At 37.5% G+C, this 144,179-nt stretch overlaps 2 protein-coding genes and 1 non-coding gene across 3 annotated transcripts; 2 read left to right on the forward strand and 1 right to left on the reverse strand.

Moving 5' to 3' along the window:
- The first annotated feature begins 15,563 nt into the window (after positions 1-15,563).
- On the forward strand, positions 15,564-85,472 carry LOC5576502 (tyrosine-protein kinase hopscotch). Its single transcript, XM_001662644.3, has 14 exons — positions 15,564-15,896; positions 48,286-48,841; positions 65,322-65,644; positions 65,727-65,958; positions 66,042-66,202; positions 66,266-66,361; positions 72,228-72,341; positions 72,455-72,747; positions 72,807-72,934; positions 72,996-73,641; positions 73,709-73,816; positions 73,877-74,451; positions 74,509-74,846; positions 83,752-85,472. Exons 2-14 carry the CDS (start codon positions 48,602-48,604, stop codon positions 83,903-83,905), a joined length of 3,408 nt encoding a protein of 1,135 aa, XP_001662694.2. The 5' UTR covers positions 15,564-15,896; positions 48,286-48,601; the 3' UTR covers positions 83,906-85,472.
- Positions 81,912-81,983, forward strand: Trnas-aga. Its single transcript has one exon. It is a non-coding gene; the product is annotated as a tRNA-Ser (tRNA).
- An 11,305-nt stretch (positions 85,473-96,777) lies between the features above and the next one.
- LOC5576503 (myosin heavy chain, striated muscle) lies at positions 96,778-118,836 on the reverse strand. The gene is made up of 6 exons (XM_001662645.2): positions 117,581-118,836; positions 109,033-109,250; positions 107,964-108,465; positions 107,807-107,902; positions 98,635-98,790; positions 96,778-98,571 (listed from the first exon to the last, which is right to left on the reverse strand). The coding sequence occupies exons 1-6, from the start codon at positions 118,505-118,507 to the stop codon at positions 96,991-96,993; spliced, it is 3,480 nt and encodes a 1,159-aa protein (XP_001662695.1). The 5' UTR covers positions 118,508-118,836; the 3' UTR covers positions 96,778-96,990.
- Between the last annotated feature and the right edge of the window lie 25,343 nt (positions 118,837-144,179).

Here is a 144,179-nt window from a genome sequence, read left to right on the forward strand (position 1 = left end):
CAAGAACCTTTTTATTACCCTTCTTTGGCCTTGATTTGGGAATTGATGTTGCTAGCTAGGTTTCAGAACCGACAGTTTAGAGGCCATTTTCCTCAGGGAACCGGGAATTCAGAACAATCCGACATGTGGTCAAGTCATTCAAATACATTTGAACCACCTTTAGACTTGATTCGCAATTTCATGAAAATTGATATGTCGCAAGCCAGGTTTCAGATTCGCCAATATATTGACCACTTTTACCAGTGAACCGGTATTCGGAACAACCCAGAATGTGGCCAAGTCATCCAAAAACGGTCGAACTATATTCATTTAGACTTGGTTTGCTGAATCATGAGGTTGATTTGTCGCAAGCCATGGACTCGAAATCAAAGTGGTTACTGATTCTTCAAGTGGGATTATTTCAGTACTCCCCGTAATCAATCCAAAATTACGGTAAATTTCTAATCGATGACCGTGGTTCCAAAAACTAGAAGAATTTTGTGATCAATCCTGAAAGATTAACTGCAATTCATTGAAAAACGGATGATAAATAATATTTCTATCAAATTTGACGTCAGGCTCGCATGAATGATGAATGCATCCCGATAATACAACACATAAAACAAGTTGTGTTCCACATGGGGTGTAAATCCAACGTAAGAAGATATTCAAAACGATTTTCCCAAACACCAGCTAATTCAAAACTGCCTACTGGATATCATGTTTGAGATCAGCGTAGCGAATTGTATAGTGTGACAGTTATGCGTAGAAATACAGTAGTGGGACAGTTATGCGTGGAAATTCAACAATGGGACAAATTGACTTGGCTTGCTTTTCATTGAGTTTCCAAACAAAGTTTATTTTTAGTAAGTGTTTTCTAAAACAATACGTAAAAATAAACTGTTTGGTGATAAAAAATCAAAATGCACAAAAAGTAACATGGGACAATTATGCGTATAACGGCAGTATAGCTACAGAAATTTTTTTTGCATAAATGTCACTGCCCATAACTTTATAACTGTAACAAATGCTTCTAAACCCTTATAATATTCCCACAGAAATCAAAAACACTCTATTTGAAACCTTTAAGTAGATATGTTGTCACGATGATAGGGGTTTCAATAAATTGGTCAGATAAAGTTAAGTATCTAGGGCCCATGTTAGATAAAAATTTAGCTTCCAAAAATCGCATTGAGGGCATTCAAGCCAAATGTTACAAATATGAAAAATTTCTTCATCCATTCATTAATAGAAAATCAAAACTTTAACTTAGGAGCAAATTTTTGATCTTGAAGCTAATTTTCATGCCAGCCATTTTGTATGCTGTACCAATATGGACGAGTTGTTCTAATACCAAGAAGAAAGTTCTACAGAGGATTCGAAATAAAATTTTGAAAATGATTCTGCAGCTCCTTCTTCGGTTTAGTACTAATGAATTACATAGACTATACAGTGCTGAAGCACTATCAACTACTTAACACGATATGTGCTTTATATATTTAGGTTATGTTTCTTAAAGATTTTTTTCTCTTGTCAACAGGTGCTTTCCAGTAACCTGAAAAGTGCTGAACTGCTACGGCAAATCAAATTTTGTTAACAAAATGTTAAAAATAGTTTAATTTAGTTGAACCAAATAGGGCCACATGTTGTCTAACACAGAACACCCAAGTTGTTAGAAATAAATGTAATAATTGGTATTACACTTAAAAAAGAATTAATAAACGGTTAATTAGCTGCATTCATTGATATCAATGATCCTTTATCAGCGTGTCATCGGCAACGACCTATATCAGAAACCGGACGCAACTGAAACCTTCCGCAGAACCGTCGCCATCATTGTCTTATTTGTTTCGATTTCCGAGAACTGATCAAATCTCGCAACCCTCCCCGGCGCGTGGTTTTACCAGAATCCACCAATCGACTCCAATTCGCCAGCAGATTTCCGTCGAACCAAAGGAATCTCACCAAGATAAACTTTGCCTTTCTCAAGTGTTTGCTTATTTCCCAACCACTCAATCCTCGTTTCGGCTACCTTCCGGGTCCCAAACCCTCGGTCTTGCAGACGACGACGACGACGACGACGACGAGAGCAACCGATATCCGTCCAATGATGCATCAAACCAACCCAACCCAAGACGACGGATTTCTGTTTCGGAAAGCTCACAAGCAGCATAAAATGACAATTGATTGGATTCGTTTTTCTCAACTTCCACAGTTTCTGTGTTTGCCTTTTCCCAGTCAGCCAGGAGTCGCTCCTCAAGTTGTTCGCAATCTATCCGATATCGATTACCCAATCTTGGCGGATGCTCTTTCTTTGACTCAATCTGTGTTAGCAATACACCCTCCCCCGACCGCTTCTCTTGGGGGGCCACGCGAATTGGAACCGTAACCACGGTGTGTCGGAAACCGTTATTAACTCTCAAACCCCCAACGTCTGACTTTTCATTAAAAACGAACTTCAAAATACACAGCGTAACAAAAATGGCATTTTTGTGTGTCTCAAGGATCAAATTATGTGTCTCTAGTAGATTTGGGGTTGCTGAATCTGGTGCCATTCTCAGAAATGTTCCAGCACGTCACAATTTTTAGCTACAGGTCGCCAAAGTTGTATAAAACACTGGTTTTATTAATGTTTACATGAAATTTAAAGTACAATTTATCAAACTTTTTTGTAATCTAATCCACCAAACATGCAAAATAGAACTTGAACTTTCATTTCAGATATAATTTGATTGAAATTGCGCGATTAAATTTCGATTAAATCGATTTTTTCAACATGCTTGCAGTCTCCATACAAAATTCTTCGTTTCTTCTACATGGCAAAATACAACAATTCACTAAACCATCAAAAAATAACTTTTCCGTATCAAAAGTATTACAAACTTTGATGATAAGTATTGTTATACACATAAAGTTTGAATTCTGTGGCAAATTAAGCCAATATATTACCTTACAAGCTGGCAAACTTGCATGCAAGTTGGCTGAAATAGTCATTTTTTGCATTTTCAACAGTCGATATCTCAAAAACTAGACGTGCTATGATATTTCTGAAAACGGCAATGGATTCAGCAACCCTTAATTAAGTGAATAGCGGTATTTTGGTGCTGGAGACAAAAACGTGTTCCGCAGTGATATTATAGCTTGGCCTGTTATGGACCGATTTTTTGGATCTTTTGGTTTCAAACGAACCGCATACACTTCAAGATTTATCATGTTTCGGAAGAAATAGGATTGGCCACTTTATTCCGGAGTTATTCCGGATTTAAATGGAGTAAATTCGTTCTGAAAGTGATGGTTCACGTAGATTTTTCAAGATTATCGGTAAGAAAATTATCAATTGTGTACATTCTAAAAGTAAAAAGCTGCCAGAAGGCCGAATGACATTGATTCTGGCCATTTCGGATACCCGGTCACCTTAAAATCGGAGGTTTTTTTGAATTTCAATCTTTAGAAAATGCACAGATTATTTGGCCGAAATTGTTAACAGATGCAGGAATAAAGCCGGGAACACAAAAACGCATTTTCCGAACAATGATTACGTGGTCAGGTGGTTACGTCGACTTTGCGGACAGGGGCAGTTTTGTCAAACATCTTTTTTGGCCTTTAGTTTTGTCACTCTGAGCACTGATTTTGAATCATGATTTAAATATTCTTGAAGATAGGTCCAAAACTTCGAATCACGATGGTTTTGCTTTCAGAGATCGTGTTCAAATACTCTTTGCTTTGAGCACCAAATGAAAATCCTATAGATATTTACTGTTTGTTGATAGAACTCTTTGTTTTAACATAAATGTTTGAATTAGCCCTAAAATAAACCATATGCTAATTATGCAAAATGCACAAATGACTGTAACTTGTGAATCCGTTACAAAATGTCTTCAAATTCACAGGAAAGATGCTTGGATACACAGTAAGGTCTCCTATGAGACGCTACTACTCACTTTCCTCTCACTGCAAATTCTTAGAAGTTTCAATTGGGATGCCTGCATTATCCCTGAAGAGTTTCAATTGAATTGATTGACCAACAATTCAGTAATTACAAAGAGCAGCAGCATCTAATAGAAAATCTCACTGTCACTTCTTTTGATTATAATGAATCTTCGAGCTGTTTAGAGGAATACCTATAAATGAATGAAAAACCGAATTTAGTACCGAAAAGAATATGGAATGGTTATGATTGTTATTTGCTGAACCGGAGAATATCTGAATTTGATTTGAAATGGTAAATGATCCAGCGCAAGGATTTTTTCAACTTGTTCATATTCCTTGGGAATGGTCTAGATTAGGGACAATGCTAATTCGCGATTTTGTGGAAGCCGGCCTTCGACGCAAAATTTAGAGTTTCGTTTGTTTTGCCGCGAAATTAGTTGAATTTAGGAAATGTATATAGAACAGCTGTGAATTTTAGATTTTTGCTCATAAAAATGGTTTATTGATTTTTGAATCGGTGATATCAATCAATGCTAAATAATTAGAAATTTAGCATCAAGTTGGCTTTATGTTAAACTTATGATCACAATTTGAAAAATAAAAAAATATCCATAAAATTTCGATAAATTGACGCATAAAAATGATATTTTAACTCTGAACATGCGTTTTTGTGTAAAATGTGGTCAAAACCGCCAAATTTTGATATTATCATTCTTGGCCATTATCCAGAAGGTGGTGAAAGCCGGAAGGGTGCGCTGGGCAGGGCATGTTGCAAGACTTCCGGACAACAATCCTGCAAAGATGGTGTTCGCGTTGAATCCTGTTGGCACAAGAAGGTGGGGAGCACAGCGAGCGAGGTGGCTTGATCAGGTGCAACAATATCCGTAGAGCGTGGGCCAAAATCGAAGTTGGAAGGACACAGCCATGGAACGAATGAATTGGCGTAACATTGTCAACGAGGTTTTATCAAATTAATTGAAGTAACATCAACTAAATAAATAATAATCTTGACCATTTGCAAAATTTCAAGAATTTCGCCATTACCATTGTCCCTAGTTCTAAATGTTCAAATCACTATCACTTTCATTTCCCTAGATGAAACATTTTCACGGAGAGGATGCTAGGATTTAGAATTGTGAGTGCAACATTGCTGGTCATTTTTGCGTCCATAACGATTCGAGACACACCGTGGTACCATCTCTGAGGTGGGTTTTTTTGTTCGACTGGAAAACGGGAGGCGTCAGAAAATCGATGAAGCCATAAATTTAGGGATTTTCGCATAGAAATGCCGATCGAACAGAGGTGATAAGCGGCTGGTTGGTTGCCATTGCCTTGTGCTTAGGATTTCCATCTGAAGTTAATGCAGATTTGCCTTTGTGGCGTACCCCCTTAGGAGACTTTCGGCAGCTTAATCGAATCCGATTTAAATCTTTTAGTGGAACTTGGAGATTGCATTGTTCCGAACCCCAAGGAGGTCGAGCTGGGAGGAGGACGAAACAATTCCGCAAATTCCTCGGTTGAATCGCTTTAATGAACACCGAAGGAGGGAGGAATATTTCATGAGACTGATGAAAGGAACTCTTCAATCGGATGAAAGAACTTTTTCGCAGACAGACAGACTTTTTCGAGGGGCAGGACGACAGAGAATAAATACCTTTGAGGTGGGAAGTTTTCAAACCAAAAGCGGACTGATGCTGCAGCTGGTGCTGAAAGACTTTGTTCTTTCAACCACCATTCTTCAACGGGTACTGAGAGGAGATTAATTATTTCGTAACTGCAGCAGTAAATTGAACGAACGTAATTCAATTACTTGCTCTTAAATGGTTCTCGGCCACTTTGGGACGCATCGAGAGATGGGAAGACGAGCGAAAGATTTTACACTTCAGGAATCAACGATAAGTAGAATTAATGACTTACCAAAGTGACAATTGATTCAAGAAGCTTCTGCTCTTCTCCTTCTTCTTCTTCTTCTTATTGGCATTACGTCCTCACTGGGACAGAGCCTGCTTCTCAGAGTGTTCAATGAGCAGTTCCTTAGTTATTAACTGAGAGCTTTCTTTGCCTAAATTGCCATTTTCGCATACGTATATCGTGTGGCAGATACGATGATACTCTATGCCCAGGGAAGTCAAGAAAATTTCCATTTCGAAATGATCCTGGATCGACTGGGAATTGAACCCCGACACCAAAAGCATGGCTTTGCTTTGTAGCCATGGACTCTAACCGCTCGGATAAGGAAGGCTAAGTAGACCTGCACACTGAATTGTTTTTGCTGAATTCAGCAAATTTTTGCAGATTTTTCCTTGCTGAAATTTTTAGCAAATAATTGCTGAACTTTTCAGCAAATTTTGCTAAATGTAAGCATCGATTTGCTGAATTTCAGTAATATTTGCAAATTTTCAGCCATTTGGACCTTCACAAACACGTGACACAAAGTCCGGGATGTCCAATTTGCATTTTCAGAAAGAAAAGGTAACTTAAAAATATCAATGTCAGTCATTCCTTCAAGAGATTTCCACAATTATTAGAAATCTCAGATTGACAGCATGCATAATGGAGCCATCACTGCCAATAAACCATCCCTTTAAATCCCATTACAATATTAAATATGGATACAAAAATCATCTCCCTAAAACCCATCCGAAAAAAGTGGCCTCCCGATCCGAGTGAATGTTCTTGTTCCATGAATAAATAAATAAATAATTTTCTAATCTCAACGCTAATAAATTTGGTAAAACGTCTCTGTTTGCGTTCCCCCCTCAACAGCAAACACTTCAACCAAATGCAATAAAATGCCACGCCGAATAGGTAAACTTCCGAAAAATCTTTGCTTCCTGGTGGTGTGTTGCGCTCCACCAGCTGAACAGCGACTGGGGGAAGAAACGTTTAAAAGTGGGTTTCCGGTGCTGTCTTCCGAGATACTTCACTGTCAGAGCACTTGGGAAACACAATTTCGCACGATTCTGTAAAGTGCCGCTACCCCACAAATCACTTATGAAAATATATCTAGCGTTTATGAGGGGGAGGTGGGATTCTGTTCTTTGCTGTTCGGTCTAGGAAGGAAAGATTTAGGTTGGAAAAGAAGCTCCATTGAAGTTCACACGATTTATTTGAAACTAGATTTGCCGAAATGAACTGGACGACCAACAGAAAATCTCGTTCATAGAATAATTCAAAATACCTTTGACTTTCCATGAGAATGGGCATTGCATGTGATATTGGAAGCAGTAAATCACAAATTACATATTATTGTGTTGCAATACGTGGCAATTGAAAATAAATTCACTATGAACATCCTGTCAAACATTTATATAGAATGCTCTAGGATACAATAATATAAATTTTCTCCACAGTAACTTCTATATAAACCTACATCTTCTTTGGGCCTCCGAAAAAGCTGAAAATTTTACAGAACACTATTTTTGTAATAAGAATGGAAAAAAGGTATAGCGGATGGAATTTTTAATCTTTTTTTCCAATTGTGAGCCTCCCAAGTATACTGAAAGTATAGAAAGCTCGAGTTAATAACCGTGGAAACTCTCGAAGAACACTAATCTGAGAAGGAAGCTCTGTTCCAATTGTAATGCTAACCACAGATAACAGACGTTTAAGTCCGATTTAAAATGGCAACACAAGTAGCCAAATCATGGTGGCGCTTTTATCACTAAGTTCCCCGGCGCTAGTGATTTCAACGTGTATCGGTTTGAATATTTACACAGGTTTTCAGAAGATTTTTGCTCCAGCATAAACATTTGTTATCTGTGGCTATACCTACCAGAAATAAAAAAGAAGCCTATTTTCAAACCACAATGAAGTATCCATAAAATTACGAATCCCAATTTCCCTCATTTTAATTTATTTTTGTTTTCTCTTTAAGCAGTACCACGATTGCCTATCTTTCCCAAAATAGAATGTCACCGATTTGAGGCCATCCTTTGGTTTCTATTTACGCATTAAGCGCGCAGTTTTCACCGACAATCCATCCAACTTGACGTGTCAAAAAACATTAAACTTCGTCCCATAAAACGTCAACCCATTCGAAAAAGGGACTATTCGAGGTTTTTCCCCGCCAGCAGTGCGTTCAGCGACTTGAATTCGTTTATTTAAATGCTTTATCAGTTTCTTCCCTTTTTATGTTCCAAACATAGTCGTATCCCTCTCCCCATCAACGATCCTAATTCGGACGAAAACTGCGGGAAACGTTCTAAAAAAAAAGTTTTCCCGAACATTGTCTAAAATTGAGCGTCTGACGATTCATCCTGGCCCCTAAGATGAACGGTCCTTTGCAATCCCAGACCAAATAAAACATCTTCAATGTAACAGAAATGAGGGAAATGAAGTGGTCATTTCATTTTGTTCCACGATTTCATCTTGTTTCTCGCGAACTTGAATCCATTTAAGAAGTTGTAGCAGAAAACTGCCTCGAGGGAAAAAAGAAAATCGACGGAACAGATATTTTTTCCTGGATCCTCTTCCAAGTTGTTGGTGGACTGGGCATGTGGAATTATTTTAAGGCTACAGGGAGTTTGAACGTTATATTGTGTACTAAATATTCCAGTAGAAAGATTTCACAGTGTAGAGTAAAAACATTTCAATGAGATTAGCTTTTCTCATAGTAATTTCCATATAAACTTTAAATGGCGTCTGCTAAGTCAAATTTCTTTCAAATTACTCCAAACTTTGGAAGGATGATACAGTAGTTTTTCGAAAATATCGCGCATCAACAACATTTTGACGTGATTAAAATTAAAAAGTATTGTCTTATCACATGATTTTCCTTGAAACCTCTCTAAACAAAGCAAAAATCGAGTGAATCAAATGCACAGCTTATAATAAATTGACCAAACAGCAGATTATTGATTATTTAAAAGTAATCGTTCAATGCAAAATGATAAAAATCATACAATTACCTTGGCATGATATTATCCAATTGGAAATCGTGCTTAAATCGTACGTGATAAAATAAGGTAAGATAATATTGAGCAGTAATAAAATTCCTGTATTTACATACAGTGGCAAATAATCAGCAAGGTTTAAGTTTCAATTTCAAGCAACTTAACCAAGATAAATTTTTGTAGCACGGGAACGAATCCCATTGAAAACTTTATAGGAATGCTCTAATTTTTTTTAATTTTCTTTGGTGAGCCTTTTTGAAATTAAAATATATATTATTCTCGAGTAAATTTTTAAAGAAATTCTGGAAGCAGCATCATTTTTTTTTTTTTTTTTTTGAGAAATCTTATCAAACATTTTGAGAACTTTCTGTGTAAAAACATGTAGATAGATCTGAGGAGAGCTTTTCTAAGGTAACATTGTCCCAATTGAATCCTATGAATTCGAAGAGAAGCTATAGGTAGTTACTTCAATAGCAATTTATCCAACAACTACTAATCGCCAGAATGATTTTCCGTGGGAATCCCAGGAGGAACTCAGTAAAAACTGGTAAAGGAGTTTTTGAAGAATGCAGTGAAAAAGTATGAAAATAATTCATAAAGAAATCTCCATGTGGATTCTAAGAAAAATCTTTTAAAAGTACAAGGTAGAATACCTGCAAAGTTTGTGGAAAAATCACACAGGATAATCCTCGTAAGTATTTTGGAAAACTTGGATTGATTTTTTTTGCTGAATAAGATTTTTACTGGAATCACTAACAAATAAAATCAAAACAAATCTTTGCTAACTACGAAGTTTAGGAAAACCGCGATGATTGCGACCGACATTACTTCTGCAAAATAATAATTGTCTAGGCCCCTTCAAAATAATATCCTAGATACGCCAATATATAGAAGTTCACAGTAGGCGCACAGTGGGCGGAAAATAGCCGAAAAAATAACTTTCACTAGGGTAGGTGTACCAGCTATGAAATTTCTATAATTTTCACTTTTTTAATCCGTTTGAATGTTTTAACAATAAGATATATCCTATATCTCATTGCTGCACACACACAAAATCTTTCAAAATGTGGAGAGATTCAAGTTACCACGTATGGCGAAATAGGGAACCGCTTTGTCCATAACTGGTACACCTATCCTAGTGTAATATCAAATATATCTTGATGTAAACACATTCTAAAATATTGAAAATGTGAAAGTTTTCGAAAAAAACACGTATGGCCAAATAGGGAACCACTATAGTCATAACTGGTACAGTTTCCCTATTCATTCCCAAAATATTTTTGTTTTGTTTTTTTATACAACGATTGAATAGTTTTTATCCATGATTCCATAAAGATTGAGTGATAATTGAATTTTTTAGAGCATTTTGAAGCATATGACCAACGTTTGAATTTTTTGCTCCTGGCCATGTATAAATGATTCTAATGAATAATGACGTATAGCTTGACGAAGCCATTATCACATGTTGATGGATGAAAATATCTCGCATAAATTGTGATCTCGCCCGCCATTGGTAACCGAGTGTGTATCTGCATATTTCTAAGCAAAAAATGAACCAGGATGAAAACTATCACCACTGGGAGTTAGAGGAGAATCATTCCTTCATCATAGCATTATTGGATAACGTGTAAATTCATTCATTTGCTCTATAACAACAAGCTACACATCCGGTTACCAATGGCTTTTAGGGAGAGATCACAAGTTATGCGAGTAATGGTTTAAAAATGAATCGAGATCATACAATTGTAAAAGAGACGTTAAGACAGGGCTTCATAGACCCGTGCAAGTGGGTAAATGTGAATGAACTCGTTATTAATAAAAAGTCATTTTTCTTAGGGGTCGGTTGTATATTGTGTCACACTTTTAAGGTAAGGAGGGATTTAAGAAAACATCTATCCTACAACATCCTTAAAGCGATTGTTGGGGGAGTGGGGAAAATGGTTGAATTTCGCTTGACGTAATTTATGGACAACTTGTCCTCAACGATAAATAATTTATGCTCCTTTTTTCTAGAGGTGAACCTTTTCTTTACTATTAGCTACAATTTTTAGCGTGTTTGTATATAAGTTTCTAACAGATAGAGTAAAAGCACGTTCCAACACACCAGCTTTCATAGTGCGCGGCATGACCACGATGCGCCACAATTCTTGTCTAAAGCTTTTGCCAAAGCTCAAACTTTCATACTATAATTCCGCAGCATATTAAAATTTGAAGCTTATAAGGTTGAAACCTCTGTGCAACATGTAAATCAAAACAAAGTACGATAGTAGTAGTGGTTTGTCTCAGATGTTGACAAAACTGTTGCTTCACGCATACAAAAAAAAGTCTGTCACAGTGCGTTCCGGGAATTTTCAAGGGGCATGTGAATACTCGTTCATCTACATTTGTAAGAAATATCGTTCAGTAATAACTGGTTTGTCTAGGGATATCCAGTTTTTTTTTACATAAATATTATTCATGATTCAACATTGAAAATTGAACCAGAATCTTAAGCCTTGAATTTAAACTATTCCGTGCGTTGGAACTAATTTAACATTCGATTGAAATTGGAATGGCAATCACTTTAGAATCGCCCCTTGTCAAATTTCGCTGCAGAAAGAGCTGTCCATAAGTAAATTGAAATATTTTTGAGTCTGCAGGTTGACAACTGTTTTGATCATTCATTGTCGCACCGCCACCAAACCGGATCGCGCCAGTGAGACTCGCGACGCGCCTCAACTCGCGCGATTTTGAAATCAATTTTTAAGTGTGGCGCTGCATTCTTACGATGTTTATGAACACAGCGCACTATTCAAATATTAGTCGCGACGCTTGGAGATTGAGAAAAAATCATTTAAAAAAATGTTTGTCCTTATTTCTACCAGATCCATAATATTATAAATTGCATTGGAAACTGGGCTCCCTACAAGTGCGGAATCGCAGATAAAAGTACGGGATTACGTCGGCTCGATATGGTATCTTCGCCGCATTTTTTTCATCTTATGTTGAATAAGTGCGGCAAAGACACCAGATCGGTCCGACGTACTCCCGCTCTTATAATGTGCGCAATGCGCTATATAATATGAAATAAAGTTATTGATGCGCACAATATAATGTGTTGTACTTAGAAAAGAAAAGCAGGCCCAACTGCCTGCTTTTTAGTGATGTAATTAGTAAGGAAGTATATAAAAACCAATTCCTGTTCCATCATGATATGTATAAATGTTCTGAGAGAAATCGACGAATAAATTACAAATAAAAAAAAATGTTGCATCTCAAACAATTCTTTTTTGATTCTGCAATACTAATAAAAAGATTATAAAACTTAATAACTACGGTTTGTTGATTGAATTTGGGTTGTTCTTTGTGATTCTTTTAAGTGGTGTAAGTCGATGAGAAAAAAAAGGATTTAATAATTATAAATTTATTTATCGATAATGCGTCTTTACTTAACTATCTCTGTGGGGATTTACTCGTTTTATGGCTGAAAAAGTGACAAGTATTGTATTCTAAACAAACTATTATTAAAAACCTCAGTTAGCGGACCAAAGATGCTGATAAATCTAAACACAAGTCTAGTTATTTATAATGTCTGCTACGTTTCCTGGCATGAAAAATCACTCTAAAGGCTGCTTATGCTTCGGTCTGATGCAAACGCAATAGTTTTTTGCTGAGATGTTCATGTGAGAGTTTGAACAGCTTGCGTATGATTGATATAAATACTGAGCGGAATAAGAGAACAACTCAGCAATCGCAGAAAAAAAGACCGTCTCCGGGAGTCTCGTCTCAGGTATACACCACGGATTTTATTTTCCAATGTGCGACAAAATTCGTCAGCCAGAAGTCGATATCGATGCAAAATGCACAACACCTTGGCTTACATTGTTGTCCATCCAAAAATCGGTGGACCCCTCACGAGCTCAAACTGAAACGTCACCGTTTCAGTGTGCGTGTGTTTCCCAGTATCCACTTCATCCGACAGCGAAAACGAACGTAAACACATCATAGCACCACCACCCACTCAACATTGATGCAAGCATAACCAACCACCCATCCCATCGATCCAGCACACAGCGGGTTAATGTGGGAAAATTCGTGGTAAATATCCGGCATTTTTAATGTTATCTACACGGTAAATAATAAGCACCATGCTATCAATAGTTCTGCACTTGGTTTCGCACTACTGTTGAATCTTGACAAAATCAAGGTAACAGCACTTGAATTAAACGTTGCATGTTTTGATTTGAAATAAAAAAAAAGTTTAAATAAACATTTCCGCCTGACCCAGATTTGAACCACTAATCTTCGGAGTGCAAGTCTAGTGTCTTGCCTCGACACCAACTTGCATCTGTTGAAAGGGGTTGGGTTGATCTCAATCAGTTTCTACAACGAGCTGTCAATGATTGCTTTCATACAAAAGACATGATGTTCAAAATCAACGACTTTTCACTTCAGAGTCTAGTTCTAGAGATAGTAGAGCAAATCCAAAGTTAGAACCCTTCAAATCATGGTGATTGGTGTTTTGAATTGAGTCAAGTGATCAATCTATTCAATCGAACGTGCTGGTTTTTTACCGTGTACGCTTCTAAAATATCTTAGTTTTCAAAATGATGTCCATCTTGTGAGGGAGAGGCAAAGCCAATGGAAGTGCATGTGTAATAAATTGAAAAAAAAAAAAACGTGATGCAGAGCCCAGGAGTTCCTAAAATTGTCATTCTTCAAATTTCCGTTCCACGTAACATTGTTTCATAATTGAAGACGATTATCTAAATATTATTCAGCTTCATCTACAAATAGTTACTCAAAATAGAGTCATAAATACATTATTGACTTATCGTTCACTGCAGGAAAAAATCCATTCCACTCTGAAGTATGTCAGATTTTCAACATTTGAAACCTATTATTACTACCGTTTTGTCTCAAATTCCGAACAGACTCATATTCCTAACACTCGGTTTTTGTATGGCGATTTGGTTGAAATGTTTCGCTGAAATATGTCATCATATAACCAGAAATTTTATCTATTCAATTTAATACCTCGGAGTAGTGATGGTTCTCTAGTTCGAGACCAGTAGAACTAGCTCAGATGAATTTATTTGCGAAATTATTAATTTGAATATGATTTATTCGTAATGCTCTGAATTTGAATCAAGGTGTTTGGAATATGAGACAGAATAAACACAGTGTTCGGCATTTGAATCAAAATGTTGTTCCATCCTTTTACATAAAAACAATACTGAAGAAGCTTAAATAAATTTCTTCATCAGCAAATCCAATAGCTAACAGTTACACTTTGTGAATAAATAAAAATATTTACAAACATCAGCTTATTTATGTCTTCCACATGCATTTGAAGTCACTGTTGGCCTTCGGAATATGAGTCAAAAAGTACTTATACCGCTCCATTATATGGAGAGATAAAGCGACGTAAGCACGGATCAGAATCAGCACCAATGAGATCTTATACTGGTAAAAAAACAACCGATGTATGTAGGGAGATATATTATGTAATTACCAATGCTTATCGTTTGTCATCAATTTTTTGAAAGTGAATAATAGAAAATCTCTTACGTTTAAACACGAGCTGATTGCATGCAAAAATTTAAGCGATTTTCACTACAAAAATATGTTTTATTTATCCATTTTAACACAATTTTAGAGGAATGCATTTAATTCTTCTTAAACAGTTCTCAAAACCTTATGAAAGTTACTTATGGCGGCTCTAAAGAGATAATAGGGTTTCAATGCTAGTAATGGACCCCTTAGTAGCTGAAATTCATTCTAGACGCTTTTCCGCAATGATATCTCAGACGCATATACGTTTTGTGGAGTCTAACAACAAATTCAATGTCTTTACTCCATAGTACGTCTATGAAACATACAAAATCATTCGATTTTTCCAGCGAAATATGCATTTGAAAAACTGTTGTCCGAATGCCTATTATGGACCCTCCCGGGGTCCATAATAGGATTGTTTACAAATTTGACGTTGCGTATTATGGACCCTCCATTTGATTCCCATGTAATCCGGCTCGCTGCCGACGAGCCTATTATGGACCCACCTGGAAATGCGTATTATGGACCCTCTTGTGTGGTTTCATTTACAAAACTGTTCAAATATGTGTATTTATGCGTTTCAAACCAAATATTTTACTTGAAACTGCTGACTAACAATGTAATCGAAGTTCCCCCGGTGGATTTTCATAGGAATAAAGTTGCTTTGAGTGTTAATTTTATGTTTTTCTGTAGGGGGTCCATAATACGCAATGGGTCCATAACCGGCATCGACTCCCTATTATGGGTTCATTCATTTATTTCATAACGCCAAAAATGGCCAATTTTGACACCCACTCACCCCCTCGTAACGCATTTTGTATGAATATTCTACAAATTTTGTATGAGCCGTAACATCACGAGGACACCCACCCACCCCCTTTAGCGTTATGAAATTTGTGAATGAGCCCTATTATGTTGCTCTCTGACCAACTCTCTTTTGTCCGCCATTTTCGTATTTGTCTCCACTGTGTGCCACCGACACGAGCAGACCGATTCTATGCTGATAGACTATGACTGATAGACAGCATTGCTGATAACCGCCCGCCCCAGTCAAACGTGTTTGTAAAGTCTGCTTCAAGCGATCGTCGTAGCATAGATTACGGGTAGAAGTGTAAACACGTTCCACCTCAATCAGTGTGCGGCGGAGTAGCCTGTCGATGTGGTAGTGCTGTCGGCTCATTGCATCGTCCCATCGCGGCTAGCCCACTGACTGAGAACGATTCCGTTTCATTCGCTCCAAGTTGTGTTGAAGCGCAGTCAGTCCACAAAACCAGGAAAAGAGTGACAGCTCTCGAATTCGATTCGGTCTGGCTGGGGAGAATCGCGGAACGGGATCTTCTATTAAATAGAAGAAAGATGTGCGACGTCGTCTGTGTCGGTGGCGTCTGAGATTCTGTGGAAAAATTTGTGTGTTTTTTTGGGACCTTGGTGCAAGCAAGAAAGTACCATTGATTGATACGGTGAAAGTGCGTTCTATACCCCGGATGGTGCTAAATATCCACTCTCGGGTTCCGGTTCTGGTTTCGGAGTTAAATAGTGCGATAAGAGAGTGAATGGGTAGGCATTTGGGTTCGCCCAAGATTCTACGGTTTCTAGAAAAAAGTGGTGGAATTTGTTTATTCGTGGCAGGAATGGCAGAAAGTGGATAAGCCAAAGAAAAAAAATATGTCGTCATTAGGATGAAGGTTGTGTTCGGAAGGATCCTCGATGGCAAAAGATGGCCATCCGGTAGAGAAACCGAGTGATGGGCATTGAATGGGAAGGGGATATCATTTTTGCTTCCTAGATCTGGTGTGTCGTTCAGTTCATTTGGGCCCAAATTCCAGGAAAATTTATCGTCCGTTTGTTTACGTTGCATCGGATACGAATTTGATGTGCATTATGATTTTTAAAGGTAAGTTGACTTGATGTTAATCCAGATTTTAATTGTTTTTAAGTCTATGGTGAACTCAAAGTCATCAAACATAAAAAAACATTCATTGAATAAATTAAATGGTATCGACCATTCAACATTATGGTGTGTATTTCATTACACCATCGAAGTACTGAAGACGAGAATGGAAACGGCGAGCAAGTCTTTCAGCTCTGCCACGGCTCCGGCTCGGGTATCGATCGAAAGGGTGATGGAACGTTTTAGTAGGCTGCTTCTGGATTTGCTTGCGTTCGTATTTCAAAACACTCTGCATCTCTAATCTTTAATATGTTCAATGTTTTTTTTTCCAAATTTACTCAACTAACAGGCAAAAAACACATTTGTTTCAATAGGGTCCTAAAGCCCTGTCCTAATTTTAGTGCCAAACGCTTAAGTTTAGGCCAAAAACACATGTTTACTCAATTTTTTAATGTTTTTCATTTGTTTAAGTACAAAAAAACATTTTTTATGTTATTATGAATTTTAGCACACCCTTTGGTTTAAACTTAAATTTTGGGTATATTTTGTTTTCCGTGTCCCTGCCGAAATGTCAGATAGGAACAACCCCAGTGTAAAAACTAAAACCCCTGTGGTATTTTTGTCGACTAAGCGAACGTCAAACATGATCTCAAGTGCCAAGGTTCATTTATGGATCCAATTTTTAAATTTAAGTTTTAATATGATATATCCGTGATTTGAGCGGGAAAAATTGCTAAAGTAGTTGCAGCAACATGTACTTTCGTGTTATAAAATAAAAACAAGATTTCATTGAACATTTTAGGACCCTATTATAAGTTGGAAAAAGTATCCAAAACTATATATAAATCCTCTATTAAATGTTACAAAGTGCTTAAGTGTCCGGGTTTCTAAGCTAAGCGATATCGAAGTCCAAGTCTAAGAATACGCGAAACACTTTTGGATAATTGAAAATTTGCAATTGCCTATCTATTTTTAAAAAGAGTCTACCAAATGAATCCCATGGCACTACCTTTTCCATTAACATTCCTCAACATACCGTAACACCTATGAAAGGTCGTAGAACTATCTTCATCTTTCTTAATTAAGTGTTCAAACAATCATCCCTTCCCATTACCCAGCTTTCACAAGGACGTGGCCAGGACAGCTCTCGACTATTGGAAAATGCGTCAATCTTTTCTAAGAGTTAGAGGTTAATCCCAAAATTCTGATTTTGGTGTTGGACGGGAACTTATTCAGTTTAACTGGGAGGTGTTGAAATGATGTTGAGAACCTTAACTATACGATTGTCTATGAGCCTATGCATGCTATAAAACGTTTGACTTTTACTGTGCGCCCTGTTTTCAAAATGCCCGTGAGAGAGAGAGCGAGATAGCACCAACACACGGCACACAGTAAAAGTCATGAGAACAAAAGAATTTATAACACGTACAGAGGCTCATACCCATTTGCCCCTCGGTATTTTAGGATCGCTTTTCTGTTTCGCTATAAAAAAATGAATATTTCCCAACAGCCAAAAAATACAGGGTTTCCATTTATCCGGGAAATGCGGGAAAAACCCGGGAATTACAAATGACGGGAAACACTTCGGTTAAAAATTTATTTCAAACATAAGATTACCGATGTGTTTAAATTTCAAGCCCTATGGGCAAAACTTTTACGTCATAAGTGACTATATCGCGGATGGGATTCGATCCTAGGTCCTCGGTGTGAGAGCTGTGAGATCAAATCACTGCACCAGCCCCTTGGGTGAATCTAGAGTTTTTTTAGGCTTGCTGTCATCCGTACTTCGCATTATAAATAACTTTGGTGAGTTGGTAGACAAATAGTTAACGATTAAGATTTTTGAAACATTTCTAGAAGAGTACTAAGGGATGCCTGAAAAGGTTCTTGGTGAGATACTTGTTAGATCTCCATTCAAAATCATGGCAAATTTTTTAATAAGATCTTTGCTGAAATTCTTACAGGAATCGAACCGATAATTCATTAGTTAGTTGAAAGTTCTATCTTAGAGATCACTGAACTGGTTTTTAATAGATTGTTGATAAGACTTTAGTGCAGTGATGCTCAGGCTAATTTTTCAAACGCTTGTTTTTCTAATCGAAGATATAGACCAGTGTGATATTCATGATAACTTTAGGGGTAGTACAGCTGCGGTCCCGGACTGCATTTTGGCCACCACGGCTTTAGTGGATTCTAAAAAAGATCATTGCATTCTAGAAAAGATCACTTTTAGTAGATTCTAAAATGTTAAACCGTTTGACGGATTTCTGGGATTGTTGAGATATTGATTTTAATGAAGCTTTGTCTGGATTACTAGCATAGCTAGTCCTTGATCTATGACAAAGTTCTTATTAGTCCCCTGATTTTGTATGAATTTCTTCAGATTAACAGCGAATTCTTCTAATAATCCCCAACAAGTTTAGGTTAACTACAAGGTTTAGTTTGAGGTATTCTTAGCCAGATTTTTGTTTGTTTATTCATTTATTTTTTATTTATTTCAATAGATAGTTTCTTCAAAATATCTACAATTAACCCGGTGAATATTCTGGGACAAATTGCCATGAGCGTTCCTGGGAGCAATTCTTGAGAAGTTTCTGGAACTTCCATAGACAATTATCAGAAGATGATTCGAACCTTGAAGAATTTTTTGATGCAGTAATGGATTAATGTAAAACCAGTCCCATCGTGTTATACACAGCACGTGTGTGATGATGCTAGCGATTTCTGAAAGTGCGATCACTCTTGACTTGATATAATCTATCAAAGTATTGCTGAATTTCTTGACGATTTTCAAGGCAACTCCTATTGAACTCCCACAGTTAATTCCTCAAAAATGATTTGATCAAATTCCCACTGATATTTGTGGCATCATTCATAAACATATTTAGATATTTAGCAGATTATGACAATTTTCTGTATGTTTGTTTTTGCAGGATTGTTGAAGATACACCAGTGAAATTTTGATGAATTTGTTGCGCGATGAAACATTTTTCAAGAATCTTCAGTTTCTTATGAAAATTTTTGCTATCAGCCACTTAAGGGTCACTTAGGTGCAAAAAAAAAACTACATAAATTAACAGAATTTTGGCTGTTAATCGATTTATTATCTAGGAAAAACAAAAACCTGACTGATTCTAAAAACAATTTTTTGGTATTAATTTGTTTAATAAAATTGATTTAAAAATGATAGAAATATAAAGGTTATTCATATCTTTTCATATGAATCATAATACAAGTCGGTGCAACATATAATGCTAAAGACAGGGCTGATAGTAAGTTTCCTTTTAGAGATTTTCTCCTATTTTAATGAAAGTCTGTAAAAAGTCACTATTTTTTAATGGGATGCAAAATTACTTCAGAGACTATAACGGGTCCAACAGGCTCGTCAAGAGTTTTTGTCTCAGATTCCCCGAGGAAAAGCTTCAGGAATAATAATAGTGATTTTATTAAGATATTTTCAGGGTCTGCTACAGGAATCTCTACCAATTATTCCAGATATTCTTCAGATAGATATTCCGATTTTTTCAAAGGATGGTTAAAAGAATTTCATCAGAATTTTCTCCAGGATTTCTTGAGAACTCCAAAGGCATGACCTTTAGTAATTCCCTCAGGTATTACTTCGATTTTATTTTCCAAAACTATCCTAGATGTTTTTTTCACTTATCCTTAACTGAATTCCCCAGTTTTTTCTATAGGAGATCTGCCTAAGATTTCTACAGAATTTCCACTGAGAAAATCATCAAAGGTTTATTTTTGACGGATTTTTCAAGAAACCTTCAAGAATTCCGCCGCCCGTTCATGTGGATTTCTTCAAAAATTCATCCACGATTTATCACAGAACTCCAAAATTCCTTAAGGGGTTCTTCGAAAAAAAAAAAAAAATCTAGGAATTCCTCCAGCATTTCATCCAAGTATTACTCCTGCAGTTTTCCAATCATTTTTTAAACAGTTTTTCCAAAAAAATCATGCAATTTTTTGAAAGTTTATTTGAGTTTTCACACCACACCAGATAATACCACCAGTTTTCCCAAAAATTCCTCCGATCATTCCTTCACAAACTTCTATTGAGATTCTGTCCAATGTTTTTTGAGAAATCCCTTTAGAAAAAAAGAGACGAACCAGCCAAGGGCTGAAAGTCTCTCTAATAAAGAAAATTCATTCATTTAGAAAATCCTGCGAAATACTATTTCAAGATTCGATTGGTTTTGTTTTAAGATTATCTTAGCAAATTATCTAAGAAATTTTCTGATGCATCCTCAAGAGCCCAGGCGTTATTTCATTGATCATTGTTCATTAAGAGTGACTTTAAAACATCCACTAGTTTTTTATGAGGTTCAGGATACTCATCAGAAGTGCCTCATGGATTTATTCTTAACAAAAAAAATCATTGGCATTTTCCTGGAGACATTTCTAGAAAAAAATGCTTTCAAGATTTACTTGAGAAAATCTCAATTTCAAAAAGATCGTAAAATCGTAATCCCAAAAAATTGTGGATCTTGAAATGTCTATTCTGATGCTATGAAGTGTCAAGCTCTTATCTCCTGACTCCTTTTCAGCCTCTTTCTGGTTCCGATTATTTTTTTTCAGACGAGGGGTCTCTAATTTCCTATTTTAAGCCCTGGAAAGACGGAAAGTTTTCTTATTCTTGTAGTAACGACTGGTATGAAAATGAGGGGGTTATAAGTTAAGGGGAGTTAGTGAAAAAACTATGTTTTGATAAAATCCACTTCGATTTTTTTTTTAATTTTTTATTCTGTACAAATTGTATGAGCGTCAAAAAACAAGGCAGTTTTCTAAAAATCGTGTTATTTCTTCTGTTGAGCGGAAAAATCACCTGAAAATATCGTTAGAACGTTTGAAAACAGAAGAATTTCCTCAACTCAAAACCGACTAAAATGTCATTTACACCCCTTTGCGTTTGAGCCCTTCAAATACAGTAAATTAAATTTCCAATCTAGGATTCCATAGAATCACAAATTTTCATAGCTTCACTGCACAAAATATTTGCAAAAATATTTGTCCTACCCATGGTTTCGAACGTGGACGCGCCTCTGGATAAGGCTACTTCTAAGGAAATGTTGGATACGCTAAGGAAGGTGTTCCAACGGAAAGCAGCAAGAGTTGGAATTTCAAGTGCTACCGAAAAATAGGCCAATAGCAAATATAGCTGTGGAAGCACACATTACGTCTCTGGCCACATGTGAAGAAGAAGCATAAGTTGCCGGAAGTTCCGAGGATGGAAAACCAATGGAATCAGGTGCGTCGAATCATATGCTGAATTCAGAAGCTTACTTTTAGAGGTTGAATAAACTGCCGGATACTGTTCTTATTGCTGAAGCTAAAAGCGATGAATCGATAGAAACAAATCTAGCTGAATCATGAAAGTTACTTTCGTCAACGGTATAGTTTCGATCTAAAAGAACAATCAAGTTGTAGCGACAGGCACGAGAGGAAGATCATTGATCCTTTACTCAATGGAGTTCTTTCTTGGATAATCTTAAACGGTCATTGAACTCAAAATTTGACAGGATGTCGCTGGTATAACTGATAACCTGCCTGAACTCTAAGGATTTATTGGAAACTTTTAAATAGCCGTTGAGTTCAGAACTTGGTACAGTTCAATTGTATGAGCTTATATGGGTATTATCCTTGTTAGAAATATTTTGATAGGTCGATCGTTTCGCTTGTTGATCTGATGGCAACTACTCCAATTAGTTTTTAGAAAACCTCAATCAGTATTATATTGTGCTTAATTCCTGGTCTGTATCGTTTGACAGATACGCATATTTTGACCTCAATTGTAAGGCCGTCTGCAGTGTCGTGTACTAGACTCAACTTGTTCATAATACTTCGAAAGATCATTGCCCGAGCAGAATAAAATTGCTGCCTAATACCAAACTATGGAATTCCATACCAATTTCCAATATTTGCAATACTTTAAAATAAGGTATGAAAAGCCCTGTAATTTTCATATAACAGGAAAGTTTTACAACAGTATTCCAATACCTCAAGTAGTCCTCAACAGCTTTCGAATACCTCAACGAGACATTTTTTATATAATATTTTCAATACCATAATGGTGTGATACCAAAATATGGTATGCATAGATAGGTACAAGTTTTTTTTCTGCTCGGGTGGTTACTCTTCTAGATCTAAAGGGCCTGTCTCAAAAGAGTTCTTGTATTACCTTGAACGGTCGTTGAACTCAAAATTTTACGGAATATATTTTCATAAGCTCATATGGATAAAAATGTTATTTTGAAATTATCAAGAGACCGCTGGCTGATTACGGCCAGTTTCTCACGGAGTTCATGGCTGACTTTGAACACCGAAACGAATAAGCATATAGCTCACATGATTCTTCACAAGCCCTAGTCACACAAGTTTTATTTTTAATCTATTGGATCAATCTGTAAAATGTTATACAAACTAAAATCGAGGGTAAGAGTTGTATTTACTAAAAAATTGGTTTATGTTCTCTGATCTTATTATCAAAGTCCGGAGAAGTCTGTCTCTTGCCTGCGTTGGCTGATATTCTGAATCTGATATACAGAATATCTTCACACAAAAAAAACGGTGCCAAGGAATTAACGCAATGTTTACAAAAATGGGGACAAGCTAAAATGTAAGAACTATCAAACAATCACTGCCATGGGTTTTCAATGGTATCACAAGACATGATCGCAAACAATGAGAACCGCTGTGCAGAAAGAAAGACTGGTTTTATGCGGTCTAAAAAAAGAAAACCGATTCAAAACAGGCAAATTGATAACGCTGCTTGTTAGTATAAGGTTGAGCGTGTTTAAATATTGAAATATAATCTATATGCTAGTGATTACAAACAAGCAAAACGACATAAATGCAGTGATAAGGTTAAAGGTATGGTAAACTGGTTGTCTGATAAAGTTCAAACGCCAAATAAACACAATCTTGTATTTTTTTCGACGGCACTTTTAGGCCACACTCTAACTGAACGCGATGTGCCCTTCTGTTGACTAAAAAATCAACGCGTTTTTTCTCGCTTTAAAGCATTTTCCAATTTAGTTATCATGCTTATTCGGAAGTTTGTCTGACACCGAGTAATCATGACAAATTTCAGGTAAACCCAAATTAAAAATTTGGTTTTCGTATCCACTATAAGTTTAAACCTCGATATAATAAGTTCAAATCACCAAAGTTGCTCATAATTATTTTCATTAGCTTTTCCGAAGAGCGCAACCACAAATTACCAAAAACAAAAAAAGTTTGATCCAAAATTTTATCTGAAGACATCTTATGTACATCTGAAATCAACGAGAATAGAGAAAACGTTTTTGTCATTTTAGATCATTGTGCACAGCTTTATGTGAGATGTACATAATGCCAAAAGTCTTTGAGCGAAACGCCTTAATGCGAAATGGGCTACTTCCGATAGTGAGTTGGGATGAAGACATAAAAAAAACTTAAAAATCTCGGTAGTGAACCAAACGTTAACCGTTGATGCAATAAGCTCTAAATGCGAGAACTTCAGTGAAGCAGTTCCCCAATTATAACCTCTATTCGAATTTTTCTTACAAAATTTGTCCAAAAATAATTTAATTTGATGTACAAGAAAAAAACGATAAGTTGTCTTGTCTCTCTTATCTCAGTGGTGCCCTCAATTCTCTCTTCTACGCCGAGCTGATAAAATTGCAGTCTGGCTGTCTGTCCATTACAATCGCACAATTACCCTCCTAAAAGGTGCAGTAACTGGGTGAGAAGTCACATGTAGCAGTCTTGTTTGGGCAGGGATGTAAACGCTACTTTTCCTCACCCTATTTGCTCGGCTAGGTTGGTTTAAGTAAACACGAAATCGCTGTAAGTAACGCGAACACGGGGCATTTAACCAGACGATGATAATGATAATAGCTAATAGGGTAAATGCAACGTTAGTGGAGTTGGGTCCCATAAGAATACAATGGATTGCGCCATTAAAGGATTCATGCTAAAAACATACTTCTACTAAAAGAATAGTGTTCCTTTCATTATCGAAAGGATTTTTGCAGGAAACTGCATTGCAATTTTCATACATGTGAATTATCGAGGGATTTGAAATCATCGACTGATACGATAAAATCTCATATATAATCTATTTATCAGCATATTTTAGTTGTTTTTCCTGCACTAATGGTACATCTACCCTATGCAGCAGCAGCACCAGTTGCTGTGAATTTTATTACGGTCGAGCCCTGCAGCGCCTGAATGGCCTGATCTCTCGGCACTTTGATGCGTGTGCGCCTGTGAGATCAAGGCAAAATGAAGATTTATTATTTATTGTTTACTACTAGAGACTGATGCACTATGAGAGCGCTGTAGGACAAAATTGAAAAAAAACAGCATCGAAGAATAGATTGCAAAGGTCATTTTAATTGTGTACCATGTAAAATAACACAGTGTGTTATATTTTCTGATTGATTTAAAACAAAGTGAATTATATATTTGTTAAAATTTTCTATCTTCTATCTCCTCATATAAATAAAAATGTAATGGTATTTGTAAGTCACGAGCTGGCTTGGTCAAGGATCAACGGATTTGCATAATTCATTTGCTGTTGCATTACACTGAGCCATGTCAGATTTATCTAAAAACATAAATAGTTTTTTTTTCCATATAGCTTTTCACATGACGCTCATCAATTTATCACATAAACTTGTGCGATTTCAGCTTGATTAGATTCATCTGATAAAATACATACATTTCAGGCAAACTAAAGATGCAAACCATTGGATGTTGCCAATGAATGTTATGAAAAATTCAGATGTCAAATATTAGTATTGTCAGTGATTTCTATTTGATAGTATAATAAATTTTCGATGAATTTATTTTTGATTTTTAACAGTATCGAAAAATAATAGAATTATAATTGTAAAACTGTTTATTTTATAAATTATTTGCGTTGTCCTAAAAACTATTTACAATCAATTGAGTTCGAATTGGGTTTGGTTTCTGGGAATTGGGATTTCTGTTCCTCCCGTCCTTTGTTCGTCATCTTCAGCTTCCAATCAAAGTGATGTTTCCTGTACATTCAAGGCAAAAATTCATTTAAATTTACATTTATATAATCCAATTTATTTTATAAATATTCTACTAACCACTGTCTCACATATTAGCTTACTATTCCATAATTTCAACTCATGTCACTTTAAATTAAAACATGTTCTAGTCATCACAATGAAAATTTAGAGCCAAATTCCGCCATTACGAAGGTACAAATAAAATACGAAAACAACCTGAATTTTTACATCGGCGAATCACATAGCATTCATTGGATTTCATACATGACTTTTATTCATATAAAATCCACAGTGTGGGTAAATGAATTGTGTGTTTTGTGTGTTCTTTAAATAAATATCAATTGATGCACATAACATGAATCGGATTTCAATTATTATTAGGGTATGTGAGGGTTTTAATACTTACTATGATACTTTTTGGTTCAGTGTAGCTCAGGACTTCGACTTGTATTTTATTAATTACATTTTATGACCACTTTTTCTAACCAACAGAATTACTATGTGAAACGACGTCGGTTAGTAAGCGGCCCAGCATACCAGATCTAGCATGATCATTAATTCTCGTGTCAATGTTAGCAGTGCGTGTATTAAGATCGATTCGTTGATAGCTAACAGCTATCCAGCTAGCTGATTAAGTTGTTGGTTCGGCATTAGCATGTCGAGCAAAGGCGAATTTTATTTTCTAATACCACGAGAAATAGTCCTTTATCGTCGATTATCATTGTTAAACTTAATCATTGAAACTGCTTTTGAACAGCATTAAAATGCATTGCAATGAGCCTTTTTTTTTAAATAATATATTATGACCAACCCGTACACTTATTCCATTTACATCGATCGATAGGAGTGAGCAATGAATTCATCAGAACTGTCCTCCAATTATATGGAAAACTGACATTTTCCGGAATCTACTTTGCAACCCCAACCATACCGATTTGCATCGTTTGATCGCTGGAAGAAAGTTATATTCCCAGAAAAGGACAATTTGCTTGAACAATATTTATGTTGATGAACGGGCACCCTCTGCTGCACCCCATGAATTTTTAAACACGATCAATCCATTATTACTCGTTCGGGCTCTGTACCTTTGCAAATCGGTTGCACTGTGATTTATTATGCCTAGTCGCTGAAAAGTGGTTACTTACCGATGGACACACTATGCTCAGCACCTTCCTCCCTGGTAGTGTATATCGTCGGTCTTTGTGGAGCCTGAGATAAACGAATTCAGTTCAACTTGATCAAATTAGTGCATTATCATTACGGCTCATAGGCCAATTAATCAATTCTCGAAGACTTGTTCAAACAGACTCAAGTCAAAAAAGGTATCAGGTATCAGGTATCAGAAGGCCGGCTCCAGAGGCACGTTCCCCGCCATTTGGGAGATTTGTGCCACCGCCATATTTGAGCCTATTTCATCATCTACCCGATGGGAGAGGAAAGGGAAGGGGAAGATGGGAGGAAATAGGAGTGGGGTCCCTTGAAGAGGGAAAATCGCATAAGCGAATTAAGAACATGTAGCTCCATACCACAATGGGTTCGAACAGCGCCCTAAAAAGGGCACTGCAAAACGCATGAGCATAAAGAGAGTCTATAGCTCATTACCACAGCGGGTTAAGAATAGCAGAAGGTCCTGAAGATTCAGGTTACTGAAATCAGTTTCACTTAATAAGTGTTTATCAAGTAATTGGAATCGCAATTACGCGAGAACTTGACAGTTACATATCAGGTGATAAGAAGTTCCATAATCGGAATCACAACTATCACACACACAAATGTATCAACACACTGAATATTTGCCATGTGATAGTTGAGTCAGCAGTGGCCAGTTAAGGTTGTAACCAAGCGACTGCAATTCTGCTTTGACAGATTTGTTAAATACTTCCCCACCTTTGGGGTGGCTCAGTAATGTACAGACGTCCACTCGTCCCGCGAAGGGAGTTGTGAGGAACATTTCCTATAAGCAAAGTGACAAGCAATTTTGAGATCACTCGAAGCAAGGACAATTGTGTCCCAATTCACCGGAAGTGGGAACATCCAAATCACTAGGGTTTCCAATGGACGGAGAAAATCCATGGAATTTGGTCACAACCAATTCACAGTTTGTGGAGTATAACAAATGCAAAGTCTGCAAATTTACATTCTTATGTTCATATAGAGATGTAGGCGATTTCCTAATATAAGTAATCCAAGATTTGAATTACTTAAGCATTTCATCAGACTGGAGCTTCTCAAATTGATATCTGAGCTGCTCCAGATGATGTGATGAGTAACAGCATCACTGCCCACAATCAGCAGAAGGCCTTTTCATCGACAGTGAACGATAACTCGTTTGAAATCATCCATTGGGGATGGTTCATCATGTGGTAAATACACCACAAAACGAAAGACGTATTTCCTATTGAGGTCACATACAGAAATATCAATTGTGACAGCACATACATCTCTGGTTGTTAACTCAGAAATGAGTGTAGCGACGTCAGCGCTATTTACGAGCACGCATGCTCGAGACATGGCACGCGAGTATGCCATTTCATGTTTCTGAAAGTAGCAAAAACTGGATCCACTAGGTTACCTAGATAAAAGTTCACAAAAGTAAGGTTTTTGAACTAGCGCCACTTGAGCTGTACCATTTGCATGAGTCTACAAAGATTGATCGTTGCTGATATTTTATGCTGGAGATTGATCTAACTAAGCTATCCTAGCCGTAGCCACTACCCAAACTAGGCAAGATTAAGCTTTTCGTAATCTCAGAACGAAAAATATCAGCAGCGAACAAAAACCAAATCGGTATCCCTTTAAAGTCGCCAAAGCCGAAAATCACAGAATATACTGTGAAAAACACATTATGCGAAACCATAAAGGTGAAAATTTAAACAAAATTACATTAAATGTATTAATAATCCCACCCTTATTTAGCCTCAGGCATGAGACTGAAGAAGGGCAGCCGATTATCTCGGAGAAACACAAGGTCACCTGCACCATTGCTCCGGGTAGCACAGGAAGGGCATAATACTGTAGAGGGCGCCCTGGAACTCCACAGGCTCCGTTTGCGGCTAGGTTTTATTTAGACCCCCCTAACCATTCATTCTTAGGCACGGTAAGCTTAAAGCCGTATGAATTAGGGGTCACCTGTGAGGTGGACTTTTACCACCGGAACAGGCAGTCCGTAGTGTTAATTTTTACCGATGGACACACTATGCTCAGCACCTTCCTCCCTGGTAGTGTATATCGTCGGTCTTTGTGGAGCCTGAGATAAACGAATTCAGTTCAACTTGACCAAATTAGTCCAAATTAGCATTATCATTACGGCTCATAGGCCAATTAATCAATTCTCGAAGACTTGTTCAAACAGACTCAAGTCAGAAAAGGTAACAAACTTACTTTATCAATCCTACATGTTTCGCAGACGAAATTTCACACGTTCCGCTCTAAACCAACTCGATTTTTCACGTTTAGAACGTTTAATTTCCGGATTTACAAAACGACGAAAGTAATATTCTCCACTTTCGCAACCTAACCACTACTTTCGCCGTTCCGTTGTATGGCAGACAAAGTGACTTAACCACGAATCAAAACAAAACACTACTTGAGTCGATTTTACACTGATACAAAAACTAAGTAACTAATTGAAACGGCTTATCATTTTGTCATACATTTTTTTGTGGGAAATGATAGGAACTACCTAGTGTTTTAACGCGAATTGATTGCATGCAAAATTTAAGCGATATACACAATAAAAAATGTTAAAAACGGGATTCATTTTAAATCAGTTTTTGAAGAAAGGTTGTGATTCTTCTTAATTAACTTTCTTAAAACAGTATGAAAGTTACTTACGTCGTTTTGAAAAAGTAATTGAGAATTATTCTAAGAATTCTTCCACAGATTCCTCGAGAGATTTTTTAGAAAATTCTCGAAGGGATTCCTCCAGGATTCCACCAGGGATTTCTTTTGCTGTTTCTCCAAAGAATGCCTATTTTTCCCCAGGAACTCCTTCAAGTATTTCTTCATGACTATTTCTCAAGGAATTTATGTTGAAAAATTTCACTACGAAATAATTCAGTATTTTTTTCGAAAACGTTTCCAAGGATTTCAATAATTTCTTCAAAGATTTTATCTAGACATAGCTCAGACATTTTCCAGAAATTTACCTAAGGGGATCTCCTCCAGGGATCTCTCAAAGTACTCCACCTGGATTCTCCAGAGTTATACCATAGATTCCTCCAAGAACACCTTCTACAAAGAACTCCACTAGGGATTCCTCATGGGAATCCTGCTGAGATTTTTCAAGGAAATTGTCCATCGATACCTTCAGGAATTTCTCAAAGATTTTCTCTGTGCCAGAAAATAATTCAGTGATATTTATGAAAACTTCTTTGGATACTCCAGTGTTTCTTTGAAGGATTTTACCAAGAAATAATTCAGATATTTTCCACAAATTCCTCCAAGGATACATGCAGAGACTTCTCCAGAATTTTCTCCACAGATTCAACCAGGAATTCTTCTGAGGATTCCTACATAGATTCTTCTTGGGTTCTATCATGTATTGCTCCAGAAATTCTTTCTGCAATTTCTCCAGGATTTGCTCTAAACAATCTTTCACGGACTTCCCAAGTAATTTCTCTAGGGAATTTTTCCGCCAAATATTTCAGAGATTCTTTTGAAAAGTCCTCCAAGGATTTCAGTTTTTCCTTCAAAGATTTTACCTTGATATTATTTAGATACTTTCCAAAAATTACTCCAAGGATTCCTCCAGAGACTCCTTCCTGAATTCTTCCACAGATTTCTCCAGAGATTCTTCCAAAAAATCCCAAAGGAACTCCTCCAAGGTTCTATCAGGGAGTCTTGCAATTCTTCTACAGAAATCCTTCAGGAATTCGTCTTCTTCTTTCTGGCGTTACGTCCCAACTGGGACAAAGCCTGCTTCTCAGATTAGTGTTATTATGAGCACTTCCACAGTTATTAACTGAGAGCTTTCTTTGCCGATTGACCATTTTTGCATGTGTATATCGTGTGGCAGGTACGATGATACTCTATGCCCTGGAAATCGAGAAAAGTTCCTCGACCAGCGTGATTCGAACCCACGACCCTCAGCATGGTCATGCTGAATAGCTGTGCGTTTTCCGCTACGGCTATCTGGAACCCTAATTCAGGAATTCGTCTAGTAACTGATTCACAGATTTTTAAGGGGTTTCAGTAATTCCGGCATAGATTTCACCTTGACATAATTCAAATATTTTCCCGAAATTTCTCCAAGGAATCTTTCGTGAATTCCCCCTTGGATTTCACTAGAGATTCTTCCAAGATTTACTCCTTTAATTTGTTCAGGGATTCCTAAAAAGGATTTTCTAGGCATTTCTTCTGGAATTGTTTCAGTGATTCCCTAAGGAATTTCTACATCAAAGATATCTCGAGGAATTTTTCTAAGATTTAAGGAAAAAAGAGTTATTTTCGAGAACTTTTACGGGTATTCCAGTAATTCCTTCAGGGCTTTCTTCAAAAAACACACCAAGAAATAATTTAAATATAATCACCCGGAATTCCTCCAGAGAGTACTCCAGAAATTCTACCAAAGATTCGTCCAGGGAATCTTCCAAAAATTCCCATGAAGATTCCTCTACGGATTCATCAAGGCTTCCTCCAGGAATTCCTCATGCATATGTCACAGTAGTTCTCAAGAAAATCCTTCAGGAAAAGGAATTCCCCTAAGGAAATTTCGCCACGAAATAATTCAGAGGTTGTTTCGAAAACTCCTAAAAGGATTCTTTCAAAGATTTCACCTAGACCTAGACATAATTCAGATATTTTCCAGAAAAGAAATTCCTCCATGAATTCCATCTGCTGTTTCTCTATTTTGCTCTAAAAAATTTCTCAAAAGAAATTCCTAAGAATTTGCCCTAGGATTCTCTTAGAAATTTCTCCAAGAGCTCCTTCAGAGATTTCTAAACGAATTTCGCTAGTAACTTTTCAGAGATATATTCGAAAACTTCTTCAGGGATTACACTACTTTCTCTAAGAATTTCCTTCAGAGTTTTCCTCAAAAAATGTTTCAGATATTTTCCAGAAATTCTTCTTAGAAGCTTCTAGTAATTCTTTCAAAGATGTCTTCAAAGAATTCTCCACAGATTTCCTTCAGAAACTCCTACAGAAATAAATCAGGTATTTCAGTGATTCATTCGAAAATTTCACCTGGACAGAGATGTGAATTCAAATTTTGGAATTTGTTTCAAGGAATCGTCCAGAGATTCCTCCGAGAATTCTCCATGGCATTCCTTCAGAGTTCTTCAAGGGATCCCTCCACTAATTCTTTTAGGAATTTGTCCTAGGATTTTCACAGGGATTATTCCAGAAGCTCCTTCAGGGAGTTCTCAACGAATTTCTTTATGAATATTTCAATAGGAAATGATTCAATAGTTTTTTTTTCGGAAACTTATCCAGAGAATGCAGTAAATTCTTTTTTTTTCAAAAATTTGTCCATGAAATATTTCAGATATTTTTGAAAAAGGTATACCTGAGACTTATCCAGGAATTCTTCCGAGAAATCCCAAAGTGACTCCCACACGGATAAAAATCTGATTCCCTAATCATGATTTACAAGTCATGAAATTCATAATTTGGTTAGGTCATGATACCAGGACCACAAATCATGGTTCCTGGAGTCATAATCATGATTCCTCATAAGCGTAACATCCAGAGTGGCAACACTAAACGGGGTGCATTACATTATTTGATTCGTTTGGATCACTTACATTTCAACATGTTAAAGTGGTAGTGTGGTATAGTACGGGTCTCTCAATCAGAAGGTTCTTGGTTCGAATCTCGCTATGGCTTTTTTTATTTTTATTTTTCAATGTTGTCGATCATAAATGGAATCACGACTCATGATTTTAGGCATGTGATTCATGATTCCGAGCAATCCGCATCAAAAACATAACGCGTGTGTTGCGTTACGGCAATCTGACTCATGATATCATGAGTCCAAATCATGGTGTATTTTCATAAGCTGAAAACACTCTGAAATCTTGATATCATGAGTCATAATCTTGTTTTTGGATTTTGATTTCTACCCGTGCAGGGTTCCAGCATTTTTTCAGGGGTTCCTCCACAGAATTTCTTTAACTCTCTAAGGAATTTGTCAAAAAATTGTTTTAAGAAATTTTCACCGCTATTATTTAGGAGATTTTTTTTCGAAAACTCCTGCCTTAATATTGAAAAATTGAAAAATTGATTTCATCCTTATATAGGATCTTTTTCCATTTATCCTTTTGAGAATTCCACCAGGCATTGCTCCAGGAATAGCACCAGAGTATCCTCCAGGAATGCAGCAAGGGATTCCTTCGGAAATTCCACCAGAAATGCTTCCAAGGAATTCTACTATTTTTTTCTGTTTAGATTTTTCCAGTTATTTACCTCCTACAGGTACCGCTCCTGGATATTTTCTATGGTGTTTTTCAGAAATTTATCTTTGGATTTTTCAGGATTCAGGATTTTTCAAAGAAACTCCTCCAAGAATTCCTTCAGTAATACTTCCAAGGATACCTTCAGAACGTCTATCTGAATTCCCTTCCTACATTAATTCTTCAAGAGATTTCTCATGGCAATATTCAACGGATCCTCTCAGGATTTAATTTAAACATTCCTCCATAAATTCATCCATAAAATGTAGATTCCTTCTGAATATGTTCCATGTGTTCTTCCAAGGATTTCTTAAGCTTTCCCTCTAGATATTCCTTCTACGATTTTTCTGGATTCCGGCCAGTTTGCTCCAGGTAATCTACCAGAATTTCTTTAAACTACATACTACATACCCGTGTAGACGCACGTTTTATTTAGTATCTTTTTACTATATCACAGCCTCGGCTATTAATTGAACATTATCGTTAAGAACCCGATTCCCTACCAGATGTTACACTCAAAAGATTCTGTCAGGAAATCTTCAAGCTGTTACTTCTATAATCCTTGAGAAGTTTCTGAGATTCCTTCAAAAGTACCTTCAAAATTTTCTCCAAGAACTACTTTTGCATTTTCATTTTAGTTCATGTTGGCAATTCTTCGGGAATTTCCCAAGTTATTGTATTTGTTCAGGAAGCCTTCAAGAAATTTATTCAGGAATTCCTTCTGGGTTTCATACAGTTCCTCCTTTTGGGATTTCTTTAGTAAAGCCGTCAGGAATTTTATAAACAATTTCTCTTGAGATTCCTTTAGTAATTATTGGTCAAATAATTTCTCTGGGCATATTTCCTTGACGAAGATGAAATTTATGCAAGAATTCATAGGTAACATTGTCAAAAATTCTAAGGGCAAATGAGTTTCCTCCAGATTCTTCAGGAATTCCTTTCAGATTGAGGGAGTGCTTCAGAATCTTTTACAGTGATACGTTGAAGATTTCTTCAAGAGTACATACAGGGGATCATCTAATGATTACGAAAAAAATCTCAAAAAACTCATCCAACCACTCTTGCAGGGATTTGAACAGAAATTCCTCCAGTAAAATTTCAAGGAAAGCTTAATAAATTTCCTCCAGAGATTCTTCGCCGTTTTCTGCAGTTGTTACTGTGGGGAACTTTCCCAAGATGCCAACAGTAGCTTTGACAGCAAAACTCACAATGATTCATTCAAATTCTACAAGAGTTCACAATGTCGTTTTTTTCTGTTTAGCCATTATCACATAAATTCCTTCGAAAAACTCCCAAATAATCGCTCCAAAAATTCTAAGGATTATTCTAGTAAATCCTCCTCCAGGAATTTTTCTTTGATTCCTTGAGTAATCACTCTGGAGAACTTTGTGGAATCCTACAGTAATTTCTACAGCGTGTTCAACAACGACGCAGGAAAATCTATTGGGCAAATTTCTATTAGTTTATGATTTCGCCCTATAAGCCATTGGTAACCAAGTGTGTAGCTTCTTTTATTGCATAAACGAATGGATGCATGTTAATTAACAATGCTACGATGAAGAGAAGATACCCCTCTATCTCCCGGTGGTGATAATATTAATCTTGGTCAATTGATTTGCCAAAACACAACGAGACACTTGCTTGGCTACCAATGGCTTGTAGGGCAAGATAATAAGTTATTGGATAACCATATACATACATACATCGCAGCAAAGAGGTCTAGAACCAAACTGCCACTACTACCAACGTACGATAAATCTGATCGATTCTGAAATCAAAATCAGAATCACATCTTCAACACAAACGATGCCAAACAGAGCAAATTTTTATTTGCTTTTGTAGTGTTCACCAAATTTATAACGGGTTTGTTGCCGTTGTAAATGTTGCGCAGAATGAAACAAAACCGTATGACAGTTTTATTTATTTAAACCAGAACTGTTTGAAAATCAAATTTAGAACGCTCCGGTGTAGATGCAAAATTTTGGTTTGGTCCATTTAGCTGTCAATATTTAGAATAAACCACGACCGCTGAAACCGACCTTAAACGCTCGGAATGATTAAAAATTTGAAAGCAAATATATTATGAAAAAAATATATTATCACATATGGCGAAACAGGGAGCCATTATGCCTATAGCTAATACACCTACCCTTTCTGATACTTATCAATCACTCTAGATCTAGAACCTGTAGAAGTGCACTAAAGATGGAAAACGTTCGGTTGTGCTCAGAAACGTTTAGACCAAAATTTTGACCAAACTTTTGGAGAAAAAAAAATAAAATCATATTGACAGCCAATTCCAAACCTAGAAACACCGTTTGGCCATTACAGAGTCTGTATTTGTTACACAATGTTATTACCATCAATTGTTGCAAATATCCCTATTTCTAAATAATATACGAGAATCAACCCGTACAACTATTCCAATTAGACCCAAGAATGGCACAGGTGAGCAATAACTTCATCAGAATTGTCCCCTAATTACAAGGAAAACTGCCGTTCTCTTGGAATCTAATTTGCCGACCCCTTTCCGTAGGTATCGTTTTGCGTAACAAGCCAAATAAATCGTTTGATCGTTAACAGAAATTTATGTTCCAAGAAAAGGGCAATTCGCTTGAACAATATTTATGTTGATGAACGGGCACCCTCCGTCCGCACATGAATTTTTAAACCAGATGAATCCATTATTACACGTTCGAATTGAACTGAGGAAAGCTGGCTTTCTATTGTGATTTTTTCCCTCGGTCGATGGAAATCGGGTACTAACCAATGGTCCCCATGTTCATCCTTATGTTCCCTTGAGGCTTGAGTCATGTTCGATGTTGGAGATAGAAAGTTCTCACAAGTAATTATCCTGTTCGCGAAAAGCTTTATAAAAAAATTTTTTTTTTGAGCGAAATTGATTCTAACCAAGTTTTTTATTTTTCTACAATATATGGCTACATTTTGCACATTTCTATATGAAATTTGCGGCTAAGGTACAAAATCGTGGATTTGTGGCTTAGTTTCACATATGTACATGCTCAGATTTTACGTAACATGGGACAATATAGAATCTTAGCCAGCAAGTTTATCTGCAATGATTGATTCTTGTTAGAAGAAATTGTCTTGCAAAATTAACGAAAGTCCGCGCTTTTTCCGACCGATGAAACATCAATCCAACAAATCCGCCAATCGCTGCCGGGCATACAGCGATTGGAAATGAGTTGAAAGCCTCGCAAAATTCCCAATAACCTTTTCCATTTCATGAACCTCTGACTCAGCTCATTCCAGCAAAGTCGATATAAATTCTGCTCCATACGACTGCATCAGCAATATAATCTTATCGGTGCGGCTTTTAGGCTGTCGCATTGTTGTAGCCTCACTTCAACCGAGCCGGTAATCTGATTCTTCAATTAGTGAAAACAACGCAACGTGCGCGGCTCGGCAGGCATTCAGTCAGTCATTCAGCCGGGCGAATTGCATATTTATGCGAGCGATAAGACAAACGACTTCAGCGAACATAACTGCACTTGTTTGCTTTCTTTCTGCGGACCGATTGCAGTATTGCATTCATCGCTACCGGTCACTGCACGCAGGAGTAATTTGAAGCAATGATGGCCGAAATTGTTGTATGCCTGTAATGATCATCTTGTACCCTAATATCTGGATAAACATTAAAGAAGGACCCAAGAGGTCTTGAGCCTTTTTTCAGAAACGTTGTTGTGAGCCCTTTTTAACCCGCCCACGCAAACTGACACAACCATCAGGAAGATCAATGCTCTTCCTGATAGTGGTATTGGTGAGCGTGATCGAGTTGAATCGAGCTCAACAGCGTCTTGCAAAGCCATTGTTTATCAATGTCGATGTATTTTCGATGTATTTTCGGTATTCAGAAATCCTACTTAAACCTTACATTTTATCAAACCATAGAACCGGTACTCAGCAAAACTGGTCGGTACTGGGAACCCTAGGTCGGATACTGTACATTGCGATTGAAAAATCATCAAAAAATATGTTTTCTTTCTCAACAAATGCAATAAAACACGGCATATGGAATTACTAAAATAGTTTTTTATTTCAAATGGGTTTATAAAACTGACTACAAAATCAGATCAAACTGTCTTTAAAATCGGATAAACTGACTTCAACCTATTCTGCCCATAAAGGCATAACTGTCCCATATGGAATTAGTAGGCATTGAGAAAATAGCGTTAAAAGTTTGAAGTTTGCATTCTCATACAAATGTTTATAATTTTCTAGTAAATTTTTGAATGCCATATTAATGTAGCTTTACCCTATAGAATACTTATTTAATTTAATTTTTACAACCAAATTTTCGTGATTTTTTGGCTCTAATTTCCATATATTTTGATTTCAATAAAATTTTAACATAATACCACAACACTATTTAAGTTTCGTGGCCTGTACTGGGAACCTCTGTCGGACGCTCGGTTTTGGATTTATACGGATATTACGTGGGGTCTGTCCGGAGCTCATTTGAGACAATTCCATAATTATTTTGTACGGATCAAACAACACTACAGTGTTTGTAACTGAATCAAAAACTATTACTTACCGAAGAATCTTCCCCTGAAGTGGATGGCGCATCATTCCTAGTACTTATGGGTCCACGCTCCCTTTTGGCACTTCATACAGCATAATTAGGAATATTGTATTGTAAAGCTTCTTGATCTTGCTATTAAGAGGAACTTGCAGTGGTGATGGCTTCTGGTTGGCTTCGCCGATGTCTATGGTCTATGATGAATCGAGTTGATAGCAGCGCACGCTACCTCCATAGTTGAGGAATGGATGAAGTCTAAGAAACTAGGACTGGCTCGTCGCAAGACTGTGGTTGTGGTGGTCAACAACCGCAAGTCCGAGCAACGGACGCTTATCTCGGTAGGTGATTGCACCATAGAGTCCAAGCGATCCCTTAGGCATCTTGGTCAAGGGTAATGTCACTGCACTGTACACCACTTGATAAATTCAACAAGAATTGCTCAAGTACAGTGCATGAGCTGGTTTTAGTGGGTCGTCGTTGGTGAGGGATTCCACGGAGGCATGCAAGTGGATTCTGATCGACCATTTCAAAAATATCTGAAACTTTGCACAGTTTTTCAGTTCCATCTAAATCGTCATTTTCCGATATCAAATCTTCAAGTTGAGTCACGACTAACTTTTCAAAAGGGTGTATGTGAAAATGGTTCAAAAATATTCAAAAAGCTGCACAGCAAAAACGGTTCGTTCGATTGTTAGACAACTAAAGAAACAAAGTTAGACAACTAAATAAAGATTCCAAAAAAAATACACACAGTAAAATTTTTTTTTTTTTTGCATTAAAAAACATAATTTTTGACACAAAAACTCAAATATCTCAAAACCCTATCGGAATACCAACGTAATTTTTTGAGGGAAAACGGTCCATTATATTAGCTATCTACCATGGTGATGGTAAGCCAATAAACAAAAAAGTTATGACATTTCAAATATTTCACAAATTTGACACTTAGTGAAAAACTTTTTTTTTTCATTGTTAATTTTTTTTAGGACCGCAGTTTGTTGCTGAATTTTTTGTTAAGGGTACCACATGAGGTTAACAAGTTGTTTTCATGATATTTTATTTAATTATTTATAACTATTATAGCATCTATTAGAAAGTTAGACGCGATCCAGTGTTGTGATCTAAAGTCTTGATAGTGTCATATTTTTTATTGTACGTAACTGAAGAAAAATTCTCTCAATAGTGTTGAAACCTTTTGATAAAAGAAACCTATAAGAAATCTAATACTGAAGACAAAAGCTACAAAAAAAGTTTTCTATACAGGTATACGACTAGTTTACCTGCAAAAAGTTTACCTCGTAGAGAACAAGGCGGGTCTATACCCAGGTGATCTAGTATACGTAAAGCAGGTCGGTTTTCTCGGCGCTGGTTTTCTCCACAAAGTTAAAATCTGATTACACCTGGGTATAGACCCGCCTTGGTAGAGAATAGACTTTGTTAATCATATTTGGGAGAAAGCGAGTAACTTCAACAACATCAAAAACATGATAGGTACATACCATGAACATACTCACGAAAAAGCTAAAAATATATTACCACTATGGTTATAAAAGATTTAATTGTAAAATTTTTCTTCAGTCAAGCAAACGACACCAAACTAGTCAGTAAAAACTTAAAAGTGATTTTGTTTATTAAAATCTAACGAGCAACATGAGTAGTCGCTTTCTCAACTGTTGCAGGCCGTTTGCAGAAAAAAAAAGTGTTCGAAAGAGCTACGAAATCTCACCGAAAGCACCATAGATAAACTGAAAGCGGCTGGTTATGCTCCAATGTCTACATTGAATACAAATTTACGCATTTGTACGTCCTGTCGTTTAAACGTTGACAAACGGGCAATCTGTACATCATCGGTGGATCAGGTTGCAGGAAGTTCGAAAACAACAACAACTGAGGAATTACTAGATGCACCGACAACAACTGAGAAGTACCAAGTGCAGATAGTCTTGCCACGGTACCATCAGCGACATCTGTTTCAACAAATCAATCAGTAGATGAGTGCATCCAGAAGGTCAACATCGAACGCTTCAACGAATGGATAGCTGGAATAAAGTGACTCCGATTAAATGGACGAAGATGGGTTACGTCAATTATCCCGAGAAAAAATACCGTGAAATCAACGAAGCTGTACGAAGAAACCTCTTCAAATTAGGACCTGAGGATGTGGAAAATACAGACTACGATGAGGTAATTATGAATATGAAGGAAAGGTTCTCGAATCTAGCCACGACAAGGAAAGAAAAATTATTGATTTTGTCGATGCTGCCAAGCTCGTGGTCTATTCAAGACGCCATTGATGAGTTCAAAACCAATAGAAATACAGCAAAAGAGGCAAAACAATTCAAAAATAACTGTCTTGCAACCAAAAATGCTAGGTCGAGTACTTCATTAACAGATGAGACAAAAGAAAAAATAATTCAATATTTTGAAGACGATGAAGTAAGTAGAGCTATGCCTGGCCAAAAAGATTATGTATCTGTAAAAAAGATGGAAAGCGTCAAGCAATCCGAAAACGATTAATGATGACTACTTTGAAAGAAGCGTATACACGCTTCAAGGAAATTAACGAAAATATTAAGGTAGGTTTTTCCTCATTTGCAAGCCTTCGTCCAAGGCAATGCAAGCTTCTATCCAATTCAGGAACACATAATGTTTGTGTGTGCACAACACACGAAAATATCAACCTAATCTTACATAGTTTGAAAAGAATCAATTTATCAAAGGATATTAAAATGTTAACTGGTAGTCTTTTGTGTGAAAATACAACATCAAATTGCTATCTACGATCTTGTTCGGATTGTCCAGATTCTTCATCATTGGAAAATACTTTATTCGCTGAGTTTGAAGAAAATTATATTGATCAGTTATCATTTGAGCAATGGGTGACCACGGATAGGTGTGACCTAGAAACTATTGTAAAACCTGTAGATGAGTTTGTGTCATTTTTTTGCTTGAAATTAGAAAGTTTAATTCCTCACGACTTTATTAAAACAGAGCAATCCCGCTTTTTAAAAAATACGAAAAATACATTACAAGATGGTGAATTTTTAGTCATTTGTGATTTTTCTGAAAACTATAGCTTTGTATTGCAAGATGAAGTGCAGTCCCATCACTGGAACGTACAACAAGCTACAATTCATCCATTCGTTATTTATTTCAATGGAAGTACGCAAATTGAACATTTTAGTTTTATTGTAATTTCCGAAGATTTAAGACACGACTCAGTATCTGTAAATTTGTTCATTGCCAAAATGATTAACTTTTTACGCGTTGATAAGGATAAAGAAATCAGAAAGATATATTTCATGTCTGATGGAGCAGCATCGCAGTACAAAAACCGTAAGAATTTTTCGAGGCTATGTCAATTTAAATCAAAGTACGGAATTGATGCAGAATGGCATTTCTTTGCTACGTCACATGGCAAAGGTCCTTGTGATACTATTGGAGGAACCATAAAGCGCATGGCCACAAGAGCAAGTTTAGCCAAAGAACGTGAGCATCCAATTAAAACTGCAAAAGAACTATTTGATTGGGCGAATCGCAGAAAAGAAGAAGATTTAACAAAATTATCATTTTGTTTTACTACTACTGAAGAGTACGAATTAACGGCATCAGAGCTCAGCGAGCAATATAATAACGCGAAAACGATCCAAGGAACCCAAAAATTTCACTGTTTCATTCCATTGTCAGAAAATAAAATTAAAGCAAAACTATACTCGAACTGTACTGATAATGATGCAAAAGTGTTCGATATTGTAAACAAATTGAATAACAATAAATAAATAAATAAATAAGTATTAATAAAATGTTTTCATGATCTCATAACGCATACCCAAATCCAAAACTTTTAAAGTTTATATATAATATTTAGAAACTCATCGATCATACTCTAAAAAAAAAATATCCTGGTAAAAAAAAAATATTTTCATTTTAATTTATACATATATACATATACATATAATATTTATACATATACATAATATTTATACATATAATATACATAATACTAATGAATACATGAAAACGACTTGTTTAATTCACGCAAGGCCCTTAACAATAAAATCAGCGACAAACTGCGGTTCCCGTAATAATTTACACCGAAAAAAAAAATTTTTTTTTCTACTAAATGTGAAAATTGTGACATGTTTGAAATGTCATAACTTTTTTGTTTATTGGTTTACCATCACCAAATTTTTATGGTAGATAGCTAATATAATGGACCGTTTTCCCTCAAAAAATTACGTTGGTATTCCGATAGGGTTTTGAGATATTTGAGTTTTTGTGTCAAAAATTATGTTTTTTAAAGCAAAAAAAAAAAAAAATTTTACTGTGTGTATTTTTTTTTGGAATCTTTATTTAGTTGTCTAACTTTGTTTCTTTAGTTGTCTAACAATCGAACGAACCGTTTTTGCTGTGCAGCTTTTTGAATATTTTTGAACCATTTTCACATACACCCTTTTGAAAAGTTAGTCGTGACTCAACTTGAAGATTTGATATCGGAAAATGACGATTTAGATGGAACTGGAAAACTGTGCAAAGTTTCAGCTCAATAGAAAAAAATGAATTAAAAAATTTACCAAATTTTGGTGCTGTTGCTTGGAATCACTCTGATGCGACATCCCAACACTGCCTGAGTTACCTTCTGAGGCGCCTGTTTGCAGATTTCTCCCTTGTAAAAAACATCATGCGACACATCAATCTTCAATATTTTACGCTGGGAGTATAAAACGATGCATTCTGAATAATTCATTGTAACATAAGCTTACTTACAAGCACATCCGCGATGTTCAAGAGCCGATACCGAGACCCTGGAGAAGGAAATCAATCTGATTATTGAACCACATCGATTGAAACTAGGATCCAGCCTAAGCTAATCCATTTTTAGATTTGAATGAACACGGATTTGAATGTACGGTGATATGCATACGGCATCTTCAGCAAAGTTCTCTCTTAAAATATTGGCCATAGTTGTTTCTTTTAATATTAGAATAGAAGCACCGGTTTTTGGCAATATTCGATTTACTCATTAAGCAACCCAACTCATATTTTAAAAATTAAGCGGAATAAAACATCTACATGTTTCAAATTTGAAGTTATATCCACCAATTTGTTTCAGTTACTCCTCTGTGCGCTGGTTCGAACATTTCCAAGTCCGATCGGCTTCGGTCACCAGCCGAGGGAGCCCAACGAACGCGAATGCAGTTGTGCAGCTCCCTCCTAACCCTGCCGGAATGCCGGGAAATTGGAATCGCGAAACGCAGAAAATTGGTTCGTTTCCATATTCTGCTATTACAACCCAACTGAAGCCGATCATGCTCTCAACTAATTGTTTCAAGAACAGCTACCGGTGTAAGCACTCGTGCCTCATGAACACATAAAACAAAGGAAAGCGCATATAACTTGGGTGATACCTAAGCCGAAGCGAACACTTCTCACTATGCGATAATTTTCAATGAATTTTAACGACATATATTATCAAAACATCCATTTTCCAGCGCATGGCATAAAGTCTATCGTGAAACGAATTATTCACGCCTGCCAAGAGTGTACTGGCCCTGTACGTATATTGCTATTGAAGTTGTTTTTTCCCTTTCGTTTTAACAATTAAGCCTTCAATCTATCATTAAACGGCTTGTGGTGGCGATTTTTGTTCACCCTGGGCCCGTTGCATGTTGTTCGTGCATCTTTTGTCGGCATGTCGTTATGCACGCAAACGAACAGGTGAGGTGGAGCACCTAGTTTCCCAGATTTCGGAAGAAAATCAACCCGTGCATCGATTGTTGTTCGAAGGGATACTGCTGAGCGCCGATGATGGTTGATGCACTTTTACAGAATGATTGACTGGCCAACTGATTGACTGGCTGATTGGCAAATTATGCATTACCTACTTTACGAAAGTTATTCCGTAAGCGAGAGTCAGTTGAAATGTAGATGTGTATTACCTTTTTGAGTTATTATTACATTAATTTCTTTTATCTAGTTGTTCTGTGTTAGGCTATACTTTCAAAAATTTTCTCAAAAAAAGGGTCTTCAAAACTGTTGCTAAACGTGGAATATTGAAAAAATGGTATTTCTTCGGAAAAAGTTCATCCTTCATAGAGTGAAATGGAAATCATTAAAAATTGCATCAAAATGAGTAATCAGTTCGTTAGTTTGGACAAATTGAAACAGCCTCTAGCCCAGTTTCTTTTTCTTTCGAATTTGCTGCATTTAGGCAGGAGGTCTTGAACTTCATTAGGGGAATCAAGGTTCCCTTCCAAATAGGAATGGAAGGAGACTGGAGTATCAGAAAGCCGGCTCAAGACGCATGTTTCCCGCCAATTAGGAAATTTGTGCCATATGGGGGAGTTTCTAGAAAGGATGGAGGACATTACTCTCCTGAGCCATTGTGTCAAATAACCTAAAGCATTCTCCATTAGAATTGACATATAGATAAATTTCCAATTTCTGAGTCATTATCGGTCAAATCCTAACCAATTTTTGTTACATCCTCAATTATTCTACATTTGGAATTTATACTTTCATATGTTGCCGAATGATGTTATCTAACGTCAAAAACTCAAAGCATTTCCTACCTTGTTTCCTTCATATGCCTGCAAATATTTTCGTTCCTATCAAGTTATCCTCACACAAAAAATCATTTATACTTCTTTTCCTTCTCTCACTCTACATTGCAGATAACCAAGTCATGATGCTTTGACAGCTCCTGCTGCGGATTGCCCTCTCCGGTCCTCCGGTTCCGCTGCCTACATCCTGCAGAGCCGCAACAGCATATGCCCTATCAGAAACATTGAACCGACACCGGAAAGCACTTCTTACTGACCGCTGCGCTCCTCGTTGGTAGTTGTGCACGTTATCAGCCCAAACGAGATTGCGGAGCCAGATCGTGATGCGGTGTGGACGACATCGGAAAGACGTTAACTTTGATTGATTTGGCCTATCCGTGTTTCGTTTTCCGTGGGTTGTTAGCCTTTCAATCAACAGGATAGTTAATGCGAAGCGTTGTCTGGATGACATCGCGAAACAATTGTATCTTTACCTACCGCTGCTCGGGAACATCAAACAGGGAAACATTGATTAAAATCATTCATTTTGATAAACAAATCGGTGCAATGCTCTGTGAAAGTTTGACATCGTGGTAAAAGCGGTGCAACCTTCAGAACATTCAATATAATAAGTTTCCAAGTTAACAATGCAGGTAGTTTTCAGAGTTGTTTTCCAGATTGAGAGTCTGGGATCCGTTTACGACAACGTGTCAATCTTTCCAAAAAGGATTTCATCTATGGTTCAATACTGAAATAGGATAATGAACGACATTTGAAACTGTAACTTGAATTTCAATTGTCCGATTTACTTCCATTTAAAAGAAGAGAGTTCTTACAAGGGCCTTAGAAGTGCACAAGCATTCTTATACCCTATATTTTCTTACAGCTAATAACGTGCATATAGCAGTTGTTACTTAATCGTATTCGAAACCTGGATCTAAACTCATAAGAGATCCTAACTTTTTAGTTTCTCCTAATGATCGACTTGATGTGGCATGTGAGGGAGTTGCAATCATCATTCATAGGCGTACAGAACATCAACTGTTTTCGACATTTGAAACTAAAGTTTTTGAAGCTTTAGGTATTTTTGTTGAAACACAGCTTGATAAATATACTTTTATGGCTGCCTATTTGCCTTTTCAATGCTCTGGACAGCAAGTTAATTTGCTCCAAACTGACTTGCGAAAATTGATTCGCAATAAGTCAATTTTTTTGTCATTGGTGACTTTGATGCCAACCATCGGTCGTGGAATAATTCACAAAGTACCGTTTTGACTCATATTCCGAACACTTAAGGCCAACAGTGACTTCAAATGCATCTGATGGGCATAAGTTAGCTGATATTTAGGTAAATTTTAATTTCCTCGCAAAGCCTAACTGTTAGCTGGTGAGTGTACCAATAATAATGTTGATTCAATTAGTTTTAGTATTGTTTTTACGTAAAAGTATGGAACAACATTTTGATTCAAATGCCGAACACTGTGTTGATTCTGTCTCATATTCCGAACACCTTGATTCAAATTGCGAACAGCACGAATAATCCGTATTCAAATGAATAATTTCGCAAATAAATTTCCCAAGTAACAATTTCAGTGCTTTTTGATCTTAGATGTTTTTTATGGAGGTTTTATTAGAGATGTATTCATTCCTAACAGATTTAATAAAGCATTGCAAAGTGCCAAACGTTCTTTTCGGTAAAACCCACTTTAAAATGCTTTGTAGATATCTACAAGAGCTACCGTTAAAACTTATTTGCTGGCCACATTTGTTGATAATAAATTGTATTTTGAAGGAGTTGTGTAGTGTCTATTAAAACCTAAATATAAAACCTCATCTTGCTTGTCTTGTCAAGGCATGGGTAAAACTTCTAAGACTACACTAAGTCATGTTAAAGCCTTCTTAAAACTCAACTGTCTGATGGATGTTATTGGAATGCAGTCTGCGTGTGGTTATCAATATCATTATGTTGATAATGATAATCATGTAGTGAAATAAGGATTAATCAAAACGCAAACATAGATATGACATATATTCCTCTCGAAGAATTAACAGACTACCGTATAAAGCATATTTTTCCCATGCTTGCCTGAACTTCCCGTTCTAGTGGGACAACTATGCTGCACACAACAGCTGAGCTACACGAAAAAAGCTTTCATTTTTCAGGCACTTACCGTTTTCTGCATCAGTACAGCCGATCAAGCACGGCGGGCTTCATTATAACAATCCAGATGCATAACGGCACAAATTTAATAAAATGAATTGCATCACAAAACTGAATCTTCCGATTTGTTTACCTTTTTGACAGCACTAGCTTTCCTGAGTGCATTGAGTTTAAGTCAAGGCTCTTAAAAAACCTATTTGTCTTAGTGCAGAACAAATATTCTGATTTAGGAATATTTTAGCCAGTGAGGGTTTTGCGCACGGGTTCTTAAGATCAAAAGTGTTTATGAATGATTATATTGATTCTGAACAATCACCAATTGATCTTAAACTATCCCAGACAAGACCAGCAAGATTTAACTGGATGGAATTCATTTTTATTGTCGCCGTTTCGGATTGATAATTGACAATATGCGTGGAAAATTTCAATTTACGATTGAGATGAGCATGAAATCATTCTGAAAATGGCATGGATTAAAATATTAGATAGCCAATAATGATGTCGTAACTGTGGCGCGTTGCTGTAAATCGAAAATTTTTATTTCATTCCACCAGTAAATTTTTATTGGCAGGAATTTCACGCGATCGTAAGGAAATTTTCTGCCATGCAAAAAATGATTATTTTAATTGATTATTATGAGTCGGCAGACATCATGACGGTTTCAATATCAAAAAAGGTTATGGTTTATAAACAACTTATCGGTTGATGTTTGTTCAATCATAAGCTCTTAACATTGGTTTTATTCCGTGTATTAGGATATCTTAAAAGATTTAATACCGCTAGTTGAGCTCAATGAGTCTATACAATAGCTCTTATGAATGTTTTATAGCATACTACAAGGGTAAATGTATTCATACGATACAAAACTAAGAAGTTTAGAAACAGTTTTAAGGTATAGTCTTAACAACCTCCTGTAGTGTGGGCCTTTTCGGGCTTAACGGAGTTTTATCAAAGGTTTATTAAGGTTATTAAGACTAATAAGTGCTAAAATGAGTTTTAACGATATGGTGGTAACAACAGCTTGTAGTAAATGAAAAAACTAAAAATGTTACTTGGGTTATCTGAGCTAGTTCTACTGATCTCAAGCTAGTGAATCATCACTACTCCCGCAGTAAAAATTATATTGGAGACGATGAAATTGAATTGCAATTGACTGCCATATCCTTGTTATTTGGTGACATATTTCAGCGAAACATTTCAACCAAATCGCCATACAAAAACTGAGTGTTCGGAATATGAGTCTGTTCGGAATTTGAGACAAAACGGTAATTCCAACGGCAGAATTTTGTTTTATGAGCGCTCTTCAGGATATTTCTAAATTCAACACCCTGATAGCCCTTCATGTTTTTCCTCTTCTAGAAACCCATCTACGATTGATTTGGTCTCAATCGACTCTTGTCCTAAATAATAGCAAACAAACTCATGAATATCTCTTCTGCTATCCATCGGATTGAATTTCTCTCTTCAGCAAATTTCTTTATTATGGTTTAATGAATGAGTTTCTACTATGGGATAATAAGTTTGTACTTACATTCCAGTACTAGCGTGCTTGCATCATGTCTCAAAATTTCTCCATAGTAATTTCCATATAAACCTACATTGTCTTTGGGCCACCTTTAAATCAGGATGGTAAGGAACATATGGGAGATTGGATTCTCAAACATTTCTAAATTTTGAACCGCCCTTATGTTCACCGATTCCTCGAGTAATTACTGCAGGGTTTTATTCATGAGACTTCATAGGGGAATTTTCCAGGTTCCCATTTAAAGCTTAATTCAGTTGTATTATCTTTATTTAGTTTATTTTGAGTTTCCACCAGGAAATGCTATAAGCTAGCGCAATGTTTGCAGTTATGCGTTTATCACTGTAAAAACTATCCAGGATTCGAGGTTTCTCAAGGATTCCTTAAGAAAAAATCTTTAGGATATCACCCAATGTTTTTCTTCTTTTTCTTTCTGACATTACGTTTCCAGAAGCAAAACACTCTTAAAAAGGCGTTCAAAACATTATACATAACCCATGTGAGATATACAGTAGACAATTTTTGTGGAGATCTGGAATTGATTCCAAGCTTCCACTAGCTGACCTTACCGTTTGTGAAAATCGTTTTACCAAAAAACATTATTTCATTCAATCAATTCAATCAGCAAAATTGAAAGCAAGACAATTCCAATTTTGAGAATATTTATAGGATAAACCATGGAACTAAGCGACGTTTAGTTTTTAACAAAACTCATCAAAAAAGGAAAACCAAGAAAATATGTTGGCTTAAAATACACAAAATACAAATACAAAATATGTTGGCTTAAAATACACAGTGTTACACTTTCTACTGCTGCGTGTTTTTACAATAAGTTCCATTTTTTTTCTGTATTACTTGCAGGATGAAAACAAAAAAATAATCCAAGTGTTAGTGATTGAAACAAAAACAATTTCCTACCCGCCATGCATTGAAACTGTGATAACCAGCGTACGCAAATTGGCCTTGTCGCATGTGTCGGGGCGCTTCTTGGTGATTAGTGCGAGCCCGTGCTTGGGCAAAAGTCTTGTTATGTAGGCTGCCAGTGGAACTGCCATACGCCAGTGCAATCTAACAGGAAATTTTGATGATCCACAAAGTGAAGTGACCGACCGACGAGCAGAAGATTGCCGCCTCGGGTGTGTGAGTTTTTTTGCATCCCGGGATTCGGATTCCGACCATGTCGGAGCATGAGAACAAATATCAGGTGTATATCTATCTGAAGGAATGCTTCATCGACGTCCCGGCTCGGGAGGGCGATACCTGCGAGGATCTGTGCACCAGTCTCTGCCAGCGGTACGGCATTGGTCCGTTGGTGCAGCTGCTGTTGGGCCTTCGAATACACGACGAACCATGGTTCCTGGCACCGAGTGCCCGGCCACAAGCCGGCAAAAAGTACGACTTTCGCGTACGGTTCAAGGTGAGTAGCGTCCATATACAGTGACGGGCAAAACTTTAAGATCTCCTCACTCATATTTTCCATAATCGCTTAACTAATTCAATTTATAATTTGTATGTATCATTTCATTTTACTACATGCAATGTGACCAAAACATAAGACCACATAAATCATGTTTTACCAAAAACTACATCCATCTCAAGTACATTCACGATTTGTTGAAGAATATCTTTTATCTACTAACAGTAAACTGCAGTTTTTCAAGTAAATATGAAATAATAAAGTTACGTATCATCAGAGTAGTGTTTCGTCCATTGATCGCAACGGTTGCTCCTGCAGGTGCGAGATTGAGCTTACGATTTGTGCACATTGAGAGCGGTGAGCTAATTCCAAGCCCCATTAATTGAATCTTTGAACCAAAATTGTACAAATAGAGGGTTGAAAACATTTGATTCATTGAAAAATAGAAGTCGCTGATTACAAAATGTTCCTTATAAATCCTATCTTATAAAAGTTTTTTTTTATCATTTTCTATCTCATCGATTTTGCTAAATAAATAGAATTTCAATATAGAACTCTAAACGGTTTCTTGAAAAACTCCTGGTCTCATGTTTTGTCGCACATTTTTCAAGTTCTTAATGTTCATACGTTCCTGTTAATTACGTTTGCTACAGTTATATTCTGAAAATGCGTTGCTCGTAGAACTAAATTGTAGAATGAAATGATAAATTTTGAAATCACAATAGCAATATGCTAGTAATACAGAAATCCATTGAATTTTTTGTTGTTGTTATGGGGTGGCCTTAAAGCAGTGATCAGCAGTAATTCAGTTTCATGTTTTTGATAACTTTGGGAGTAAATAGCTTTCCAAAGAAAAAAAATTGCAGAACTCATCGGACTTAAGAGATACAGTCATCAAGTGTGGCCCGCGGGCCGCACTTTGGTGGCCACGGCCTTAAAGTTTCGTCCGTAACTGTACTTTCTCTGTTTTTTTTTGTCATATAGTCATGGGTGGGGTTGTGCGGAAGATCAGAAGCATCGGGATACGGGTGTCGTGTGCTCAATGCATTCGATTGTGCTGCGGTAAGCGTTTGTCGATACTCACTACTCGGTCATCGTTGCTTGCTGCAGAGAGTTGGTAGGCCGTTTAATCGCGTGCTTTCCGCACAACCCTCCATTTATCGTCGGGATGGATGTGGGTAATTTTGGGTTGATGGCGGCATTTGCTTTCGATTACAAAAATGCGCAGTTTGTGCTGCCGGTAAATTATGCGTAATTGCGTTGCAGTTCACGCGGGAGTAATTATGCAGTTATGCCGTTGAAAGTACAATTAACAGCTTCAATTGAACTGATGCAGGTGATTCCATTCTTCTTACTGAACGTAGAGTAGTGTATGGGTCATACCAACGCCAGATTCTAAGCTAAGAATCCCTATGAACACTTCCATAGTTATGAACTTCTTTGCATGTCTAAATGGGAGAAAACTACAAGCAGACCCCTGACAAGATAACTCCGCGAGTGTGGGTTTTTTGCATCACTGAGGATCCACTAAAACCAGCACATGTTCTTTATTTGGTGTACAGAATTCACAGACTTTACCCATGGCCTCAGACTTTTTTCTCCCGGAACCATCTTACGATATTACTTCGGGGAAGGACCAGGGCATGTAGCACTTGAGCAAAACTAGCTTCGACAAACCATTTTTTCTAGCCGTTTAAAGCATTATTACAGTGGACCAGCCTCGACAGGGATAATCCTCTGCACACCATAGGCTGCAATTCCAGCATAATCTGAGTGACAGCCGTAGTTACTGCATTTCAGCACTCGGCACCCACACACATTATCTGGATTATATTGAATGGGACCTTCGCATGTAACGAGCATGCGATCTCTCACAACTATAAATCGCGGACAATCGAACACGACATGCTCCGCTTGTTTCTCCACACCAGCACAATTGTGCGCGCTGGAAATTCTGAGTGCCCGAACCTATGCAGGTCCAGGTATTTACTATAACAACCATGTCCTGGCAGAAACTGCGTCAGGTGGAAGTTCACTTCCTTATACTTTCTTTTATAGCAATTTGGCATTAGCCAATGGGTCCATCTACCTATCTCTAGCGGAGTGCTCCCATTCCTGCTACCAACTTCTGAGCGTTGCCGCTTTACACGCGTTGCGGACTCCTCTGGTACCTCTTTGGTTGAAGCATTGAACATCTTTCTTGATGATGAACCCGATGGGCGTCATCACGGTTATGATGCATACGACCTCTTTAGAAACCGTTTGGTATGCACTTGGTACTCTTACTTAAGCACATGATCCTGTACGTGCCTTCCAACTGCTTTAGGTTTCTGTTAGTTCCGAGCGTTTTTAACCAGGTTGGTCCTCCATACCTAAGTATGGATAGCGCCACGCCTGCCAAGAGCTTACGTTTGTTGGTAATTACAACAGAACTGTTAGACATTATCGCACTTTCAAGGATGCCAGTGAAGCTGAGCTTGTCATCGATTACTACCCCAAGATGTTTAACCCGTATAGGCCTGAGTGAAAGCAAAAATTCTAAAACCCTCATCGCTCAACGAGTTCTTAATGGATTCAAATGATTTTTTCTCAGTATACTGGCCCACATATATAGTTTCTAGAAGTGGACAGAGGAACATGGAAATATTCCTGTGGCCGGAGTTATTCCGGTGGGTCACTGAGTCAGGTCGAGTGAAAAGGGAACTGTGCGTTTGTGCCTCTAGAGATAGGCAAATTTTATGGCACAAATTATTTTCGGAATCAGTTATAATGTAGTCACTATATGACGGAATTTCAAGAAAACTGCATCAGTGTAAACCTTTTGAGAAACGATTGAATTCGATAACTATGAATTTTGCATTTGATTGGTCCTATAAATGACCATTTTCGGGTCCCGGTACGCCTCAATCTTACAGTAAAGTTGCCAATTTGTATCTGAACATCTATGCCATGCTTAATGGAACGCAATTTAGTGCACAATAATGTTTGAATTCTATTTTTCATGAATTTAAACGGTTTAGTATCAAACAAATCTATAGCCGGTTCTTCCGGACATTACGTCCGAATGGCCACATCCGGTATATTTTAAACGGTACAAAGCTCTTCATTTATAATGTTGAATAACAGATCTCAACGATTAATGCACATTAAAATGATTGTCATTGCAAATAAATAGCGATAACTTGGCATGTCCTAAAAAACAGCCGACCTGACCCAGTGACCCACCGGAATAACTCCGGCCACATGAATATTTCCGAGTTTCTCTGGCCACTTCTAGAAACTAGATATGTGGGCCAATGAACTGACAAAAAATCATTTGAATCCGTTAAGAATTCGCTGAGCGGTGAGGGTTTTAGTATTTTTGCTTTCACTCAGGCCTATACGGGTTAAGGGGTTATATGGCGCAATCACCTACCGCGCTTTGCTCAAACTTGCGGTCCATCACCATCTCAGTCTTGTGAAGGGCCAGTCCCAGTTTCCTATTCCTTATCTCCATTTTCCAACTATGGAGATAGTGTGTCGCGAATTTAAGAATGTTGCAGAACAGTGTAACCCCGAAAATTCGCGACAGAGTGCACAGCTGTCAACTTTACCTCCTTTATCGATTCTAGGTGTGTGCAAATATGGTTGTTGCATAAAAGACTTTGTTTGCATTATACCGGCAAACGATTGCCGTCCGAGCAGGCTGTCGCTCGTCGCGCCTAAAAAAGGAAAAACATCCTCTGTTTGCATTATATCGGTCGAATGCTAAAATTTGCTGTTTACATGACACCGAACCGATGTTAAGCACATCCTTCAGAAATCGAAGGCTTTGGCGGCCTTTTTCCGCAGCTCAGTTCCTCTTTCCTCAATGCGGCTTATCCGCATGCAGTTTTGCACTGTTTACTGACATGGCCGCATTTAAAAAGTTTGTAAATTTCAACTCTAATTCGACCTTCTATGATCTTGGATGGTGAATGGCCGTAGACCGGGTATTCTACTCTTGGTTGAAATAAAACTTCTGATCTTGACAAGAGACAAACTTGAAATCACGGTATAAAGAAGCAAGGTATTAGATTCCGAAAAATGACATTTGGTGGTGACGTCATTAATATCGCAAACCCGAACGAGTGAAAAAGAAAGCAAGGCCTGCTCTCTTTTACTATCCTTTGAGTCTCATGCTTGACGATAGGAATGACGACACATGTTTTGATTGAAAATCGTTGTTTACACTTAGGAATAACCTACCTTGTTTTGTATACCGTGCTTGGAATGCATTTTATTTAAAAATCAACTAATTTATGTTTGCAATGATTAATAGTCGCCTACTAGATCTCATCGCCAACACTCCTCCTCGACGGAAGAATCATAGCTGCGACAAGGAATCTTGACTGCTTGACACGAGGAAGTGGCTTCGTCATCATGTCTGCAATCATTTCGTTTGTTGGAAGATATTGTGGACTGATGATTCCCTGTTGCTTCAACTGACGAGCGTAGTGAAATCTCGTGTCCACGTGTTTTGATCGGCGTTCACCGGAATTAGATTCCAATTGCTTGATTGCGCTCTGGTTATCTTCGTGGATAATGACTGGCAGTTGAGTCTTGATGTCCAGATCGTCGAATAGCCGTAAAACCCAGGATCAAGATTTATTGAAGAGAGGTTCAGCGATCTAAGCAGTCAGTGGGTGCGAAGTGAGGTCAGATGCAGAGGAAGTGGAAGTGACAGCTGGCGAGCTAGTTGGCTGGCGGGTTTGTGTACTTTGTTCTTCAATCTACCGTTTCTATGGAATTGTTAGGGATTGTTTACTGCTAGTAACAGCAGTCGAGTGAAAATTTTCTCGCGCCTCCATGAGCCTTCTTGCCGCAGATTGAACTTCAACCAAAACAAAGTCGCCAGCTGTCACTTGTTGTTTCAAAATGGCGGAATGAAGAATCTGGCAGATTGGATTACCTCCCTTCTAGATAGCTTGCCCAGGATAATTCATTGCAGCTTTCCGTGATTACAACGTACTCGGCTTCTGAACTGCTCAAGGTCACGCATTCCTGCTTCCTGGAGCACCACCCAATCACACCAACTGCGTATCGGATCAAATAACCAGTGGTCGATTTGAGATCCTTGGTGTCACCTGCCCAGTCGGCACAAATACTTCCAGTTGCGTGGAATCCGCACCCAGGACCAGTTCGTGGTCGACAGTAACTTTGAGGTATCGCAGGATGCGTTTAGCTTCCACCAGTCAGCCTTGGAGGGACAGCTAGTTTTTCTGCGAAGAATTGAAACTGCTGCTACAACATCCGGGCGAGTGTACATGCCACGTACAACAACCCTCCGATTAAGCTGGCATATTGGTGGTTATTGGGCGCTCCTCCTTTGGATGTAGGTGGCCTGGATCCAATGGAAAGTGTTACACTAAAAGTGGAAAGATTTATTATTCAATGTTCGGTTTTTGAATCAATTTTTGTTAGAGTGCAAAACAGAATCAAATGTTTTATTTTTCTCTGTGTGCTACCAGCGCAGACGACAGGAGATGTAGAAAGAGAGGGTTTGTGTAGATTTGGCGCGATGCGAACGGAAGTAGGAAGGAGAAAGGAAAGAAGGAAATCATAAAAGTAGAAAATTTCGTCGAGTTAAGACGTGTTTGTTTTCGTTAAATAAAATTCTTAAAATACAGTCCACTTGCTTTTCGTCCCTGAACTATCCGAAGAACATTTTGGTCCGATCGTGCCGGATGTCGGATTAGTGGATGGAAGCAGATTAGATTCTCGATTCGTGCGCGGAACGAGAAAGAATCGACGCGAGTTTCGGCGGTTGCGACGGTCGAATCGCGAAGTGAATCCGATTGCATGCGTTGCATCGGATAGTGATTTCCGATAAACGTGGTCGGAAATTGAATTCTGTTCCCGATTGAGTGGTCGAAGAAAGCTCCCGGTTACTTGCGCGTTCCGGAAGTGTGAGCTGCTAATCGGACGGCAGAATAGAACTTTGAAAAGTGGAGGTCAAGCTTCAACGAAGAAGAAGAGCGTGAAAATTGTGCGGTAGTGAGAAGAAGAACTAAAAGAACTATTCGCATGTAATGTTTTTGCGTTCTGGTAAAGTGAAGAAAGTGTTGTTTCCGTCGACGCCATTTTCAACCCCGACCGGTGAATTCAGTGTGCTTCGTAGTGTGCGTGAGCAGAAGGAGGAAGCTGAACAGCGGCAGAAAGAGAAGGAAATGGCGGAAAGTGTTGTTGCGTTGGAGCAGTGTTGCCACGCTGCAAGGTCGAAAGTGGTGCGAATAAAGTCGGCCATTTTGAATGCAGAACAGGATCCTGAAAAGTTCACGCATCATGGCTTGAAGCTGTATCTGAAGACGGTCGATTCTTCTTATGAGGAATACAACAATTTTCAGAATCGTATTTACCTCACCGATCCACAGAGGAGAGAAGAATTCGAGCCAAAATTCGTCGAATTTGAAGAGCTGTACGAGTTCGTTCGAATTTCCCTCTGTGAGATGATACAGCACTACGAAGACATCGAGAAGGCCATTGCGAACGAGGCAGCGTTGGAGCGAGAGAAACAGCTGCTGGCTGTGAAGTTTCAAGGTAATGCTGTGGCAATCAGTGATCGTGCTGGATCCAGTGGCGTACCGGAAAGTGTCGTGCCGTATAGAATGCCACCATCGTTGTTGTTGCAGCAAACACCATTGCCAACATTCGATGGCAAATACGAGCACTGGCACAAGTTCAAGGCGAGATTTTGCGATATTGTCGATCGGTGCACCCAGGATTCCCCGGCGACGAAACTCCATTATTTGGATAAGGCGTTGGTCGGAGATGCGAAGGGGGCAATCGATGAGCAGACCCTCAACGATAACAACTACGACGGTGCATGGAGAATTCTGGTCGAACGTTACGAGAACCTCTCGATGGTGATTCATGGCCACGTGACAAGGTTGCTGAACTTGAAGCAGATGGCCAAGGAGTCGTCAGTGGAACTGCGAACGTTGATCGACGAATGTACGAAGCGTGTGGAGTCCCTGGAGTTCCACAAGCTCAAGATGGACAAGATGTCTGAAGCCATCGTTATCACGTTGCTAGCGTCGAAGTTGGATCCGAGTACCCGAAGAAGCTGGGAAGCATCTTGTGAACACGGTAAGTTACCTGTGTATAAGGACACGATTGCATTCCTGCGAAAGCATTGCCATGTTCTGGAGCGGTGTGAACAAAATGTCATGCCAATCAAGAGCAAGATCGTGCCGATGAAGACCCAGCCATCTATCATTACCAGTAAGACGCACACTGTGATGATTTCGAAGACGACCGATGGATGTCCCGTGTGCGGAAGTGCTCATTCGATTGATGCATGTGGAGCGTTCAAAATGTTGAATGTTGACGAGCGGTATATGAAGGCGAAGCAGTTGGGATTATGTTTCAGCTGCCTGCTACGAGGACATCGAATGATAGCCTGCAAGAGCGGTAAAACGTGTCCAACTTGCTCAAAGAAACATCATGTACTGATGCATCCGGAAGAAAAGAAGCCTGTTGCAGTTGAATTCCCTCAGCCACCTGCGGCAGAGCAAGCAACGAGTTCCTCCCATCCACTGACAGCAGCAAAGTGTACGATTCCAATCGAGCCAATGCAGCCGAAGCAGATTTTGTTGGCGACAGCTATCGTGATGGTGTATGATTCCAACGAAGTAGCGCATAAGTGCCGTGTGCTGCTGGATTCCGGAGCGATGGCAAACTTCATGTCAACCAGAATGGCGGAATTGTTGCGACTGCGAAAGGAGGGTGCAAACGTCCCAATCGACGGAGTGAATGGGATGAAGACTGTTGTGAAGTACAGAGTGAACGCTAGAGTGGCATCAAGAACAACTGGTTTCCAAGCGTCGTTGGATTATCTGGTTGTGCCCCGAGTGACCGGTGCATTGCCGGCTTCTAAGATCGACCCACACAGCTGGCAGATTCCCAAGTCGCTGGAACTAGCAGATCCGCATTTCTACGAACCAGGTCGCATTGACATGCTACTCGGTGCGGAGCTGTTTTTCGAAGTGCTGCAAAAAGGTAAGATCAAATTGGCCCCGAATCTACCATTGTTGCAGGAGAGTCAGCTTGGATGGCTCGTTTCTGGACCGGTGTCAGACTCTGCGGTGATCGGAACCGTGAAGGTGTGTCAAGCTAGAAAATCGGTGGAAACCGACGAGCAACTGTGCCAACTGCTGCGGCGGTTTTGGACTATCGACGAGTTTGGAGGTGATGCGTCGCCAAGGCCAGACGATAGATGTGAACTAAGTTTCCAGGAGACGCACAGTAGAACCAAGGATGGCCGTTATGTGGTAATGCTGCCATTCCGCGATAAAGTTAAAGAGCTCGGAGAATCCCGGAACCAAGCGATGCGACGATTTTTGTCTCTGGAGCGTCGCTTAGAAGGTCAACCGGAGTTGAAGCAAATGTACGTTGATTTCATCAGCGAGTATCTGGCACTTGGCCATTGCCGAGTTGTGACGGATTCCGAATGCGATAGGCCTGAGTCTGTCTACTATCTTCCACACCACTGCGTGATTAAACCGGACAGCTCAACTACCAAGCTGAGAGTGGTGTTCGACGCTTCGGCGAAGAGTAGTTCAGATTTGTCGTTGAACGATGTGATGGAGATTGGGCCCACAGTGCAAGAGTCACTCTTCAATGTGATATTGAGATTTCGCTTGCATAAATTCGTCTTCACCGCCGACATCCCGAAAATGTATCGGCAGGTGATGGTTCACGAGGCTCATCGAAAGTATCAGCGAATTCTGTGGAGAGAAACGAAAAATCAGCCAATGAAGGAGTTGGAGTTAAATACTGTTACTTACGGTACAGCTGCAGCGCCTTTCCTGGCGACACGATCGGTTGTCCAGTTGGCTAGAGACGAGCAAGAAGATTTCCCAGCGGCGAGCGAGGCAGTTGAGAAATGCTTTTACGTCGATGATGTGATGACTGGTGCTGACACGCTTAGCGATGCTAGGCAGCTCCAGCGAGATTTGATCGCACTATTGGATAGAGGTGGATTCCAGCTCCACAAATGGTGTGCGAATGATGAGGCGTTACTCGAGGACATTCCAGCTGATGCCAGGGAGAAGCAGATGAACTTCGAAGACTGCGAGATCAACGGAGTGATAAAAACTCTTGGCATTCTTTGGGATCCCTCCAGCGATGAATTCCTGTTCCACGTGAAGCCAATTAGCGATGGCTCTGAAGTTCCCACGAAGAGGTCAGTGCTGTCCGATATGTCAAAACTGTTCGATCCTCATGGCTTACTAGCACCGGTGGTACTCATCGCCAAACTGGTAATGCAACAGCTATGGCAACAGAACGTAGGATGGGATGACGCGATTCCAAAGGAGCAATTTCGTATATGGAACCGATTCAGATCCGAGCTTTGCTGTTTGAATTCCCTCCGGATCGATCGGCGGATTACTATTGACGATACGGTGGCTGTGGAGCTGCATGGATTTGCTGACGCTTCCAAGGTGGCGTACGGATGTTGCATCTATATGAGAAGCGTGAAGAGTGATGGTGCTGCAGAAGTTCGACTGATTTGTGGCAAGTCACGAGTTGCCCCAATGAACGAACTACAACTAGACATCAAGGTGGACGCAACCCCTGATGAGATGACGATCCCGAGGCTAGAGTTATGCGCTGCGTTGCTGCTAGCTGAACAAGTGAATAAAGTGCGCGAAACCTTAGCATTAACAACCGCAAAGGTGGTGCTTTGGTCGGACTCGAAAATAGTGTTGAACTGGTTGAAACAAATGAAGCCAAATACCCCAGTGTTCGTACAAAACCGCGTAGTGAAAATAAGAAAACTTTTTGCGTGGCACACGTGGCAATATATTTCGACTCAGCACAACCCAGCGGATTTGGTGTCACGAGGTGTATTCCCTGAGGATTTAATGCGGTGTGAAAAATGGTGGTTTGGCCCAAGTGTGATTCCTATTGTTGAAGACGAAGAATGTGGTGTGGTGGAACCGCGAGAATATGCCCACCAAATTGTGACGACTTGGGTACCGGAACGAGATCCTGTAGTACCGAAGAAACAACTTGAGCCGTACGATGTGATCCTGAAGTATAGCAGCTATCGGAAGCTGCAGCGTATTTTTGGGTACGTGACTCGGTTCCTACACAACTGCCGCTTGAAAGGAAGCAAGACGACGCGCAGAAGTGGTGCACTGATTAGCGAAGACTACACCGAAGCACAGAAGGCGATGGTGACCATTGTCCAGCAGGTAGTCTATAAGGAGGAAATCGGTTGTATCCAGGCGAAGCAACCAGTGAAGGGAAAACTGCGCAATTTGAACCCAATGTACGACGACAACGAAAGGCTGCAGCGAGTCGGCGGTCGCATAAGGAATTCCGATCTGCCGAAAGATCAGAAGTACCCGATGATTTTGTCGGAGAATAACCACTTCATGGAACTGACGGATGATCCCTTCGATTACGAAGCGCTGAGCCCAGGACATTTCTTAGTCGGACGGGAACTGATGGCGGTAGCAGAACCACTGTACGGTGATTTGAAGGAGACGAGCTTGCCACGGTACCAGCTGGTGCAAGAACGAATGCAGCATTTTTGGCCACGGAGGTCGAATGAGTACGTGACGAGTCTTCAGAAGCGCAGCAAACGGTACAAGGACCCTACGTTGCTGCACACTAGATTGCAGGTGATGATTCTGAAAGAGGACAACATGCCACCTAAGACCTGGAAGTTGGGTCGCATTGTTGAAACGCACCCAGGTAAGGACGGAGTGGTACGTGTGGTTACGATCCGCACAAGCAACAGCATCTACAAGCGACCGACGACCCAGATCGCTGTGCTTCCCATCGATGACTGCACGGATCAAGCAGAGCCCAAGGAGAAGTGAGACCTTCGCCTCACCCGGGGGAGTATGTTACACTAAAAGTGGAAAGATTTATTATTCAATGTTCGGTTTTTGAATCAATTTTTGTTAGAGTGCAAAACAGAATCAAATGTTTTATTTTTCTCTGTGTGCTACCAGCGCAGACGACAGGAGATGTAGAAAGAGAGGGTTTGTGTAGATTTGGCGCGATGCGAACGGAAGTAGGAAGGAGAAAGGAAAGAAGGAAATCATAAAAGTAGAAAATTTCGTCGAGTTAAGACGTGTTTGTTTTCGTTAAATAAAATTCTTAAAATACAGTCCACTTGCTTTTCGTCCCTGAACTATCCGAAGAACAGAAAGCTTGATGGTTTTGCATCTTCTAGACCGAACCTGGCCAGGAGCTTCTTGATGTACCTTTTATGCTACGAATGACCTTCGTGTTAAAGTCCCTCTCAAACAACAACAACAACAACAACAATTACCTTTTATGGTTCAGCGCGATATGTTTCTCCAAACGGGTCACTTAAATTCCGAGGAAAAAATTGATGTCCCCGAATGATGTCACCGTGAAATTTCTTGATGATGTCCTCGTATTCCCATTAGGTCTTACACACTGACGAAATCATCGACGTAGACAGCAATATAGGACAGCTTACCTTTGCTCCTCCTGACATAGAGACAACTGTCGTTCTTCGATGACTTGAACCTCATTTGCTTGCGCACGTCGTCCAGTTTGTGGTTCCAAATTCGAGCGGCCTGCTTTAGCCCGTATAATCCCTTACGCAGATGGCACACAACGTTTTCCCCATCGGCTGCACATCCAGGAGTCAGCCGCAAATATACCGTCTCTTTCAAATCTCCGTTCAGGTAAGCTGTCTTCACATCAGCATACTTGACTAAAAGATTGCGTTGACTGGCAACAAAGAACAGAGCCCGGAACGTTAGCTGCCACAGGCGCAAAAACTTCGCCGTAGTCCACTCCATATTTCTGCGTAAAGCCTTGAGCGACTAGACTTTTTGAAAATCCAGCGGCATCCGATGGCTTTCTTGCAGGGTGGTAACGTGGACAGCTCCCACTTGTTGTATTCGTGCAGCGACTTCAGCTCATCTTGCATGGCTTGCTTCCGAAAATTTGCTTCTGGACTAGACACTGCCTCTGGGTAGCTTCGAGGCTCATCGCAATTATAATGTGCCAGTCTACCGTCAGCACAGTACCGTTGAAGGGGGGCACCTTTGTTCATCCTGATTGATCGCAATGGTGTACTCACAGCTTGCTCGTTGCGTGCCAGTTCCACTTCTGGTTGTGACAAATCTTCGTCTTGTGGTACGGCGTGGTCGTCGTCGTCTATACCCGCGCCTTCATACTGGCTGTCGTCAGAATGATTTTCGAATCCATGAAAGTCATCTTCGCTATCGCTAACAACTGGCGTTACCAGTCGCGTTTGCCGGTCCTGGCAGACATGCTTGCTTCTGTTGCTCAGTCTCGAATGATAATGAAAAGAATAACGTACCTTTTTCATCTGCAGAAGCCTCTTCGTTGTTATCTGTCGGTGGCAGGAACCGAGTGTCCCGGCTAATGGTCAACTTGTTCGTCTTCATATTGATGAGCCGCCACGCTTTATGTTGCAACAAATAGCCGACGAAGGTTAACTTCTCAGCCTTGGATTCCAGTTCCGTTCGTTTGGCATCAGGAACGGAAACGTACGCTTTAGTCCCGAAGACTTGCAACTTCGCAACATCCGGTTTGGCGCCATGCCAAATTTCGTAGGGTGTCAACTCAACCGCTTTCGTTGGCAGCATATTTTGAAGATAATTGGCCGTGTTGATTGCTTCGCCCCAGTAGCTGTTGGACATTTTTGCCTCCAGTAGCATGCACCTAGCCATCTCCACCAGCGAACGGTTCTTTCTCTCGGCGATCCCGTTTTGTTGCGGCGAGTATGCTGCTGTGAATTGTTGCTTGATGCCTTCACGCTTCAGGAAAGTAACCAAATTGGAGCCACGGTATTCTCCTCCTTGATCGGACCTCAGCACTTTTGGCGGTTTGCCAAACTGTGTCTTCAAATTCTGCACAAAGTCCTGGATTGCATCAAACGTTTCGGATTTCCTCTTCAACAAGTACACCGTTGTATACCGGCTGTGGTCATCGATGAGGATCAAGAAAAGCAGGTCACAGGTCACTGTGAACCAGGTCAATCACAGCACTGGTTTTCTTCTCTGCTTTCTTAGGGAATGGTAGCCGTGCCATCTTACCTCGCATACACATTTCACATGGCAAAACCAGTCCGCATTTCTTGATGCTTATACCGGTGGCCAGTTGTCGGTTCTCCAACTCATGGATGGCCTTCACGTCCCGATGACCGAGTTTGCGATGCCAATCATGCAAACAGCTTTTCGAAACACATCGCTCGTTCACAGCACCCACGCGCTCCATTATTTGCAGATGATAGAGACCGTTGCTTCGCCTTGCCATAGCAGCGATTCGATCACCATTGACAATGGTACATCCACTTTCGTTGAACTTCACGTCAGAACCTTTCGGGACAAGCTTTCCAACCGAGACAAGGTTCATGTTCTGGTTTGGGACGTACAGCACTCCTGTCAGCACAATCTGCTTTTCTTCACCGGCACGCCCGTAACATTGAATTTGTCAGCTGCCAACACCTTTCACTGCTGCCTTCTTCCCATCAGCTACCGTCACAAAGCTCCGTGTACCTTCACGAGGGTTCACAACGGAATTCATCACTGGCGCTGAACACGAAATTTGCTTCACTTGACGCAGCCTCCCTTGCTTTCGCATGTTGCCTAGCAACCTTCTCGGTGTCGATGGCAACCCGCTTGTTGACTTCGAGTATTTTCAGCACGGTTCTGTTTCAGTCACAAAGCACAATTTCGCTTCTTGTGGCCAACCTTCTGGCAGTTTTTTTTTTTCTATCTTTATTAACGAGATTTTTAGCCCTGGGCTAGTTCATCTCGGGACCAACGGCTTTACTCCCCTTCCGAAGGAAGTCGTCACTGAATTTTTTTGTGACTATTTCGGGGATGGGATTCGATCCCAGGTCCTCGGCGTGAGAGGCGTGTGTTCTAACCACTACACCAGGTCCGTCCCCTCTACCTTCTGGCAGTGGTGGCACACGATTTACCTTTTCCGTCCACTTCCAGCACCGCTGATTCCACCGGAACAGCTTCTCCTCGCTTTTGGACCTCTTTGATAATTTTGTCCTTTACGAGCGCCAGCGTAAGCTCGTCATCCGGCCGGTTCTCGAGAGTGGTGGTCAGCGCATCGAAAGTATTGGATAAACTGCGGAAAACTAGGATTACCTGTAGGTCGTCATTGAGCTTCGTACCAGCGTTGGCCAACTTCTCGAACAGAGTTTCGAATTCGGCCAAGTGCTCCTCGATATCGTCACCTTCCTGGAACTTGAGATCGCAAATACGCTTTAGGAGATGTACTTTCCTTGGCGGTCCGCGTTGCACAAATATGGCCGTGTTGAGACCTGGTTAGCAGCAGCCCGATGGTCACACGTGTTTTCTGGTCACCTTCATCCCAGGCAACCAGCTCCCCCACGTTCGCTCCGTTTCCAGCCTCTTCCGGCTTCACTCCGGGAACGATGTACTTCCAAAGGCTTTCTCGCACCAGCAGGAACTCAACTTCAAGCATACAGGTTTCGTAGTTTTCGTTCGTCAGTTCCGGGATTCCAGATTTTTTCATCTTGTTCTTTTGCAAGGCCCAAAACCTCTTGGATGGTGAATGGCCGTAGACCGGGTATTCTACTCTTGGTTGAAATAAAACTTATTATCTTGATAGCATAGCATAGCATAGCATAGCATAGACTGACTGTACATGTCAATGGTTGCTACTCCGTGATTGATCGGAGCTGGTAATAATTGCACTGCGATCCAAATGAATAAGGGATGGGAGTTTCCGCTTACTCCCGGAGTGCAATTTTAGCAGCTCTAATATTATTGATCAATAACGGCGCCGGCCAAGTCCTTACAGTCAGTTGGGATGGGGAAGGAATGTTAAGGTGTAATGATTGTTGCTTCTAGAGACCGAGAATACCTCTGCATCTCCACAATCACCACGGGAAGGGTGTTTATTAGTGGAGAAGGAAAAGATCTGGGAGTCACCTTTGGTCGGTGATGCGATCCATGGATAAGGAGGAAAAATACGGTTTATACTTAAAGCTAGTTTTTAGTTTTGTCTCAAAAAGTTTTTGGTAGAAGATTTGAAATAAACGTCAACATCTGTAATGTCGAACCATTCAAAAGAAGTTTTTATTAATGGCGAAAAAAAAATATATATATGCGTATGTTTTAAATTATATGAAACAGGAATAATGCCGACACTTATAGTGAAGAACCATACATAGTTTATTTGAAAATTACATAAAAGTATTACTGAACATTTATGCCTCAAGAAGAAAAGTTTTTGGTAGAAGTTTCAAAATAAACGTCGACATTCATAATGTCGAACAATTCAAAAAATATTTTAAGTAATGTCAAAAAGTTTCTATGTTTACTAGAATTGTATAAAACAGGCATAATGCCGACACTTGTAGTGACGAACCATACAAAGTTTGATTGAATATTACAAAAAAATAACGTTTACATGAAAAAATGTGTTATCATAAGCATGAACCGAGCTCACCAGTTAGTAATCCATCCTCGACTGAACACTCGCACTCACACAGCGTGACCAGCAAAACTTCTCGGCGCCTCGAAAACGAACCGTCTTGCTTGGGCTTTCCAACACACGCGAACCGAAAACCAAACTCCCGGCGTCCCGAAAACGAAACGTCTTGGTTGGTCTTGATAAGAGACAAACTTGGAATGAATTTTATTTAAAAATCAACTAATCTATGTTTGCTATAATCAATAGTTGCCAACTAGATTGCATCGCCAACATATGATTTCAACTCTATTAAAACTTCTGTGATTCGCCCTTTTGTTTCGGCCTTCTGTGACTCAACATTCTTTGATTCGGCCAACTTCAATTTTGTGTTTCGGCCTTTTGTAATTCGGCCTTCTATTACAGACCGAGACTTTTTTTAATGGATTTGTCCTTTGGCTGGGACCAGGGGTGATCCATTTCGCCACGATGTATTTAATTTTAGTGGATGGGTTGTCTTTTTCCAGTTGTCCGGGCTATTAGAAGTTTATATTTCTCGCTAAATTTATGATCTCGCTTTAAAAGCCATTGGTAACCAAGTGTGAAGCTTGTTGTTACCGAGCAAACGAATGAATTTACACGTTATTTAACAATGCTACGATTAAGAAAAAAATCCTCCTCTATCTCCAGTGGTGATAGTTTTTAGCTTGGTCCATTAATTTGCTTAGAAACAAGAAGCTGCACACTAGGTTACCAATGGCTTTTCAGGCGAGATCACAAGTCATGCGAGATTCAGATTTTTGCTTCCTTAGAGAATTCCACTATTTGTTTTATTCTTGATTCTTGATTATTGATTACTGATTTATTAATCTTGATTCTTGATGCTTGATTCCTAATTCATCATTCTTGGTTCTTTATTCTTGATGCTTAATTTTGTCACTGAGTAATCGCATCATATATTACCTCCCAATGATACATACTCATAACCGACCATGCCTTCTAAATCATTGCTTTATGATTTCAATCCCTCTCTCGCCACCAGATTCCCAAGCTTTCCAATCTGAAGACGCTGGATCGGGCCCTGTTCAACTACTACTACTACCAGCTGCGGCACGATCTCTTGCAGAGCAAGATCGGCGAAATCGAGAACGACGAGTACAAGAACAAAATCCTGGGCTACGTCGTCAACGACATGTACCGCAAGATGGTCGAGGATGGCGTCAGCGTAACCGAGCTGCAGCGCACCTACAAGGAGTACATCCCGCGGAAGATCAGCAAGGAGCACTCGTTTCTGTTCTTCAACCCGGCCCGGAACAAGGTGCTGGACTCGTTGAAGCAGATCTGCCGCAAAGACCACGACGTGGAGTAAGTATCCTGTCGCTCTCTCGAAAGAGTCAATCCACTGACACTCATTCGAACTGTTTCGCTCCATTCTCGTCCATTTCAGCTATGTAAAAAGTGTGTATATAAACGATATCGATAACATTGCGCCCTGCTATCTGTACGAGGAATACGACTGCAGCATACCGTATCCGCGGGACGATGGCATAACAAAGCCGGGAAAGTGTAAGGTCAAGGTGAAATTCGTACCCTACGCACGCAGCCGGACCGTGGGCAAAAACGCGCAAAAGGACGACAGCGAATCGCTGCCAGGACTGAAGGTGCTATATTCGCAAGAGGTTGGCATTTAATTTTCCTTGCTCGATTCCGTTGAGTGCATCCGGCGTTGTTCCATTTTTAATCATCATGTCCGTTATTTCAGTGGAGGCACGTAGCGAATATCGATGAAATTTTTACTATACTAGTACGCAACCAACTAACGGTGGACATTTCACTGAAGGATCAGCAGAATCTGTACTCGATAGACTTTAGCAGTCAGACTGAATTAGAATCGTTCGTAACGTGTTTAGCTGGTTATTATAGGTGAGAGTGCTGTTCATTTATGAAAATTTTTGACTTTATTGCTGACACTGTCTATACTTTCAGGTTAATGTGTAAGTGGACTGTGTATCTTTGTAAACCCCATCTGTCCTCACCAACATTGAATAGGCTAACGGAACTTAAATGCCATGGTCCTATCGGGTAAGTAGATTATCTGTCGTATCATCATCTTCAATATTTGGTAACGTTCATGCAATACAGAAGATATTCGTTGAGCCACGACTGGGATGCGTCCTAAGTGGCGAGTCGTGTTCGTTATTTTGGGTCAATGGAACAATTGGGGAAATTGTTTGAAAATCTCTCATTTTTTCAAAGGGGAAATCTGGAACCAGACCCCTGAGAAGATAATTCAGGGTATGTGGAGTTGAGGGGTCGACCCACTATAATTTTTCTACTATTGATCCCTTTACAATCCTTGTTTGGACCCGTGCCTTCGATTTTTCGTTGGACCCGTTAGCAAAAGTTAGCGGGGCTAATCCTTCTTGGACACCGTCTTGGGAAAAACCTCTTAGAAGGCCTCTTTCTCTATCGTTTATTCACTAAACGTGTTTGCAATCACGAATATAAGGAATGGTGAATCTCTGAATTCACAACTTCCCCAAAAAAAGCGGGATTTTAAGCTGTCCCTAAACGTGGCAAAAATGGAAGAAAGGACGTATCTCCGGAATGCGCGCTTTCTTCAAAGGGTGAAATGGTTAATGTTGATAATTGCATCGAGATGAGCAATCAGTTCGATGCTCTAGACAAATTTTCCGAACACCAAATCGAAGCAGCCTCTAGCCCATGCTCTTTGATTCAAGTGAGGAAGCAAAGAGTGCCGCCTATCGTGGTCAGTTGTTCCGAATTTGGGGGATTTAGGCAGGAGATCTTGAACTCCATTTGGGGAATCAAGGTTTCCTTCCAAATTGCAAAGAAAGGAGATTGTCGCGTTTTGCCTGAAACTCTTAAAGATCGTGAACTTCTTCTCAAACATCCTGAAGAGAAGAAGCACATTTTTTTTTACTTATGACGATAAAACTGAACTTTTGTTCAAAGTCGTCTTGAAAGGTCACATAAGTCACCTGAAGAAATAAAAAATGGACTAAATGATTTACTTGAATTTTCCACAATTCAAGTAATCATTATGAAGAAGAGAACCCATTCTGACATTCTTCGGAAAGGGCTTTCTCAAGAATATTATTTAGCTCACTTTAACAAAAAAGATCTAAATTATATTTAAGCTTTATAAAAAGCTAGACTTATGTTCGATGTCCGTGTGATATGGGAACATTTCCAGAAACCTGGAGGAACTTACCAGAACCCCACTCAGTGCCGTTGGTGCCAAAAGTGGGGTCATGGTACAAAAAATTGCCGCATGGATGCTAAATTCATATTTTGCGGAGGTTCTTCTCATTTTAAGGACGTCTGTCCAGTGATAAAAGATATCGATAAGTTCATATGCGTGAATTGCGGGGGCAATCATAAGTCAAATTTTTGGGCTTGCCCTTCGCGTAGGCGATTCGTGGATGCTCGTGCCAGGCAGATTAAAGATAATATCCGTTACGAGAAAGGTCGTTTCCGGAATTTCCCAGGTAGAGTATCGAACCATGCTCATTTTTCGGTTAACGATCGCTTGATTAACCCCTCTACCGGCAGCTTCATTTTTTACCGCTCAAAAAATATTCAAATCGCGATAACTGTTTTGTTTCTCAATATTTTTACACCATTTTTTCATAAGACCTCAAACAACTCTTCTAGTTTATGAATCCGTGTCGATATTAATCATTGGTGGTCTAGTTTTGATTCTCCATATAAAATGTCTTTGGCGGCCATTTTGTTGTTGATCAATTTATCAAAAAAATAAAATGTGTGCTAAACAATGCCAGGTTATACTCCGCATCTTCGTCTACCGAAAATTCTGACGGAAAATCATCAGATAATGTACCCACTTCAAGTGATATGTCTGCCTCTGATTTTAATTTTCTAACTGAACAATTTAATCTAATGATTAATGCAATGTTCAAAACCACCACTATGACTGAAGCAGTGGACTATGTTTTTCTAATAGATCCAATAAATAATTATTTAAATATTTTAAATTGGAATGCTCGTTCTTTGAATAGTAAAGAGAACGAGCTGTTTAATTTTCTTACAGCTAATAACGTACATATAGCGGTTATTACTGAAATCAATTTAAAACCTGGATCCAAATTGAAAATAGATGAAAACTATTTTGTTTATCGTAATGATCGACTTGATGGGGCATGTGGGGGAGTTGCAATCATCATTCATAGGCGTATAAAAAATCAACTGTTTTCGTCATTTGAAACTAAAATTTTTGAAACTTTAGGTGTTTCTGTTGCAACACAGCTTGGTAAATATATTTCATAGCTGCATATTTGCCTTTTCAATTCTCTGGACAGCAAGTTAATTTGCTGCAAACTGACTTGCGAAAATTGACTCGCAATAAGTCAATTTTTTTTGTCATTGGTGACTTTAATTCCAAACATCGGTCATGGAATAATTCTCAAAGTAATTCCAACGGCAGAATTTTATTTGATACTAGTGGGCCCGGCAAACTTCGTCTTGCCATCAAGTAGGCTGTTGAAAAACGCTTTTGATCGTCCCATATAAAATGACAGTTTCGTTAGCGCTCGTTTTTTCAACTTTCCCGGTGAATCTCCTGGGATTTTTACACACACAAACACGTCGGAACACTTGACGAACAAAACGGAAATATAATCATTCAAATCGGTTGATCCGTTCGGAAGCCATTTCGTGACATACAAACACCACTCCATTTTTATTTATATAGAAGTGCTCTTCAGGATATTTCTCAATTCAGTTCCCTGATAGCCCTACATGTTTTTCCTTCTAGAAAACCATGTACGATTGATTTGGTCTTAACCGACTCTAGTCATCTTTGTAGCCAATTATTTACTAATGCTGATTTTGATTCTGATCATGTCCCTGATACATTTAAAATATCTTATTAAGTGATTCTCAATCCTATCAGCTCCACTTTCAATTAATTTGAGCCGACTGGAATATATATGAAACGGGTCTACCCCGTTTGGCATAATGCCTTATGGCATAATGCCGTTTGGCATACAGTCGTTTGGCATAATAGCTGTTTGGCATAATGCCATTTGGCATAACGGTCGTTTGGCATAATCACCATTTGGCATAATAGCCGTTTGGCATAATTGTAAATAGCATTGCATTTAATCAAATTCGTTCCATTAGGCAAAGGAGGTTTTGATAAACTGCTCGTGATCGCACATTCTGCCGTCAGTCAGTGATGGAAAGTGGCGAACGTTTCATCTGAACTGGAACAAAAACAAAACAAAACGCTCCCGAGCGTCAGAGCGCTGGCTTACTCGCATCTGTCGACTCCCGAGTAACTGAAGCAAAAAGTGATTCGCGAACGTGTTCGGAGCTGCTCAGAGTCATATTGTGCTTTTGGGAAAAAAGCTGCTTACCCTCCGAGATTTATGGTTTTCAAGGGCTTTTGACTACAAACTAATAGTTTACTATCGATATGATGGTTATACAATTAATTTGTCTGTCAAAACCATAATAAATCACACCTTGCTCGGTTACTCACGAGTAAACGCTCGTGAGTTTATTGCTACTTCTTTTGACATGTTCTCCCGAGCAGACGGGTGCGGGCTTACTCACACCTAACCAGATCCCGAGTCTGTGATGTTTGTTATGCGTTGGTATACACTCGTGAGCTGCTTCGTGATGCGAACTTTTCCAGCACTGCTGTCAGTTATTAATAGGATATACATAAAATCTTCATTTTTAAAAGGAAACCAACATATAATGAAGCTCTTTTATAATTGCATCATACATGACTTCCGGGGCCATTATGTACGAGATATTATAGCGCATTTTTTTAACAAATTGTGTCCAACGCCTGAGTTATGTCATGTTATTTGAAAAAAGAAGGAACATAATGTTTTATGACGCATCTTATGGTCCTGGATATTACTATACCATTGCAGAATTTTCTTTTTCATATTATGCCAAACGACCATTATGCCAAACGACTATTATGCCAAACAACTGTTATGCCAAACGACTATTATGCCAAACGGCTTTATGCCAAACGACTGTATGCCAAATGGCATTATGCCATACGGGGTAGACCCATATGAAACATATATTGACTCTAATCTTGATAATAACATTTCTTTACAAACAAAACTTGATATTGACAATGCTCTTGAAACTTTAACAAATTCCATTGTTGAAGCCAGGAGCATTGCAATTCCAAAATGTGAAAATTTGAATCCGTGATTATAGACGATGATCTTAAACTCTTGATCCTTCTTAAAAACGTGAGGAGAAGGCTATTTTAACGCACTCGCGATCCTGATATAAAATTATATGGCAGGATTTGCAGGCAGAAATTAAAAAACGATTTTCATAATTAGGAAACAAAAACTTTTGAAATTAAATGTCTCAATTGGATTCTGGCTCTAAGCCTTTTTGGAAATTATCTGAAAGCTCCTGGCGATGATGGAATTTTCTACATCCTTATCAAGAAACTTCCAGATAGTAGCTTATCATTCTTGGTTGATATAATTAACAAATGTTTTCAGTTAGCATATTTTCCTGACAAATGGAAAAAGGGCAAGGTTGTACCAATTTTAAAACCATACACAAATCCTGCAGAAGCTTCAAGATATCGTCCAATCCGTTTGCTTTCCTCAATCAGTAAACTTCTTGAAAAGGTCATTTTGAACAGAATGATGGTCCACATCAATGAAAATTCAATTTTTGTCAGTGAACAGTTTGGATCCCGACATGGACTTTCGACCACCCACCAACTTTTACTTGTAACAAATTTGATACGTTCCAGGCTATTCTATTGGTCTTGATCTTCTAGACATAGAAAAGGCATTCGACAGTGTATGGCACGAAGGCTTAATTAAAAACTTTAATTTTCCAACATACACTGTTAGAATAAATCCAAACGGGGTTATGGTCCGTTCAGGGTAACGGATTATTTGGGGTAATGTATTTAGGGGTCTCCGAATTCCATTACGCCGAGAACCAGTTTCCCGGAATAGTTTGCAACGTTACTTCGAACGACACATCACCCCGAATGACATCAATGGCATCATTCAAGTCATTTGAAGCTTCAAAAACTGAAGGTTATTTATGAAAGTTGGTCGCTATGAAGACAAGATAGAGTTCCCAATTAGTTAACAGGAGATGCCTTAAACCCAAAGTATGTGAAGTTACATTCAGGTTTTCAAAGTAGATGTAACAATTACCATCTGACACACTCAAAATTAAGAGCTCATGGCTGATTCTGGGGCCCAGATAGCCGTAGCGGTCAACGCGCAGCTATTCATGCAAGACCAAGCTGAGGGTCGTGGGTTCGAATCCCATCGGGTCAAGGATCTTTTCGGGTTGGAAATTTTCTCGACATTCCAGGGCATAGAGTATCTTCGTACCTGCCACACGATATACACATGCAAAAATGGTCAATTGGCATAGAAAGCTCTCAGTTAAAAACTGTGGAAGTGCTCATAAGAACACTAAGCTGAGAAGCAGGCTTTGTCCCAGTTGGGACGTTACGCCAGAAAGAAGTAGAAGACTGATTCTGTTGGAGCGAAGCTTAGGTACTTATTCAGTGCAAGAAATCATAAAGATTGTCTATATTAAGAAATAGATGTTTTGTACCAATTATGTATTTCGAAATATTAAAGCCTCTCAAATGAATATATTGCGATCAAAATAGAAGATCTTGCAGTGTAATGTGTAACTCTCTAAATTTAATAGGTACATCATAGATTTAGCATTCTCTTATATCGAATGAGTTGATCGTTATTCAATGAATCAGCCACTTTTTATTGTTAACCACAAGTTTCCCTAGAAACAATAGTGGTTTCCCCACTATCATAGTATTCTCTGACGTACGATCGTTCATTCATAAATGTAACGAAATCACGCCGTACAGTCCGATCGTAAAACAATATTTATGGGCTCTTATTCCGATTTATGCTTTCAGAGGAAAGTACTCCTACCGGAAAATAACGGAGAAGAATAGCAGTGTCGGGGCTAATATTGTTCGTCAATGCGAAAACCACTACGACACGTACTACGTGGACATTTTAGAGCGCGAGTAAGTATCAGATGGTGACGATCGAAAGTAGCCAGCCGTTGCCAAGCGAACGTCATCCCTCCGATATCGAATCCGTTTCATTATCTTTCTGTCACGTCATTTTATCACTCCAGGAACCAAATGAAAACTTATAAGCTCACCTACCTGGAGAATCGTTGGCATGTGCATCGTGCACCGGGCGAAGTAACAGCGTACGACGAACTGCTCGACGCCCTGCGCAATTTGAATCCCAAGATCAAGAATCTGTACCGGTTGTCGCCGACGGAGCACGACAAGGCGCCGAATCTCCTGCTGTGCCAGCCAGAGAACGACATGACGTCCAAGAAGCTGCTCCGGGATGCCGGGGAAATGCAACAGGTCCGTCCGCAAATTGTGAACGCAGCCAAGGAACTGGCCATCAAGAGAAGTGAGTACAGTCAGGTAAAGTTTTTGATAGCGTTTGGTAACTGCAACGGTTTCTTACAGATGCTTTGAAGAATGAAGGTGATGGGTTCTTTGAAAGGACAAGAGCTGAGCTCTTTCTGCCGAATAATACCAAAATGGAAGTCACTCTGAAGCTGCTCAAGAACGAAAAGAAAGACGAATTTTTGAGTGTAAGTTTACGATTATTCAAACGATATGAAATGATATCTTAATATGATATTCCGCAAACAGGATTTTCTTCAATTGGCGGATTTGTGGGCGAGTATAGACTGCAGAAACATCATAAAGCTGTACGGCGTTGCACTGTTCAAACCTGTTGCAATGGTGCTTGAAAGTTCCCGGGATGGTCCCCTAGATGAGTTTCTGCGCCAGCATAGGAAAGTTCCCTTTTCGTCACTGATCGATGTGGCCCATTCATTGGCCTGTGCTCTCTACTATCTACAAGAGAAGGGACTCGTGCATGGACGGATACGATGTTCATCGATGCTGGTAACGTCATACGAGCGAAGCGAGAACCGCTTGATAGCCAAACTGGGCGATCCGGGATTGCGCCAGCGGCATCAATATACGGATAGGGATTTGTTGTGGATACCGATCGAGTACCACGACCTGGGACAAAATGAGGTGCAATTGTTGAAACGGGACCTGAAGGCGGATATTTGGGCCTGTTCGACGACTTTGTGGGAGATTTTTAGCCGTGGGAAAGGTTCATCACCTAGGAATGTCAAGGAGTTTATCGCTTCCGGGCGGAGATTGGAAGCACCAGCGGAATGCAAACACATAAAGGAGATCTATCAGTGCATGTTTTACGGCTGGGTGGTTGACCCGGATAAAAGATTCGCCCCTCAGATGATTATTTCGAAGTTGGTGCAAGCAAGTAAGTTTCGATAAAAATCCATATGTGTTAATCAGCCAGTACCATTATCATCGATTTTCTTTTTCAGAACAAAGGAAGGAATATTGCGAGATACCCCAAACTGGTATATTGAATGGAACAACCAATTCAGCGAATGGATCCTACTCGCACCAGAGTATTAACTCCATCGATACTGGTACTTGAAGTGATCAATCGTACAACAAAGATATTTTTAACCCGATTACTGCCCTTTCAGATTCCACTTTCCTAAACTCGCGAACGGACGTTTCCCACTCGTCGTACGTGAGTAATGGCAGCGATGGCGACGCTGGTAGTAATGCTTCGAGTGAGTGCAGCTCGCAGCCACTCATATCGAACGGTGGTTCTAGTCATTACAGCACCGGCTCCAACAGTGGATGGGGACAGGCACAGGCCGAAAACTTCCTGTATGACTGTCCGGACTTTATCGAGCTGTCCAACGGGTCGAAGGTGATATTCCAGGGGGAACTGGGTCAAGGTCACTACGGCAAGGTTTACTGCGGGTGCATCGACGACGGAGTGAACCAGATACAGGTTGCTCTGAAGACTATCTACCCAATCAGTCCGCTGGATGCGGAGATAGCAAAGACTGACTTCAAGCGGGAGGTTTCCATCATGAAAAAGCTCAACCATCGGAATATCGTCAAGCTGATCGACTTCATCGACGAGATTGACAAACTGGTTGTGATCATGGAGTTCATGGAGAAAGGCTCACTGCTGGATTTTGTGAGCTACAACTGTCACAATCTAACTAAACTGAATTTGCTGCGATTTTCTAGGGATATTGCTAATGTAAGAGTTTATAGTGTTTCAACCTAACAACAGTCCAATAATAATCAATTTTTCCAGGGAATGAACCACCTGTTCGAGAAGAAAATCATCCATCGGGACTTGGCGGCGCGGAACATCCTGGTGCAGAGTATGGACTGTGTGAAAATCTCCGATTTCGGTTTGGCCCAGGTCACCGATGGCGGTAACTACTACATAGCGCAAAATAGCCGCGATTTGCCGATCAAGTGGTACTCGCCGGAGACGCTGAAGACCATGAAGTACTCCTTCAAGTCGGACGTGTGGTCGTTTGGGGTGACACTGTTCGAGATGTTCACGTACGGCGAGACGCCGTTCCCGGAGCTGGAAATTCGCGACGCGGAACAGCTGTTCGACTTACTGACGGTTCAAAGAATCAGGTGAGTGAATCTAGATGAATCATAGTGTCACAATGTTTTGTTAAGTTGGATACCATTCCTATCAGCTTGCAGTGCTTGGCGTTTGTAGCTTACCTGCTACTACCTACTTACATAAAAGAATCTGGTAGACATTTTTCCCAACATCTTTTTAAAAGCGTTGACATCTCTTAAGTTCTATGATTTAATTCTTCAAGTCACTACACTAAAGTCGAGTATTTTCATCTCGCTATACGACGCCGACAATACTCACCTTAAACGGCAAGGGAATCTGAATAAAATAATTTCAAAACCTAAAAAAATATCTCAACTTTCAGAAATTCTCCACTGATATTTCAAAAAGTTCAATTTTTCAGGATTTGTTTAAAATTTTGAAGATAACTCTTCTTAATTTATTCGAATCTTACATACAAAGGTATCGACCGTGATAATTTTATTTTGAATTTGTTTACCGGCATATCGGTCTATTTTGCTCGAAGTAAGAGGGAGCATGGAGAAGAAAGCAATGAATACTAGATGGATAGGTACCGTAAGGGAACGGCTGTCTTGGTAGTATCATTCTCAAAACACACCCAAGCCGTTCCCATAGGGGACGTTAGCCACAAGGAAGGACGTTTCAAGTAATACTGTTTAATATGGTATGCCCTCTTCAACATCTAATCCAATTTCTCTCGTCGTTCCCTTACGGTACCTATCCATCTAGTATTCATTGCTTTCTTCTCCATGCTCCCTCTTACTTCGAGCAAAATAGACCAATATGCCCATAAACAAATTCAAAAATATAATTATCACGGTCGATACCTTTGTATGCATCTATACAACTTCACATCGCACAAAAATACAAGCGAAAGAAAAAATGTCATTTGGACATGACCTCGGAATATACGGAACATCTCCGGTGTCCGAAAGCCAATTTACATGGCCAAGCAAGCTTCTGAACCTAGACCAAATTTGCCATCAACTGCTTCTGGGTGCATCCATTTTTCGTAAAGTCATAAGCATTTGAGTTTAGGCAAAATTTTGCCATATCTCAATCATTTTACCTATCCCCTGTATTACCGCATCTCTGACGGTGATTTTTAAAATACCTAAAGCATTCGCAGCTTTCAGGAGTCATTGGCATATCACAATGATGAGCGGTCAAATTTTGATTTTTATAATTTTCAAATCATGGCCTACTTGTATCAAATTAGCATGAACAACATCGTACAACTTATTGTAATTAGGTGTGTAATTTCAAAACTGTATATTTATTCATTTTAATATTAAAATAATGAAAATTCAATCAAGTGTTCCTCACGGGGCGAACAAGCCAAGAGCTGAAAATCTCATTAATAATAGTATATAATAGATAATACAGGGTGTCCATCCATCCGGGAAATTCGGGAAAAGCGGGAAAAACCCGGGAATGACAAAAGGCCGGGAAATTCCCGGGAATTTGAACAATACACCGGGAAAATATGTTTTTTAAAACATAAGAATACCGGTTTGTTTCAATTTCAAGCACTGTGGGCGAAACTAGGAAACTGCCTAACAACTCGTAACTAGTTATATATTTTATCAAAATCCTGTAAAAAAATATCGTAGGTTTCTTAGGGAGTTGTTTAATAGGTTTTTCTAACAATTCTTAACGATTTCTTGAAATGCTTTGCAGATTTATAGCGGTAAGATATTGAACAAATTCAAGAGAGACCTTATAGAACATCAACATTTTGGTCAAATTTATCAAGAATCCCGTTTGATGGTTTCTGGCGTTACCGATGATACTGATTTTTAATGAAGCCTTGTCTGTATTAACCCTTGCGTTCATGTCCTATTTTACAACCAAATTTTCGTGATTTGGCTCGTAATTTTTACAATTTACAGCCGATTAGAATACAATTTTGACACACCACTATTCCAGTTTCGTGACATGTACGGGAACCTCAGTCGGACGGTCGGTTCTGGATTTATACGGATTGGATTGATGTCCTTTTCCAGGAGCTCTGAATCGGCTCCAGAACATCCCGGAAGTACCCTGTGTTGCAAGAAATTACTTTATTCGCATAATAGGGGCAATGGGGGCAATATGAACATACGGGGCAATATGAGCCACCTCGGTTTTGACCTCAAAAACAGTGTTTTAATGTCTAGTGTCATTATGAGCTGCTAAAGGATGCTTCAAAAAGCCACCACAATAAAAATCGTAAGAATATTCGTTTAAACACTCAAGATATTTACAAAAATGTACAAATTTGTCATTTGTCATGAAAAGCTTATAATTTTGTAAGTTTTTAATTAAGTCTATAAGACAATTATATTTATAATTCTGGTAAATTTTACCAATCCATTGAAACTTCTGATCATAATGAACAGTTCGTGAGCGAATAAGATTTGTTCATAAACAAAATTATTGAAAAACAATATATTATTTTCAAGATGAAGGGGCGGGGCAATATGAGCCACCTAGATTTAATCAAAACAAACGATGTTTTGAACCTAAAAATGCATTGCCCAAATAGACCAGATAATTTTTTTACTGCATAGTCATCTTTATGCACCATTACAAGTGGAACACTTTGCCAGAAAATACGCTGAACCAAGTATCGCAATTTAGTACTAGTATAACATGGTCTGTTTACTATATATTATGAATCTTTAAAAAATAAGCCGCTAGAATCAATACTTTCAAGCAAAGCTTATAAAATTACCTTTCCAATAATGTACTCTTCACCACTAACACTTCTCTATACTGTTTTAAATAAAAATCATTCGATTGAATGTGGTGGCTCATACTGCCCCATATGGTTGGTGACCACGTAGAAAAACATGGTTTTCCAAAAAGTTCCTAAAATATTTTTCAAGTTGATGTTAACATTAATTATCCACGTAACATAGAAGATAACATTTTATAGTACAATTCACTTGCATTTAAACCATAATTTTTGTTGTTTTTCTATGCATTCCATGACGTTTTCCTTAGGCGGCCCATATTGCCCCGATCACCCCTATCATACTCTCAGTGAAAAATCTTAACGATTGATGTGTCGTATCAAATAGTTTGCAAACCTCGGATTAATGTCCTTCTCCAGGGTTCCGGGTAGATCTAGGATATTCTGGATTCACTTTTAGATGGCCTTATGTTACATACATACATACAACTACTCAATATGCATTGTATCACAGTTCTGTTGTAAAATCTGGAAGATTGTTGTATCGCGTAATATGGTTTGTGCTGATCAAAATTTTGTCTCCAACCGGTTCTAGGAAATTGTGAACTGGTCAGAATGGTTCCAAATGAGTTGAAAGAGTTGGAATATACTAATGGTTTATGATTTAGTTATTTTAGTATTAATTTAGTATATTATTAAAGTAGTTTTATTTGATCCGTGCAAAATAATTATGGACCTGTCTCAAATAACCTTCGTACAGACCTCACGAAACAATCCGGAACCAACCCTCAGATTGAGGTTCCCAGTACGAAACTTGAATAGTGTTGTAGTGCTGTGTCAAAATTTTATTGGAATCGACTGAAAATTGTGGAAATTAGAGCCAAAAGATAACGAAAATTTGGTTGTGCAAATAGGCCAGGGACGAAAAGGTTAATTATTCAAACTATTAACCCTTATAAGACGTAGACCTTAATTTTTGACAGAGTTGTTATCCGGTCGCTTAATAAAAATTGCTTGGATTGCAAAATCTGCAGATTTACATTGAATTCTTTTATTCTCGACAAATTTGGAAGATCTTGAAATTGATAAAAAGATCTCTTTTTCGAGTCAATGAGTGTCACTAGAGTTACTGAGAGTTTTTTCAGGAGCAAACCGTGGGCCATGATTAACACATAATTCGCTCTTAGAAGGTATACATTTATAAATTCCATAAAAAAAAGAAAATAATACAGTCGACTCTCCACAACTCGATGTTCTATAACTCGATGGATTTTTCGGCCCCTTCAAATGTCCATAAGTCGATATTTCTATAACTCGATATCTCCACTACTCGATGTTACGTGAGAGGTTATTTTCCCTCCATAACTCGATATCCATTTTTAAATCCTTCTTATTCGGGGAAACTCAGGCCAATTCTTGTTTGGATGTGAATGAATACTTGCAAATTGTAATATAAGTTGAAAAACATTTAAATAATAAAAAAAAATTGTCAGTAAAATTAACGTGATTTTTCGAGCATTTCGAAAAAAATACCAAAAACTAGTAAGTATGATACTATCAACAAAATAGTATTGCTTTCTTATAGAACTGATCATATATGTATTGGAAATACAAAAATTTGTTCCTTTGATTTTGGGATTTTTTGAGTCGGTACATTCTATAAATCGATAATTCTATAAGTCGATGGTCCCTTGAATATCGAGTTATGGAGAGTCGACTGTAATTCAAATTCAATTCAAATTTGACCATTTTGTTTGAAAAAAAGTATCATGTCGCAGGATTATTTTGTCATTCGTTTTTTATTGTTTGGGCACCCGGGAAAAATCCGGGAATTTGAAAGCTGATTTTGAATGGACACCGTGATAATAGTAATAATTACTACAGAGAAAACATTCTTCAAAACTAGAGAATTGCACCAGATATTCAATCAGATGCTTTTCGATTGTTCAATTCGATTGTTTCAAAGAATTCCTTCAGACATTTTTTGTGCATCCAAAGAATGTTGTCCGAAATTGCTACAAAAATATCAGGCACACCATTTGAGCATAATTTGAATCTTAGACTCAGCATTCCCCCCTCTCCCTATGTACGAAATACCATGATAGGCAAAAAGTGGGAACTAAATGTTCAAGCTGATAGTTCTCAGTAACCTAGCTGATTAAACATTTTTGCTCTAATTGAACTGATTTTCATTTTTAGTTTAATGATCTTTGACCCATCATGTTTACTTGATCTTGAGTCATTTTTTTAGGTGTTCGACTTTCTCCCAAAGTAGCGTAAGTCAGAAAAGATTTCGTAGCACGCTACGCTAAATTCACGTAACTGTATGTCGGTCAAAAATCGTATTATCAACGAAATTTGAATCTACATATTTTAGAAAATCTCTTTATTGCCATAGATGTTTTGGATTTCTTGCTTATATTAATCAACGGGCTACGTAAAGCCCCAATGATAATAATGAAAATCTAATAGTACACGTTTTAAAACATTCAACAAATGACAATGTTAACACTAATAGCTTTTGCCAACAAGAACATACGAGAAAGGCCAAACTAGGAAGCTCTTGAAAAAAGAAGTAAATCTCTTACGGAGCAAATGGTGGGACAAATTTAAGTCAAACAAAGTGGCAACTCTGTTGAAAACTCGCTACATGCCATTGATAGCACCATCTTCTTCTTCTTTCTGGCGTTACGTCCCATCTGGGACAAAGCCTGCTTCTCAGATTAGTGTTCTTATGAGCACTTCCACAGTTATTAACTGAGAGCTTTCTTTGCCGATTGACCATTTTTGCATGTGTATATCGTGTGGCAGGTACGAAGATACTCTATGCCCTGGGAATCGAGAAAATTTCCTTTACGAAAAGATCCTCGACCAGTGGGATTCGAACCCACGACCCTCAGTATGGTCATGCTGAATAGCTGCGCGTTTACCGCTACGGCTATCTGGGCACCATGAATGCTGTAATTTGTCCGCTTTCAATTGGCAACGACTTGCGTAGCTAGGCAGGCAAAAAGAATCCGACTAATACTTATGACACACTTGTGGTATACGTACCATTTTACAATTATCTTGAAATGGGTTCCATACTGATAATTGTCTTCATTCAAGATAGCCTTGGAATAAATTTCTTGACAACTTGTACCATGGTATACGTATCAGATGTCTGTCCAAGGTATAAGGTAATCATCGCAGCGCATATTTCAAGAATCGTCCTGGAACAGACTCGGGCGCTGTTGTTATAACGGGGAATCCAAACAACCGTACACTATTCTAGGATGGAGCGAGATAGATAACAGTACAAAGATTTCAGACAGTAAACGTCCGTAAACTCCTTGGCTGTTCTGAAGATGAACCCAAGTACGGTACAAGAGGTTTTACCGACGGCGTTGTCCATATGTTGTTTGAACGATAGCTGTGCATCCAGGATCCCTCCTAAATCCTTGACTTGACTGACATGTTTAATTTCATCTTCTAACAGTATATATTTGTGCAATATGTGTTGCCTTTTGCACGAAAACGAAATAACTGAGCACTTTGACGGATTCACTTCCATCCGATTCAGAGTACACCCATCCACAAAGGCATTCAGCTGTTGGTGGTGAAAATAACAGTCATCGATGGAACGAATACGAAGGTACAGTTAGAGGTCATCCGCGTACCATAATCGAGGTCCTTCAATTACCAGGTTCACATCATTGAAGTATGTAGATCAGGAAGATCAATGGTCCCCCCCCCCTTGTGGGATTCCAAATGTAGCAGCAAACGAAGAGGAATAACAGTCTCCTATGACGACGGCTAGTAACAAGTGTCGGATTGTTTTTGATTTTTATAATTTTTATTTTTGTACATCCCTATCCTTTTCCATTTTTTTTTTTTTTTTGAAGCTCCTTCTAGTTACTGATTTTTGGCATTTACGGTATTCTTAAAAATAATATTTTTTTTAAATATTTTTCTGGAAATATTTTTATTTTCCGTGTAATTAAAGGAATGACCAGGGGGGGTATACGCAACGAGGTTCGCCTACCGTTCATGTTTTGTGGGTGTATTCGTTTGGCTCACAACGCTGCTAGGCATCCCGCTGTTTGAGTGTTGAAATGCATCAGCATTTGCTGTCTGGCATGGCCCGCGTTTAGACCTGTGCTGTTTGGGTCGGCCCGCGTGAGAGATGATGCTGTTTGGGACGGCCCGCCCGAGAGATGATTGTTAGGCGAGCTTTGTTTGTAGTTGACAGCCGTACACCCACCCTGGGAATGACAAGTTTGAAATTTAACAACTACCGTAAACCTAAACATTACATATAATCTGCAATTGGATTAGATGGACAAATTGATGTGAAGAAAGAGGTGCACTTTGCGAAAAAGGACCATGTGATTATTGAGCTGAAATCGAATTCAGGTTAACTTCTGCGTTCATGAGTCCTCTCATGGCGTAGTGGTAACGCGCCCAACTAGAGATCGGGGAGTCGTGAGTTCGATTCTCACTGAGAAGACGTGTAACTTTTTCGCAAATCTTCACATCAATTTGTCCATCTAATCCAATTGCAGATTATATGTAATGTTTAGCTTTTCGGTAGTTGTTAAACTTCCACTCGGCTGATTAGCCGTAAACCACGATTCATAATTAAAAATAAGTAAGTTTGAAATTATTTTAAAACCACCAAGTTCTTCTTCTGTTATAGGTTGATGGTAAAAAAATATAAAAGGTACGATTTTTTATATTACACGTTGAATAAACCCCAGGCATTTGTAGGTTATATAAGAATACAATTTTTCAAACAATTTTCAAAAATACAAAAAAGTTTCAAAAATCATTAAAAAAATTCTCATATGCGTGTTATGAGTCAAGGAGTAAGTCAAAAATAAAATCATTTTGATTTCCGAGCTACGAAAAAATACACAAAATTCCAAAGTGTACCCCGACTAAAGGCGGGGTTGTGTATTAGAGGGTTAATTTTATTGAGGAAATATGTTGAATTTATATAGTTATTCGTGTCAGAATCCCAGTACCAATTTTCTAGTATAATGTCTGAAGAAACATTTTAAGGAATAAATTGAAATGTTTCAAGTGATCGAGTGCAACGAGTTTTAGAAATAATTCTATAACAATATCATTAACTAATTCCTAAAACACTCTTAGGCAGTATTCCTAAAATATTCCCTAGAAAATTCCTGAAGGGATTAGTAAAAAATTGCCTGAGGGGTATGTTGAGGAATTTGTGGGAATGTAGGTTGTTATATTCTTAGCACGCTATGTATGTTAAAACGAAAAAAGTTGTAAATCGAACATCGATTTTTATTCTCATACTTTTTGCATGGGTATACATGGGCCACAATACGAGACTCCCAATGATGTCTTCTGTGATCTGTGATCACAGATATCTGTAGGCAAAAACATGAAAAAATCTGTGTAATTACAGATAAATCTGTGTATGTGGCATCACTGGATACAGCTTCTAATTAAGTAGATCCTTGCAATTTATGTAGCTCCATGAAATCTTCCAAAAGCGTCATCGGGATATGTTTGGAGAAATGTCTCGGGTTGTTCCTTGGAGAAACGATGAACTTCTTTGATCTTAAACCCCCGATTCTTTGATGAAAAACTGACTAAGCCCTTGTTTTAAATGGCTGTCATTTTTTTTCCTGTGTTAAAACATAACGTTGTTCCATTTCTCGTTTACGAAGTAACTGAGTGGGGGGCCCAGATAGCCGTAGCGGTAAACGCGCAGCTGTTCAGCAAGACCAAGCTGAGGGTCGTGGGTTCGCATCCCACCGGTCGAGGATCTGTTCGGGTTGGAAATTTTCTCGACATGCCAGGGCATAGAGTATCTTCGTACCTGCCACACGATATACACATGCAAAAATGGTCATTGGCATAGTAAGCTTTCAGTTAATAACTGTGGAAGTGCTCATAAGAACACTAAGCTGAGAAGCAGCCTCTGTCCCAGTGGGGACGTAACGCCAGAAAGAAGAAAAAGAAGAAGAAGAAGTAACTGATTATACAAAATCTAAATGTTCAATTCATGCTCATGCTTGTACTAAAATCAATGCTATATGATAATAGAAAAAAAGGGCTTTAATAGTTTCATTTTCAATAGCTACAGAGATCCATCATTACGTAATTGGCTTTGATTGGAAATTTCTGCATGTATGTTTTAAAGAATTAGAGCTATGTTATCAATTATAATCTAAACATGTGTTGTTTATCTAAATAACATAAGTTAATTATCTAACCATTATCATCCCATTTTTTTGTTTCAGACTGCAACTCACCGACCGAGATCGGGACGTCCAGGAGCAGCTGATGGATCCTTGTTTCATCCTGGACTCTCATCAGCGCCCATCGTTTGTGCAATTATTCGAGAATATCGAACAACTTATCGACCAATATGGCGAATCAATTCAACTTTTCTAATCGAATTAAAAAAAAAACACACACTAGAAGTAAAGTCAAATGTGAAATCGCACGGAAGTTACTTACAGAGGAATCTGATTCATACAAAACGCATTTGAAGGAATACCGTTTTTAGTATCCCAGAAAACAAAACTGTGAAAGTTAAAAGGTTTCGTGTAGAGGAAGATTTTTTTTCCTGTAGTAAAAAGTTTACCGGAATTAGAGCACTCTTAGGTTAGGCAAAAATATTTTAATATGTAGTAAAGTCAGATAAGAAAGTTTTGGCTCCTAACTTTTCCTTATACGTACTAGAATCAGATTTTATGCTACAGATGAATGTTATATTTTGCTGCAAAATGTTTTTTTAAAATATGTCCGTGTTTAAAAAGAAACGTTTCATTTTTGTACTTCATATAAACTTTCCTCCTAAGCGCGAAATCTCACCTGATTGTTAAAATTATTGTTGCCAATCTGTCTACTACTGTAAATAAACTCATTTGTAGCTCAAATCTTTGTCGTTTGGAAACAAATTGACTTGTCAACCTGTACGAAACTAAAGAACTGTGCCCGTCTAAAATGTGGATACGTGTCTTACTTGTTATATTAAATTTCTAATGCTAAATGGGACTGGACCTTTTACCAAGCTTCGACGCGTGATGAGCACATCTGGCGTCGAAGTCAAACTCTAGCAAAATTACGCGCTACAACGCATGCGAGTGAACCAGTCGACAACTCGAACCTACATATATTCTCAAAGTGCCACCTAGATGAGGTCGCTTCGGTTTCTATCTTACAAAACCTCCCCTCATTTAGACTTGTCGATGAATGACTGTGTTCTGAATTACCTACCTAGATTATGTGTTTTGTTTGTATCGTTTTGTACATTTCTTTTCTTACAAATTGTAAATATAGTTATGGTTACAAATTAGTCAAGCTTTTTTGGTGCATAAGTTCGTCTCACACTTTGAAACGATTGTAATCGAGAAAAATGGCCTTCGTTAGTTAAAAGCAGTAAACAACATGTTTTGCTAGAAACATTAGACCTTTTTTAGCTCACTAAACTAAGTGCAACTGGGACCCCGTTGGTGATAGTTCAATACGAATAGTAATATGCCTTCCTATTTTGCAAATATTTGTTTTCGTTGCTTTAGAAACTCGTGAAACGGCACCTGTCAATCAATTGAGAGATAAAAGTTGATTCAAATTAAACCAACGATATACTAGGCTAATACTGAAGTCGTGTTTGTATTATTTTACGGTCTAACCAACCGAATCAAGTGAACCTGAGAGGTTATTATTGTATATTTGGATCTATAAACCATGCGGTAAAATTGCTGAAATTAGATAAGACGAATATACTTTTATTTTTACACATTCTTGATACAATCTGAATCAAGTCCATTATGACAAAACAAGAACAAAATTGACGAATTAAAAGTAGTGGAATATTTTTTTCCATTTTCAATCACTGCTTAGAATCATATTAGTGATATTAAGATATCTGATAAGTGTTTTTTTTTCGATGAAATGGAATTATATAGGTGTACTACATCGATGTGACTCTGAAATTATACATACTTAAAGTGAAGCAACTGGCCTTTTGAGTTTTATTCAAGATCCGAAACATTTGTGACCCAAAAGCTATGGACATAGATCACCGATACTTTTTTCGTAATTGCACTACGTGAACCGGACACGTGATTCCGTCGCTCGCCCCTCAGGAACATGCAACAAAACTAACATACGGTAGGTTTACCAGTTATGGACATAATGGTACCCTATTTCGCCATACGTGATTATTTATTTGTTTTCAAATTTTCAACCATTGTGTGTTTTAAAATTGAATAAATCTTGATGTTTAAACATTCAAAAGTGTTCAAACTGTGAATGTTTTCGAAAATTCACAAGAGGCCATAAAGAGAACCACTATAATACCTGGTAAACTTTCCCTACGACCATACTTGGTACACTTTCCCTACTTGGTGATGCAATCCATGATACAATCACGCTTACCGTTTTGACTCATATTCCGAACACTTAAGGCCACTAGTGACTTCAGAAGCATCTGAAGGGCATAAATTGGCTGATATTTGTGGAAATTTTAATTTCTTCGCAAAGTCTAACCGTTAGCTGTTTGGTGTACTGATAAAAATGTTTATTTAAACTTGTTTAGTATTGTTTTTACGTAAAAGAATGGAACAACATTTTGACTCAAATGCCGAACACTGCGTTCATTCTGTCTCATTTTCCGAACACCTTGACTCAAATTCCGAACAGCACGAATAAATCGTATTCAATTGAATAATTACATAAAAAAATTCATCTGAGCTAGTTCTACTAGTCGCGAACTAGAGAATCATTACTACTCCAGAGGTATAAATTATATTGGAAGACGTTAAAATTGAATTGCAATTGACTACCATTTTCTGGTTATTTGATGACATATTTCAGCGAAACATTTCAACCTTGTCGCCATACAAAAACCGAGTGTTCGGAATATGAGTCTGTTCGGAATTTGAGACAAAACGGTACCCGGATTCGCTTTATTACTCGATAAACGGATTGTACTGCGAAGAAGTGTTCATCGCTCGCCCCCGCAGGAGCAAGCAACAACCCGCATAGAAAAATACATTTTGTCGTACATTCAAAACAGTAAATTCCATTTAACTGATACGGTTACCGAATCACAAACTGTCGCTTTGAAGTTAAATAATATGAGGCATAGAGTTTTAGACAATAATGAACTGTTTAAGTGACTCATTCCAAATAGTATCAGTTTGTTGTAGTGTTCGGATACTGTTAAATGTTATGGGCATGAAAACCTGTGGAAATAGTGGAAATATATCGCCACCGTTCACAAAATGGTTGGATTTAAAATTTGCGTTACGCACTCACACTTTGGCATTTTACTATATGTTACCTATTATGAACAGTTTGGCAAACAGTTGCACGCATTGGTATCTGTGAGTTTTTTGCGTGCATGATGTTTGTTTTGACACAAAGTGAAATAACGAAAACACCCGGAATGGGCATCCACCAGTTTCCGAAAACGGCCAACACCTCAGCGGGTGTTATTTTCCAACACCGATCATCGAGACGGCAACGATATTCCACATGGATTTGTCCACAGAATCGGACTGGCGGATTCTCTGGACCACACATTCGTAAACCGGCTGAGCGGTGTCGTGAACAGGAGGTTTTCTTCTACGTCGGGTGCGTCGAGGTGAAGATTTGCTGGAAGAAGTGTGCTTTCTGATTTTTCGGAATGCAAATCCAAGCTCCATTAAAACGATGAAACATCTGCGGAGGACAAGCAACACGTGGAGAAAAAGCAGGACTGCCGGACTATGGACAACGGTAAACTGAGTGCACTCGGTCCCAGAATTGGCACTTGAGCGGGGAATGTTTCCTAGCATGTTCCGGCCCACTCCAGTATTCAGTACCAATTTTACTTGTTGTAATTAAAGTAAATTTTTAATACACTTATTATTTGTTTTATTTTTTTCCTATTGAGCGATAATATCCTTTCTTTTCATATGGTGTAAATACAACAGTACAGTACAGTATAGGGTTACATTACCATTAAGCACAATAAACCAACAGTTTCACGTACATTATTCATTTTTATTCCAACGTAATGGTTAAACTGTTGGTGGCGATATATTTCCACTATTTCCACAGGTTTTCATGCCCATAACATTTAACAGTATCCGAACACTACAACAAACTGATACTATTTGGAATGAGTCACTTAAACAGTTCATTATTGTCTAAAACTCTATGCCTCATATTATTTAACTTCAAAGCGACAGTTTGTGATTCGGTAACCGTATCAGTTAAATGGAATTTACTGTTTTGAATGTACGACAAAATGTATTTTTCTATGCGGGAGTTTGCTTAACAGTCAATTGTGCAAAAAATGGATAGTATATCAACAATTTAGCAAACAGTGAACGAAAAAAAATGTTCGGGAAAATTGGCGTTTTTAAATGCTTACATAACTTAACCGCCTTTTCCCCACATTGTACTTTTCCCAATTACCATTTCCCGAACTGTCAAAACCGTTCATGGAACTGTAGTCTTATTGTTATTTTTGGTGTTAAAGGAAACTGTTCATATATTGTCACGAATGGTTATGGATAATACGGGAAACTGTATTGATATGGTTCATAGTTATGCGGGAAGATCAAAGGATCAAATATTACTCAGTGTCGCGTCCAACGCGGGTCAATCTCTACTAACATTAACTAATAGTTTGTTAAGCATAGAAAGTTGGAAATACATAAAGTGAAAGAATAGCGCTTGCTCATTAAAAGGGAACATCAATGGGGCTCTTCACTGTTTTGGTTTTGTATGGGATTTTGACGTTTACTGGCCTTGTTGTTTACTAATTTCATGGCAGAGCAAAAGAGAAAGAACGATTTTTGTGCAGAGCCCCATATAGAGAAAGTTGTCGAGTTGGTTTGACTTGATCGATTCTCAATATGTATTTCATAAAACTCATTAATATATTTACACCGGGTTTTCTTTCATTTGTACATAGGGCTCCGGTACCAATGGTTGTCATGTACCAGTAGATTGGACTATGATATTAAAGGTACAATTTTCAATAAAAACGTACTATTTTCGATAAAAACGACAAGCTTCTGATTTCAGAGCGCTGTGTGGAAATCAAACAATAGAGCTGATTGTCATTGTCTGCAGCTAAGCAAAAATACCGCCTAGTGAATGGCATCTCGTGCTGTGAAATTTGTGTTTTCTTCCGAGCTGGTGAACAATTAGTGGTCTACCAGTTCCTAACATGCTGTCGGGGGCTAACCCTTTCCCCATCTGGGATACGGGTCCAGATAATCGTCGGAATGGGGAATTCACAGGACCCCTCTTCCCTGAATGGGGAGATCCGGTTGTTAACCTCGGTCAAATGGTGTAATATTTGCGTCCGTCTCTGTCACGCGTTGCAACCCATAACTAACTCCCCCTTCACGTCCACGTTCAAGGCTATCATAAGTAAGGTATAGTCTCTTTGCGATCAAGGATCGTTAAACAGTCAATAAAAGACAGTCAATAGTGAAACGGTTTAGTGGAAAAGGTAGAAATATCCGCACGGTGCCCCGACAGACCGTTATTATGTAAAAAAATTGTCCATCAAATCTGAGCACAGGGCTCGATTCCTGAGGTCATTCTGCACCTCTGGGCCAATTTTTAAAAAAATCCCTAGGAGGAATCTCGAGAAATCTTGATTTGAAGTTTTTTACTTAAAAATTCAATATAATCCATATTAAAATTTTGCAATAGCACTGAAAAAACCTACAAAAACGCTCAGAAAGTTGGCCAAACTGTTCTTAACTAGTATACAATTGTTACCGTTGTTAAAATAAAAAAAAATACAACTAGCATAACATAATCCACTCCTTAAGGTGAAGATAAATAGTAAAACAAATTAAGGGGCCTATTTTGTAAATCGAGCAGATTCATGTGACTCGTCTATATTCATTGTCGATCAAAGCAAGCATGCATATTTCAGATGTCACCCATCGACTCCCATAGTAATCCAGTCACATAGAGTGATAACTGTCGAAAAACTCGAGTGACAGTGCTGAGTCGAGCAAATTTTTCGGTCGACAGTGACTCCAGTCGAGTCATTTTGATCGACTCGACTTATAAAATAGACCCCTAAATCGAAGCCAAACTTCAAAATTTCAAGAGCACAACTCTGGAGAACCGAATACCCGTTTGAGCAGAGGATTTAATCGATTGGTCACCACCAGCTAGTGACCAGTCGTTTAGGTTTTCTTCTTAAACGGATGTTTGGTTTTCCAGATTCGTGATCTTAAAAACTGAATGTTTGGGTTCGATTTTACTTATTTTTTCATAGTTTACTGATTTAAATTTCATTGATTGTTGTTTTCCATATTAAACCGATTGAAAAGTAAACCAAATAAATCAATGATTAACAATGTTGTTATTTAAAAAAAGAATCTGAGAATAAATGTTGCACAATAATAGTTACCAGATAAGTCATGTGAATATTTTTATAGTCAATTAGAGCTAGTATTACCGGTTGTTTCAAATTTTGAATGATTTGGTTACTCTGGTACGCTCAAGTCAATAACAGAATGATCATACGCCGATGTCTTCCACGGGGACGCTGAGCTTCACCTGATTGATGCAACTTTTTCTTCCGGTATTCGCCCAATAGTTTTCGGTCCAGTTCTCAAATAAATGTGTTAAGGGAGCCAAGAATAAGTGTTTCATACATGACAAATTAATAGTGATGTTTCTTTTAGGCATGCTTGAATTCATCGTTGCTCTCTTTGAATTATGATTGAAAACTGATCTGGTTTCAGTGGTGTACAATAAAGGATCGCGAGGTGTTTTGGCGAAGTTGTCAATGAAATAATTTATCTATGAAGTCAGATAAGCCTTTATCAAGCAACAGTGTAGAAATGTCGTTTCCCTTTGCAAGCTTCGGGTCCCTAAGCCGGTTACGTAATCCGTAAAGGAGATATTCACAACCAGAACACGTGTTTTTACTCCAAGGGAAACATTATTATCATACGTCACAATTGTTATATGGCTCTTCAACAAATTCATCCACATCTCAATCAAGCACTGCATCAGCGCCAACACATCTGAACCTTCTTCTTTCTCTACATGCAACTATATACGTTTGGGTAGAGTAAATGGCATTACACGCTTATCCTAGTTGTCCATCTTTGAAATAGTGAAACCCTTCTTTACTGAACTGCGATCGATTCCAATAAAGTCATGGTCTGCAAAATCAAGGAGTATATGCGACAAAACGCAATATTGAACAGTAAATTCAGAAACTCATCTGTTCTTAGTCCATGTAATTTTCCAAAACAAAAAAATAAGCTCCTCGTCTATAATTTTTACACCTGATTGCATTTGTCAGCTTAATCCGCTTTAAGTCTTATTTTTAAGTCTTTGATATTACCTGCAACAGCTATTTTTTTTTGTTACTGAATCGAACGCGACTTAGAAGTCAATAAACAGATTGACGATGAATCCCGAAAAAAATAAAACGAAATGAAGGGTTGCAGGTATATACAGTGAAAGTCCAAGTGAAGTTGATACTTAAATAGTACTTATTGGGAATTTATTTGAAGTTGTTAATCGTCGAACCTTTGCTACATATGGTCGGAGTTCAAACAGATCTGACTAGATGACATTTTGGCCTTGGAAAGATGAGTCAAGGACTCTATCAATTACAATATTTCCAATTCTTTTGATGTTTTTTCGAATAGATAAGTTCCCTTCTCACAGCAAATAATGCACGAATTTCATTATACTTATACCGAATGCTTGGGGCACGTTTTCCTGATACCATTAAAGAACACTTGGTCCAGTCTCTCTGAACACCGACCATATGACAATCATGTATCTCGTGTAGTTATAATCCTGTTGTGGCTGAGAATGTTGAACAAAACATTTTTTATGTTAAGTGCTGAGGGCAACACTCGGTGGAAAACTAGACGTAAACATCAAGAGTAGTACCATATGTACAAAAAGCAATTTTTATTAAGCAAAATAAATACGGCAGACTTTTGTGGGCTGGTCAATTAGTATGAAAGTCGTAAAATAAGCTGTAAATTAATAATATTCTGCATTGAATGTTTCACGTTTATGGAACGTGACATCAATTGTATATTGACATTTATTTCTTAGATTTCATTCTATTAAACTAAGCTTACTGGTTTAAGCCATGTAAAACTATACTTAAGCCACTCTGGTAAGGTCATCCAGTTGTAAATATTTCTAATTGTAGCAAAAGTAACAATTGTATACTAGTTTAGAACAGTTGGGCCAACTTTTTAAGCGTTTTTGTAGGTTTTTTCAGTGCTATTACAAAATTTCAATATGGATTATATTGAATTTTTAAGTAAAAAACTTCAATTCAAGATTTCTTGAGATTCCTCCTAGGGATTTTTTTAAAAATTGGCCCAGAGGTGCAGAATGACCTCAGGAATCGAGCCCTGTGCTCAGATTTGATGGACAATTTTTTTACATAATAACGGTCTGTCGGGGCACCGTGATCCGTGCTCTATGTTCTACATTCGTTTGTTTTTTATATTATTCCACTACTTTCATGAAAAATGAGATCCGGCTGGTGGGAGCACTAGTTTGAGGTTGGAAAACCAGAATATGTAAAGTTAGTTTCATTGCAACTTTCGCCTGAGCGATTTTTGCACTTGAATAAAACACGTTTGGAAACATTCTCCGTTGCCTCTAAAAATACCATTGGGTAGAGAAATGAATTCTCTACCATGGACCAATGCACGAGTTCACGAATTTGACGTTTGAGCGGTGCCGAATTCACTTGTTGCCATGGTCACGTAAATAACACGGCACCGCTTAAACGTCAAATAGTGAACTCGTGCATTGGTCCATTGAATTTCATTCAATTTAATACATTATTTCACTTAAGCGGTGAAAATAAATATTTTGTTCCGAATGTTTTGAAATCATGAACGAATTTGACACTGCTCTCGTCAACCATCATCATGACGACAGCAGCACACCCCACCGACCGAATTGTCATTTTGGGAGCGAATAGTACCAAATTCGGGTTTTTCATCTACACTTTTTTCAGCTCCTCAATCAGTGCTCAGTGTTCTCAGCTGAGGCTGCTGCAATACTGTTGGCCATTACAATATCAGCATCCAAACCAATTTGCGTAATCTCCGATCTATCTACGATCAACTCTCCAACAACCCAGCACCCATGGTTTCAAGCTATTCAGATGGACTGTCCCGCAAGAACCGTTTTCCTTTGGGTTCCCGGCCACTGTGGTATTCAAGGTAATGTAGAAGCAGATCATCTCGCAGCCATAGGACGAACCGGTCGCATGTTTACAAGGTTGACACCAGGAGCGGATCTGAAACACTGGTTAAAGTCTACAATCCGCGTAGCATGGGCTCAAGAATGGGCCAATGTGAGACAACCCTTCATACGCAAAATTAAGGGACAAATTACACAATGGACCGATACTACCAATCGCCACGATCAACTGATACTTTCTAGTCTATGAGTAGGACATACTCACGCTACACACAATATATGGGATCCACGGGGCCTTTTCGCAGAATATGTTCAACATGCAACATAACCATGACGGTAGAACACCTACTAGTCAACTGTCCATTCTACCAGGGTATACGAGATCGCTATGATATCCCAAACAACATAAGAGACATCATTGCAAACGATCCAGCCAGAGAAACAGCACTAATTGCATTCATCAAAGATGGTGGGTTATACCGGGCCATTTGAGCCCCAAAACACAGACTCAACATTAAATATCCACACTATTCTTCATACGGATCAATTGAGCTACGATTTTGTGTTAATGTGTTATATATAGATTTTATAAGAATATTCTTTGTAATTGAAACTAAACTATGAAACTATATGACAGCACGGGCCTCATTGTGAAGCATTTTTCTTCCAGAGACGAACCAGCCACTATCTGAGCTGAAAGCCTCTTTAATGAAGATAATAATAACAAAAAATATAGGTACAGCGCATTAAGCGTGGCAATAGAACATTGCAACGATTTTCGTCTTAAATCTATATAAATAAAAATGGAAAGGTGTTTGTATGTCACGAAATGGCTTACGAACGGGTCAACGGATTTGAATGATTATTTCTCCGTTTTGTTCGTCAAGGGTTCCGACGTGTTTGTGCGTATAAAAGTTCCAGGATATTCAACGGGAAAGTCGAAAAAACGAGAGTGGACGGAACTGCCATTTTGTATGGGACGACCCATAGCGTATACAACAGCCTACTTGATGGCAAGACGAAGTTTGCCGGGACCACTAGTTAATAATAATTTTATTCGACATTTGTTCCAATTACTCAACATTGTATATTCTATGTAATTCATTAGCACTATACCAGGAAGGGAGCTCCAGAATCACTTTCAAAACATTATTTTGAATCTTCTGCAAAGCTTCTATCCTGGTTTTACAACAGCTAGTCCATATTGGTACAGCATACAACGCCCTGAATATTTGTTTGAAGATCAAAAGCTTTTTCTGTATAAGAGTGTAAATTTTTCACTCATTATTCACTTGTAAATAATTGAGGAATTGAGGAATACTCAATTAGTTCAAAAGATTATGGTAACATGCTGTTTCAATCGTTGGAAATTTTAAGTGTTGTTTGGTCAAAAATACATATATGTGAACGGAGCGCGTGTCAGTTGTTAAACCTTTGAGACAACATATGTGCCTTAAAATTAGCTTAAGGTACCGCGGGGCAAGTGGGTAAATGGGGTAAGTGAAAATAATTGGTATATTTAACTGAATATGTGAATAAACGTTTGAAGCTCCTGCGTAAACCTTTGAGGACATTGAGAACATTACGTTAGGCAAGAGATTTCTGAAATTTTTCAGCCATTATTGCATAATAGAGCGAAATATGTTAACCTGTCAACTATCACTCCGTAACATGTTGGCGGTGTGCAATCTTATTTTAATATATTCAGCGGAAAAAAGATGCGAAACATAATTTTCTGTACCACTTCTAAGTTGTCCTTTCTGACTGTTTTAAACTGCATTAAAAATGTTTAAGAATTAATTCGACATAGAACTATAAATAACTAAATTGAAACATCGTCAATTTTCCGTCAATACCCACGTGGGGCAAGTGAAACGTTTCTCATTAGAGATTGAATTTGTATTTTCCTTTTAGGTAGCTATAAGTATACAAGGACCGCAATTATCATAGAACAACAGGACGTGCTTATAATTCAAGAAACACTATACTCAAAGCATAAAAAGCTATTATCATGGCCAAATCATGGAATTTCTCTAAAAAAGGTTGCCAAATATTACGATATTAATATGTTTACTTCGGACAGCCGATTGAAAGGAAGACGCTGATTGAAAAGTTTCAATAACGCACGGAAATCTCGTGGAATGTCTATGTAAAGCTAGTTCAAATCATACAAAAATGGGGTATAAGTGTATCCACATAGAAAAGTTTCTAAATACTTTATTGAAGGATTCCGTTTGATTTCTCCCGAAGAGTTATTATCCGATTTTCGTAACAAATTACATGCGGTGTAAATTCTACAGAGCAGAAATGCAGTTGCTGTCCCATGATGTAAGAACTAACATTGGAAATGTTGCAGTTATAATGTTGTCGAATCATTTCAACAAACATAACTGAACAGAAAAAAAATAATTCAAGTAACAAGAATAAAATTTTCTTTGTTAACATATTACATATGTTATTGTTCATTAGAACGCCTTAACAAATGTTAAAAGTAATATAAATCGTGAAAAGTTTTTGAATTTATTGTTCAAAACGACATGTTTTTCAAAAACTTTTTCTGTACTTTTTTCTAGAATTTTACATAAAAATAACTTTTAGCATACAGCTTATATTTTGTAGGAGTCAAGTTAAAAAATATACACGACCTCATTTGTTTCAATTTAAAGTCTCTAGGCTTTGAAGAATCCCAACTATGCGAAATCCATTACCCAGTTGCCCCATGGTACCTTAAATGAAGATGAAATAATCTGTGCTCTGTCAAGAAAAATGTTTTAGATAAACAAAATTCGCTATATACTGGAAATCGAAATTTATACGATCATATGTTTTCTATCATATACTTTACTGAAAGTAAATCAGCATTGTTTTTCATAAGGGCTTATCTGCATTCATCGATTTCTCTTCATCGTAGCTCTCTTTGAGATATTACAGAAAACTGTTTTTTATAAAGATAAAGATTGACTATACCTTGCTTCATTAACACGAATTATTACAGATTTCTCTAACTTAGCGAAGTTATTAGCGAAACAGAGGATCGATGGAGAGAAATCGCTCAAGTCCGTTAGGCCCTTATGCAGTAACAGGGTAGAAATATCAAACACCCTGTAATTGCCTATTTCGATCAAAATATTCAAGAGAACAGTGAAAGCTCTTGTAGATTTCAGCAGCTACTATTAAATATTTTGATGTCTTCTGTGTTTTAATGTATCTAAGAAATAATCGTGTAGGAGTCATCAATCAGTAGTTGGTTTAGTAAGGCAAATTTATCGATGTTCTATTGCATAAATAAATAATGGCTATAGATTAATTAATTGAATGGTACAAAACAATAGAACATAATGTAAGTGAATTGTAAAAACTTGGCTTTGTTTTATGGTTTTATTGATACCGTCGATTCTCACAGTAAGCCTTTTTTTAACAAATCGAAGATAATAGAATTTTCTGATTGAATAATGAACGACTGAAAAATACCTGAAAACAAGTAAATGGTTACAATTTGAGTTATGATTTTACTATACTGAAGAGAGAGGAGTTGAAGGATGCAACGGAAACGAATCCGAAGTACTGTGACCTGTTCAATGCAACCATTGAAACGCCAAAACATAGAACCATATTGCAACTGTGTTGGAAACGAGCCACGACAAAGCCTACGTTTGGAGTGTTTTCATATGTCGCATAGAGGGAAAAAAAGCTTCATAATTTGTTGGAATCTATGTTTGCGTTGTAGTACAAATTAAGCTTTGAAATTGATTTAGTGCGATGTTTTTAGTTTTGAGACACTAAAAGATTGTACTAAAACTGGCTTGCGTGTACATAAATATTGAATTTCGGAAACTGCACTTATCATTGATTTTACAAGAAAACGTTGAGAAAACCTATACTACCCCCGATTTAATTAGCCTAGCGAGAACAACGCCTTTCGTTTTTTTTTTGTTCTTTTAACGATCAACTTAATTGAAAAGACGAGAACATAATCAATAACTTGTAGCATGTTAGATGTACTCCAAAAAGATTTCATAAATTGATCAGGTGCCAGGTAGAAAGTGTACAATTAATTGTGATATTGGAAGCAAAATTACTGGATATGCGAATTCTGTTAAGCGAGTCTTATCTTTTTTTCACATATTTTATTTATTACATATTATTATACATTTTTAACACAGTAGTAGTTTCGACATTGGTACAAAGTGCGAACAATTGAAACGATCTATCTAAGGTTTGACGACATTCTGGTGGACATGTCTTTTTGATGGGATAGGTTGAATGACATTTCTTATGGGTAGAGCGCAATTTATGTAGTGTAATTATGATTGTGAATCACGATCGTTGTCTTCGTGTTGATTTTCTTGGGTTGAGGTAGCGCTACTGGGAGTAGGCAGAAGTTCATCTACTTCTTCGAGTATTTCTTCATCAGAGATTAGAATCAATTCAAGAGGACCATTTGCAGGGATAACGATAGAATTTTCCAGTAGAAGCGTGTCGATCGTTTCTGGCTCGGGAAGCAAATTTTCTTCGACATTCTGGACTGGACTCGTTGAGGCACATGGTTGATCGCTAGCAGTAGCTTCTGCCGATGTACTAGCATTATTTTGATCACTACTGCTATATCGAGAATGCAGCATATCTAGTTGCGTTGTGAGTCTAGAACCTCTCTTCAACGCTCGATTCATTTGTTGAAGCAAGGCTTGGCTCTGATCTTCTAATGACTGCAGACGATCGGATCTATTCTGAGTGTATTCTCTTTCCCGATCACTCAGAACCGTTAAATCTGTTGGAGGAACATCGTTCGATTTCGCTGTCGCAGATCTGTTCTCTGAGGAGCTCCCAGGAATGGGAGATTCAGATTGTCTAGCTATGAAACCGTTGTGAATTTCATCGATTTGAGCTGAAATAGCACTTCCTCGGTTTACGGTGCGAGATAATTTGTTTCTAAATTCTCTAGCTTCTCTCTCGAGTCTTTCCAATCGAGCAGCTCTTCGTTGAAGATAGTCTTCCTCAGTGCTGGTAAGTACTCTAGACGGCCCCGCTTCTACCTGATCTTCTTCGCTAATACCGCTTACGACATCTTTTACAGAACTCGGATTTGAATAAGTATCAAGTCTGGAGTTTAACTCTGCCATTCGTTTCAGTCGAGCTTCCCGTTTCATGTTAAACAATTCCTCACTACTCATCTCGGGTTCTTTAGGTGGACTGGATTCTCGTTGTTCGATTTTTTCTATCTCAGAACATTCGGAATCATCGCTGATCTCATCCTGATCATCTTCTTCATCATCATCATCTTCCTCTTCATTAGTATCCTGATCCAAACCAGCCAGTCTCCTAAACATATCCTCCGCGGTTTCCGGTCCACTTCGCTTATCTTTCTTCTTCTTAGGTTTCTTTGCTTTCTTCTTCACTGGGCAGACCATCTCCTCCGGAAATATTGGCAAATCTTCGATCTTCTCATTGCAAAACTGATTGGCTCTCTCAACATTATGCAACGATTTCATATCGGACTCGCTGTAGCACTTTCTCAACTCCAGTGCCACTTGTAAAACGTTCGTTAACGAGGAACTTCTGCACCGTTCGAAATTGATCATCCTACTCAGATGTTTCTTCGACGGCTTATCTCCGTGCAGATAATCTTCGTCTTCGTCGTCGGTCGGTTGCTCATCGCTGTAGCCGCTCTCACCCGAATTGTTCGACGAATCTTGCTTCTTGCGCGCGGCGAAGTCGGCCTTCAACGTTTTCCATTGGTCTTCGGATTCGATGTTCTTCTGGCGAGCGGCACTCCACTTGAGGCGACAGTATTCCAGTTCTTCCTTCAGTTCACTGAGAAGACGTCGCTTTTGCTGCAGGTGATAGCGTAGGATTTGCTCCTGAGTGTGCAGTTGACGATGTTGGCGCTGTTTGAATGGAATGGTATTAGATTTATATGCTTATTCATTCATAGAAAACAGTAAACTTACCTGCATCTTGCCAACCAGGTGCCAGGTTTTAGTCAACTCCAAACTCACTGCACTGAGACGCTTTTCCTGCGTTTCCAAACGGCGTTCCAGGTGGGTGTTAAGTGTCTTCAAGCGGTTCGTTTCCTTTTTGAGAGCCTTTTTCTCCAGAATTAGATCCTGCAGAATAGTACAGAAAAGTGTATCAACCATAATATTTTATAATTCGTATTTTGTTTATGTATTAAGGTGGCTTATTTTTAAATAAAAAAAAATCAAACTATAAGCATCTTAAGTTACATTCGTATTGCTTTTACGAAATATTCATACATTGTTTGTTTTTAAATCCAAACGAAAAATTCCGTTATACAATACAAAGCATATTTTCTTTGCAGAAACTACTGTAAAGGCTTAAGCGACATCCATCAAGTCTAATTAAGGGTTGGACGCGCTTGAATTTCGAATGGATATATTTGGTCAAATACATGAGAATTACTGCTCTAATTACATTTTGAACAATTTCATACTGGGCAATTTTTTGTATGTTTTTGGGTTGGTTTCTTCGGAAACCTATCTTGGATTTATTTTCTGTGTAATTTCATTATAACAGTTACTTGGCAATTGAGCCGCACAGTTTCTGGAAAATGTTCCCCTGTTTTACCCTCGTTTTATTTTACTTTCAAGTTTCAACTTGAGAGATCCTTGTCAAGAATTTGGGTGGAATTCCTTATAAAACTTTAGAAAGATTTCATAAATCCCTGGAAGAATTTGCGAATAAATAACTGAATTTCAGTATTCGGTGCATCACTGATAAGAATTCAAGGAGGTATAACTAGTATTATCTCTATACGAATTTCCTTTTTATAAAATCCAAAAAGATTTCTGCGGAATTCCATCCAAAAGTATCTAAAATCTTCCAAGGATTCTTCTGAAAGTTACTCTAGAGTATTTTTAAATAAATCTGAGAGAATATAATATAAATCAATTTAGGATATTTTGCAGATATTGTTTGAAATATTGTCAAACGAAGGAAGGAGTTGAACAGGAAGGAGTTCTGAAGTTCTCTTACTCGCCATACAGATTATTAATAATTTTCATACAAAAAATCTTGCCATAGGAGGAGGGGAGGTTGAAAAATGCCAAAAATTGTCTTACGTAATTAATGGACCACCCCTAACTAATAAGCATTTGAATAAGGCGGGCAGCGGACTGCAAACAGCATTTGGATTGCTCCTTGCTCTTGGAGAGCAGATTGATTGCTTAGCTGTCTTGAATAATCAGAAAGACTACCATTTCCACTGCAAGGGGTTTTTTTTTTTTAATTTCTTTATTAGTATCATTCCAAACATTACATTCATTTTTTCTTATATCTAGGTGTTCTGAGTTATTAGACAACACTATCATCCTAATTTGGTAAAACAAATCTAAGATTTTATTAACATTTCGTTAACAACATATTACATTTCATTTGCCGTAGCAGTTCAGATTTTTTACAGGTGAGTTGATTTCACCTGCTTATAAGAGAAAAAAAAGCTTTAAATATACTTAACCTAACTTAACCTAAACATATAACGCATCAATCGTGGCAATAGAAGATTGTAACGATTTTTGCCTGAAATTATTGATTATTTTATTTGACATTTGTTCCAATGTTTCAACATTGGATATTCTATGTAACTCATTGGTACTATACCAGGGAGGAAGCCTCAGAATCATTTTCAAAATTTTATTTTGAATTCTCTGCAGAGCTTTCTTCCTGGTATTACAACAGCTAGTCCATATTGGTACAGCATACAACATGGCTGGCCTGAAAATTTGTTTGAATATCAAACGCTTGTTCTTAAGACAAAGTTTTGATTTTCTATTAATAAGTGGATAAAGACATTTTACATATTTGTTACATTTGGCTTGAATGCCTTCAATGTGATTTTTGAAAGTTAAATTCTTATCTAGCATGAGCCCTAGATACTTAACTTCATCTGACCAATTTATTGGAACCCCTCTCATCGTGACAACATGTCTACTTGAAGGCTTCAAATAAAGAGCTTTTGGTTTATGTGGGAATATTATTGGTTGAGGAAGCATTAGGAGAAATCTTCCATTTTTGCAAGTATGAAGAAAAAATATCCAAACTTTTTTGCAATCGACTACAGATGACACGCAGGCTTCGTCCTTTGGCGGAGAGGCCTGTGTCACCCGCAAACAAAGATTTTTGACATCCCTGAGGTAACTCAGGTAAGTCAGATGTGAAAATATTGTATAATATTGGTCCCAAAATGCTGCCTTGGGGAACATCAGCTCTTACAGGAAGTCTTTCAGATCTGGAGTTCTGATAATTAACCTGAAGTGTACGATTTGACAGATAACTTTGAATTATTCTAACAATGTATGTTGGAAAATTAAAGTTTTTCAATTTTACGATCAAACCTTCATGCCAAACACTGTCGAATGCTTTTTCTATGTGTAGAAGAGCAAGACCAGTAGAATAGCTTTCAGATTTGTTGGAACGGATCAAATTTGTTACACGTAAAAGTTGATGAGTGGTCGAATGTCCATGGCGGAATCCGAACTGTTCATTGGCAAAAATTGAATTTTCGTTGATGTGGGCCATCATTCTGTTCAAAATAACCTTTTCAAAAAGTTTACTGATGGAGGAAAGCAAACTGATTGGACGATAGCTAGAAGCTTCTGCAGGATTTTTGTCTGGTTTTAAAATTGGAACAACCTTAGCATTTTTCCATTTGTCAGGAAAATATGCTAATTGAAAACATTTGTTAAATATATCAACTAAAAATGATAAGCTACTTTCTGGAAGTTTCTTGATGAGGATGTAGAAAATTCCATCATCACCAGGAGCTTTCATATTTTTGAATTTTTTAATAATAGTTCTCACTTATTCCAAATCAGTCTCCCAGGCATTTTCGAAAACGTTCTCTTGATTGAGAATATTTTCGAACTCCTGAGTAACTTCATTTTCAATTGGACTAGTAAGTCCTAAATTAAAATTGTGCGCACTTTCAAACTGCATAGCAAGTTTTTGAGCTTTTTCGCAATTAGTTAGTAATAATTTGTTTTCCTCTTTCAATGCCGGTATTGGCTTCTGAGGTTTTTTCAAAATTTTAGATAATTTCCAAAAGGGCTTAGAGCCGGGGTCCAATTGAGAAATTTTATTTTCAAAATTTTTGTTTCTTAAATCTGCAAAACGTTTCTTGATTTCTTTCTGCAAATCCTGCCATATAATTTTCATAGCAGGATCACGAGTGCGTTGAAATTGCCTTCTTCTCACGTTTTTAAGACGGATCAAGAGTTTAAGATCATCGTCTATAATCACGGATTCAAATTCTACTTCACATTTTGGAATTGCAATGTTTCTGGCTTCAACAATGGAATTTGTTAAAGTTTCAAGAGCATTGTCAATATCAATTTTAGTTTCTAAAGAAATGTTAACATCAAGATTAGAGTCAACATACGTTTCATATATATTCCAGTCGGCTCGTAAATAATTGAAAGTGGAGCTGATAGGATTGAGAATCGCTTCATGGGATATTTGAAATGTAACAGGGACATGATCAGCATCAAAATCAGCATGAGTAACTAATTGGCTGCAAAGATTACTAGGATTTCTAGAAGAGAAAAAACATGTAGGGCTATCAGGGTATTGAATTGAGAAATATCCTGAAGAGCACTCATCAAATAAAATTCTGCCGTTGGAATTACTTTGAGAATTATTCCATGACCGATGTTTGGCATTAAAGTCACCAATGATAAAAAAATTTGACTTATTGCGAGTCAATTTTCGCAAATCAGTTTGGAGCAAATTTACTTGCTGTCCAGAGCATTGAAAAGGCAAATAGGCAGTTATGAAAGTATATTCTGCACGGGTTGTTTTTGACTCAGAACTCGCAATGCTTCCTCGTTCCTATTCAAATGCTACGAGTGAAAAGTGCAGGTAATGTGTTACTATTTTGACCCGCATTCCCTCTCTTTTCAACAAGTAATGTTTAAATTGTTTTTACTTTGGTGTGCACTTAATTACACCCGATTCTGTTTATGCACGGATTTTTTTTACACGGCCGTGCAAAAAAAGTTTCCATACATTTTTTTTCGCCAAAACCTTATTTTTGTATGAAACGTCGAGAAATGGTGTTACTTTTTTTTTTGCACGGTTTTTGAAATTTTGAACTGAAAACTTTTTTTGCACGGTACACATCCCCCGTGCAAAAACAGAATCGGGTATATTGCTTTCTTGTCCACCGCCCCCGATCTGGATAAACAAATAGTTTGTTTTTTTCGCAGAAAATTGAAAAGCCAGCCAGAGGAATTGAAATTTTATTCCATATGACCAACAATTGTGAAACCAGTATATCTCGAAAGAATAGCCTATGTTCAAAAGAAGGAAAAAATCTGATGAAATCAATAATAAAAAACACTTGAAACCTTAGCACACCGCTGGTGACCCAGAGACGAATCAACAATCAGCTTAGAATGCTGACGCGATGTGTGGAGTTCACAACTTTGTCTTGAATTAACGGGTTGATTTCATCATTCTCTTGGAGCACTTATATAGCTAAAAACATGACGTCCCGTCACATCATAAAATAAGCAAATTGATAAGCTGGGTCACACTTATGAATCCTACACATCAGAGTTGTAGCAGTTAGTTTTTTTTCGTTATTCGGCCAAACGGCATTCTTTCGGCCAGATGGCATTCAGCCAAATGGCGATCGGCCAAACGGCGTTCGGCCAAATGGCCACACACCAATATGAACTTTCTCCTCTACATAACGTAACTCAATTAGGGACTAAAACCAGCGCTCATTATCGCATCATATATGGTCTATCCCAAAAGTGTAACAGCAGCATTAGAGTCATTATTCATCCATTACCGATTCTTAAGTTCGAACGTTTTGCTCAGGCTTCTGGCGCGAGCCACCATCTTCGGCTCCCAATAGGAAGTGGTTCCCCAAGACAGTTCAATGTTAGCAAACAAATAGTCGTTTCGGGACAAACAATCTAGAATGGCGAAAAAAAATTTATGGGGAAAATGTGTTTAATACTACTTCATGCTGATTTAAACAGACACACAGTTGCAAATGCTTAAAATATATGATTCTGATCGAAAATGTTTTTTATGGTGACCCTTAAAACAGTTTGATGACATTGAAAACTATTATTGATAAGATTTGGCCAAAGTGAGTAATTATCTTTGAGTTTGATACTCACTCAAAAAACATGGCTATGTAGCAGTGGGCTGGTTTTGCTTTTCACAGAAGCGTTACGTTTTCTGACAGCCAGTTGGCACGATCCTGAAGGTGTAGCACTGGTTACTTGGGTTATCATCTAGCAAGGGCTATCTGACCATGAAAAATCTGATTGAGAACTCAACCTGGGCAGACGGAAAAATCAAAATCACATCTCGAAACGAACAAATTATGATCGCATATCTCAATTCGATATTGAAAAAATGTTCGAAAATTTTATAAATCTCAGCGCTATAGCTCAACATCTGAAAATATGTAAACAAGATCAAAATTAGTTCTTTGACATGAAACGAAACATATGCAACAGCAAAATGTCGCGGACTGAACAGTGTAACGTCAGGACAATCTCTAGGGATAAAAGGCAGTCTCAGAAAGCGAAGAAAATCATGCTCTTATTTCCATAACCATACTTGTGTATAGATTTGATGGTCGAAGGGTTCGATCCTGGTTGCCGATTTTTTGATTATTTTTATTCTTCGTCTTCTGTCAGATCACATTTTGATATTGATTTGTTGGTCAATCAATAAACTGCTTGTTTGCTGTTTTGGTCTTATAATAGCTTAATGAGATAATGTTTAATACCTCTCCATAATAATTTTTGATATTACTTTTGATCTTTTATCTCTTATCTCCAACAAATCAATAGCTGATTATGATCGTCAGTAATTATTTTACAACAATAAAATATGAACTTGGTCAGCTTTTTCCACCTGCTCGGGAACCGTTATGTGACGCTACTAACAAATTTTCTCCATACACTGGAAAAATAAAGGTTCGTGTCTAACGGTGGAATCTAATTGAGAAATAGTCCGATTGATGGCACTACAGTCACCTCTCAATAACTTTATATTAAAAATCTTTATATTATAAATCATATTAAAAGTTAGGTTTATTGGCTTTCCTAATAGTCTCTTGCATTGATTCTGTGTTTAACATTCCGATATTTCATTTATTTTGTTTTTTTTTCTATGCCGTCCTAACAAACATTAGTAGCTGAATTAAAATTTATTCAGTCGAAATATGCTTAAAAGTGATTTGTTTAACTCTTATTCCGCAAAAATGTTGGTTGGGGTGTTATAGGTATTTGAATGTAGTTTGATGTTTATTCAAACTTCTGTATCTTAATAAAATATTGGTAGAATATTTGTAAAAGTTTTCAATCTATCTGACCGACAATGGATTGTTTTTTTTTATAGATGTTGCGGTTAGTGTCGTAATACCCGAAAGCAGATCGTATTAAGTGTCAGTTTTCGCATCAGCCCTTAATACTTCCCATGAGAAATGTTTCTCGGAAGTTTACTGCCAAAACTTCAATCTTTTGAACAACTGAACGCCTATCAATGTCACCAGTAGCTAGAATTACTTGAGTTCTTGAGATATCCGTTGGATGAGAAATAAGGCAAATTTTGGTAAGGTACAGTGGGGGAAGTGTATCAGTGGGGTAAGTGTCATTTGTTCATATTAAGCACAAATACTTGATTTTTTTTTGTTCGAATTTGTGTGAACTAATTTATGAATTTTTTATTTAAATAAAGATGTTTTTTAATTTTTATTTATCAAAATGTAACATAGTGCTAGTTACTAATAACAAGAACAAGAGTAATATCATTATCACTATACATAATTACACCACATTTGTTTTGAGAATAGATTTTTTTTATAGGTGCATTTTTTTAAATCCCTCATACTCAATACATAAAGATCAGAACAATAAAAAAAAGGACTAATATACTTCAATATTAGTCCCACATTGGTTATCCACAGAAAAAAAGTTTCAATTACAATATTCTTGTTAGTTGCACATAACAATGAAGTTGACTGATGATTTGATGTTGATGATGTTGATGATTTTTCTGTGACCACTTACTCCACGCTACAATTCATCTACAATTCATCTAGCTTATCAAGATCTTGAGATGCAGAATGATAAAAAATAACTCCTATCACCACCTAGCGAATGATTTGGAACCATATATATATATATATATATATATATATATATATATATATATATATATATATATATATATGTATATATATATATATATATATATATATATATGTATATATATATATATATATATATATATATATATATATATATATATATATATATATATATATATATATATATATATATATATATATATATATATATATATATATATATATATATATATATATATATATATATATATATATATATATATATATATATATATATATATATATATATATATATATATATATATATATATATATCTCGACATAAATATAGTTGAAGCTAATTTGTTACTAACGGCCTCTAGCGGATGAGTTCCCAATCAGATTTTTAACCTTCATATAGCTGCTGCTACTACTGCTCAATTTCTGTGCCAAAGACATTTACCTTCTAGCTGATAAGAATCTTGAGATAGAGAAGATTGAAGATTTCTTTTATTAGCCCCATCTAGAGGACGAATTCCCAATCTGAATCATTACCGCAAGGTAGCCCTTTATCTGCTGAATATATTTGCCGAAGAGCTTCTAGCTGATAAGGATCTCGAGCAAACATATTGTTGGATATTATCGCTGATTTGCTACGGTCATGTGTTCAATCAGGTTTTGAACAGCCATTCCAAATCATGTCAGCGTTTTAAGGTAGGTAGTCAGCATTTGGCTATGGCACACTTCATAACAGTTTGAGTAACGCATTGGTAATAATTTCAGGTCGGTCATACATTGGCGCCAATATTGTTCACCACCAGATAGCCCTTCTTCTTCTTCTTTCTGATATAACTTCTGTACTGAGACATAGTCTGCTTCTCAGCATAGCGTTCTTATAAGCAATTCCAAAATTATAAACTGAGAGATTTCTTTTCACGTGACAAGCACGAAGATACTCTATGCCCTGGGAAGTCGAGAAAATTTTCTTTACGAAAAGATCTCCGACCGGTGAGATGCGAACCCATAACCCTCAGCTTGGGCTTGCAAAAAAATGTCAATTTACGTAAGGGAGCAAAGATCTTCTAGAAGAGTTTCTGTTTTTTAATCTAAGAGTTGTAAAAAAGTCAATAAATTAAAATATGCGGTGTGGAGTTGTATAGATATATACAATTTTCCTATAAAATAGAACTAATAGGAGTTGAATGCCGGAGGACGCATTAAGATTCATAAACAATCTTCAAAAATATGACCATTTCCGTAAAACTGGTTCCGAAAAATATGGTCAGTCATTTTCCATTTCCTACATGATCATTCGGGGCTATATCCAAGTGAGCCTTAAAGTTTAAGATGATGCTTCCGATAGCATATCAAAAACCATTAGACGCACTGACCACTCTATAGTAGGTTCCAAGTGCCCTGGGGGATGTGGCCAAAGAGGAAGATGTCTGGAACCATATCAATATGAGTATCAAACTTCAAGTTTTTGAAGGTGATGCTCCCGGGAGCATTTCTAGAACTACCGGTTGCCAGGACCACTGTATAGTAGGTTGCGATGTGATCATGTTCCGTATTGGACACTACTCTAGGGGCACCGCACAAAAATACAAGCTACAAAAATGCCATTTGAACATGACCGCGGAATATCCGGAACATCTCCGGTATCCTGTGACAAATATCCATGGCCAAGAAACTAGACCAAATTTGCCATCGATTATTTGCAGATGCTTTATTTTTTTTATAAAGTTCATAACTTAACAAAACGTAGTATTAGATATAAGGAAAAAAATTAGCTATTTCAATCATCCTATCTATCCCCTGTTACAACAAAGCAGATTGATGGATAATGATTTTTTTTTATCGAGTTATGAATGCGACCCGTATTATTAAAATATCCCTGAGTCACACATTTGTTAATCTTTTCAGCTGCTTCTGCAAAAATTTCACAATATAAACTAACAATTAGCTCATCCATCAGAATTAGTCACTAGAATTTATTGTTTTTTACTCACCTTCAATTTAAGATACGTTTTGCTGACGCTAACCACTGTTTTCGATCCATTCTTCGTTGGTTCTGTCTTGAGGCATTCTTCGCTTTCGCCATTCTCCTGAAACAAAAAAACTTATCAATGAAATCACCGCGATATTTAATATCATCCGGACACCCACCACGAATGGAACCTGTTGCACCCGTTCCTGGTGATTCACCAACTCAATCAGCACCCGCCAAACTTTTGGCAGCTTGTCAGCAATCTGTTCCGGCGAAGCAGTCTGCACTTCGTTGAATGCCCCATCCTCTTCGGAGCACTCGCTTTCATCAGTAGCGGCGGACTCTTCGTCCACTTCGGCCACCAGATCGTAGAGGGCTCGTGGCAAGAACGCGCCCAAATCGATAGTTTCCGATTCCTCTTTGGTCATGTCTATCAGCAGACCGCGATTCTCGGCTAGCACTTCGGTCAGCTTGTCTAGCTTAACGCTATTGGTCGTTTGCTTGCGGTTCATCCCCAGAAGAAACTTGGATATGAATTGATTTACAACGGTCATTTCGGCGTGCAGCTGCTCGGACTCTAGCGTGGATTGGCTTAGCTTTTCCTGTGTTTGAACCAGCTCGTTTTTCATCGTTTCCAAGTCTGTTTGCAGGCTGGCGACATGTGATTCGAGATTTTTGTTCCTGTCGATATGGATGCGAAAAGAGTGAAAATAGCATCAAAAAATCGCGTCAGTGCGATCGTACGCTCGTGTGAAATATTGTCATTTGTTTGCTCTGTTTCCGTGATTAATTAGTGTAAAAAGATTCTCAAGCATTTGTTGGTAACGACCCACTATACAGTTTCTAGCAAAATAAAGAGCCCACTTTCTTATAATCACGCAAATTGTTGAAAATTATATGTTCAAAAGATAAATTATTTCAATAATAGGATCGGTGATTGTAAAAATATGATTTCAATTTGTCTTTGCATACGTCGATTTTTGTTATTTATGTCGGAACTTTATTCTGGCGATGACTGTAAATGACGATTTCACTTTTGCAACCCCAAAAGCCCATTGATCCCCGCTGGTTAGTCACAACTCATTAAAATACACCGAAAGTTTGTCGACGCTCGAAGGGAAAACATGTTTACGTTCTGTTTTTATTTTCAGCTCGTTTAATTTGAAATGCGTCTCAGGATGCAGAAAAAAACGAAACAAAAGGATTGGAAAAGTCTGTCCCTTTTCCCATGAGAAATGCTATACGTACTTTTCCTGTTCGGCTTCCAGGTCGTTTTTACGCAGCTCCAGCTGTCGCAGCAGATTGTCACGCTCCATTCGGGAGACACGTTCCCGTTCCTCGTAAAGTTCGCGCAGATTGCGGATGTTGGCCATTTGTCGTTCGTACTCGCGGCGAAGATCGGTGGACATAATTTGCACCTCCCGCTCGTGCAGCGAGTCCTCGATCTGGCGCAACTTCGCCTTAAGCTGCAAAGAAAAGGGACGATAAAAGCGGGTTTAAAAAATGTTGTGTTGTTTAAACAACGGAATAATATTCAGCGACGACGCGACGACGCAGGGTTCGGTAAACATGCCTTATAGATGGAATTGCGATGCGATTGGGTGAAGGAAATGCTGTCGGAAGTTGGGTTGAAATATTTTCGTTTTGTGGGAATTGTTGTTTCACTATTTTTATCATTTTTATATTTTTTTTAGCCCTTTTGGGAATTATCAAAAATTAAAAAAAAAAACATCGGAAGACAAATGCGGCTTTGAAAGAGAAAAACTAATTAGTACTAACTAACTGCGAAAAAACTCACATGTTGCTAACGTTTGAGAATATCTTGGAAGAATGATTTGGAAGAAGTGAGAACTATTATAAATAAATGAAAGCCCCTGGGAATGATTTTCTACATCTTCATCAAGAAACTTCCAGAGCGTAGCTTATCATTTTTGGTTGATATATAATGTTTTCAGTTGGCATATTTTCCTGACAAATGGAAAAATGCTAAGGTTGTATCAATTTTGACACCAGACAAAAATCCTGCAGAAGCTTCTAGCTATCGTCCAACCAGTTTGCTTTCCTCCATCAGTAAACTTTTTGAAAAGGTCATTTTGAACAGAATGAAAATTCATTTTTTGCCAATGAACAGTTCGGATTCCGCTATGGACATTCAACCACTCATCAACTTCTACATATAACAAATTTGATCCGTTCCAACAAATCTGAAGGCTATTCTACTGGTCTTGCTCTTCTAGACATAGAAAAAGCATTCGACAGTGTTTGGCATGAAGTAGAGGTGGGAAAATAGATCAATTATGGGAGCGAATTGTAGGTAACTCACTCACAAAAGTGAATCGACTCTTTTGATCGATTCAGTGACTCATTTTGTAAAATGAAAAATTAAACTGAATGTATCTCACATATGGAACGAAAAACAGTTGTTGAATTGTAACATTATTCATATAACTAGTTAAACTATTTACAAATTACTGTTTCTATGATAAATCTAATTCAAAAATGATGTCCCTGGTAAAGTTTAAAACTTTCCTTTTCAAATTACGTTGCTGTTGAATCGTGACTCTTTTAAAGAGAACCATGATTCGTTCACTCATTTTTGAGAGACGACTCTTTTCAATGATTCGTGAGTGAGTCGCCCATCTCTAGCATGAAGTTTGGATCGTAAAATTAAGAAACTTTAATTTTCCAACATACACTACTCGTCATAAAAACGGACTCACTAAAATATGTATTGTAACACTCAGCTGAATATTGAATCACCCAGAAAAGTTTAGCATCACCTCAAAACAGGTAAATTCACATTGCTATATCTCGAGATCCTTACGACTTGCAAAGAAGCGATCTTCAGCAAAGTTGTTCAGGGGATCAAGGACATCCGAAAAGCAAAAAGTTTAGTTCGCGATTTTGCCGCTAGGAGGTGCTAGTGAGCATGTAAAATTGTGCATTTTAAACTAGTTCTAGCTTGTGATTCCCAAGAGATAGAACGATCGGGTCTTCGGCAAAAATGTTCAGAGGTTCAAGGACATCCAGAAGACAAACAGTTTAGTTCGCGATTTTGCCGCTAGGTGGCGCTAGTGAGTTTTTAAAATTGAGCATTTCAAACTAGTACTAGCTACTAGTACAACTACTACAAGAGATAGAAAGTTCGGGTCTCCGGCAAAGTTGTTTAGGGTATCAAGGACAACCGGAAAGCAAATAGTATAGTTCGCATTTTGGCCACTAGGTAGCGCTAGTGAGCATGTAAAGATGAGCATTTTAAACTTGTTCTAGCTTGTGATCCACAAGAGATAGGAAGTTCGAGTCTTCGGCAAAGTTTTTCAGAGATCAAGGACATCTGGAAAGCAAATACTTTAGTTCGCGGTTTTGCCGCTAGGCGGCGTTTAATATAAAATTGAGCATTTCAAACCAGTTCTAGCTTGTGATTCACAAGAGATAGAAAATTCGGGTCTTCGGCAAAGTTGTTTAGAAGGTCAAGGACATCCGGAAAACAAACAGTTTGATTCGCAATTTTGCCGCTAGGTGTCGCTAGTAAGCATGTAAAATTGAGCATTTCAAACTAGTTCAACATTAAGTAAATCAGACCTGAATAACTTGAATATTAAGTGAATCAAACCTGAAACACTTGAATATGAAATGAATCAGACATGAACCACTTTAAAATAAGTAAATAAGCTCTGAATTACTGAGACGTAAATTAAAATAAACCTTAATAATTGAATAATGAGACGAAACAAACCGGAATAACTGTAGTCTGGGTGTATGGCACCTGAATCAATTGAATATGAAGTAACTCAGACACGATTCACTTGAATATGAAGATGAATCTTGATATCAGATGAATCGATATGGAACTAATAATCTCTGAAACATTTGAATATGAAGTAAACTAGATTTAAAACCTTTGAATATGAATGAACTGATAGATGTGAATCACTTGAATATGAGCTTATCAAAACTGAAACATTTGAAAACGAAGTGAATCGGACCTGAATCATTTGAATATAAAATTAATCAGTAATGCATTCTTCAAAAATGAATTGTCACATGACATGAATCTTTTGGATATAAAGCGAATCATATCTGAATAAATTGAACAAGAATTTAATCGGAATCACTTGAAAATGAAATGAATCGGCCCTAACCTGCTTAAACATGAAGTCATACCTGAAAAAATGGAAAATTCTAGATGAATCGAACCTGAATCACTTGAATATCAAGTAATTCGTACTTGAACTAGATGAATATGAATTGCTTCAGACCTGCAGCACTTGGATATAAAGCGAATCAATCCTGAATCACTTGAATATGGAGCGAATCCGACGTGAATCACTTGGATATGAAGCGAATCAAACATAAATCACTGGAACATAAATCACACATCTCTAAATCTCTTGAATATGGAATCACTCAGGCTTGAATTACTTGTACATAAAGTGAATGAAATTTGAAACATTGGAAAATGAAGTGAATCAAGCATGAATCACTTGAAATCATTTGAACATTAAGTGAATCAAACCTGAAACACTCGAATATGAGTGAATCAGATAAGAATCACTAGGACATGGAGCAAAGTGAATCACTTCAATATGAAATGAATCAATTCTGAATCACTTAATAATAAAGTGAATCTGACGTGAAACACTTGCGGGAATGGAGAGATCAAAACTTGAATCTTTTGAATATAAAATTAATCAATCCTGAGTCACTTGAACATGTAGTGAATTTGACGTTATTTTTTTTACTTCATATTCAAGTCAAACCTAAATCACTTGAATATAGAGTGAATCAAACCCGAAAAACATGAATATAAAGAGAATTAGACATCAATCACTTGGATATGAAGTCAATCAAACTTGAGCTACTTGTATATGAAGAGATTCTGACTTGAATAATTTTAATATGGTGAATATGAGTCCTGACTGAGTCATTCGCAAATGAAGTAAGTCATACCAGAATCACTAGAATATGAATCAAATATGATACACTTGAAAATACAATTGAACAGACCTGAATCACTTTAATTTTATATTTAATTAAATATGTGTACTAGTGCAATCTAGTGGCAAAATAAGAAACCAAACAATTTGATATCCGAATATCCTATGGCCTTTACTTTCTTTCTGTTCTTTACTTGCCGAAGACCCGAACTTTCTATTTCTTGTGAATCACAAGCTAGAACTAGATTAAAATGCTCAGTTTTACATGCTCACTAGCACCACCTAGCGGAGAAATCTCGAACCAAACTGTTTGTCTTCCGGATGTCCTTCACCTTCTGAACAACTTTGCCGAAGACTCGAACTTTCTATCTCTTACTATAACTGGTTTGAAATGCTCAATTTATATGCTCACTAGCGCTACTTAGCGGCAAAATCGCAAACCAAACTATTTGCTTTCCGGATGTCCTTGATCCCCTGAACAACTTTGCTGAAGATGGCTTCTTTGCAAGTCGTAAGGATCTCGAGATACAGCAATGTGAATTTACCTGTTTTGAGGTGATGCTAAACTTTTTGAGGGTGATTCAATATTCAGCTGAGTGTTGCAATACTTATTTTAGTGAGTCCGTTTTTATGACGGGTAGTGTACATTGTTAGAATAATTCAAAGTTATATGTCAATTACACTTCAGGTTAATTATCAGAACTCCAGGTCTGAAAGACTTCCTGTAAGAGCTGGTGTTCCTCAAGGCAGCATTTTGGGACCAATATTATACAATATTTTCAATATTTTCAATGACACATGCCTCTCCGCCAAAGGACGAAGTCTGCGTGTCATCTGTAGTCGATTGCAAAAAAAAATTGGATATTTTTTCTTCATACTTGCAAAACTGGAAGATTTCTCCTAATGCTTCCAAAACTCAACTAATAATTTTCCCACATAAACTAAAAGCTCTTTATTTGAAACCTTCAAGTAGACATATTGGCACGATGTGAAGAATTGCCAGCCCTGGTTAGCATCCCAAGCAAAGGCAGATAACCGAATGATATCAACATGATAAAAACTTACATTATCACTGTTATCAATTTGATATTCTGTTATCAATGGTAATCGAAAGATATCAAAATAGGTTATCATTGTATCCGTGACAGACATGATTGATAACAGGTTGATACCAAAATATATTATCACACAACTTTCCCATAAAATTTGTACAATGTGTGTGTTGATAAACAAAGTTGACTTTTCGTCATACAAAATTTTGTAAAATTATTTGAAGGAGAAGGAAGTCAGTGGGAGTAACCACAACACCAGGTTTCACTCCCAAAAGAACTCGATCGTCACCAGGCGATGAAACATTGCACATTGGTCCCAAAGCCATATCTAGGAAGACAAAAACGATTGCGCCTAAACCTTCAATTTTAGATATATGGTGTCTTCGGCAAAGGTTCTCCATATTATTCAGATATTTTTTTCAGAGACGTGAAATTAGAGTGGCCCACATGTTTTATCGAGATTAGCACATAAACTTTTTTGCTGACGCATTTAGGACTACACAATGTTCTACAATGTTTTAGAACAATTGATTTAGAGCAACTTTGCCGAAGAACCCAAATTTCTATCTCTTATGGTTCGCGAGTTATGATTTTTTTTAACAAAAAAGTTAGGGTGGTACTGAAAAATCAGTTTTTTCTTGATAACTTGTCTTGCGATAATTTCTCGCAAAAACTTTGTTCCGAGCAATTTTATAACTTTTGATTGCGAACTCCTCTGAATATCTTATTACTTCTTCCCGGAACCTTTGATTTACTTTGGCAGGAGATTTTTGGAGATTTCCTAAAGCTACAAGGCTCCTATTTTGCAACAATATGTATCGTTTATATATATTTTTTTCTGCTAAGTTTCAAAATATTTTGCCGAGAAAATCCCCAATGTCAAAATTAATTGAGGAGGTATCCTAAAATTATCCAATATCTTTCGATGCGTTAATAAATTTCTGATCGATTGATATTAAAATACGGTATTGTTGGTATATAAACGACTGAGTTATTTACGATCAAAATCCTCCGTTCTCACAAAGTGCACCCCAATATAGTGAACAAACACTAAGTCCTACGTTAAAAGATGTTTGGTAGAATATTGGAGTAAATCTTACTAGAGTGCTTCAAAGAACCATAACAGAACCTTTACATTTCCCATGGAAAATTTTAAACATGAATTTTTGGTAGGCCTGCCAACTGACAAGTACTTATATTTGACAAATCGTTCTGAGATCTTTGGGAGGTTTGAATTAATATTGATTACCAAAGCATCAATTTGGGGGTCCACGGCTTGTTTGTAGAATTTTAAAGGGGGCCGTAGCTTCAAAAAGGTTGAGAATCACTGTCCTAGATGCATGCAAAAAAAAGTCAGTCAATCAAATTCGTCAATATTCGAGTTGATCGATTGTGTAGAGATTTACAATGTTGAAACCCATACAGACTTGTTTGATTATGTACCAGCTTTAAGATACCACAATTGTTTAATCTTGGTTTGGTTTTGATCACCGTTTACTTAATCGTTTACATTTTTTTGGTATTTGTCCATGAGGATATGAAACTTTCGCTTTAGATGTTTTACGTTTCTATTTTGACTATTTGGTCAACATCCGAAAAATCAGAAAAAAACCGTTCCTCTGTTGAGGCGGTACACTATCTTCAAAACTATCTAAGAACTCATATATACTAGCATAACCAGTGTCTCTCGAAGGTTTATAAATAAGGTTCATGGCCACCTACATTCTATGATTGCTACTCCGATACAATGAATGGGGCTTGGAATCAACTAAAGTCGTCGGGCAAGGGAAGAAAAGTTGGATAACCATTGTTGCTTAACCCTCTAATACCCAAATTTTTATTTTTTTAATTTTTATCTGAATATCATTTTTCGTTATCTAAAATCGTTCTAAACACGTTTTGGGCAATGATTTATTTTTCTTCGCAAATCTTTAATAAATTTGTGATTTTTATAATTTTTATTTTTGAACATCCCTATTCTTTTTCATTTTTTCTTGAAGCCTCTTCTACAGGTAAACCTCCATGAGTCGATGTTCCATTACTCGATATCGACTCATGGAACCATATTAAAAATCAAATTTCAAGGTTACTAAGATGGTCCCCTCAAACAGCTTTCCATAGCATTACTGTTCCATATCTCGATATTTCCATGAGTCGATGGTCCCTTTAATATCGACTCATGGAGGGTTGACTGTAGTTACTAATTTTTGACAATAATAAAAATTAAAGTTTTTACGGTATTTTTAAAAATAATAAATTTTAAATATTTTTCTGGAAATATTTTTGTTTTCCGTGTAATTAACGGAAAAACAGGTTTGGAATTATTTTAATACCACCAAACTCTTCTTCTGCTACAGGTTGATAGTAGAAAAATATAAAAGGCTCGATTTTCTATATTACACGTTAAATAAACCCCAGGCATTTGAAAGTTATATAAGAATACAATTTTTCAAACAATTTTCAAAAATACAAAAAAGTTTCAAAAGTCATAAAAACTATTATGAGTCAAGGTTTAAGCCAAAAATAAAATCATTTTGATTTTCGAGCTACGAAAAAATACACAAAATTGCAAAGTGTACCCCGTCTAAAGGCGGGGTTGGGTATTAGAGGGTTAAGACCGAATAATCTTCTGCATCTCCATAGTTGTCATAGATAGTTTATTAGGTTAGTGGGATAAGGTTGGGCCTTCCTTAGCCGAGTGGTTAGAGTTCGTGGCTACAAAGCAAAGCCATGCTGAAGGTGTCTGGGTTCGATTCCCGGTCGGTCCACGATCTTTTCGTAATGGAAATTTCTTTGACTTCCCTGGGCATAGAGTATCATCGTACCTGCCACACGATATACGAATGCGAAAATGGCAACTTTGGCAAAGAAAGCTCTCAGTTAATAACTGTGAAAATGCTCATACGAACGCTACGCTATGAATAGGCTCTGTCCCAATGAGGACGTTGTTAATGCCAAGAAGAAGAAGAAGGTTAGGATCCGACAGTCACGTTTGTCAAATTTTATCCGCGAAATTACTCGATTACGAAGTTGCACACCAAACTTGTTTGATTCGTTGTTGCTCGCCCCCGTAGACAAAACTGTGTGGGACAAAGTCATCATACCTATTTGTATGGCTCGATGAGCCCACTTAAACTTGATCAACTTAGTGTTCTCATGAATATTTTTACGTATTTGAGGAGCTTTCTTTGGATTGCTATGGCAGTAAATAATTATAACAATTATTGATTATTATTCCCGAAAAGATCCTCGATCGAACCGCGGATCAAATCCATAGTCCGTTTTAGCTATCGTCCTCCAAGAAGCTAGAAGTGCTCAAGAAATCTTAAGACAACATTCGTATTATTTCCTCCCATAAATTTTCGCAGCACATAGGTACGTAGAACTTATACGCATTTAAACATTTGGCACAACAAACTCATACGTCAATCAACTGTTTGTCGCACATCTCGGTATGATGTTAAGCAAATGCTTATTTTTTTTGGCTGAAAATTGATAATTTAGTGATCGATTCCAACAACATTCTCCTTCGAATCAACAAAAAGATACATCTCGCATCGCCAATTAAAATACCGATCGGAACAGTTCCTTGTTGAAGTTCAAGTTCATCGACGAATGGTGTAGCCTATGGTCAGTCACTGTATGTACCTAATCGTTATTTTTTGGCACCAATTCCGTAAACACATTTCACTCTTCACCGCATAACAAATCGCACCTGGCCTTAAAAACCAAGCCAGTCTCTCAAGTTCACTAATGACTATCGCCCGTGGTCACTTTGCAGCATATTTCACCCACGTTGATACTTACTTGTTCCACTTGGTCCTCCCTGATGTGGATGATCTCTTTGCCGGCTTTGATAACGTCCTTTAGTCCTTTGATTTGATTTTTCAGTTGAGTAATATCGGTCTGGAGCGAAAGCACTTCGGCGTTCGCTATCTGCAGCTGGAACTGCGAGTCTGCAAGTTCGGCCTGTAGATGGCGAAATTCTTTGTTCCGTGCAGTTCGGGCGGCTTCCTCTTCTTCGCTGGGCGTCTGAAGTGTTTGAATCTGCGTTCTTAGCTGGTCTATCACGGACTGAAGCGACAGGATCTGACTGTTTGCTTCTTGAAGCTGTAGCTGTGACTCAGCCAGATCACATTTTAATCCGAGGCGTAGATCATCTTGGGCTGGTGGTGTGGTAGTGCTGCAGTTAGGGCTAGAATTGCTTTGTTCTGTGTGATTTTCCGTGTCGTTGTGACACGATTCCGTGGCTTCGTTTACAGAGAAGGTAATTTCCTCGACGCCGCTTGTTGTGACTTCCGATGCGCCCTTTGTTTGCTCTTGATTCTGTTGGATGAATCGTATGAGAGCACGGTTCTTGGCTTTCTCCTCTGCCAAGTCCTGTCTCAGCTTATCCATCTCTCGTTTGATATCAGCCATTTTCGATTTTCGCAGTTCACGTTTTTTACCCAGTTCCTCGCGGAACTCGGCCAACTCTCGACACTTTTCTGATCCATCGCACGACTCAAACCCATCAGGACTCGAGTCCTCACTAGGTTTACGACTTTCATTTGGAGTTTCGTTATTTATCGCGTGTCCCTCTGATTTACGGCCTATTGTTGCACAACTTTCACCATCAAACATATCCGAACTGCTGCTACCAACATCGGTTTCATGTTCTTGTCTCGTGGTCTCGCCACCTCCTCCATCATCTACGCTTTCCCGGTCATGCTGCGTTGACTGAAAACTACCCATTTTTCTCGCCCCTTTTTTCCACTCGGATAATTAATCGCCCTTTTGCACTATATCCACTCGTTTGGACTGCAGCTGACTAATATTTATTCGTTTTTTTTTCCGCTACCGTTGTCGAGTCAAACTTTTCCCGGAACGATTATTATTAAATCATTGAAAAACGAACGAGCGCGGTTTCGACTTCTGGTACCTCGGCCAGCCAATGTGAATGAATTGTGAATTTCGAATTCAATTCGTGCTGCAAAAATAATAAGGAAAAACTCGACCACGCAACGGCGCGGTTTTCCTCTCGATCTTTTCGTGTTTGAGCAATCGCGACGACTGAACTATTTTTGGACCGGCAGAGTATTTGACCGACAAAATCAACTTCGAGCCGCGTGCGATGCTAACCGAGCAGCTGATGGCGGCGAAGACGACGCACAGTGGCGGGCATCCATAAAAAAGCTGGCAAAACCTCAAAAATTATTCAAAATTTCTGAAATTTTTACGTTTTGCTAATTCTGGTATACTGATTCTATTTTTGACCTTAACTTTTACATGTCATGCGTATATTTAGTAATCAAATTCATTCATGATCTAGGGAAAGTGTACCAGTTATGGCTATAGTGGTTCCCTATTTGGCCATATGTGTTTTCTCGAAAACTTTCACATTTTGAATCTTTTTGAATGTTTAAACATCAAGATATATTTGATATCAAAGTACTTAAACACACAGAATGATTAAAAATTTGAATATAATCAAATTATCACGTAAGACGAAACAGGAAACCATTATGTCCATAACTGGCACACTTTCCCTAGTCCTAATTTTCACATGAAAATTTCATGTTATAACAATGTTGTTACCATGTGAAAAATAGCATTTTTACTGATAATTTATGATTTTATCTGAAATATCAAAGTGTACGGCACAATTACGAAGAAAATTCATTCAAAAATAGTCCGAGTTAAAGTGTCCATCTCAGGACATTCTGGGATTAGAGAAATTTCGGGATTTCCTGTTTCCCGGGATATAAATTATAACGTCCCGGGAATACTGGAATTCTTGAAATGAATGTAAAGTTTGATGAAAACCAATTAATAATAATGCAAATCAATGACATTTTTTCTTAGATTCAAACTTCATTCGATGAAATAGAAAAAAAAAACATCAGTAAAAGAGAATAAATGGGTAAAAAATTCCATGAAACGTCTAAATTACAAAATAAGTAATTAATATTTTTATTACTCTAGTTACAGAAGTATTATTGCGTGTCTTTTCAACACAACAATGCGTAGACTGAGAAAACCTTTCCAAAAGTACACCTAAATCAATGATTTTTAATAATTAACTTCAAGTTTTATGAAACATTTCTCTTGATGATGATTTATTTTCAAATTTTCTTGATCGAATTAAGGTGAAACAGTTTTGAATCAACTTCTAAGATTCTACTCAAACTTCAAAGGCACAAATCTCGTGAAGAAAGCATTCAACAACAGTGCACTTTATATGTTGGTTTTGTGCACGAGCAGAAAGCTTAAAATAAGAAGATCAGACACGTTTTCCAACTATTTCTCCAGTTTAGAACCTTTGAAAACGTGAGTAGGGGCACAAGTCGGCCATTGTGCCGGCCATCTTTGGATTCCGAGATGTTTCACCTTAAGACAACAATTGGCTTGAATGTTAACCATACTTTCATTTATAATTGAAAATTAGTTAACTATTCCAACGTATCCTTAATTAGTCATAGTAAGATTTTATTTTTATCAACTTCATTAGAGAAAAATTTGTTGTAAATATCCTTGTACTGCTTCTTTTGAAACAACTCACAAAAGATTGAAAGTAGTTGTAATAACATTGTAAAGCAGAAATTTTACTTCCATTTTAACAAAAATATGAGTTTTATAAAAAAAAAATAAAAAACCCCGGGGTTTCCCACGACAAGCATCAATTTTTGTCCCGAATCTCGGGGCAAGCGAAATGGCCGGGAAGTGGTCACTCTAGTCCAAATGAATTTTTTTTCTACATATTCTATTTGTTTAAGTATATTCCAAATTAAACAGAACTTTAAATTGAAACAGAGCTTCTCCTACCGTATTAAAATAGAGCTTTTTCTCTACTTGGTGTTAAACATATTTTTTCATAAATTTTAAGTATTTTTTTTAAATTTTCAATTATTAATGACAATGTTTTGTTCGGGGTAGTGTTTGGTCTTTTGATTCAGTTGCATGCTCTTTTGGGGAGATCAATCATGTCTGGTACACGTAGTGCGAGAACGAAAAGATATTGGTTTTCAGTCGAGGATGGATTTGCAACTGGTGAGCTCGTTTCATGCTTATTGTAACACATTTTTATTGTGGCAACGTTACTTTTATGTAATTTTCAAACAAACTATGGAAGGTTACAAGTATCGACATTAACCCTTACTCCTGATTTATATAATTTTAATATTCATATTACAGCCAAACCTCTTTTTACTCACACATTTTTTCGCTCCCTCTTTTTTCGTCCCCTCTTTTTACGCTTTAAATTCTAACTAATGCTCCCTCTTTAAACACTTGAAATTCCAACTAAAGCGTGAGCCTGATAACGACCCATGAGAACCAATGTAGTATGCGTATTTCTGGAACGGGACCGATGAGGAGATGCCGGAAATTAATATTTGACGCTATTTTGGAATTCAGGATTCTATTTAAGGGTGTCAATAGGGATGACGTAAACCATAGTCTGACGCCATTTTGGATTCCAAGATGGCGACTTACGTTTTGTGAAAATCACTTGAAACCCATGCAATATAAGTATTTTTGGAACGGGGCCTTTGAGTAGATGACGGAAATCGATGTCTATCTCACATGCAAGGTTTTCCAGCTTTCTCGCATTGTAATGGGTCGACTACCGCAAAAATATATTTGATAAATCTTGAAAATAGCCTTAAAAATTAAAAATAGGCGACACACTTTCAAGTTTTTTTGTTGGATCACAACCATAGACATGATTTTTTTTGTGAAATAAGTTTTATTTTTGGGAATACAACCATAAATAACGAATACAGAACAAAATTTCAATTAGTGTTTTTCCTCCTTGTCTATGGATCGCACCGACCAAAGATGTCTCCCAGATATTTTTCCTTTATTACTAATTAACACCCTTTATGTGGTGATTGTTGAGATGCAGAGGTATTCATTCTCAGTCTCAAGAAGCAACAATCATTACACAGTAACATTCTTACCCCATCCCAACTGACTGATAAGACTTGGCCGTCACCGTTATTGATCATAAATATACCATCCGATTCCGTATTCATTTGGATTGAAGTGTTCGTCTTCTAATGACAGAATGTTTGTTGTACATTATCTGGAAATTATTCCTGGCTGATGAATGATTTCAAGTGACTGCATTAATTTAAAAATAAATCAATTAGAAGCATGCATAACTATTGCACTGAAAACATCTCTTCGTATTTTATCCAAAATCCATTTCGTAAAACAAGATTTCGTACATATAATACTATTTTCATTCATTGTACGAATTGTCTGTACTTGACAGAGTTTCGCTATTCAGTGACTTTACGAAATAATCGTAAGATGTACGATATACAATTCGTAGATGTGCGTTATCGTGTTGTTCGTATTTCGAATTGTTTAGTATTACGAAACTGATCGTTTAATCTACGAAATCATTCGTTGTTTTCTGCAACGAAAGGTTTCGTAGACACATTTCGTAAAATACAACATGACACGACCGCAGCCGAGGGAGGTAAGAAGAAGCGCATATAAATGTTCGTTCTGAATACGAAACAAACGAATTTCGATTACGAAATGTTTATTACATTATAACAATCATTGTTTGTTTTGATTTAGAGCTTGAATCATATTACGAAGCTGGTTGCATACATTTTACGAAACTGTTTCGTTGCAGAAAACAACGAATAATTTCGTAGTTCAAACGAACAATTTCGTAGTATAAAACAATATATATTTTCAGTGTGTAAATGCATTTTGGTCTTATAGTACAATTTCATTTATTTTTTGGTTTTTCTTCGATAAGTATGAGCTTGAGAATAGATTAGTTTGTACCACAGACAAATGGCGTTCAGTTTTATTCGTCAGCATATTATGTTAGAATTGGATTGTATTTAATAGACAAAAAAAGCGATTGAGCAGTTTCCCAAGATTTTGGCTTTGTTCAGAACAGGCTTTGCTCGTGTGCTAATGGAGATTGTACAGTGAGTTCTCCACTATTCTACTCTATTCTATTCTGAAGAAACATAGCATAGCTTCACCTTTCAGATTCTGTGCAAATTGTAACCCCGTCTTACTCTCCTTTTGAGACATCGATATTTGAGAAAAATGGTTCTTGTAATGATGGAATCTCTTCATGTTTTCATCAAAATATGCGTATCAACTATTTCTATATGTCCAATTACTATTCGTTAAACGCGCATGCTCACCGTATTGGGATCTCTGAAAGCAATCTCTGTGTTTGCGGCGTGACTTATCCTGGTTATCCTGGTAATCGAACATGTCATATGGGGATGCGGTGAGCATCGTGGCATTAGATCTTAACTGACTGAAACTCTCCGGATCCGAGGAAATCATCAGAAACCTGTTAAGGAAGTGTTGGTGGGCCTTAAATTGGAATATATTAATCTGATTTACCTATTTTTAAAACGTATCAATATCCAAGTTTGATTGTCGTTCGTTCCGTGCCTTTGTTTTTCCCCTTCAAATTGTCCTCTTCTAGTCGTGTCTCCCACAATCCGTTTTTCTTCAGTTTCGTTACAGATCAGGACATCCTGTCGAGCACTCGACACTGAAGAAGTCTGTAAGTCGCAGACGAAATAGGCCTATCTGTCAAGATAAGCAACACATATTAGAGTTTAAAGGTATTTGCTCACCTTAGTGATTTTAGTATTTTATTTTTTTTTGCAAAAAGTGAAGTGTTAAAGTTCATTTGTAGTTTTAAACATACTCTAATAATCCCTCCCAAAGTTTAATATAAAAAAGTGTAGTTCTTATTCTGGTTACCGTAAATTCGGGTGTAATTGATCAGTAGGGTGAAATTGATCACCGTGTCACGCGATTTTATTTCTTACTAATAGTGCACCAAATTCATTGCAACCTATAGTAAATGAACGGTGTTTGTCATAAATTATGTATATTTCTGTATAGTGAAGTTTTTGTGCCACAGAATGTTCATTTTTATGAAAATAATGTAAAATTCCAGAATCAAGTTTGGTATGAAATTGATATCCATCCATAAACTTCTAGTTCTAAACAAGGAGTTGGACATGGTGTAAACCTGAAAGTTTGTGAGGATGCTAAAAATATTTCTCCAAAACAGATTTTACTATAAAAACTCTTTCCATTTTTCTCGTTTTGTTGAAAAATTTGATTTTCTGCTACAAAGTAGAGAAATCCTTTGGAAATTGCCTACTTTTAGGCATTTTTTGCAGTATTCTTGAAATATGAAATTGATTATTTCCATAAATATTGTCTCGTTAAGAATTTGGGAAGCATATTTGAATTCAGGAGGCCCGAATTTAGTATGTAAAAAAAAATCCTGGTGTAAAATCTTAGATTTTTTATTGTAATCTCAACGAGCTTGAGAGAATTCCTTAGGACAATTCTTGAAGGAATTCCAAGGGAAATAATTACCTAATGATTTTCTGGAGAATTCTTCAGAATAATCTCTGATTCTTTGGAAAAATACCTAAATACTCAAAAAATTTCTAAAGAAAATTATTGAAAAATAAACAGTAATACTGTCGTTATGCCACGCGGAATAAAATAAGAGAAACGTCTGACGTAATTCTATGATTAAGAATCAAACTCTTATCTTCTGGTTACTAGTAGAGTACGTTTTGTTTTTCTGTTTCTTGTTTGGTTTATTTTCGGTATCTTTTTGGTTCCTGTCTAGTCACTTCTTGGTCTTTTTCTCCAAGCTAGATGTCTTCAAAGTTTATATATTCAAGGAACCTAAAAACTACCAACCATGCAGTGTGATCGATAGAGTTACTTTTCAAATTAATATTTTAATAATTAGGCACTTTTTTTGATTCCAACCTTGTCTTGAACTTCATTGAGAAAGATTCTATTAGTTGGAAGAGTCACGTTAGAAAATCCTAAATTTAAGCAAAATGATTGCACTCTACTTGTTTATCCAAATCATTTTCGAATATATTTTTTTTTTCTCTTGAAGTCAACAAAATTCCATTCGGAATGTTTTGATATTGTGGTTTAGTAATTTCATTTACAATCATATATTTTGCATAAATTTCGCCCATTATTTCGGATTTCTTCAACTAAAATTGAAGCTTTCAAATCATACGATGCGATTCAAAAATGTACTATTGCACTGATTCTAATTATTCGTAAAAGTTTAACTACATATATGTTTGTTAAGATTTGTGGGGGCCCGGGGCCATGCCCCCCCCCCTGGTCCAAATAATGTTTTTCCCCTAATTTTGCAATCTGGATTAATGCGCAACTGAGAGAGACTCGCGAAGAGGAAAAATATCAACGTCATATGCAACCCAGGTTCCCCTCTCACGAAACGTCAAATGCAGCCCACCGTTTTTATGGGTGAAAAAGTGAAAAGTATTGTGTTCAAAGTAAATTGTTATTGAAAACCTCAGTCAGCGAAGCAGTTTTTTTTTTCCAAAGTTGCAGATAAATCTAAGCAGAAGATTAATTATTTCTAATGTCTGCTACGTTTGCTGGCATGAAATTTCACTCAAACGGCTATTTATGATTCGATGTGATGCAAACTCAATCATTTTTTGCTGAGAGGTTCATGTGAGGATTTGAACGGCTTGCGCATAATTGGTATAAACACAAAGTGGAATAAGAAAAAAAACTCAGCAATCACAGAAAAAGAAGACCGTCTTCGCGAGTCTCGTCTCAGATGCGCAATAGCAGCGAGTTTAAAAAAAACGTTTTTTAAACATTCGTATATCATTTATCTTTTTTTATTATTTAAATGATTATAATATATTCATGGAAATTCCATTTAGTGTAATTATATAGGCTATTACGCTTTTTAAAGAACATCACTCCTGCAAAGTTTCTGACAAAGCTTTGAAGACAAACATATTTTCCATGCTAAGCTAAGGGGTAGGCGGTGAGTTGTCGAGCTCGTTGAAAGTTGACGTTTATCGGTACAGCTCCTGCATGATCAGCGCTGATCAGCAATGGACCAATGCACGAGTTCACTAATTTGACATTTCAGTGGTGCCGAATTCACTGGTTTCTATGGTCACATAAATAACACGGCAACTCTCAAATGTCAAATAGTGAACTCGTGCATCGGTCCATTAGAAACCAAGTGATCACGATAGCCCATCGACTGATTTGAAGCAATTGTAGTTTTGGCAGGTAATTTTACCCCCTCTCGAGAATTGTACAGGGATACGGAGTTTTATATTAAGCTGTTTTGAGTTTGATTCAATTTTTCAATATCAATGAATCAGATCTGTGGCTGACAGTGACGGACAAATGGAGTTCCCTCGAGACGGATATCGGAGTTGGTTGGCGGGAGATTTCAAATTTCAATTCAGCAGTAATTAAATAATAATAAAATTAGCAAACGTCCACCATGTTTTGTAGTTTTGTATCGCGTTGTACGGGTGATTCACATCGGTCATCCTGATAGTGAAATTAGTGACTGTTTCCAATTAGGTATAGGAAAACTTATTTATTGGATGCCGCTTTCAGTTAGACTTGCGCCTGATCATAGAAAAATAGTGATCAAGGATGTTTTGTTAAGAAAGCATAATTCTGTAATCCGCTAGAAAGATAGTTGATTTTTTTATTGTTTTTTCACCCATAAGCCGTCGTTATGGTTAATCTATGAGTCAATGGCAAAGTTCAGTTCATGAAAATTGGGCTAAGTTCTATTAGGTGTGAAACATTTAAATCCTAGAGCAGAAGGCTGAAGATTGAAGTCCATACGGAGCATTTTTTTTGCAAATACGGTGACATTTGGGTTCAATTTAGTTTGCTTTGTTTTAAACCAGTTCGTAGCAGTCGTCACTCGTGGAAAATAAACTGTGAAATAAGCAACTCTTACTCCTACAGATAGGTCTTCTAAAATACGCTGCCACCCACTTTCCTCCCACCGCAATTTCTCAGCTGTATCTTAGGTGTGGGATGAACCTGAATTTTTGTTCACAGCTGACACATACACTGATAGGCAAAATAAAGTGCCCACCTCACCAGTTTTCGAATTTCTCTCATTGATTTGGTTCAAATTAAAGTTAACACACTTAAATCTTTTTTGATATTTTATTTCTGATATTCTTTTAAAGTTGCACTTACGAAATTTTGATAAAAAAAGAATTTTACTCAAAGAAAAAGAAAATCAATTTGTATTGAAAAATAAATAGTGACAAAATAAAGTGCCCACTTCCTTCTTGGCCCCAGAAAAGATGATTTAAGAAAAATAAAAAGCAATTTAATAGTTAATGTGTCCTCCTTTGGCCTTAAGGACTTGCTGAAGGCGCTTCGGCATGCTTTTCACCGGGTTTTGTAGGTGTTGAGGATCTAGTTCTTCCCAGGCGCGCTCCATGGCTTCAAAATAATTATTTTTGTTGGTAACACCAGTTTAGTCAACCCTGGCATCGAGAATCGCCCACAAATTCTCGATGGGGTTGAGGTCTGGGCTTTGTGGAGGCCATTCCAGCGGTTTAATCGGACAAGACCGGAAGAAAGACTTGGTCTTCTTGGCAGTATGCTTCAGGTCGTTGTTCTAGAGAAATATGAATTTCTCTTCAAGGCCCGTCTGGATCAGCGAAACCTCCAGATTTTCCCGCAAGATGTTGATGTAGGAATCTGCCGTCATTATTCCGTCGATTTTCACGAGGCTTCCTACTCCACTCCATGAAAAACACCCCCAGACCATCACATTTCCTCTTCCATGCTTCACCGTTCCTTGGATGTGGCGCTCTGCACCACACACGAGCCCGCCGCTTTCGGTAGAAAAGCTCGAGCTTCAGGAGCGCTACATCCAAGGAACGGTGACGCATGAAGGTGTGATGTGATGACATGTGATGGTCTGGGGGAGTTTTTCATGGAGTGGAGTAGGAAGCCTCGTGAAAACCGACGGAATAATGACGGCAGATTCCTACATCAACATCTTGCGGGAAAATCTGGATGTTTCGCTGATCCAGACGGGCCTTGAAGAAAAATTCATATTCCTCTAGAACAAAGACCCGAAGCATACTGCCAAGAAGACCAAGTCTTTCTTCCGGTCTTGTCGGATTAAACCGCTGAAATGGCCTCCACAAAGCTCAGACCTCAACCCCATCGAGAATTTGTGGGTGATTCTCAATACCAGGGTTGACAAAACTAGTGTTACCAACAAAAGTAATTATTTTGAGGCCTTGGTGCGTGCCTGGAAAGAACTAGAACCACAACACCTACAAAACCTGGTGAAAAGCATGCCGAAGCGCCTCCAGCAAGTCCTTAAGGCCAAAGGAGGACACATTAACTATTAAATTGCTTTTTAATTTTCTTAAATCATCTTTTCTGGGGCCATGAAGGAAGTGGGAACTTTATTTTGTCACTATTTATTTTTCAATACAAATTGATTTTCTTTTTCTTTGAGTAAAATTCTTTTTTTTAATAAAATTTCGTAAGTGCAACTTTAAAAGAATATCAAAAGTAAAATATCAAAAAAGATTTAAGTGTGTTAACTTTAATTTGAACCAAATCAATGAGAGAAATTCGAAAACTGGTAAGGTGGGCACTTTATTTTGCCTATCAGTGTAGTTTGAGCTTATTACCTATCAAGTTTCACCTTAATGAATTGCGGTGGGCGTAAAGTGAGTGGCAGCGTCGAATAGAAGACCTAACTGTATCTCCCTTGGGTCAAGAAGAGTCACCTTCAATATACTCGTTTGGTTTTTGGAGTGCATTTGTGAAGTATTATTTGCGTGGCCCATTATATCACTGAAACACAGGCGTTGCAGAATTCGCTCTCATTTGAGAATGAAGCACGATCAAAGCAAGCAAAGGAAAACATCCCATCTGTTGCGGTCCACGATCGTCATTGTATCGCAAGGTGTAACAAGTCTGATAAATGGAAGCAGCGAGCGAGAGCCCCAACGAGAGAGCGATGATAAAATCCATTTTTCTCGCTTGTTTACCGTTGGGGATAGGTGTTTTTCTTTACTGGCACGATAAACAATCCACGAACTTCCAATAACAACAGTGTCCCCCAGGCTTGGAGCATGTTTAGAGGGGTTTTATCATGCACTACTATCCCCCCAATCTGATCAAACTTGTAGCAGTATACGATAAACAGTCTCTCATAATGTGCAGCATGTTATGATAGTTACAGAGAGCGATACGTGAGAGATTCTCTCAATTTTCTCAGGATTCAATCCCTGTTGAAACATAACAAATTTGATTATTCCACAACCATGCGCCTCCATCATTACACGTTCACAAAGTACATTTTTTCCACGCGTACCGTAGAACCCCCAAAAGCAATAGTAATTTTGGCGCCATAAACAGCTTAAGAGTTCTTTTTAAACTTTTTCACTTAACAGTACTTGCTCTTCCATATACAGCATAAGAAATTGCTCTCCCAAACATTGCATTTTCTTCATAAAAACTACAAATTTAATGGTAAATTTCAATCACATACTATTTGGAACACAAAAAAATTTATATGTGCGTTTTTGATTTCAATTTTCGAGGTTTCGTCCCTCTTTCCGTCACTGTGCAACGCCTAAGACGACGATAGGCGATGCGCTTCCTCGGTGTTATGATGCTAAGCGAATAAAAGAAACGGGTCTATTGGCTTGTCGGGAGAAAATCTGACCGTTCTAAGAAAAAACACCCACAAGTGTTTTCAGATTGAAAATAGCGAGAATACGGACGATTGCGATAGTTTTTCTACGAGACCCAACAGTAAACTACGTGTTTTGTGATCATTTTTATTTTCTATTTTTAAATTTTCCGAAATGGTAGTCAATTTCACGAGTATATTTCTTCGATTCCCAATTAAGACGGTTTCAAGGCGTGCGTGCGATCTGCTTTGCTTATAAATGAAACAAATGCAGAAAGTTTCTCTATAAAGGAGGTGAAAGGTATTGTAATCGGAATAAAATAAATATGGTATTACGGTTGTTAAGAAAATTTTCCGGTTTGCGGTAGCCGCAGAGTTCTACCGCAGCTGTTAAAGTTGGGCTTCGCAGCCGTGCGGTTAGTGTCACCGAGGCATTTAGCCGCATCGTGTTAAGGAGTGTAGGTTCGATTCCCGCCTCAGGCCGAAAAACTTTTCGAAAGGAATGTTTTCCGACTGTGCCACTGGGCGTTGCATGCTAGTCCGTTGTCTAGTGTGGTGCTTCCTTCAAAGGGCAAATAGCCCACTGGAAGCATTAACGTGTAGTGTCTTTTAAAGTTCTACCGCAGGCTTCGAAATCATTCCATCATTGAAGCAAACAATTCCATCATAGTATGCTTGAAAGAGAAAACGCTATGGAAAACTACTGATGATTTAGCAGTGCAAATCTGTTATGTGACAGCTGAGTGATTCCAAGCAACAGCACCAAAATTTGGTAAATTTTTTAATTCATTTTTTTCTATTGAGCTGAAACTTTGCACAGTTTTCCAGTTCCATCTAAATCGTCATTTTCCGATATCAAATCTTCAAGTTGAGTCACGACTAACTTTTCAAAAGGGTGTATGTGAAAATGGTTCAAAAATATTCAAAAAGCTGCACAGCAAAAACGGTTCGTTCGATTGTTAGACAACTAAAGAAACAAAGTTAGACAACTAAATAAAGATTCCAAAAAAAATACACACAGTAAAATTTTTTTTTTTTTTGCATTAAAAAACATAATTTTTGACACAAAAACTCAAATATCTCAAAACCCTATCGGAATACCAACGTAATTTTTTGAGGGAAAACGGTCCATTATTTTAGCTATCTACCATAAAAATTTGGTGATGGTAAACCAATAAACAAAAAAGTTATGACATTTCAAACATGTCACAATTTTCACATTTAGTAGAAAAAAAAAATTTTTTCGGTGTAAATTATTACGGGAACCGCAGTTTGTTGCTGATTTTATTGTTAAGGGCCTTGCGTGAATTAAACAAGTCGTTTTCATGTATTCATTAGTTTTATGTATATTATATGTATAAATAGTATGTATATGTATAAATATTATATGTATATGTATATATGTATAAATTAAAATGAATTAACAGATTACACGAAAATATTTTTTTTTTTACCAGGATATTTTTTTTAGAGTATGATCGATGAGTTTCTAAATGTTATATATAAATTTTAAAAGTTTTGGATTTGGGTATGCGTTATGAGATCATGAAAACATTTTATTAATACTTATTTATTTATTTATTGTTATTCAATTTTTTTACAATATCGAACACTTTCGCATCATTATCAGTACAGTTCGAGTATAGTTTTGCTTTAATTTTATTTTCTGACAATGGAATGAAACAGTGAAATTTTTGGGTTCCTTGGATCGTTTTCGCGTTATTATATTGCTCGCTGAGCTCTGATGCCGTTAATTCGTACTCTTCAGTAGTAGTAAAACAAAATGATAATTTTGTTAAATCTTCTTCTTTTCTGCGATTCGCCCAATCAAATAGTTCTTTTGCAGTTTTAATTGGATGCTTACGTTCTTTGGCTAAACTTGCTCTTGTGGCCATGCGCTTTATGGTTCCTCCAATAGCATCACAAGGACCTTTGCCATGTGACGTAGCAAAGAAATGCCATTCTGCATCAATTCCGTACTTTGATTTAAATTGACATAGGCTCGAAAAATTCTTACGGTTTTTGTACTGCGATGCTGCTCCATCAGACATGAAATATATCTTTCTGATTTCTTTATCCTTATCAACGCGTAAAAAGTTAATCATTTTGGCAATGAACAAATTTACAGATACTGAGTCGTGTCTTAAATATTCGGAAATTACAATAAAACTAAAATGTTCAATTTGCGTACTTCCATTGAAATAAATAACGAATGGATGAATTGTAGCTTGTTGTACGTTCCAGTGATGGGACTGCACTTCATCTTGCAATACAAAGCTATAGTTTTCAGAAAAATCACAAATGACTAAAAATTCACCATCTTGTAATGTATTTTTCGTATTTTTTAAAAAGCGGGATTGCTCTGTTTTAATAAAGTCGTGAGGAATTAAACTTTCTAATTTCAAGCAAAAAAATGACACAAACTCATCTACAGGTTTTACAATACAGTCGAAGCTCGTTATAACGACAACTTATATAGTGACAAAAGCTCTCTATAGCGACATTTTTCGGTCCCTTGAGAAATATATTAATGTTATAACTATTCTCTGTAATGACTTTTCTCTATTACGACGGGCCCTTGCGATGTCGTTATAACAAGCTTCGACTGTAGTTTCTAGGTCACACCTATCCGTGGTCACCCATTGCTCAAATGATAACTGATCAATATAATTTTCTTCAAACTCAGCGAATAAAGTATTTTCCAATGATGAAGAATCTGGACAATCCGAACAAGATCGTAGATAGCAATTTGATGTTGTATTTTCACACAAAAGACTACCAGTTAACATATAAATATCCTTTGATAAATTGATTCTTTTCAAACTATGTAAGATTAGCTTAATATTTTCGTGTGTTGTGCACACACAAACATTATGTGTTCCTGATTTGGATAGAAGCTTGCATTGCCTTGGACGAAGGCTTGCAAATGAGGAAAAACCTACCTTAATATTTTCGTTAATTTCCTTGAAGCGTGTATACGCTTCTTTCAAAGTAGTCATCATTAATCGTTTTTGGATTGCTTGACGCTTTCCATCTTTTTTACAGATACATAATCTTTTTGGCCAGGCATAGCTCTACTTACTTCATCGTCTTCAAAATATTGAATTATTTTTTCTTTTGTCTCATCTGTTAATGAAGTACTCGACCTAGCATTTTTGGTTGCAAGACAATTATTTTTGAATTGTTTTGCCTCTTTTGCTGTATTTCTATTGGTTTTGAACTCATCAATGGCGTCTTGAATAGACCACGAGCTTGGCAGCATCGACAAAATCAATAATTTTTCTTTCCTTGTCGTGGCTAGATTCGAGAACCTTTCCTTCATATTCATAATTACCTCATCGTAGTCTGTATTTTCCACATCCTCAGGTCCTAATTTGAAGAGGTTTCTTCGTACAGCTTCGTTGATTTCACCGTATTTTTTCTCGGGATAATTGACGTAACCCATCTTCGTCCATTTAATCGGAGTCACTTTTATTCCAGCTATCCCTTCGTTGAAGCGTTCGATGTTGACCTTCTGGATGCACTCATCTTCTGATTGATTTGTTGAAACAGATGTCGCTGATGGTACCGTGGCAAGACTATCTGCACTTGGTACTTCTGGTAACTCCTCAGTTGTTGTCGGTGCATCTAGTAATTCCTCAGTTGTTGTTGTTTTCGAACTTCCTGCAACCTGATCCACCGATGATGTACAGATTGCCCGTTTGTCAACGTTTAAACGGCAGGACGTACAAATGCGTAAATTTGTATTCAATGTAGACATTGGAGCATAACCAGCCGCTCTCAGTTTATCTATGGTGCTTTCGGTGAGATTTCGTAGCTCTTTCGAACACTTTTTTTTTGCAAACGGCCTGCAACAGTTGAGAAAGCGACTACTCATGTTGCTCGTTAGATTTTAATAAACAAAATCACTTTTAAGTTTTTACTGACTAGTTTGGTGTCGTTTGCTTGACTGAAGAAAAATTTTACAATTAAATCTTTTATAACCATAGTGGTAGTATATTTTTAGCTTTTTCGTGAGTATGTCCATGGTATGTACCTATCATGTTTTTGATGTTGTTGAAGTTACTCGCTTTCTCCCAAATATGATTAACAAAGTCTATTCTCTACCAAGGCGGGTCTATACCCAGGTGTAATCAGATTTTAACTTTGTGGAGAAAACCAGCGCCGAGAAAACCGACCTGCTTTACGTATACTAGATCACCTGGGTATAGACCCGCCTTGTTCTCTACGAGGTAAACTTTTTGCAGGTAAACTAGTCGTATACCTGTATAGAAAACTTTTTTTGTAGCTTTTGTCTTCAATATTAGATTTCTTATAGGTTTCTTTTATCAAAAGGTTTCAACACTATTGAGAGAATTTTTCTTCAGTAACGTACAATAAAAAATATGACACTATCAAGACTTTAGATCACAACACTGGATCGCGTCTAACTTTCTAATAGATGCTATAATAGTTATGAATAATTAAATAAAATATCATGAAAACAACTTGTTAACCTCATGTGGTACCCTTAACAAAAAATTCAGCAACAAACTGCGGTCCTAAAAAAAATTAACAATGAAAAAAAAAAAAAAATTTTTTACTAAGTGTCAAATTTGTGAAATATTTGAAATGTCATAACTTTTTTGTTTATTGGCTTACCATCACCAAATTTTTATGGTAGATAGCTAATATAATGGACCGTTCCCTCAAAAAATTACGTTGGTATTCCGATAGGGTTTTGAGATATTTGAGTTTTTGTGACAAAAATGATGTTTTTTAATGCAAAAAAAATTTTTTTTACTGTATGTATTTTTTTGGAATCTTTATTTAGTTGTCTAACTTTGTTTCTTTAGTTGTCTAACAATCGAACGAACCGTTTTTGCTGTGCAGCTTTTTGAATATTTTTGAACCATTTTCACATACACCCTTTTAAAAAGTTAGTCGTGACTCCACTTGAAGATTTGATATCGGAAAATGACGATTTAGATGGAACTGAAAAACTGTGCAAAGTTTCAGATATTTTTGAAATGGTCGATCAGAATCGACTTGCATGCCTCCGTGGAATCCCTCAGCTGCGGTAGCTTTTCGTTGAACCGTAGAACGGCAAGTTTTATCTAAAATTGCAATAAACTAATTTATTTGTTCGTCCTCCCTAATTTTAGCTGTTTTACTCTTCCAGAAATATCATGTTTACTAATGTGTTGAAAGCACCATTGTGTTGGACAAACATTTGGTATGGAAATGACGGCGGGAATAAATAATAGTCAATTATCTCTTTGAAGAATATTATTTTAGCTTTGCGTTTTTGACTAGAGATTACACGAGAAGACCAATTTCGTCTGATTTTGATCATACATTTCGATAGTTCTTAAACTCTATAAATAAATAAAAAAACGCCACCAGAAAAATAAAAATAGTTTTTGGTGAATTATTCAGATTTTATTTTTTAAAAAGCTTATTTTGTGTCTTTTACTAATAATATATTTCGTACAAATTGTCCCATAAGCAGTAAAAATCATTTAAGCTAAAGCAGTTAGCAAGCGATGTCTTACAATTTAATATAAGTGTTTGGGTTTCATAACCCGGGTAGAGGTGAATAACAAAATAATGGTAAAATAAGAACAAATTATGCAATCATATCTACTTTAACCATTATTATGTTATTAATGTATGAAATTAAATATCTCATCAATAGCAAAACATACAATCATAGCAAAATTTATCATTGATATGTTATTCTTGAATGTCATGTAATAGCTAATCAATAACAAAATATACTATCATGGTAAAATTTGTTATTTGTGCAAAAAATACTAAAAAACATTAAATATCTAAAGAATAACAAACATCGCCATCACAGTAAAATTTGTCATTATTTTGATATTTGAAAACTTTATTAAAATAATTCATGAGAACAAACCAATATCAAATTTTACCATAATAGCTCATTTTACTATTCGTATGATATTCATTGAAGATTCAAAAAGAAAAGTTTTTTAGCAGGAAAGCAAAAAGTTTATTTTTCAATCATGCTAAATTAAGATATTAAAGTCAAAGAACTAAAATTACCATTATTTTGATCTACTTGTGAATAGCTTATTTAGTTATTATTTTATTATCAATATCTAAATAATCACATATTTTGTTATTTAGAGTAAGGTGGGGCAAAAGTTCGACTTTAGTGGTATAATCAAAGTTTCCAGGAAAACAATAGCAGTTAAAACAAAACAAATACCATACAGTGAACTTTCAACATATTGGCTATAATTTTGCTGGACAAACTTGTGTCAAAATATTTACCCATTTTTAGTTATAACAGTTTCAAAATTGATTGTCTTATTAGAACTTTTGCCCCACCGGTGGGGCAAGAGTTCGAATCTAGTGTGGGGCAAAAGTTCGCTGGCTAAAACACAAAATATCAATACTTTTATGCCAGGCATACTTTATACCAGCCGTAAACTTATGTGTGCCAAAAAATACACACTAAATTTTCATCAAAAAATTTCCCAAAATCGGGTTGATTGTAATATACTCAAAAATAGCAGTTTTTCGCAAAACTAAGTGAAAATGTAAAATTTTGGAGACAGTTTTCACATGATCAGACAAATTTAACTAAATTTGAAGATCATATGTGGATTTTAGGCAATTTGCAAATTTTTCCGTGATTTTATACATGGGTCGAACTTTTACCCCGCTGATTCGAACTTTTGCCCCACTATGGGCCAAAAATTGTTTTCAAGCATTTATGCAAAAACTAATACACCTCAAAGCAACCTTATGATAGGCCTAGAAACGCCCTTACATAAAATATTGAAAAATATTTTATCTTCAATTGGTTCCATGCAACGAAAGTTTGACCAAAAATTACAATATTCACGCCGAAAAACAACAAATAGCAATAACTTTTCCAAATCTCAATCGATTTTTATGATATTTGGATTGAAAGTCTCTTACTTAAATAGCATTCGAACCACAATGACATTTATAAAATTTGTTTTGAATTGAGCTAGAAATCTTAAAAAGAAACTCTTACCCCACTCGAACTTTTGCCCCACTTTACTCTACGGTTGCCTATATGTTTGCTATTATTTTGTTATTACAATGGCAAAATATGTTATTTTTTAGTTTTTACGCCATACAAACTTAGATATTATTTTTGTTATTTTATCTCTTATTTCAAACAAACAAAGAACAAATTTTGCTATATAAACATTCTATTTCAATAGTAAATTTTGTTATTCTTTAGCTATTCTCCTCTACCCGGGAATACAACATGTTTATTGATTCCTTGCCTTGTCCCATTGTACATTGATTCTTAACTATGCTGTTGCATTGCTTCTGTATATGCTACTCTGATTGAATTCTCACCAGAACAAGCTCTTAATTTATAGCATCTGAGCCAGAGTGGAAGTTGTAATATTTTCATTTTTTGTAAATCAAACCCAAAAAATTTCTCCGGGAGGGCTTTGCATTATTTTAGATTGTTCAAACAGTTCGTGACAAACGTTAGTACTGTGATGCGGTTTTTCCATACAACATACTCAAGTTTGAAAATCAGTGTTCTAACTTATCGTAGTTTAAATTAATTGAAACTAGCATGACAAATTGCGGCTTTTATTACGATTTGTTGCATTTTCGGCTAACCAGCCGAATGGAAGTTTTAAAAACTTCCATAAATTTGACGTCACATATACTTTGCATTGCAATTTGTTGTGTTTACAATTGGATTAAATGAAAAAAAAAAAAAAATGTGGTGAAAATTTGCGAAAAAGTTACACATTTTCTCGGGGACAATCGAACTCACGATTCCCAAATAACTAGACAGGGTGCGTTACTAGTTAGCTAACCATCAAGTAACTCGATAGCTAAATTGGTACAGTACTCGTCTAGCATACAAGAATCCTAGGTTCGTATCCCATCTAAGCGCCCATCTTATCACGATTTCGCTCAAATTTTATAAATCTTTACCGCGCGTAATAAATTGTTTAATTAAAAAAAACATGCGGATTGGATTACCGAACAGCTCAATACATGTGTCAATATAGTAACACTGATCGAGCTGAAATTTTGCTTAGTAGATTTCACACAAATTCCAACAAGCATATTCTTTTTAAGTTTCTAATAATTTAGAATTTTCCCTGTAGGAGCTGTGTCTCTTGACGAAACATAACAGTTACACCCTCACATGCCAATCATGACGGTATGAAAAAGAACTCGGCTCAAGATGAAACTTTTCGCCATCACCTGCAGAAGTGAAAACGCCTATTTTGCCACGCGTCATGAGAGTATTTCATCTTGAGTTTCGCACTTAAACGTAATATTTCCTGCATAAGCACACGTCACCGTTTTCCTCAATATGGTGCCCCACAAGCGTACCTCGCTGTGTGTTGGAGGGAATTTGATGAAATTAGAAAATAAATTGCTCGAGCGACAACAATCTACACGTGCAGGTAGGTTGAGGTGGTTTGAAATGTTGGTACTGGCAACTTTAAAGTTGCGATAGACAAATTCGTAAATTTGTCGTTACCTCATCATGTATCTTCGTTGCCATGCAGTCACATTCATTCGCTATACTAACTTAAGAAAGTTTATTCCCTTACTATGATCACCCACCTACCAATGTCGGTCTTGTTTTCCACTACATAATTCAACTTCCATTTGACTACCATTCCCAGTCATCCGCGGATAATTAGTTTTCAAGAAACTAAATCACGATCAAAAGTCATTTCGCAATCTCTTCCATTATTCCTCGATCCCGGGCTGAGGCATCAGTGTGGTGCCTGGCCCTAATTAATTACACTGTCTCCGCTTTTATCATAATTTTCGCAATCGCAGGGAGTAATTTTCCAACTTCTTGGCAACTTACTCTGATTACCGAGTGCAGCATCCAGGCCATAGTCACCAGGCACCTCCAACTACAACATCAACCTGGGTAATGGGGCACCCTTCATTTAGTTGCAAATATCGCACTGCCCCTCCAAGCCTCCGAGGAAAGTTTTCTCGTATTTCAAATGACTGCTACTTATCTTTTGCGGTACTTATTTAACTTTTGGTGCGCCACTTCTACAGTTTTTCCTTTGGTGCCGATGTTGATAGTTGCTTGGCTTTGGTTTTCCATTGCCTTGGGCTTCAGCTCGTACTTCTACCGTAGTTAGTTCTGTGTTGTATGATTGAAATTAAAGAAGCGTTCGGGCTTTATTCTTACTTCGTAAGTATTTTGTCAATTTTTTTGAATTCTGTTCAATCAATTTTCACTTAAAATTGTGACTTTTTTCAAAAGACATGACTAATTTTCTCAGCATTGGATCGACCAAAGTTTTAAATTAATGCCTCCCAAGAGAGATTATATGCAAGACATGATAAATATACTTTCAAAGAATCTATTTTGTGAATTAAGAAAGGCTAGGTTCGGGCTCTATACGTCTTGTCAAGTATGAATTCCTCTCTTATTTATGTCACATGGACTTTTGCTTAATATTATAAACATTTTTGTTTTTAAACCTAACGTTGAAAACGAAGCCAATAGATTATTTTTCATTTTCATTTTCATTTTCATTTTGCAGCGTTTGGTGGGGCAATGAGAGCGCAAGTCAGTCCAAAGCCGGGGGAAGGGATAGGTAATGGCCGTAATAGTCTATGCGGACTACTTGAACACCATCGGAAAGGATAAGAAGGGTTGGGGTAGGGTATAGGGAATGGAGAAGACTCGACACAGTAATGCGGTTAATGCTGCAAAATGTAAATGTGCTGAAAGCAAGTTAATTTGAGTTTTGAAGTTTGATTTGACTTATTAAAGTTCCAAATAGATCGGCCATTGTACAAGTTAGAATGAATATGCTGATCGCTTTCTAGAATTTTTATAAACAACAAAATAATAACAATATGAGAGTGATGCTAAGGGCTGCTGATGGCACAATGCGACGCTTTAGGAGATTTTGATACTGATTGAACATTACTATACAGAGCGCAATTCAATCGATGGTGATAACTTTACAAACTTTATCTGTTTTTGCACTGATTGACGATGCTGATTTATATAAAAATGTTTTAAAAATAATTGATACACTCTTCCAAAAGTTCATTGAAGTTTACGTGTTTTAAGATGCACATAAAAGAAGCGAACCTTTTGACACGAAATTACATCTGTTCTTAAAATTACATGACAACAAAAAACCAAAAAAAAAATTACACGTCGGGACGTAAAAGTAGCTATGACTGACTTTTACATCACGACGTGTAATTTTGTTGTAGCCTTGCTGTCATGTTTTTCAAGAATTAATTAATGGGTTAATATGTGTAAACTTGATAGAAAATAGCTCAAAAAACTCTTACCACTTTGTTGTTCTTGACGATCAGACATTAAAACACACCAAACAACTTGCATCTTTACCACGCGTAATGAGTATATTAACTTGCAGGAGTCAATAAGCATCGTTATTTGACGCACATTGCCTGCAGCAGTTCTCGACATATTTTCGTTTCTCTTCATTATCCACGAGAGCCAAATCACACCAGAATGGAACGCTGATTCTTCGGTACTTGCGTATTCTTCAAGATGTGACAAGTGGTCACCAATTGGGATAACTCTAAAACCATCTTTCGCATGATTATACAACACATTCACTTCCTGAAAAAGATGCTTCCCAATTAGAGGCAACAATCTGTCGACGCGAACCAAAGACATTTTTTTTCTTACCGGCAGAGCCCAGCGCTACACAATCACATCCGCACTTTATAGCAGCAAATAATCACTCCTCAGCGATTGCTAATTCTCACAAACTTTGAATTTCTTCTTCAACAGTATCGGAAGCCTTCAATATTCCTTTAATTTTTATTATTTTTACATATCGAACCAGAGAAGAAAAGTCGCGACGTACCGGACCGGCCATGTTGGAAACAAACTCAATGATTTACATGATGCCGATTCAAAAGTCATAGATCATGTAAATATACGTCTTTAAAAATGAGGAATTCAGTCTTACGTTGATATTTTACGGAATGCAGCATGTGACGTTAAGAAATTGACACAAACGTTATACGTTTTCGTAAAGATAGATTGTTGAACGTAATACTCAATCTAAATGTGTTTGAAATCAAATATTGTTTCACAAGTATGGTCTTTAAATCAAAAGAAACGTAAAATTGTGTTGTTAATTTGGTCGTGTCATAAAATGTTTAAGGGCAAAATGAATTACGTCAAATGTAAATTTCTAATTTTTTAAGAGTATGTAGTGAAGCCCAACTGCATAGTACAGTAGTTTAACCAGAATCTTAAGGTCAGAAGATAAAATCTAAATTTGCAATAAAAAGGTTGCCATTGCTTTGAAATTCACCCAACATCTAATCAAAACTACTAACAACAGCGATCAATTATCGAAATTCATCGCTCCCTGGAAAATATAATCCCAAGCCCGGGGCAAAAACGAAGTCAATGGATTATTTTTGTAGACAAATGAGCAAACTGCTTACAAAAAAGAATAAGAAGAGCCTTCCTTGCCATCGTGCATGGGGTAAACAATTCCAAGTGGAATTTTAAAGGTCATTTAGTTTAAGCTATAAAATGAAATAACCAACCCAGAGTACAGATAAACCATATTTATACTCGCAGATCATTCAAATGGTTCATATTGCTGACCGTTCGGTACTGGTTGGGTACGTTAATGTTTTACGACTGAACAATACGTCTTTCCGTATTAAACATATGCTGTGCAATTCACATTTAGGATTTTGTGTCATTATTTTTCCTGTGCAAGAACTTTTATATTGCTTACTTCAACCATCCTCAACTTGGAACACTAGCTGTCAGTTTACTGTAGTCAGTGGCAAATATCATCAGCATTTTGTTTCTTTCGTACGTTATAACAAATAAGGAACCAACACATGGGAGGTTGGGACATGAAATAGATGGATGATGACAAAGGTTATGCGAATTGGAACCGTTTTTTTTAACGACGTACGCTTAGTGGTTACCCGAGAAGAAACAAATACCCGAATATAGGGTGTCCCAGAAAGTATGAGCACGACTTTGATAATGAAAATCATAGTACTTTTCATAACAATCAAATATTTTTATATTTTTGTATTTTACTATAGGCTATTTCAATCAGCATCTGTGATAAATTTGTTTGATTTAATAATCGTTAACATTGAAAAATTTTATATTAGAAACTCAATTCTTACCTGGTTAGCACAGACCCTACATTTTGTTTTTGTTGAAAAACTTTTAAAAAAATGTTTTTATCAAAATCTTTCACCGTGGTCAGTTCAAATACATTGTATCAAGGATGTATTACATACATTTTTGTTTGATATTTTATTTGGTTTTGTTGGAGAACACTTTAAAAAACGGTAAAATTCGAAAAATCTCGTATTATTTTCTCCACATAAGACAGCATCACGAATTTATAACTCTTCAGGTATTTTAAATAGCAATAAAAATAATACATTTCAAACATAAGAAAGGTTATTCCCTATTCTCTTGGATCGGCAACTTTAATGTTTAATATATTTATTTTTAACGTAAATTTAAGAATTGGTGTTTTTTACCATTTCCAAATCGATCACGGTTGGAATCGGATTTTTAGTTCCAATACAAATATTACATCTTTAAGCTTATAAATTCAATTTGAATAAGTGATAGTCCGATCAATTATCATATCGTCGCTGATGAATATATTTTTCAGATATTTATCTTACGCACTTTCTGACATAGAACAAATTTTGGTAAATAAAGTCGCTCAAAATGAATACGATTTGTGCAAGACTGATAAGAGATGCTCCAAAGAAATGTTACGTAATCATCACATGAATTATTAAATTATTCATTGAAAAATCTCAATCTACTCTTGTTGGGTACAGTAATCAAATGTGTAAAAATCAGATTTTTATCTTCACTAGTCTTGAAATGGCAGTATGGGGGAAGTCGTGCCCATACTTTCTGGGACACTCATATACCATTTAATTCGACTAGAGTTTGTATCCTTTGACAGATACGCGTATTTCGACCTCAACTATAAGGCCGTCTTCAGTCAAGATCGAGTCTAGTACAAGACACTGAAGACGGCCTTACAGTTGAGGTCGAAATACGTGTATCTGTCAAAGGATACAAACTCTAGTGAAATCAAATGGTATAGTACTAAATTCGTTTTTTTTTTTTCATTTACTTATAGGTATTCCACTAATCAGCTCGAAAATTCATTATCATTCGTGATGTTTTTTTAATCGTCATTTAAAATGGACAATGCTTTACGTTAATGGGTATGGAATTTTATTGAAGAAATTCGATCTAACATCTAAGAAAATGTTTTGCATGAAGTTTCATGGTATTATGGCAAACAGATTGTAGGGTGACCCAGAAAGTAATGGCACGACTTTACCATACTGCCATTTGTACACTACTGCAGATAAAAATCTGATTTTCACACACACATTATGTTCTTGCACTTATAAAGAGCAGGTTTTGAATTTAAAGCGATTTTTTTCGCAACCTCTTTGTTGATGGTGTAATATTTCTGGAAGGTCCTCTTATCAGTTTTGAACAAATCATGCGACTATGTTGCACGAAATTTATGATAGGTCATTGAGTACGTACAATAAAAACCTTAAAAAAATATCATTGCCGATACGATAATTGATCAGACCATCACTTATTTTATTTGAAATTATAAACTTAAGTATATGAAATTTGCATAGAAACTTAAAATACGATTTCAGCTGTGGACGATTTCAAAAGGGTCAAAACCTACTTGGACTAGGTTACTAGGTACATCAAAACATTTAAAAATCTTAAAAAAATTGTTGCCTATCCAAAAGTATAGATATTTGACAAAAGTAAATATGAAATGAAAAATTTCTATTTATATTGAAATTTTTTGAGAAGATATTTTTAGAATTTCACTATTTTGTCAAATGTTTCCTAGCAAAGCCAAATAAAATTTTAATCAAAAATTCTTGTGGATCATCTGATATACAATGTAGTTGAACTCACTACATCATTTTTTTTTGATAAAAACAATTTTTACTAGTTAAGATCCAACAAAACACAAAAATAGGGTCTGTACTGGCTAGCTAAGAATCGATTTTATAAAATCAAAAATTTTAATATAAAAGGTTATTTCATCAAAAAAGTCACAGGCTGCATTTGAAATGCCCCAAGGAAAAATACACAAATATAAAAATATTTATTACTTTGAAAAAATATTGTGATTCTCGTTATCAACGTCATGCCCATACTTTCTGGGACACCCTATAATTTAAAAACATTTTTTTACTAGCACACATTTGAAACAAACTTTTTTGGACGGATTATACTCAACTATTGTGCTAGAACTGCAGAAGTTTAACGAGAAGATAATGGCGGTATTTTTTGTATCACCTTGAAAATTTATTTTCTTTTTTTTTTAGATCTTTTAGATTCTTTAAAATGTTACTTTTTAGAGTATGAAAAGATTTTTTGTACGAAGTTGCTCAAGAAAACGTCAACACATGGCGAACGAAAGAGAAACAACAAAATGTTTGGGCAGGTAGAAACAACAGATGGATAATGGAACAACTAAAGATAAATAATGAATTTAAAAACATCTCAAGACAAACCTTTTTTTATTATTCTTGAAATTTATCCGGATACATTATTTGATCTCTGGATTCTTCAGGATTCTACCAGAGAGCCTCTTGGAATTTCACCTTGGAATTGCAGAAAAACATGGATTATGGGCAGAATTGATAAAACTGTATTAAAGTAATGTAATTTCTAGTACGATTCTTGCATATTTCTATAAGATTCTCTTAATAAATCCCTTCCTAGTTGTTTTGCTTAATGGTTCTCCACAGATTCCTTGACCGCTATGCTATTTTGGGAAGCAAAAAATGCCTGGGGATTTTCCACAAATTTCATCTGAAGATTCTAAGGCAAGAGACATT

This window comes from Aedes aegypti, chromosome 2, assembly GCF_002204515.2.
Source record: "Aedes aegypti strain LVP_AGWG chromosome 2, AaegL5.0 Primary Assembly, whole genome shotgun sequence".
In the NCBI taxonomy this organism is placed as follows: Eukaryota; Metazoa; Arthropoda; class Insecta; order Diptera; family Culicidae; genus Aedes; species Aedes aegypti.

Excerpts from the sequence above, each read along its gene's own strand:
- LOC5576502 (XM_001662644.3), top strand. The coding sequence starts at position 48,602 with ATGTCGGAGCATGAGAACAAATATCAGGTGTATATCTATCTGAAGGAA. Across the intron at positions 65,645-65,726 it reads CGCAAAGACCACGACGTGGA|CTATGTAAAAAGTGTGTATA; the intron begins GTAAGTATCCTG and ends CGTCCATTTCAG. Across the intron at positions 73,817-73,876 it reads TATTAACTCCATCGATACTG|ATTCCACTTTCCTAAACTCG; the intron begins GTACTTGAAGTG and ends CTGCCCTTTCAG.
- LOC5576503 (XM_001662645.2), bottom strand. The coding sequence starts at position 118,507 with ATGGGTAGTTTTCAGTCAACGCAGCATGACCGGGAAAGCGTAGATGAT. Across the intron at positions 108,466-109,032 it reads CTGGAAGCCGAACAGGAAAA|GAACAAAAATCTCGAATCAC; the intron begins GTACGTATAGCA and ends CCATATCGACAG. Across the intron at positions 107,903-107,963 it reads TGCAACAGGTTCCATTCGTG|GAGAATGGCGAAAGCGAAGA; the intron begins GTGGGTGTCCGG and ends TTTTTGTTTCAG.